Source organism: Epinephelus fuscoguttatus, linkage group LG13 (genome assembly GCF_011397635.1).
Source record: "Epinephelus fuscoguttatus linkage group LG13, E.fuscoguttatus.final_Chr_v1".
NCBI classification, from domain to species: domain Eukaryota; kingdom Metazoa; phylum Chordata; class Actinopteri; order Perciformes; family Serranidae; genus Epinephelus; species Epinephelus fuscoguttatus.
This window is the reverse complement of record NC_064764.1, coordinates 24,837,269-24,943,833: the sequence shown is the minus strand read 5'-3', so window position 1 is coordinate 24,943,833 and position 106,565 is coordinate 24,837,269. Positions and strand designations below refer to the sequence as shown.

The 106,565-nt window shown below is 42.3% G+C and overlaps 1 protein-coding gene across 2 annotated transcripts; it reads right to left on the bottom strand.

Moving 5' to 3' along the window:
• Positions 1–36,055: 36,055 nt before the first annotated feature.
• LOC125900061 (anosmin-1) lies at positions 36,056–88,854 on the bottom strand. 2 transcript variants are annotated; one of them, XM_049594824.1, is made up of 14 exons: positions 88,581–88,854; positions 82,254–82,301; positions 64,374–64,436; positions 63,827–64,049; positions 56,593–56,777; positions 56,121–56,250; positions 53,034–53,239; positions 50,818–50,962; positions 48,269–48,415; positions 43,646–43,734; positions 42,335–42,506; positions 40,518–40,741; positions 39,666–39,807; positions 36,056–37,265 (listed from the first exon to the last, which is right to left on the bottom strand). In XM_049594824.1, the coding sequence occupies exons 1-14, from the start codon at positions 88,770–88,772 to the stop codon at positions 37,207–37,209; spliced, it is 2,025 nt and encodes a 674-aa protein (XP_049450781.1). In that variant the 5' UTR covers positions 88,773–88,854; the 3' UTR covers positions 36,056–37,206. The 2 variants fall into 2 exon arrangements, with proteins under 2 accessions (XP_049450781.1, XP_049450782.1); XM_049594825.1 differs by having other exon boundaries at positions 40,518–40,738.
• Positions 88,855–106,565: the final 17,711 nt, after the last annotated feature.

Here is a 106,565-nt window from a genome sequence, read left to right as displayed (position 1 = left end):
GAGGCTTTGTTTTTCTTGGATTTTGAGAAATACAACAATGGCATGCCAGCCTGACTGGCCAGGGAATGCCTTTTAAAGTACTTGTTTCCCTTTCCACATCATATAGTTACATTACACTGGAGTGTAATGTTCCTTCAGATACAGGCACAATTACACTTTCCTCCCTCAGATTGTTTAGGTCTCTTTTTTGGCCTTGTTGCAATAGGAGAGAAGGGAGTAAAAAAGAATGGGCCACCCTCCAGAGCTGCCTTTTATACCAGGTTGATTAGCATGCTGGGTTGTTTAAATTGCCTCCTGGAGGGCTGACGTGAAATCGAACAATATCCTCTGGCTTTAGAGACTAGCCCCATAGCTTCTCATTTATTTTTATGCAGAGTTAGGACAGACCTTGGCAATGCTCCACTGAGGAAGCTGAGCCCAGGGAGGCCAGGTCTGGGTAGGTTAGGACAAATCAATTAATATCAGCTCAATAAAAGTTCTTGGCTCTCACTGGGCCGTTCTTTACTGTGGTTATGTGGATAAATTGTTAAGTGTGGTTGAGACATTATAATGAAATAATCCTTTCCTATCTCTATAAAAGGCCTCCATTAAGGCCTGATTTGTCTTTGGAACCTGCGTTTATGAGAAGTGATAGTAGAGCATTGTTTGTCATTGTTATTATTGTACTATATTAAACAAAGTTTCCCTCCTGGGTGATGATGTTTATGGCTGTATATTTAGGTCCAGCTAAATTTCTATGCTCTTATTTTTCTGCTGCATTTGGTCATCATATAAAGTGTGCCCAAGGCAAAAAGATTATTACACCCATGGCAGCAACCAACATGATGGAAACACGTATTAATATACTACTTATATACCTATAAATGCTACAAATGGGAGAGATAAAATAGGTGTAGGGTGGAAGGTTGAAAGCTGTTTCAATGTCCTCCCTGAACCAAAACATGATCTCAGTAGTCAGAAATAATTCAAGTCACTACAAATATACCTGAGCTCCTTTGTGGTCTCGATAACAGAAGCCTTGCTCTGCGAGGGAAAAACCTGATTAGGTCATTGTTGAGATTTATACGGCCATCATGTTGTTATTGCTCCACTAATAAGGAACTTAATTGGAGGATGTTATCTACTGTTTGGTTGAGTTTGAACAACACCAGGTCTATCAAACACACCAGCATTGCTACGTTCGTATCTGCCGACCACAGTATAAACACTGGTTATTAGACCCCCAGGCTGAGTGAAGGTGTGCCAGCCGTGCTTGTGTGAGTCTCATGGCGGATTCCTTAACATCAGGACAGCTTAGAGGTAATTACAGAGTCTCAGACATCTCCTCGTGGCCTGGCTGGAGTTCGGTCGCATCTCTGTGCCTGCATGCACACTTTCTCTGTCACACAACGTCTTGGCAATAATTTCCCCTCTGAAACATCAATTGTTAAGTCAATGAGTAAATATTTTCTTCTGCATGGCCAGGAAAAAATCTTGGAGCATTTACATGTTTTCATTATGGTTTCTCTTGGGCTTTTGCTTTGGAGACAGCTTTCATCTTTGTGGTAGAAACACAGAACCTGGCCTAATTTGTGCATTTTATCTAAACAGTATTGGCACACGACTGAGCAAGTAACAGAGGCAAGCAATTCTTGGTGTAAGAAAAAGCAATGGTTCTTTTGTCAAGCATCGCAAAAATTAGTTTGACTGTAGTAGTATAATGTTGTTTTAGGGATGCCAGTGTCAGTTGTTAGTGCACTACTTTGTTCCTGACTAAAATCTCTCAACAACTGTTCAGTAGAGTGCCATGACATTTTGGACATTTATAGTCCCAGAGAACAAACGTGATCTCATCCCTACTTGTCATATTTTGCCACTTAGGCAGAAGAATTGGGCGTAACTATAATGACACCAGGGACAGCTTTTTGCATTATATCGTAAAGCAGAAGGAGTCTGCAATTAGGTTTATTCAACGAAACTACTTGGTTACGGTTAGGAAAAGATCTTGTTTGTTATGCATGTGACGCAACCCACGTGAAGGGTCAGTTATTAGGTTAAGGCAACAAAACTACTTGATAATAGTTAGGATAAGATCTTGGTTGATGTCATTCACATGAGGCAACTCACGTAAGGGGTCAGCAGTTAGGTTTAGGCAACAAAACCAATTGGAAAAGATCACGGATGCTACCAGAAAACACCTGGCTTTGAGTGCCACAAACACAACAGTAAGAAGTGGTTGCCAGGTTAGGTTTAGGCAACAAAATTACTTGGTTATGGTGAGGAAAAGATTATGGTTTATGTTATTCATGTTAGGCGACCCATGTAACGGTCAGCAGTTAGGTTTAGGCCACAAAACTACTTGATTACTGTAAGGTTAAGATCATGGATAGCATTAGTTACATGAGCCGACTCACTTAAGGGCTCAACGGATAGGTCAAGGCAACAAAACTGCTTGATTACAATGAGGTAAAGATCATGGTTAATGTTGTTTATGTGAGGCAACTCTCGTAAGGGATCAGCAGTTAGGTTTAGGCAACAAAACAACTTTATTACGATAGAGTAAGGATCGTGGTTCATGTTATTCACGTGAGGCAACCCATGTAAAGGGTTGGCAGTCAAGTTTAGGTAACACAACTACTTGCCTAAAGATCATGGTTAATGTTGTTCGTGTGGCAACTCTCATAAGGGGTCAGCAGTTAGGTTTAGGCAACAAAACCAATAGGTTATGGATAGAAAAAGATCACAGATGTTGCCAAAAAAGTTAAGTGTTTGTGAGACCCAACCACCTCCTCTCCTGCCCACCCTGAGCGGACTTTCACACTTCTTTCGGTATGCCAGTTGCTCTGAGCGTCTTTTAATGACATTAATGGGTTTACAATGGAGTAAGTGGAAAGCCTGGTGCATTTGATAAAGACTCTTAATGGGGGGCATCATTTAGTCCAAGCAGTGTATTTTGACATACTGGGAGTGAGACTGGGCTGCCAAGAATCCTAATGACTTTAGTGATCCCCTGACTTTTCCTCTAGCACCACCATCACGTTGACACTTTGTTTTTTTGTTACATGATCTTAAAGTGGACTTGACTGGATAGATGGGAACTCTGACAGCCCATTGGTCCGACATCCCATTGTTCGGAAGTCCCGTTGTTCCGAAATCATCATGATGCCCTGTGGTTAATGTCTGGTTAGGTTTATAGGTTTATCATGGTGTGGGTTAAAATGAAAAAGAAAGTGACAAAGACATAGGCCGTGAGCCTGCTTCGCCTCAAGCCTTTCCCAGCTGACCCCGACCCGGTCGCGGCGCACCATCAAGGTAGAAATACGCCTGCCGGGAGCCATTCAGCACCGCGGACCGTCAGACTAATGGGATGTCGGACCAATGGGCTGTCGGACCAATGACATGGACCCGTATTGATAGCCATGAATTTCTGAAGCCCACTTACTTGCTATACCTGCAAAACTAATTGCATTCCCATCAGTCTCATCCGTATTTTGTTTAGTGCTAATTAGCATATGTTAGCATATTAACATGCTAAGATAGTGAACACAGGATACACTGGACCTGCAAAACAGCAGCATGTTCGTCATTGTAAGCATGTTAGCATGCTGACATTAGCATTTAGCTCAAAGCACCACTTTGCCTAACTACAGCCTAACAAAGCTGCTAGCATGGCTGAAGACTGTCCTGTTCTCTTGTCCTCATTCTTCACAGAATCAGCATTTTGTCATTGATAAAGATGCTGTTGAGCAGGGAGTCTTTCGATAGGGATTCAATAGATGGATGATGACACATCAGTATCTTTGATTTACATGCAGTATTCTGTAGCAACGGGCATCACTCATCATCTGGTTTCACATTCTTTTATCTAAAACAACCAGCCCCATATGATGCTATTTATCAAAGATAAGCTCCACACAAGTTGCTGAATGCTCTTGCATACGCAAAGCTGTCACAAAAGCTAATGTTTTCCATTTGCTCACATTTTTAAACAACTCCGTAACCATTTGTAATTAGCTTTGGATCGGAAAAACTATGCATAGCTCTTTTCAGCAATTTGCAATATCCTTTCAGCACCATGGACAGACAGTTTCTGAGAACTAGCATCACTTTGTTTTTGTTTTCTGTTGTCATGTGCATGTGTTTCTGTAAATACTTTGCGCAACAGTCGAGCCGCTCGGTTTCGGGGCTGAGTCAGTTCTTTATTTGAACAAGCTGCCTGTCAACGTGCCACGCTGACGTATCTGCGCTTGTGCACTTGCAGAACCTGACACAATTCTCTCGTGGCAAAATGGAAAACACTTGCAGCGTACCGCTCGCCTCATATTGTCTGATGGGAAGATTAAAGCCAATCCAAACAAAATTCACTCTCTTCAACTCTGACTTGGTCGATGGTGAGACCACCAGAGGGGAACAGCTCGCTCAACTATGTCATCAGATCACATTATCATTGATCTCGCTCTCCCTCCCTCCAACTCTGTCTGTCTTTGCCTTCCTGTGTCTTTCAGTGACATTTCTCAGGGCTCATTGTTGCCTCTCATCTCCTGAGTGCGATAAGAAATCACAATGACTTCACCGGAATAACATACTGAGTGCACAGAGATGCACTTTTAACTGTTTTTGTCCCAGCCTTTGAATCTAATCACCTTTACTTGACTCTAACACTCACTAACCTCTGTTAATAATGGGAGGAAATAATGTGTTGAGACTTCAACTCTGGGTAATTGTTGCCAGTCTGGTGGTGTATTTCGTCTTCACACCAAAAAGTAGGCTTTCTGCCACAACTGTAGAGCCTCCTGTGGTATTTTCATTGACTACAAGGAGCATTGTTCACAGCAATTATAAAATCAATTCCGAGAAATATTTAAACACATAATCACCGCTTTGAGTGTATAACTGCGGGAACAGGCAAGATTTTTACAGCACAGCAGGCAGAAACTGAAGGTTTGACATGGAGGTCACCCACATTTAAACTGTGTCTTGGTTAATTGGTTTAACCAGTCCCCACTAACTGAATAAATCCTTAATGAACAATTAAAATCTGACCCAAAAGACAGAAATTCCATTTTTAATATGCTAAGAGCTATAATCATGGTGATGTGTTTTCAGTTAGAACATGTCAAAATGACAAAAAGGCTTTAAAAATATTGAAAATAGCAAATGAATAATTGAGTGTTTCTTTTAGTAAAATAGATCCAGAATTTTGGGGGACAATTGTGGCTATTTAACATTTTTATGAAAATGAGATGTTACCAAAACAAGATGTACAACACTCCGTCTGGCTCTGTTGTGGTCGATGCGGAGTCTGAATATGTCCAAATGCTCTCCATATGTCTGGCAACTCCACTGACCCCTCGTACTTAAACATTGCCAGGGTGGATGTGTTCCACGCTCAGCCAATGTGCGGTAATGTTGTTGTTTTACTTTACACGAGTATCACAGCAATAAAAATTCCGCTGAAACCTAACAAGGAGATAGATTGACTACTGTGGCATGTCTAAATTTAGAGTAGATGAAGCTTGCCACTGATTCAAATGTTATTGCCAGCAAAGGACTTTTACGTACTCCATAATGATGCATAGGTATATGGTGAGGAAAAGAAACCCTCCTGCTGTTAAAGCTCACTCTGTGAGACAGAGGGTTACTGTATGTGAAAGGGAGCGTTACAGCCAAATGTTATAATTGTTTATTTGTGTCTGTTCAGCTCGATGGCAGCATGTCACTTCTGTTTCCCGGATCTGTCTGTGGGGGAATGATTCATGTGGACAGCGCCGCAGATTGTGCTGGTGATTACCCAAAATAGCCCTGGCATGCAGCTTTGTACGAGTTCATACGTGCATACATGCATAGAGCAGTGCGTGCATGTCATTGTGCGAGCATAAATGTTTGTTCATATGCACATGAAACATGTCTTGCCTGTGCGTGTGCATTCCTGCCGTCATGTGCATGTAGCCTGTGATCTGGCGAGGTTCTCTCCACCCATGGTGGGCCTCTCTCAGCCAGATGGATGGTCTCAGCCAGTGTCAGAGAGGTGACAGCTGGCTGGCCTGGCCTCTCCTGGCCAAGGGTCTGGATCCTGTCCTCTGACAGCTCCTGACAGCTCCTGATGGGTGACACGTCTACCGCTCCCCCCACCCATGAGCTTGCATCATGGAAACTGCGGCTTTACTGAGAAATCAATGATGTCTCACAGCGTGCTTTAATGAAATGTAAATGATATGAGCTACACCCCGGTGAGATGACGCCTGAACTCATAAGTGTTCAAGAGGAAGTAGCCACCCTCCTGACGATTGAATAATTAGGTCTTTTCAATGGCTGTAAAACATGTTTTACAGAGGAAGAGTAATAGCTCCCCCACTCCAAACTTAAATGAGACAACAGGTCATGCTTCATACTGAAAATCTAAACTCATGTACCATGTCAAAAACCTCATTAGGTAAGCTACACAAGCTGTCACAGAATCTCTCGTGAAAGTCATAAATCAGACTAAGGTAGTGCTGCTTTTCTTGCTTCACGTAACACATAACATAACCGCTCTCCCTCCTGGCTCTCGGTCTTAGTGGCCTCAACATTACAGTCAACTCGTTAGAGAGGCTGGAGGTCTAAGCTGCAGCGACCTGGGGAGTGGTGCTGGAGCTAGGGACCGCGCACAGGGACTCTGTAATGCGTGAGTCATTATTTTCAGCTTCCATGCAGCAGGCTGCAGGTTTCGGCAGGACAGAGATAGGGCTATGCTAAAACCGAGCCTGCTGGGTTCTGTGTTAATGAGACAGCTCTGCAGGGATGAGAAGAACACACACAGAGCAACTCAGGAGACGTCTGCTGGCCTCCCAAAGGTAATTCCCTTAAATGAAAAGCAGACTGCATGCTAGTCACTGTTGCATCAAGGGGGTGAGGATGAATAGTGACGGGGTTGTATTTCAACACACCTCCCCATGCTCTTATTACGGGGCTGAGATGAGTGGAGGCAGGGGTACCTTGTTCAGACACTCCCCGCCGATGCTCTTTCTTACCCAATTATCCTTGACTAGAATGACTTGTGCAATGCTGGCTGTGTCACGCAGCTTTGGAATGGATGTTTTATCCTATCAAGGCCTTTTCATTTTTCAGATTAAGAGTTCCTCTTGCTTCCAACCAAGGACGCCAACAGGACTGAAGTACTCTACATCTGGGAGACATTAGGGACACATGGAAGAGGCTCATTTAAGGCTCTTGTTAGCTCACCTGGCGCTTTAAGTAGGACCATTAATATTGATCTACTTAAAATATGAACAACTGCGGTTCGCACATGTCCGTTCGATGAGAGAGACACAGCGTCCCTCGGTGTGCACCACCATGTCAATTCCAGGCCTGCATCAGCCGTCACTATCAAACTGGCCCAAGCTGTGATTCGGAGCTAATAAGCTTTCCAGATGTTCTCCCCTGTATTTCATTGAATCCAACACCTCTGCAGGCCACTGTCCAGCCATAAATCACAGGCTGCGTGCTGCATGAGGAGAGCGAGGGGATGTGGCTTGATGCATAAGTCACATGCTTGATTCATGAGCTCACTGCGAATATCTTCAGGACACAAGCGAAACAATTAACTGTTACCTTAACCCCGAGGCCACGGAGTCTCTTAAAGGGGCTTAGTATCCCCTTTATAAGCTCTGAAGCCCCAGCTCAAAGCCGTGGGGACAGCAGAGCTTTATAAGAATGATTTGGTTTTATGTGGTATTCTTGGATGACAGTCCACGGCGAGTCACTGTGCAGTGTTAGCAACAGTTCACGGCTTTATTTGGTTCTGCAAACGAGCCTCACTTCCAACTGTCTGAGATTAGTCGGGCTGAACAGATGTCTGATAAAATGTTCTTCTCTCATCCATCTAACGTAAATGTACTGTGCGACCAAGGTTGTTATTAATCTCTGTAAAGCATCAGGCGATGTTTTCCTTCCGATAGCTGAGCCAGAATAAGTCCTGGTAAGAATTACTAGGATGTCAATATTCAACATGTGGGCTGAACATTTTATCCATAAACACACATGCATCCATTTGCACCTAATTGAATTCCCAGTGTGTAATTTGTTGATCCTCCTTAGCCATGCTCCCTAATGAGCATCTTAACCTTGAGCTGCTGCTTGGAGTTTTTATTGCATTCATTCATCTGAAATGTTATGAACTCATATACAAAACACATCACAACAACTCAAGATGGTTATATTTCACCCTAAGCCCTCTGTCCAACTGCCTTTTGGTTACTGAGGTCTTAGGAAAATCACACAATTTTAAATCTTTCTCTCTCGCGAAAGGATGTCACCGCTATCCCACGTTTTTAGCTCTTATAAATGGCCATTGGCATGTCTGCAGTCTGTTAATGTGCAATCCATCTGCTCTTTGGCTCATATAGAGGAAATGAGCAGATCCATAATCTGTACCTGCACTGGCAAGTTGATCCGACACGGTGACGGGAATGATCGATCTGGTGCTCAGGTTTATCTTTCCAGGAGATTTTTGTTTGGCTTAGACATCTCAGTGGAATCACCGGGTGAAAAAAAAAAACATGCATAAAGCTGTTTGCTTCCACTATCTGAGCTCTCCAATACCATGAATCATCAAACATCAAAAAAAGACAGAGAGAGAAAAAAACGCAGCTACAGAGACGCGAAAGTTTATGACCCATTACTCGCATGCTGTTAGACATTTCCCAAATAGTTCCCCACCCTTCACATATGATGGTGTGTGAATATGAAGTCGTGTTCGGCTGCGTGACTGTTTTCACGCCCAGATTTTACCCTCAGTATAATGATGGACCTTTGGATCATATTGTACCCATGGTTCAAGTCCACAAACATGTTCTCCTGCTGTCTTGATGTTCTTACAATTGTGGCCACCAATTTAGGCTAATTATTACTAATTACACAGAATGTGAAAAATAGATGTGGAAAAACAGTAAATCAGGTGTCCTTCTAAAAAGCTCCAAGTCTTTTAGGTTTTCTTTTTCGGTTGAGCCCTGGATGTCTACAACGTCTGGCTCCGCCCACGTTACCTTAGCCCATCTGCATCCCCAAGTTGTCAAATACTAATACTTTGTACGCCCCTTGGCATGTGATATAGATGCTAAAGGCACCCTCTAACATCTTTATGAGACGCACTGTGATTTGAATGGTTCAAAGAAAACAGGACTTTCATTTAGGAGACCGCAGTTCACGTCCTATGTGAAAATACAAGTCTAGGGCTGCCCTCTAATAGTTGACCAAACGTTGGTCAGCAAGATGTCATTGGTCACTTAGTCGCATAAAAAAACAACACACAAACAAACAAACAAACAAACAAACGTGAAACTCTATTAGGAGCTGCACCTTGAAGTTACTGACATGTCGGGCAGGAAATCCAAGGTGTGGGATCATTTTGAGAAGGTGAAGGACGAACCCAAGGTGATATGTAAACTCATCTTCATTGGTCGACTACAAACATGACGTATCATCTGAAACATGGAAGTAGCTACATGCCCATTAGCCCACAGCGTCATTAACAGGCGGCTCGCTCAGTGTGTGACGTGCACTTGTAGATAAAATATAGGCCTATATTAATGAAGGTTCATTAGTACGGTTTTGTATTTCTCTGTAATGTAGCACCGTGTTAACAATGTTACTGATACTATTCTTTCTCACACCTTAATCTCAAACCATTGTGTTGCCCCGCCCAAAATATATAATCTAATAATCAAATTAATATTGTAAACATGCGGGCGACTAGTCGACTAATGGCGCTAAATGACGACTACTGGTTGACTACTTCACAGCAGCCGATTCACAACATTGCTACAGTGTGTTTCAGCTGTAAGTCACGCAAAGATGCCAAAGGGTGCCCTGTGCGTTGCTATAAGATGCCATGGGTGTGACAAAGCTTCACCGTCTTCTGGAGCCATAAGTGATGCAAGGGGAGGGTAACCCCAGATCTGAGAAACTCTCACAAGCCTTTTGTAAGTACTCTTGTCTTGCTGTTTAATAATATGGCAACGCTGTGGTTGAGGTCTGGTACGGTTTAGGCACATAAAGCACTTGGTTAAGGTTTTGGAAAGAGCAGGGTTTGGGTTAAAATGACCACTTGAAACATGGAACATGAAATCTCGTGGGAGTTTTCACGACTCTGGGGCTACCAAATGACCGAAGGTAGCCATATTTGGATGAGAGGGTGGAGCTGTGGAGAAGCAGAGGGTGGATCTGACTCATAGACTGTGGTGACGCCTCGCACACAGCCTGTCACTGTGAGCAGCCATGCCCTTAATCATGTATGACTTTGAGCCTTAGTAAAATTTAAACGGCTGGGTTGTTTAAAAATTCACCCACCGTACTGTTGTCATGAATGTTGAAATTAGCTATAGAGGTCAAAACTGTTTTCTGTACCAGGCTGTAAACATGTTTATAGATGCTGTAAAGTAAGCTGTTTTAACATGGGCATCTATGGGGATTGACTCACTATTGGAGCCAGCCTCACATGGCCATACAAGGAACAGCAGTTTCTGATTCTTATATCTTGGCTTTTTTCTTTTTCATTAGCCCCAAAGGTTTCCGCTTCGTTTGAACTTACAAAGAGCTCCAGGTCTCCACAGTGACAGCTAGAAGCCTGGCACCATTGCCTCCAGAGAGCTGCCTCTTCCAAGCCAACAACAAAGCCCAGAGCAGCTGCACCAACTGTCATAAGATCATCCTGTTATTTATTCTATACAAATTACTTGCATATGTTCAGCACTGGCGTGCCCTCAAGGTTAAAGCTCTCATCCAAGGAGGGATGTAGAGAGGACAGTTGGCAGGGTGATAGATCTACTCTCAGCTGTAGCCACTACAACGTTGTCTCTCGTTTCCCATCCACACCTCTCAGCGAGGTCCAGGCGCTGCGAGAAATGAGTTCCAGAGATACGAATGTGAAACGCTCCACTGATTCTCGGCCTGTTTGTGATCACACCTTTAGATTCATATTAAAATCAAATCAGAAGTAACTCAAGGGAGCACCATCACATGGCAAACCATTACAATCAATGTCGTTTGTCTGAGTTAAGCTGCCCGGTGTGATGGGAAGCGGAGAAGGTGACGAATTGTGTTGTTTCCATATCAAAGGAGAGCTCTTAGTTTCAGGATCACTGTACATCAACTGCATGTGGTGAAGGGTCTGACTGATGAATGAAGAAACTAATTAGAGGAAGTGGTCCTGTGGTGCTACAAGGCAGCTGGAGCTCAAGGTCCGGACGTCATGTCACCAGGCTCGCAACATGGACCTGTCAGGATGCTCGGTGGTTGGTGCAGACGCTGGACAGGCTGACATTGTACCCCACCCATCACCCTTCATGTGAGACAATGAAGCCTGCAGCAGCTACTCACATTCATCACAGGCCTTGTAAATGTCAGCACAGAAACTGCTGCAGACATGACACGCAAACGAAGGTGAATCTAAACAAAAATAGGTCGTAACCTGGATTCCATTACAGTACATACTATGGCCTCCAGCCTCAGTAACTCCTCAGGATCGGGCTGTTCTGTTGCTCCACTTGCGTAACTTTGGCTTAGATGGAAGATCTATTTGTGAGAGCCTTTAATACACTAAGGTCATCTGTAGGAAATAAATCATGATCTTAACTATCAATTCAAAGGTAGCAGCGTCAGTGACTCCATGAACAATAGCACAGACTCAGAACCAGCAATAACAAAAACACTTTTATTTAACTTCCGAGTTGCGTTCCAGGAAAATTTTATGACATTTCGGGTCAATGGCATGGTTTGTTAGTGAACTTTTCATATTTAATAAAATATATTGATAGCAAAAGCTGTTGAGGAAAAAAAACGACCGGAGCAGATTTCGCTCTTAAAGTCTGGGGTGTTCCACTGGGAATGGTATATCCACGTGTTCCTTTCCTTGACATTCTCCTTTGCTTTTTAACAAGCTCGCAGAGACACATAAAGCCCTCTGCGTCTATCCAGAGAACAAGGTTGATGCAACTCTTCTGAGCAGATTCTCAGAGGAATTGTCCTCCTCCAAATGCAAATCAGACTGGAAGAAAAATAAATCATGACTTAACCATCATAGCATGCACAGTGGCTTATAAAAAGAATTTAACATTTCTACAAACGGCCTGGGTTCAGACAAACTTGTTTTTATGTGAACCAACTATCCACTAAATGGATGCTAATTCATATTCCACTGTATCGAGTATCACTAAATCCTTAAGTTTCTTTTGTTCTTTCCTGTTTTGAAGCTTGTTTCCTCACTGTAACATAATTCATAAACGCTGTACTGACTAGGATGTAATGATTAAGATAAACACTTTGATGGTTTGCTTTTGTTTTGAAATATAGATCTATTATAAATGGGCTCCTGACAAACAAACACATGCCTGGCTTCCCCCAGATGTCCTCAGAGGCTCACAAAGCTTAGACAGAAACAATGCCACAGCAATCATAAAAGGGAATAGCAAATCCTCTGCATGTCATGTGCTCTCACCATATCCATCAGCTTGAAAGGGCTGCTTTTAAATGGGTGGACAAAATACACATATCCCTGCATTTGACATGGAATTATTTGAACCTCTGCTGGGACACAAATCCACCCTATCCTAATCCTGTGGTAACTTGTAAACAGTCTACTGCTCACATGACATACCTCATTCCCACTAAAGTATTTTTCAGCGTCTTTCTTGTTTTACAATATGTCATGCTTTTACAATCTGTTTCCACATAATTCCAATGTAAAGTCTATAGACTTTTTTTTCTGAACACATAATGTTGTTCTGTCATCTCACACAGTGTCCAAGGTCACCCCTCTGTCTTGTTAGCGAGTCAATCAAACAACTGCAAAGAAATGCAAAAGCACCACAAAGTAACACAAAATTAGATGCAAAACAACTCAGAGGATGTGAAACACCTAAAGAGAAGTAAAATGATTAAAAAGAGACATAAAACATCTAAAGATATGTAAATTGGCTAAAGACATTATCTTAAATAGAAGCAGCTAAATAGATACACAAAAAACAAGAAAACTACAAAGAGATACAAATGACTACAAACAGAATCATGGAAAGAGATGTAAAACGACAAAAAACCAACCACAAAGAGATGAATAACAACAAAAAGGAGACACAAAACATCAAAAGAGATGTAAAATGACAAGAGAAACAACTACAGAGCCACAAAACAACCAAAAAGTGACACAAAACATCAAAAGAGATGTAAAATGACAAGACAAACAACCACAAGGACAGGCAAAACAACCAAAAGGAGACACAAAACATTGAAAGAGATGTAAAATGACAAAAGAACCAACCACAAAGAGCCACAAAACAACCAAAAAGTGACACAAAACATCAAAAGAGATGTAAAATGACAAGACAAACAACCACAAGGACAGGCAAAACAACCAAAAGGAGACACAAAACATTGAAAGAGATGTAAAATGACAAAAGAACCAACCACAAAGAGCCACAAAACAACCAAAAAGTGACACAAAACATCAAAAGAGATGTAAAATGACAAGACAAACAACCACAAGGACAGGCAAAACAACCAAAAGGAGACACAAAACATTGAAAGAGATGTAAAATGACAAAAGAACCAAACACAAAGAGACACAAAACAACCAAAATGAGACACAAAACATGGAAAGAGCTGTAAAATGACTAAAGAGAAACAAACACAAAGCGACGCAAAACAACAAAAGAGGTGTAAAATGACAAAAGAACCAACCACAAAGAGACACAAAACAACCAAAAGGAGACACAAAATATCAAAAGAGATGTAAAATGACTAAAGAAACAATCACAAACAGATGAATAACAACTAAAAACAGACACACAAAAACTACAGAGACACAATCGACTACAGACACAAACAACCAAAAAGAGATGCAAAACAACCAAAAGAAGACACAAAAAATGACCACAAATAGACCCAAACAAATAGACCTAATATTTAACTATTAATAATGTACAGTTTATTATTAGACTTTAGATTCGAGTTTCATTTGAACATACTTTTACTAATTTTATAAATATACCCCCCTTCTTCTAAACTGTGCCCCAGTGCGGCCCCTCCATTCAAAAGTTTCTAAACCCGCCCCTGGTCTCTCACAAAAACATGTGTTCAGTGCTGCTTTGAGAGGTGATTGCATGCTGCGTGGTGTCCAGACTCCTTGGCCCCGACCTTGGCTCCATTCATTTGAATCAGAAAGAGCCTTTCAGTGGATGGTGTTGTAGTCACAGAGGAACTGGACTCAACTCTCTTCTCTCTTTCCTTGGACTTCACAATAACTCAGTGCCAAGGGACAAATATTCTTTTTTTATGGCAAACCTTATATAAGCTTGCGCTAGGATAAATGATTTTTCTTACAAAAGTTAACGTACTCCTGACTTTTATGATTTGATCTGAAGCACATGTGGAGAACACCTACGATTATAAAGCCGTAGCTGTAAAGTGAAACAATGCGTGATGTTTTTATTGCGTGGTCACTGATAGATATGTCATCTTTGTCACTGACATTTTACATTCGGCTCTGTTGAATCTCCACGATAGATTCACAACAAATAAACGAAATGACGAAAGCACAATGTCACTTCAGGCATGCCCTTCTGCGAGAGTCCAAGGCTCAGATCAGCTGCATTGTATGCTTCTTCCTCCGTATATTGTACAGGCGTCATAGCACAGACCCCTCTGCCCTCATAAACACATCCAGAAGGGAGTGATTATTTCTCAAGATGTGGAGATGGAGGACTTGCCAGTTCATGCCTCTTTATGAGTGTTTTGGCATGACGGCCTGTTCCGCTTCACGATGCTTTTGTTCCTCTTGTTAGAAAGAGATGCTTAATCCAGCCACCCTGCGGGCCATGTGTCTCTGTCACCTTGCGCTCAGCGACTGGGCCGAGTGAGACAGCACTGTGGGTTTCTATGTTTGTGTCTCCCTCTAATGAAATGCACCATATCAAGTGTCCCCAAATTAGTAACAGTATTGCAGGTCATAAAACATGGCATTTCCTTTAATCCACAGTGACATAACCATGTCCGCATTCTCTCATGTTGCAACATCAGGAATGCATTTCCATCTAATATGGGGCTTCTTAGCCATGTTCATGCATTTTTGAGGAGACCAATTTGTCCCCAGATTGTGAAATTTGAAGATGTAATAAATCAAGACATTTAGCAGGAATATTATGAGTGGTTGGAGTGTGGGCTTTGGAGTAGGATGAAAAAAATATGTTCGCAGTCATAAGAAAGATTTTTATTTTTCTCTTCTTGGAAAGGACCCTCTGAATAAATGCCAAGAAGTGAGTTTGTCATTAAAAAGGCACAGATAAGCTTTGATGAGTCAAAGCTCGGCTTTGTCTGACTTCATCTTCTTGCCTTCAGATCTGCTTTCACTGATCAGATCTAATTGTTGTAATGCTTCCTAACCCAACACGAGGAAAATGTCTTTTTTATTATGCTTTATTTCAGATTATTTCTTCACACAAAAATGGAAATTTGAACCAGTGCGATTGCGTGACAACTGGGAAAACTCCTTCTGCTGATCAAAGTCATATAATTTAACTGAAAGCTCCTAATCAGCATTTAAATGTCCATTTTGGTGACTGTTGTCTCAAACATTCTTAACTGAGAATAACATAAGGGAATATAACAATGTGTGCTTTGAATACGAGTGTTTTTATTTTTTTATTTTCCATTCACAAAATTAAAGAAATTGAACTGCACTGAACATCCACCACAAACTAACACAACACTGAACGGCTTGACCCAATAATAACTGTTACATAACATTTGCCCTATAATGCTAACAGTTAGCCCTGTCTCTGTGCATGCATCCGCTCTCACAACTGTCCCCAGCAAAGAGCTGGCTCCCGCAGCAGCAGCTTCACCCCATAAAGTCTGTGGTGTGGTGAAGTTAAGCGCTGTGTATTTGATGGAGTTGGCAGTCCAGTGCGCCAATTTGCCATCAAATTGTTAGAAAGTTTTGCTTTACTACACACCACTCCATTCACATTATGGGTATCAAATGATGTTCTTGATGGTATTGGTATCTCTTTAAGGGGCCGTACACATGATGCATCTTTAACCACAAGGAAAACATGAGGTTAGGCACTGGGTGCTACTATTGTGTCTTTTCTGTGCCAGCTTTCAAGAGCGCGGCGGCAGGTTGTGTCTGAGTTTGCTAAGCAGCCTTAACAAGCACTGAATCATAGCTTTTTTACCTGAAATCCTGTGCAGTGCAGATCTTCTCCCATGTTTTCTACAGCCCTATTCAGACGGGATTAGTTTAACATGGAGACATGGGGTAAAGTAATTATTATCAGGGATTTTAGTCCCGTCTGAGCGCACCATGTCTGTAATCATTACGGATAATGTCAGTAAGAATTACGTCGACTTTTACCTTCTGTAAAACGGTCCGGAGAAAATACCTCGGGTAATATTAATCCCGTGCGAACGCGATCTTCTGTAAAAATGTATGTGAATATTTTGTCACGTCCTGTTTACAACTATTTTTACACGTTAACGACTAGTTTTCTGCGTTTTTTCGCTGTTGGAGGCGCTTGAAGAAGCATTCAGTGTTGTCAGCAGTCGTGATAGTGGACATTCTTCTAACGATCGCATAGCCCTACGTGGGAGACCAATCAAAAAGGTAGAGAAGAAAGCACTTTTCAGAGCCACAAGACTTCTGGTTGTGTTAGGTAGGCCTAATATAAATCCATATTGCTAATCTGCAATTAGCAATAAGCTGATGCTTACAGGAAGCAACGTAGCACGCACATGCCAACAAGGAGGTAACGCCAGGGCGCAAACCAAGTTACCACTCCCATCTCTGGTAGAATAATAGAGATTTCTTGTCCTGTGTGAATCATACATTTATATTACATCCTGTGGTAAACTGACTGATTAGTCCACATCCCTATGTAAAACTAATCCCATTTGAATACTTAAGTGTGTATTAGGCCAATAATATTGTTCATGGGACAGATGTAAAGCTCTCCATATTTACACAGGCTAATTTACGGAAGAAGGGAAAGATAACTGTCGACCGTGATTGGTTGATCCTTGTCACATGGCATGCTGTGGGCACTGCTGAGTTCCAAAAGTTGAACACAGCAGTCGCGCCTTAACAAAAAAGCTGCTCAGGAACATGTACATGTCATGACGGTATTGGTACTGGTGTCATCACTTTTTAAACAATACCCAGCCCTATTTTTTATACACTCTCCCACCTTGTTTACAGTCAAGCTAAAAAAAAAATCTCAGCATGACTCAATTTATTTAATATTGAATTAAGCAATGGTCAGCGGGCCACCCAGGGCGTGGGCCAGATTTGGCCCACAGGCCATAAGTTGAGTATCACCACTCGACAGCATCTCTCTGGAGTCAACAAGACTGAATAATGAAATCATCACTACCCCTCAAAGAGCAACTCATCTCCCAAATACCTCTCCTTTTAATTACATTGTAGAAATACTACTGGCTCTTTTCCCAGACCTATACGTACAGAGTCAGTCACACAAGATCGGGCTTGGCAAATGTTTATTTTCCCCAAATACAAAATGGGACCCTGGGGATATTATGCTTCATTCCACTTTGTCTCTCACTTCAAAGACACTGCTGGGAATCGACTGACATATTTCACCGGGCTTACTTGTTCTATGAACAGCTACTAGAGGAGAACATATTATATAACATATTTGTAAGAGTATTACTTGATAATTTTTAATTTTCAAACTCTATTAAAATGAATAGAACAAATCCACACAACCCAACAAGCAATAAAAACATAACTTCTGGTCGAGTATGATCCCACAGCATCAACATCAGGGAGGAATGTCTTGGCTTCAGACCGACAAGCCCCATAAATTAAAAGCATGTAGACAAATAGCGCACGATGGCAAAGAAGAAAAAAAAATCAGACAGAAATGTGAGCTGTGTGTTTAGCAGCATGCTGTTTGACTCCCTGGCTCTATAACAGAGCTTTTATTATTCCGCTTCTTCCTGGTTCTCCTCAAACAAACTCTCACACTCGCTTAATTAAATCCTCGATTGAAAATGTGTTTGTGGAAAGAAATGAGATATTCCGTGCTGAAAACACTTTTGCAGACAATTCATGGCCCTTTGTTTTCCCAAAGAGGGCTGCGCTCACTCCAACCCAGATTGTGTCTGTGTTTGTTGGCGTATAAGTGGGTGAATTTATTTCCAACAGGCTTCATTTTTTTTTCTTCTTGTCAGTGTCTTGCAAGGCAGTGGTGGAATTTTACACTGCTGTAAGCTGACAGTCAAACAGAGGCCCGGCAATTAAAATACTCAAGGCATCCAGGATTTCATACCTGACATTATGGTGGGTTTCATAACACTAATGAGGCATCCTTCTAACTCAGGTCAGAAGGCGTTTCCTTGGAAAAGGTTGCGTTCTCGGTTTGCTGGCAGCTCTCGCCACTTCTAATGATTCATGTCTTTCAAATGGTTGTTTTTGAGAGCTAAGAAGAAGCATGTAATGTTACCTCTGTTCCCAAGGAAGAAAAAGACAGTGTTTGCTCATGAACATTGAACTAGCACTTTATATTACGCTGGACATTACGGATCGCTTTTGATTTATCTCTTCTCTCTCGCAGGTTACTTCATCTGTCTTAGTTTACAATAAGCGTTCAAGCGGCTGTTATTGGTTTGCATGTCATCACATGCTAATGTCGATGAAAATAATTGTTTAAAGCCACTTGATATGAAGTTTAAAGACATTCTTACAGTATTATCATGCTGGGGGCCTTGATCCAAGAGCGAAAAGCCACAGACTAAATCGCGCATAATGCCGTTTTCTGGCACATGTTTCATGCGTTTGGGATCATTTTGCAGACTGGGGAGTCCACGACATGTCTGTGATGTCGTTGCAACAGGACGGTTGTGATTGACACATTTCAAGTGGGATTCAGTGGGAGTGAAAGACCGTGAGTGCATTAGGAGTAGAGACATGGCGCCAAAGGCAACACCTGTAATATGAGTTGCGTGTTTCAAAGAAAGTAGCATTACAGTCACTTTCAATCTGCGAGAAAATGAAGCATAACAGGGCCGTTAAATCCAGAGAAATAGAGACCTACTAATGGTTTCCCATGCCGTCTGTCATTTATGTTGCTGGTGATTTTTATTTACCAAAACAGCGATGATGATGGGAGATTTGTCTTTTCATTCCATGCATTTAGGCTTGTCTTCAGAGAGCCAAATACCCTTCGTTAGGTGGAGCCCAGCGGAGCGGGGAGCAGGAATGTAGCAGGGATGGTAGCTCTGAGAGTGTATTTACTGTAATGAGAAACAGACAGGAGGAACTCTGAGCTGCTATTGTTGTGCACAGGTTTGCTTTGGATTCCTGTCTCACCCCTGCAGGCTACAGACCCATGAATATTTAAATAGGAAAGGGACTTCCTCTAAACATCAATCAAAAGCCTATCTATTCAATTACTGGCCTCAGATCTGAGATGTTCAACCAACAGCAGCTTCTGATGAGAGGAAATTCTGCCTGTGGCAATGCCCGTGAATACACCAACCATGTGGACAATGACTCAATTAAAAGCAGCCCCTCAATAGCTGGCAGACATTCAGCAGAAGAAAGTCACTGGATATATACTCAGTGACACAGCACTTGGAAGAAATTCATAAGAAGTTTTAGTCAATTTAAAGAGGATCAGAATACAGGAGAAAAATCGCAGTAAAGAAATATAATCCCCCTTTCTGGTTAAAAAAAATGTACCCAGTATGAAAGTATAACTCAATTCAATATTTTCTCATAAAGTATGTTGAATAGGCTCAAATTCAAAGGCACTTTCTCTCTCTGAACACATTTCATCCTTGATAAATGCCAGAGGCCAACACTATTTCTTTTGTATGAAAAGAGCAAAAGAAAGCAAGTGTGTGGGTGTGTGTATGAGAGTGGGAGGGGTGGAGTGAGATGGGATCAGATACACAAACAGTAACGTTAAAAAAATATATCTATGAGAAAAGAGCGGTGAGAAAGAAAAACAACAGCTTTGGACACCTGTTCAAAGACTGTTCTCCCGAGCCTTTGCCATGAGAAAAAGATGACTCACACTGGCAGAGGATCAGTTGATTGGAAGTGTGTCATTTAGCAGCCCCGACATCTCTGTCAGTGAGCGATTGCACACAACAGTGCCATGATCTTTTTTTCGACCACAACAACAACACGGCTCAGCCTGCAGAGAAGCTGTGCTTGACACAAACCTATCCTTCGCTAACAAGAGCCAGACACATCAGCCAGAGTGCTATTCTTGGCAGCCAGCACTGGTCCAATATGAAAGACAGATCGTGCAGCAAGGCCAGAGGACTACTAGAGGGATTTTACAGCAAACCACTACAGTGGTTTGTTAGTGTAATGTTTGCTTTTTGTGTTATCTTTACATTTTGTGGCTTCCTGATCTTGATTTGGTCGTACTAATTGAGTTAATCAGAGATCAGAGTGTTGTGCCCTGCAGCAAATGGTTGATATACTCTGATGAGCATGAGAAAATTATAAATGAATATGTAGAAAGGGGATGAATGACAGGTGAGAGTGCTGCAACACTGTGCTTTGATTAAAGGAATAGTTTGATGCTTTGGCAAATATGCCTATTGATTTTTTTTTTGCCAAGAGTTGGATGGAGGATCAATACCACTCATATCTGAAAGCTAAACATGAAGCTACAGCCAGGAGATGGTTAGTTAAGCTTGGCGAAAAGATGGAAAACAGGGAAACAGCTAGCCTGGTTCCGTCCAAAGGAAGCAGAGCTCTAAAGGCTTTTACACACTGGGGGTGTGAGAAATATACAACACGAATATCCAAATCAAACGATTCATATCTGCAGTAATGCAAATTTGCGACAGTAGCAACAGGTCCACCACTGTTGTGACAGTGTGGCATGACGCCTTCTCCACAAAGTGTGATATGTGAAATGTGATGTGTAAAATCTGTACTCGTGATAAAAACAACAGTTCACAAATATATACTGATGTGTAAATTAATCACACACACACACACACACACACACACACACACACACACACAAAAATGGCCACCGTGTGTAAAGGCCTTAAAGCTTACAAATTAAAAAGCTACATTTTGCTTGTTGAATCCAAGCGGCAACCCCCAGGGCTAAGAAATTAAGCCAAAAATTGCAGTTCCTCTAATGACCACTTGAGGCTGGCTCCAAAAGCAAGTCAAACCTCACAGACAGTCACATCCACCCCTCACTTCTCCACAGCTCCAGCCTCTCACCAAAATATCATCACTTGTAGCTCCCAAAAACTAAGATGGTGACAGCCAAAATGCTAAACTCGAAGCTTCAAAACATGAGTCCACAGTAGTTACAATAGCTACATGCATTATTTATACAATGTACAGTTTCATCTCTACCAAAACAAAAGTGTATAAAGTTCAGGTTGTGTATAAATTTACTTTTTCTTTCATGACACAGTCCTATTTCTGGTCTTTATGCTAAGCTAATCAGTTGTTGGCACCGTAGCCTAAAATGAAGTATACAGACACAGGAGCGGAATTTCTTCTCATCTAACTCTTGGCCAGAAAGCAAATAACCAAAATATAGAACTATTCCTTGACATTGTTAGCAGTATTAGTCTGTCTCTGGTCATGTGATCAGTGTATTTCTTTGCACAACATATTAACAGTTCACTGGTGACTGTGGTATCTCAACCTGGTCTCATTCAGAAGTCATCAACAACCAGCACTTGGGCAGTGACTTATGGTTTCAGACACCAACGAAAAAGCCGTCCTTTCACATCAGCATGATATGCGACCAATTGCTGTTATTGTTTAACAGTGGTGAGTGGCATCAGGGGGAAACGCGGCAGAACGACAATGAAAGTGAAGGGGGCGAAATGTCAATGACAATGCATGTAACAGGCAGAAGTTGACACTGCATCCCAGAACGTCAACATCCAACTCACACGCACCCAGGCTACCTTGCACGTCACATGTCGACATGAAAAGTCCATGACCAAACGTTGATACGTGACAGTGTCAGAGTGAGGATGTGTTGGGTGTCAACACAATACGCAAAAAAGAATAAAAATAAAATTTGGTCGTAAAAAGCATTCATGGTGTTTCATCACCTGGTCAATGGTATTATTACGTGCTTATAATGCTCCTCTATACAATAATAACTGTGTTAATTATGCTATAATTAACACTTATATAGTCTTATTAATGGTAATAAACATCTTATTCTGTCTTATAAGTGCTCATTAACTGTTAATTGGTGCTTATTAAGCATTAATTAACGCTTATTACCTTAATATAAAGTGTTACCTAAATATATAATGTAGCCTATTAGTGTGATCCAGTAGTGGAAAGTAACTATATTACTCATGTAATGTACTAACTACAAATTAGAGGTACTTACTTGAGTATTTCCATTTTATCCAACTTTATATTTGTAATCCACTCCACCACATTTATTATCATTTATTTATACATTTATTTTACTTTAGTTACAAATGAGCAGATTCAGATTATCAACACAAAATTATGATGTGTTATGATATCAGTAAGGCTTTATTGATCCCCAAGGAAATTCAGAAGCTACCCTGCTGTATGTAAAGTAATGCAGAAAGTCACCTTTATCAGCTGCAACAAGTATATTTTGATACCAATACTTCTTTTACTTCTTTTACTAAAGTAATATTTTCAGTATTCTACTAGAGTATTTCTTCTGTGGTGTACTTTTACTTAGGTAAAAGATCTGAGTACTTTTTCCACCACTGATGCAATCAGAGCTTAATTTATAGATACTATAATCTGAAATACTGCATCAATCCCTCATGGCAGTATTTATCCACATGCATGGGAGTGAGCGATTCATTAAGTTGAATTTGAAACAAAGTTTGCTTTTACGTAAGATTAATTGAAACACAATCCAGAAAGCCACTAAAAAGATGATGGTAAAATGTTGTCAGAGCTGAAAAGAATCTGCAACGCATTAGTAGCCTTGCTCGGAGGAACAGATGAAAGACGCTGCCCTTATATTAAAAGAACTGCTGGGGAGGTGAAGGATTCTCCTCAGGAGAAATCAGAAACACTCTTTTCCCACTGGCGCACTGACAGTAACTCACCGGGTTGTCAATCCGTTTTAATCAAATTACTGTGATGTTTCAAACAGTCTATTTTAAAACTGGAATGACATAAGTCCGAGAGATTGCTAGCTCCACATTATGACGGCTGTTTTCAATCAGATCTGCACAATATTTCATTGTCTTTGGAGCTTTGCTTGAAAGGACTGTGAATATGAGAAGAGATGAGCACAGAGATGAGCTGAGTTGAGGGGGATATTTGGCAACGTCGCGCATTCACAGGCGTGAGAAGAGAAAAGGCTGACAGACGCGGCACAAATCACACAAAGCAGTAAACTGTTTCTGAATCGAAGAGAGAGGAAAATGTTTGTTTGTTTAGCACATATGAATATAACAGCAACTCAGTGGTTGTTCAGGAATCATCCCTCTTGAGGTGCTGTGCTTCTGCCAAATGACAGCTAATGTGTCACAAGAAAGAGCCTCTCATGTAGAGTAATTAAACATCAAGCAATTTAAACCCCCAAATATGTTGCTGCAGTCATCAGATATCAGTATAAAGGATTGGCGGGCGAACTGAGCCTGGAAAAAATGCGCTTTAGGTTTCTGTCACACGTGATGAAAAGCAGATTGTCCTCAGATAAGTAGCTGATAATGTCATTTATCCCAAAGGTGGGATGTGGTTAACAGCCACTTACCATCAAAGCGTGGAAAAACAGAGATCATCCCTCGTCTCGCCGTGCTGTGCAAACCTCCCTAACATGTATACCATATGTTTTTTTTCTCCTCTTGAGTGTCATAAATGTGTTACAGGCTGCGCGGGCACAGTGGCCTGTCCTGACACTGAATCACAGGGTTCCCTCAGCTCGCCTAAATCTGGGGTCCACTCAACACCTTCACACAAACGGAACTGTTTATGTTGCAAACAGGCGCACTTGTAACGGTGCATTTAGACAAGGGATTTATGAACAGGATGTTACTGTTGCTGATGCACCTTTAACACTGTTTCAAGATATTAGCAGCTCATATCCACCGCATACAGCTCTACTGTCACTTCAATAATGTATTTTCTTTATTGAAATAGAACAATTTGCTCCAGGGATGTGACTGAGATATATACCATCATGCTCTGCTCACTGTCATACGCACCCTCTGAGACAAACAAGACCAGGCAGGCTGTGCCTCCGAGCATGCTGAGGCACAGGAAATGGTCAGCCATCACTGAGGTCATAAATTGAAATCATGAAAGTATTAGATGTTGTGCTGCGCATTGTTTGGTGATAAGGTACACTTTTTAATGGGTTCCAATGACTCCGTTCCTGATTCGCAATTCATTTCATCATTTTCAGCAATAAAGCATTCATAAGAACAACATTTGGCCAGAGCTGAAGGCGTATTAGAAAGTTCTTACAAAGCTGTTAACCTTTAATAATGCTGTTGTAGCATAACTGTAGCCTTAATGGCTTATTGGTAAGTAAGTACTAAAGGGTTATTCCATCACAATGATTTTTATTCCTTTTTTTCCTACATTACATTTCCATGCCTTTTAATGCCATTATTGGATAGACAATAGTAGGAACATGACAGGAAATGAAGGGAGTATGAGATGAGGAATGACTGCAGTGTACACTGCTCAGAAAAATTGAGGGAGAGCCCGGTCTCACTCCGAGGCCATTGAAATCTGGCGCTTGGGCAGTGACTTGCAGGGTCAGAAACAAACGATAAAAGGCGTCGGCATGATACGCAGCCGATTGCCGTTGTAGTTGAATGACCCCCAGCGGCATCGGGGAAAACAGGGCGGGACAGGGACGAAACTTAAGGTGACGAAAAGTCCAATTGGGGTGGGCTGGAGGGGTGGTGGATGGGTCCAACAAACACCGCCCTTCACCTTAGAGAACGGTGTTTGAACCCAGTAGGATTCTAAGGTCTCGTTTATACGACAACAATTTCAACTGAAAATGGTAAACTTAAGTTGCGTTTTGGCCGATCGTTTACACGACAGCGGGGTTTTGGGTGCCTGAAAACGCAACGTTTTGAAAATGGGTTCCCTAGTGCAATTTTTTTGGAAACGGCACCGTCTCCATTGTCATGTAAACTTGCAATACGCAGATCCTCTGAAAACAGAGACTTTCGCACATGTGCATTACACTTCCAGTCACTAGGCATGCGTGAGAAAGTTGACCATCACAACAACAATGGCGGACTCCCGAGCTCTGCTTGTGTTGCTCACCCTATTGAATTTATCAACGCTTCCCCATCATAGTGCAGATTTGCTGTAGCAACTCCACCTCGTCGTCCGTCCAAACAAATGTCGTGTATGTTTATACATCGGTGCTCTGTAGGAGGAAGCGTAAGCGTCACACCGCCAACTACTGGCCTGGCATGTATACTGCAGCATTTTTGGTTGGCATGGCGATTGTTATCAAAACGTTGTTGTCTCGACGCGGAACTTTTTACAAAACAAAAATGAGAAATGATTCTGTTTTCAGTGGATCGTTCTCATGTAAACATGGCCTAAAGCCAAACTCTGTTCTTCTCTCCTAAACCTAACCATGTGTTTTTGTTGTTCAAGGAAAAGAGATGTCAATTTGCACTGTTGTACTGACGTAGTGCTTTTATTTTGAAAGAGACTGTATGTAAACTGTACATTTCCTGTGATAACAGAAGTGTATTTTGAAAGAAGACAATGCATGTAACAGGCAGAACTTGACACGGTGTCCCAGAACATCAACAACCAACGCACCCAGGGTACCTTGCACGTTGTATGTGGATGTGGAAAATCCATGAGAAGTCCATGACTAAACATCGATATGTGACGAGGTCGGAGTGAGAATGTGTTGTAAGAGAACACTCAAATCACACATCAGATTTAGATGGACAAAATTATTCAAGTTGAAAATCTTTACTCATGTACCTTGTTTACTTTGTTGAGAACAAAATGTCCTAGCAAAAGTCAGTGGGAACCAAAATCATCAACCCACTGAGGGCTGAATCCAAAATCACACCGAAAATCAAAGTAAAAAATTGAAATCACAGGCTGATCCAACGTGTGAATTTTATCACGGCGAGTCATAATGTGACTCAGTAGTGAGTATGGCCCCCGTGTGACTGTACGCACTCCCAACAACGTCTGTGCATGCTCCTGATGAGTCGGCGGATAGTATCCTGGGGATCTGTGGGGGTTGTCTTGCTTCTGCTTCTCCATAACAGATGTTGTCACTTTCATTTGCACCAAAGCAGGTGACATTGATTCACAATCACTTGTGCTTCCTAAATAGACAGATTTCTTTGATGTTTAAAAGGCTTGATGTTATACTGTGATGATTAAGTGCTCCCTTAAATTTTTTTTCTGAGCACTGTATATGACCCCAGCTGGAAGCGAACCGCAAGTGTTGCAGTTCATGGTTGGCGCTGTAGTCTCTAGGCGACCAGGGCACCCTCACAGTCTTCTTGATGCATTAAAGGGAAACTTTCCCACCATTCATGTGAATGTCTAATCAATGTTGATGGTAAAAGCAGTCAATTAAGGAATTCCTCAGTGCGTGCTAGACTGACCAAGAAAGTTGGATTTGCAGTTGCAAAATCTGTTGTTGTTCCTGAGAGAGCCTGTGTGTGCATTACTACACACAAAAGTTGTACTTCTCACTTGGACAGCGCATGCTGGAGATAAATTGGAAAAGTCAACCAAGAGGATTCCCACTGAGTGAGTATTTTTGTCTCCTAATATGTTTTGAGGCTCATATACAATGCATCCTGGTACATGTAGGCACTGCCCACATGGTTGTGTGACCATGAGAAGTCAGACGTCTATGTCAATATAACGCACAGTTTGTTGCCTCAATTAACTACATTTACCTCAAACACTGATGAGACATTCACATAAAATGAGGCGAGTTAGTTAAAGACAAAATAAGTTGCTGTAGGACGATATACTCCAGCCAACAGTGTGTTTCCACAATTTGTTCTTACAAATGGTTATCCATAGCATTCACATGATTTGATAACGAACAATAACATCATTAAATTTTATGAGTGATGTCTTATTAGAAAATGGAACCAATTTTTCTAACATGCAGATATATGAAATCAAGTAGTATGAAAAGCAAATGTATCAGCTTTGAATTTACATCTATATTGGCCTAAACATGTGCATGATTTTTCCCCCAAACTTAGAGCCATCATTTACGGCTGTTCTTAGATTCTTTGCAGGACAATACTGACCAAAACCAAACCATCAAGTCCACCAGGTCGAACAGCACCCAGTGTATCTGGTATACGGCAAGAGACGCCGAGGAGGAGAGCGGTTGATTTTCACCAGCCAGGCCCTCTGTTTGACATCATGTTTTGTTAATGAGAGCCAGCTGCCCGCAACATCAGCATTCAACTTCATACCAGCATGAAAAAACATGAAAGTTAGTGCTTTAAACATGTCCAGATTCTTTTGTACGCCACAGGCAGAACTAGCCTGCTCGTCAGCATTACAATCAATGGTGCCTGTGATCATCAAGGGTGGAAATGAGCTCTTAGCCTTGGAGCACACACACATACACATGCACACACACACACACACACACACACACACACACACACACACACAGAGGCAGGATGAAATACTGCATATTCATTATATAAACACTGCGGTTTGCTGAGCCATGTGCCGGCTTTGTTTTTAATATATTTAGATCAACGTCTTCATACAAAATAAAAACAAAAAAAATCGTATTATCCTGGTGCTAATTTATTTGTGGAGTCAATTGCCGCTCCATGTTTTCGGGGGGCTGTAAAGGCTTTTGTGATTGCAAATATAAGCCGTTCTTTTACAGTGTAATCGATTTCATGCTCCCTTTTCAGCTCATGCCTCATTTTGATTTTCTCAGGACGACAAATGGATTTAACTGAAATGTAAAAAAAAAAAAAAAAAACCATCCCAGTGCCTTTATTGTGAGCAATAATTACCTCTGATGCCATTTTCCGCATGTAAACAAACAGGTACATTTATTATTTTGGGCATAAACCAGATGTTGATCCTTAGCAGTCCCTCTGCATGAAGAGAGACAGTGCAGCAGACAGACGAACGGATCGACTGTTTAGTCTTTGCCAATCTGGAACAATCAAGACAGAGACAGAGCAGATTTTCCTCAGAGAAAACTCTGAATTAAAATGTGCAACTGTGTTTGAGCTGAAGCAAGATTCCGATTCTTTTGTTTATTGCGAAAAAAGTTCAGGGATTTTAATCTCTAAACATCCCTCAGAACACATTTTTCACAGCTCTTTTTCCTCTCACGCAAGTTTATTTCGACATACTGAGGAAGCAGAGGTGCTGAAGCCGAGTGTTTACACATCAAATTATGCCTGTCATAATTTCCTCCTCTACTGTAACAGCCACTTTGGATGGCAGATGCATCATCTTATTAACACCTTTGAATTAGTGCTCAGAGCTGGGGATGTGTTTACGGTCTCTGATGCTGCTGCTCCTGCCTTGTGGGGTCTTTAGTGGCGGGCCGGCAGGAAAAGTGGAGGAAGCTCTGTTCTCCCCCGACGATATCTGTTTTAACATCCTCTGTGTGGATTCCATCTGAACTCAACCCCTGACCTTTCCCCTTGTCCCCGAGCCTGGGCCCTGCCCTCATGCTGCCGTCCATCCTCCTGGGTACACGCTGACCTGTGAACTTTGCCTCGCCTCTGAGGCCCGGCTACCGACCCCGCGCACTGACTTCACAGGAGAGAAGAACTCAAGACGGAAAGTTGCCCCTCATCACTAGTCACGCCCGAGGGTGTGTTGCATCATGAAAAAGCTGACACCAGCCGGTGATCCCAATGTAAAAGTGTCATTGTGAGTCATTACCTGTAAATTGTATCATTACAAGCTTCAATACAAGCTCGTGTAACACTGGACTGACCACAGCGAAGAAATGATAGCATACCAAACTTCATTAATTAGGAGTGGGTCACTTGGGTCAACATGTGTTTATTCCCAGGAAGGAGCATTAAGGGGATTAACACTAATCAGAGGGGATTATAAGCAGCCATTACCCAGCTGGATGGTGCTTTCCTGCCTGATCTCTCTACTTTGTACGCCTGTGAAGAAGGATGTTTGGTTTGGAAAGAGGGCTCTGGATAATGACTCCTCTGGTGACGTTTTCTTTGTAAACACAAACAAACTGGACCTCTTGCTTACCTTTGACCCAAACTCCAAAGGATGGCAAGTCCTTTGAACATAAGTGTGTTTCAGTTCAGGATAAAAGGGGAAATGTTTGTCTCTTTGTATTTAGATTTGTTGGCCCTGTTACAGAGAGGTGTTGTGGTCATTTTAATGATGTAGTTTGCCTTGTTGTTGTTGTATTATATTGCATTATACTGTGTTCAGGGGAAAGCAGCTAAGTACATTTAAGAGCTGTACTTAAAGGGACAGTTCACCCCAAAGTCTAAAACACATTTTTTTCCTCTTACCTGTAGTGTTAATTATCAGTCTAGATTAATTTGGTGTTGCCGAGTGTTGGAGATGTCAGCCATGTTCTCTCAAATATAATGGAACTATGTGGTATTCAGCTTGTGGATAAAATACAATGAAATAAATTGAAATGAAATGAAATAAAATAAAATAAATACATCTGAAAATCTCAGCCAGCCAACTGTATCCCAATTTTATGGTACTTTACCTGAATATTTCCATTTTATACCACTTTGCACTTCTACTCTGCTACATTTCAGTGGGAAATATTGTATTTTTTGAACTCCTCTGACAACTTGCAATTTCTTGTTACTTTGCAGATTTAAAGTATACATGCAAAACATATGATCAGTTTACAAAAAAAGCAGAATAAGAAGTTAGAGTTAGCTACCGCTCAACCAGCTGCTTACATGTAAATACAATAATGATAATAATGCATAATAAATACCACTATAAAATGACTTGTTCTTCTGTGTTAGTAATTTTGCTTTTCATACTTAAAGTCTATTTTGCTGATTATGTTCTGTATTTGTAAGAGCCATTTCTAGCAAGTCATAGTTTCCTATTATTTTTTAGTCACTCTAATGCACCACCTGACCTGGCATCTCAGGAGCATTTAATTAAAGGCAGGTGTGCTGAAGTGAGTGTGGAGCATGGAAGATGCCACAGGGTCTTTAACCATGTGCTTGGTTAATCTTAGTTTTTTATTGTTTGATGAAGTCGTTTAATACTCCATTGATAGGAACTTTGTTTTTGTAAAGGCATGTTTATTTGAGGAATGTTTGCTTGGGGATTTTGGTTTCATTTTTTTTAAACACAGCAGTCAAGACAATCAGTTCAAAGTGTCATCTTGCATGTCTCCATACATCCTGCAATTCAATCAACTCTTAAACCAAGCGAAGCACAATGGATCATCAATCAGTGAGTAAAACTAAACCAAGGACAGTGAGTTCATCATATCGTCTGTTGTGGCGTCTGTGGACAACTATTTGGAAGCTTTACTTTTAAGCACAATTTTGAATGCGTGACTTTTACTTTTACTCCTCTACACATCATTCAGAGCATATCTACAATTCAGAGTCTGAGCTGGGATTGCCTGCACATGGCTGCCATTGTGGAGATGGCTAGCAGTGAACAGTGCTAACAGTGTGAACAATGCTAACAATGGCAACAGTGCTGACAGAGCTAACGGTGTTAACTGTGGAGGGGAACTGGAGAGTGGTACCATCCTGCCAAAGCAGGTTGGGACAGTGTTATCAGCAGTAACCACCATATGACCACAGTGCAGAGTGACAGCAATTAACTAACCAGTGGGATACACACATGCACTAACATGCATGTGCCGCTGGGCCATCTACCGCAACAAAGATCACAGAAGCTCGGATTAAACTTCACACAAAAGTAGCGTGACTTCAGAGACACCTGCTTTTTCTATCAAACTTTTCTTTTTAAATACTGAACCAAAAGCAGATTATATCTATGTTCTCCTCAAAGCTAGACTCCAGTACCAAGGTATTAGTGTAAATGCATGTGTTTTGCTGCTGTTGAACCTGGTCCCAAATCAATCAACAAATCAATATGTTCACCATTTTCTTTGGTTTTGTGCAAGAAAAGCAGAGGTTTCTGCACACATCTAAGGTAACACAGCATGACTGATATACCAATGATCATTTTGTGGGTGAAGTATTCCTTTAATATTCTGAATGTCATACAAAGCTCCTTCAAGGGAGTATTTATTGTGGTATTGATATTTTTGCTTTAATTGAAGTACATAAACCACAAATGATTTTGCTGTGAGGTGATTCAATTTTTTGCCTCCCACAAGAGTTCTCTCTACAGTAGTCCAATATATCTCCTCTACAACTGCCACAAAAGAGCTGAATCACCACATCTCTGACACAGTGTCAACAAAAATGAGCATTATGAGAGTGGAGTTATTGGAGATCTATTGTAATGGATTGTGTTTGATTGCACAGGTGTAATTTATAAACTGCTAACTTTGTTTGTGTGAAAGAATTTTGTTATGGTATTATTATAGCAGCCTAACCGCTGACTCGTTCAGCCCGAGAGAGCTTTTCCAGGCGCGGAGAGAAGGAAATAACGTTCCCTGTGGAGACACAGAGGCGAAGGAAATTGTTGCTAAAATGAAAGGCGGTGAAAACAAACACATTATCTGTCCGTCTTTAGAGGTGGCGATGTTTTTACCTCGGCGTCCTGCTTTTTAATCACAACACACACGTGCTTATCGAGCTTCTCACTTTATCAGCCTTTAAAGAACAGCAGATGAATGCTAAGCTTGTCAACAGTGTTGTAGCTCTCATGCTTGTGTAATGTGTGGCATGTTCTCAGGTCTGTCCATGTGTTCTGGTCTTCATTAGACTTAGACTGAACATCTTTTGCGGCCTGACAGAGAGATCCTTTCATGTGTCCCCTGCCTGGTCCCACTCACCAGAGCCTAAGCAGAAACATGCCACTGCCCAGGGCAAGGTCAGATTTCTCACCATACCACAGCATTAAAGCAACATTGCCTTTCCTAATGGAGGAGGGAGGAGGGGGGTGAACACTGGTTATTTTTCATCAATCTCACAGACAATATATTCCATCTCATCATATTGAAGGAGTACCAGCACAAATGGATGTAGTCCATGTGGTAGTAATCTGGAGCAAATGCCTGGCTCCGCTCGATGATCTCACTGACCTGAAACTCACATGAGAGTAACATTTGCTTTCAAATCGTTCAGGTTACGATCGGTGTCATCTGAAAAGGGGAAAGTAAAGTCCATCCATTTTATTTTTTGCCTCATACTTCAAAGTCACGCTCGGATCGTACCTATCATCAAAACTTAAATTCCACCCATCCTTTGAGGAGTAATGTTACAGTCGCTCCGTCCACTCCATCAACTATTGTAGGATGACCCATAAAAGTGGCTTAGATTTGATAAATAGTAATGCATGGCTCATTGCGATGTTAATCTGCAGAACGGGTGCAAAGGGGTCAGAGGAAATGTGTGGGAGAAACAGCCTATCTTTGTTGCGCTCCTCTGAATAGACTCTCTGTGTTGTTCTCAATTCTAATAAAAAGAGGGCTAATGTCAACCAGGAGACGGGTAAATATTTAACTGACCGGGATTATTCGAAGAGCCAAATGAATAATATTGTTTTCAGAAATATGTGTTCAAATTTGAAAGCGATATCCCCTGCCTGACTTTCACAATAGGGATGTAATGTCATGCAAAGTGAATAAGCCCTCACTGGCCTTGTACCATCAGAGACAAAGCTTTTGTACTGACGACTGGCCTATTATTTAGTTGTTGCATTTTTTCCCTTTCTTTTATGTCCTCGGAGACTTGGACGTCTTGCAACATGCCTCAAAAGAGGCTAGAGGCCCTTTTGTTTTGAGGTTTTCACACTTGAGGGCCATGGTATTTGGTGTGTGTAGAGAGGGACTGTGACAGCCTGAAAGGGAGAGGGGCTGGGCTGGCTCGCACAGAAAGGAGCCTTGGCTAAACACTGGCGAGGCTCCTAGAAAAGAGAGAGGGATTAGCGTGCACAGACCAAGAGGAACTAATCTCCTGTGACATAATAGAACTGTACATAAACAACATCCCTGAGAAGTGAGCGGTGAAGCATTGACTGACTGAAGAGGCTGAGTGTGTGAAAACAAGGGCTCAGAATAATTTGTTGCTCGCTGTGGAAAGTGGCGACAGGGACAGACTTCAAATGTAAACATCTGGATGGCGACTTCTCGTTGCAGACATACACTTAGCGCGCACAAATATGCCGACACTATGACCATTTCACACAGACAGAGCCAATACAGTGCATGATTTCTCATTGTTCATTTAACACTGACACACACTGATTAACCTTCAACATCAGAATAGGAAACCATGATTCTGCCAGCATTACTTGGAGTGGAATCCACCAGGGGCCCCATGTTATGATATTATTATGATACTTAAGTCATAATATTGTGATATAACATGTTTTGTGACAACATTTGTGATTTATTACCTCTGTCCACCTGCAAATTATGTCCCCAAAGAAAAACTTTGTCAACATCTGTTTTAAATAGGACTGTCAAATGATTTAAAAAAAATTAATCTCATTAAATACATGCTCTGTGATTAATTAATCTAAATTAGTCGCATACAATAACTTTTGCCATGAACACATTTTTAAAAATTTCAATTCAAATTAATTTTGGCAGATGTGTCGTAGTAAAGCTAATTATTTTTTCTGTGATTAATTGATTGAAATTAACGCGTTATTTTACAGCCTTAGTTTTAAGACAAAGTTTTCAGTCTGGTCATCTCATTTCAGTCATTTTTATTTCAGATAAATGTATCCAGTGAGCTCTTCGAGCAATTCATTTTAATAATCTAATAGGCAACCAAACATTTAATTTGTATTTTAGTATTTGGAGTCTATGTATCAATACAATATTGCCACTCAAATGATCATAATATTATGCTGTATGAATATCCCCGTCCCTAGCCAGTACCACACTGGAATAATATTTCTCTACTCGGGGACAAAAACAAACAGAACACCAGCAATCACGGATATTTTTTCTTAATTAATATGGGCAAAATAAAAACAGTGGGGAGAGTAAATTTCCTTAAGCATATCTAAGGTAAATCAAAATAACACATGGCTCGGGGGGTGAAAAACAAAACTCATTAAAATGCATCTCAAAATAGAAAGCCGACTGCACTAATTGGAAAATTTAATAACAGCTAAAATGTTTTATCTGGTTTTTATCTCACAGTTTGTCTACATCCTCCATCACAACAACTTCTGTTGCATCTATTTTTGGAAATGTCACAAGATATGTAACTGATCTAATTTTGATTTAATCTTGGACAAGCTGCGTGACTTCTTCTGGTCTTTTTTCTTTATTTCAATCTATGAAAGAAAAGAATGAGATCCAGTTGCTGGTGGATTCTTTGCATGTTGTCATCATAAAAACTTTGCAGGCAGTATAATCTGAAGTCCAACCTGCCCGGTTTGGCACATGCAGTGGTTTGAATACTGTGAATTACTCAATCAGTGAGGATGCTGATGTTCATTAGCACAGTGAAAAACAAAAGCTTTATTTGCTATGAATGGATAAAAGGATGAATGCACTTCTTTCAAGTCAGTTTCCTCAAAGGCGTCCGCAAAATAAACTTAAATGTAATGATGACCACGTGACACAGTAGTTATATCTCTGTTGTAAATAAACCTCTGTCTCATTGAAGCTACCATTAAGAGGAATGAAATGTTGACTTGCCTGGATTCATAAAACATATAAACAATGTGGACTATTAAAGCTTGGTCACTTTGATGAAGTTAACCTTTGTCATATTTGCTTGATTGGTCAGGATTTCCATGTGGGAAAAATCCAGGAAGTGAACAAAACATTGAAGAAGAGTACACTTGCAAGATAAATGTGACACTTTCTAACAATGGAGGGACAACTATGCCGGTTGATTTTAGCGCTGGTCATCGTGGACTATATTGCTGTCATTGTTCATTTTAGTCAAACCATACAGTTTGAAAACGACGCGCGGCTCCAACTAGAAAACAATGTTTTGATGCATTGGATGTGCTGAATGTGCATATTAAGGCAGTACAGGAGGAGGTGCACATTAATAATCCTCCAGGACTGTAACATGCTCACGTTTAACCCAAACAATGTGTCATGTGACTGCAGTTGGTTCAGATCCAGGTCGGAACACGTTCTCACCACAAACAAATTGCACCAGAGTTCGTTTGTAAGTGGACTGAAACCACGTCTTCAAGAAGGTCTCAGTCCGGTTGTTTTGGTGCACACCTGAGTGCGATTGCTGTGTTCACACCTGCGCAAACGAACCACTGACAGTTTCGTTAGAGACTCCTCAGCTCTGATTGGTTGTTTTCGTTTAAACAGTGGATTCTTTCAAATGCCTTTAGAGCACTAAGAGAAGGCAGATTAACTGTCTCATGTGCTACTGTCTGGATGTGGTGGCAGTTTGAGCAAATATGAAAAAAAACTTTTTTATATAAGTCACCAACTACAGCTGTAAACATTATTTTTCATGCGTCCTTTCAGGATTATTAAATACGTCCTTAGACATAAAGTTTCCATCCGACATACACAAACAACTCTGCTTGCAGAAAATCATACACTCCACACATATAGGATTAACTCTCACAATGTCACTCTAAGCTTTACTTTCTTATAAACATTTCCACTTTTCATTTTACGAGGGCGAGAGGCTGCTGAGCAGAGGAGGGATTTAATGCTTTTCAAACACACAAGTGCTCTGAGAAGCAGAGCATTATGTCGAGGGGTGCCGACCTCAGCGATGGTAAATTCGCCGGGGCTGCTGAGCTAGATGACCTGTTTATTTGGACTTGCAGAGCGCATGTCTCAGGCTCCTGGACCGATCAGTGAATATGCTGTACAGAGAGTCGGCCATGATGGCTTTTACAGCCAAAATAAGCAACATTAACTGCCAAATAGCCGAGCACTGGGAGGAGAAGCATGTCTATTTACCGCTCGCAGCAGCTTCAATTAAACAAACAGCAAAAAGGGAACTGGTTAAGGATTATTTTTATTACTTAGCATTTTGTACAGTTTCTACCATGGAAAAATAACATGTAACATAAGACTGTATTTACAATTCCATTTTTACAAAATGTCTTTACAAGATTTTTTTTTTTTTGCCGGTTCAAAAACTTGAGACTAGAACACACGGAACATACACATTCACACACATCCAAACCAAACTTTGTAATACACACATAAATAAATATAGACATTCACTGACTGCTCCACAACAAATATTTCTACAGCCAAGAACATGTACAATTCATCATTTCCACACAAGTTATAATTTCATTAATAAACATTACGTATTACTCCCGATATAATTCTTTGTTAATCTGTTAATGAAATATTGCTAACATAGTGAAAAGAGGTAACACAGACATTATTTCATGCCAACAGAATGCTAACGGTTGTCATGCAAAACCATTACGAGTTTTCAATTTGAAGCAAGTAATTCATTTACAGTTCAAAAATCAAATGTACTACATGCAACATACTATGTGAAATATTCTGGGTTAGACAACAATGACTTTAGTTACATTATCCATCAGTACTGACTGTATGCCTAAGCGCCTCTTTAATGGGTAAAACAAAATAAATAGATGAATTTCTACTTTTCTGTCTCATGGATAAAGAATTGTTTTACAGTTCTGGCATTTCCCACCATCCATGTTCAACCGTCTTCGTCAAGTAATTGTTTTTTCTTTAAACCACGACCTAATTGCCTGTCAACTGATCGAACTGAATTTTTGTTATTATCTTGGGGCTGCGTCTGATGACAGCTGGATCACAACTATGTTATCCTGGGGTCTTAACATTTACCGGGAACTTCCTTGATGAGCTGGGGTTGTGTTTAAGGGAGCTGTGTACTAACCAACGCAGAATATGAGACCTTGCAGTATAAATGTCATTGTACAGACCAACCCGTCCGCTGACATGTATCCGTCAAAGGAGAGGGGTTGAGAAGGAATAGCTGATGTGTTGTGGAGCCTGGAGAGGATGGACCCATATTTCACGAGCAGAGGGGGTCAGTTCATGGTCTGGTGCGCTGTGTTTCTGTTTGGTTCCACACATTCCTTCCCTGACAGACAGGAGCAGAGAGCCACCGGTGCTTCTCCCTATTGGGTTTGCCTCGACTTGCAGCTCAGTGCCTCTCTACTGATGGCTTCTGGTGGTGAGAGTGGTGCTGCCGGAGTCTGGGTCCTAGAGAGACACACATTATCAGAGATCTGTCCGATATCACTGCAGAGATTCAGGCCTTAGTAATAATTGACTTTTCTTCCATACTGTATAAATGTGCTTGTTTGGCGACTTGCTGTCGCAGTATTTAACCTGTTATCTGGGTCATTTTACATCCTCTGCTTTTGCTGAGCTAAACACTCACTGTTAAGTGCTGCGTTTTTTATGCTGCCTAACACAAAGTAATGTGGCGGGAGCACAGCATCTTTTCTTAAAAACTGCTGATTTTGGGGGGCAGCAGAAACAAGCTGTAAACACCACACTGACATATTATCCCCTTATAAAGGTGATACGGTAATTTGAAAGGACAGACAAAGGAAGAGGCCACGCTCAGCAGTCAGACAGGAGTCACTTTACAAACTAATCACAGCCGACAGATGTCTTTCCCTTCTTCTGTAAATATTCAGTCGTAATAGTTGATCATGTTAGTGCAGGGCTACCCAGAGCTTAAAATCTGTCCCATAGACAATAGGCCTACACACTTAAAAACAGTGTCTGGAAGAAGATCAGCTCTGCATAGGCTAGTTAATAACATGTCGGGCAGGAAATCCAAAGTGTGGGATCATTTTGAGAAGGTGAAGGACGAACCCAAGGTGATATGTAAACTCATCTTCATTGGTCGACTACAAACATGACGTATCATCTGAAACATGGAAGTAGCTACATGCCCATTAGCCGGCTCGCTCAGTGTGTGACGTGCACTTGTAGATAATGAAGGTTCATTAGTATGGTTTTGTATTTCTCTGTAATGTAGCACAGTGTTAACAATGTTACTGATACTATTCTTTCTCACACCTTCAACTCAAACCATTGTGTTGCCCTGTATCGAAAGCATGCAGGCGACTAGTCGACTAATGACCATGACCATTATTTAAACTGTGCCACAGTGTAATGTTGTAGTAAACAAATATGTAACAGTAACCCTATTGATAATTATTATACATGATTGGCCTGATGAGTAACGAGATGTAACCCTTACCCTAACCTTAACCGCCTCTCTTTTAATACCTCATAACTAGCTAAATGCTAACTTGGCATTTTCTTCAGGGCTTTTGCTTCTAAACCATAGAGTGGAGAGGTGTGTGCAATGGGGTATGGTGGGTGAGTCATGCAGCTCATGGGTGAGTCACATAGCTGCTCTAGTCGCAGCTATACCTACTCCAGAAAACTGGGTATTTTACCATAGCTAAAAGGCTATCTGAACATTTGCTTCAATTTCTGAACAGCATATTATTGGGTGCCTTAAAATGTGTGAATTTAATTAATTCCTCTGGTATTACGTGACAACGCCATGTCAGGTGAGGTCAGAGTGCAAGGGTCGGGTTCAGGTAAACTTGACCAGACCAGACCAGACAATTGTGAGGACAGTTTGGGGGCTGCTTTTTAGATCCATAAAATTAGCCCACTTGGACACAAGGGACTTCCACTGTGGGGGCATAACCATTAGGATGGAGTTTAAAATTTAAGTCTCTAATGATGGGGCAGACAACGAGCGGACAATGATGTGCCCAGGGGACGTGAATGGCTTCAGCAAAGAGACAACTGGATGTCCGACCAATTTTGTCATATGCAGTCCAGAGAGAAATCATGTCTGAGGCAAGGCAACATTCTTTTGACAGTTGATGGAACCACCTATGTAAGTACATATAAGCAGTTTTCCTCAGAGCACATTTACACTGTGCAACAGCTCTGAGCACGCATAGACGGAAAACAAAAATATGAAGGTGAAAGATGCCAAAACGCTCTGTAGAACTGAGGAGAGCTGCTACAATTCTCTGTGAGTTCATCACTTCACGCAAGCCCTTTCACACATAGGTAGGCATGTGAGCCATTGTTGATATTAAGATGTGTATTAATCATACTTGAAACATTAGTTTTGACATTTTGTGAACTATTTGCTTTCTGGTGAATGATTATTTGTGCTGGACTATTTCTCAGCTCTGAGCAGCCAGGAAACGTGTTATTGAGTGGGCTTCAGAGGTGGGGGTAGGTGGATTTTGTTTCTGTCGGACAGAGCCAGGCTAGCTGTTTCTTCCTGATTTCCAGTCTTCGTGCTTAACTAACCGGCTGCTGGCTGTAGCCTTTTATTTATTGCACAGACTTGAGTGGTATCGATTTGTTATGGAGCTCTTGCCAGAAAGCAAAGAGACAAACTGAGACTAAAACTAAGATGTCAAACAATTGCCTTAAGTATAAATGAAGGATCTAATGTGTGTTGCTAGGACTTAGCAATAACACCCTACCCAAACTTTAACAGAAATAACAATAGCGGACATTATGGAGTACAAAAGATATTAATAAATCCAACATATAATCACTTAAACTGAGCTAATAAAGTGTTTGCAACAGCTCACAGTGACTTACGGTGTTGAATGACTGGTAATATGTTCGGGGTCTGGAAGGTCTTGACAGTGGCGGGACCTTCCCCTCCAGTTGTTATGACCTGCACCTCCAGTCTGTAGTAAGTCGATGGCCGCAGGTTGGACACGACGAGCAAGTTATGATCCTGCCAAGTGAGGGAGGAGAACAGCAGAAGACATGCAATCAGCTGAAAGACAGCAGAACGTGCCTTATTTGACAGGACTTGAATTTGAATGGGCTGTAAACCAGGCGAGTATCAGCGGCAGAGCTGTCTTTGCACAAGCCACAGACAAAAACAAAGACTTTGTTTTCATAAGGCTCGCTGTCTCTCCCTTTTTTTTGCTGCCAGCTTGATAAAGTGTGCGGTGGGTGGTGTTATTTATAGACAAGCTCCAGAGGCTGGGAGGTGCAGATAGGCGGAACGTGTTGTTGATGGAGCAGATTATGTCAAAGAGCGGCTTTTTCGGAGCTCTCACGGAGGATGAAAGAGGAAGACATGAAGGCAGATGAAAAAGTAGAGGAGGAGAAACTTCCAGCAGGACACAACACTTCCTCTGATCTCTCCCTGTGTCTGTCTACACACCGTCGCTTATCACAAGATTCATGCAAAGAGGCCACAACAGTGTTATCCTCAAATCACCCTCACCTCTGACAGATGCTGTGAAATGAACAGCTGAAAATAGAACATACCATTCTACAACAAAGGGAATTTACATGACTATACATGACAGCACGGTCCCTGTGGGATACTGAAACATAACCAATCTGCAGCATTTGAAAACGGCCTTTACTCTTTGGCTATTAGAGTTAGAGCTAGAAAAACACTGATCCTGTTTTTAATGAAAACAGACTTACTGGAGGCAGGATCTGGGACTGGGAGATGATGCTGTTGGGCAGGCTGTTTTGCCGGCTTTCGGTGGTGATCTCAGCCCAGGTGACCTGGAAGCCTGTGATTCGCTGATGGGGAGCCACCCTGGACACGCGCCACAGGAAGTTGCCGGTGATGTTTCCATCGATGATGGAGAAAGAGGCCGTCAGGTTCTCTGGCTTGGCCAAAACCTTTGGAAGCCCTGGAGCTGCTGGGAGAAGGGTGGTGTCAGTCAGGGTCGTGATATTAAAGCCATAGTTTGACATTTTGGGAATGAAACATGCTTTATAGTCTGGGCTTTAAATTCGCCTCAATCACTGAACTCAACAGGCCTCATTTCATTTTGCACAAAACTGTTGCTCAGCACAAATTAAAAGTAACTATCTTGTTTAAATCAGTATGGATATTACTTGCATAAAAATCAGGCTACCAAATTACATTGTAATTACAAGTCATTTATTCAATCTAGCTCCGAGAGACAGTGCATGAGAAAAAGAGGAGAACAGAGAGAGACTCAGTTAAACTGCGGCCTTCATTTGAAGAATGAGATTAGCAGACAGTTAGCAACAAACTTCACATGACAATATTCACAATTTGAGAATAGAAAATAAATACATTTTAAAAAACGCTTTGATTCTATTGATCAGTAGAATATATTTAATTGGGGAAATGGAAACATATTCAGACTTTACAACCACGTTAGAGGTAGAAAGTCACCACCTTTTTTCCGTTAATTTTGTTTACCATGCTCGTACACTGGAATAAATTACACTTTGGTGCTCATTGTTTCCATAAAATGAACTGCATAATTGAAGTGCGGAGAATCTAACTAGGCTCATGATGTGTAACATATCTATACTGACAAAAGTTGAAACATTTAGATTTGTATGTACGATCTATAACAGCTTAAAATTAGCACAAGCTGGGCGATATGGGGAAAATCAAACATCATGATAATTTTGACCAAATACCTTGGTATTGACATTGCATGATATTGTAGGGTTGGCTTTTGGTGCTTTTACAAAATGTTTACACCATGAAATTTTTGATAAATTACCATCTGTCATGCGGATAGTATGTCGAGGGAGGTAAAGGCAAATAATAGAACAACTACAACAGTCTGATATGTTTAGAAATGTTCAACACGTTACTGTAGGCCTAATGCAGCCTTTAAAACCAGGAAAAGACAACACTTAAAATATTATAATATCCAAAATCTAAGATGCTATCTAGTCTCATAACACAATGTCAATCTTATATCAATATACTGCCCCAGCCCTGGCTCAACCCAGTGGGCTTTAAGAGGACTTACCAATAGGACCTTCCAATGTCATCCTGACTCAGCATCTAATTGAGACCTGCTTTAATTTGTCCAAATGTGTAGCCACACAGGGCTAGCAAGGGACTCTGTTTCTAGCTTTGGCTTTTAGTCTAAGTTTTACAGTATTTGCTTATTTATCAAGAGTTAAATTACAAAATTGATACCACTCTCATGTAACTCGTGAGCTTTAGAGCTGCTGATAGGTGGAGCCAGGCTAGCTGTGACCCCCCTGTTTCTGGTCTTGTGCTAAGTTAAGCTAACTTGCTTCATATATATATATATATATATATATATATATGTACTGCAAAAGCATGAGAGTGGCATCAATCTTGTTATGTAACTCTTAGCAAGAATGCAAATAAGTGTATTTCCCAAAATATCAAACTATTCCTCATCATGATTATAGTTGTTTGATTACTGTATCCGCGTTTACAGAGATCGATTTCAGTGTGTCCTTTACGCATCAAACAGCTGACTACTCACCTCCCTCCCCTGGGCAGGGGATGTGTTTGTGAGTCTTGCTACGGATGGTTGCACAGGATGGAGTGAGAAAGGTGGTGCTCTCGTCCTTGGAGCGTCTCTTGGACTTCAGCATGTGAACAGTGACTTTGTACTTGCAGGAGAACAGCAGGCCTGGGAGGTTGATGTAGTTCTCCTGAGCCAAGAAACACATTATTCAGCCCTGATGACTTTGACATGTCACCCAGGTCAGGTCCCATGGAGCTTCAGAGATAATTAAATACACAGCACCGAGGCAGATCACATTCCCGCGCAGGCCTCAGGAACATGCCCCACATTACAGGACCACTTTGAACACTCACATGGTAGGGGTTAGACCACTATCCTTCCATTCAGCTTACAATATAAATGATTTTTTATAGCTTCCACATGTGGCACAAACACGACTTAATTAAGAAGCAGCGACCAAAGTGGATTTATATGTAATTTTAAAAAGAAAATGCCCTGTAAATCCCTGTTAATGAATTCTCTGCTGCAGTCTTACACTTTACACTCAAACTTTAATCATCTATTGATCTTAACAAAAAAAGAAAAAACACCTTTCTCAAGTCATTCGAGGAAACCAAACGAAATCCTGCTGACTCGTGGGTTCAGATCTTGCATTTGTAATAAAGAGGTTCTACATTAATAGGCAGTCCCCCGAGAGAGGGTGTGTGTATATTCTCTCTGATATGAAACAGCTTTGATTAAAAGTGAATGAGGCGCTGTGCTCACATAAAAGCACAAGCCTGGAATCCTTCCCAGCGATCTATAGAAAATGGATGTATATTTCCTAGCAACCAGAGCGCTGGTCCCCAAAGAATGTGTTGATTGCCAGGCCTCTGCCATCCTGTATCAGCCTGAACCCAAGCAGTTAACCCCCCCACCTCCCAGACGCTCCCAACCCCTACAGATCCTAGTGCACTCTACAAGAAAGCCCCACGCAGAAGCATGGCTGGGGCAGTTGGAGGTGAATGATCCCCCATTCCGGGAAACATTGTTTAAGTAAATGCGTTTTATTGGCCAACACTCCACATGCCTGACCACACGACTGACTCATAATATTCAAAACAACAGCCAGTGATTTGCCCAGTGCAAATCAAACGCAACAGGGCTTCGGGCTCGCTCAGCAGAGTTGTTTTCTTTCGCGGAGCTGTCCTTTCTAAGCATCAGACAAAAGGTTAGGCACGTGCTTTGCATAGCACAGAGCTGCTGATCAAGCCATAGCTCTGTGCTCTGCACTCTGTGATCAGACTCTCGGTTTGAAGGTGGGCGAAACGGCTTCTGGGTACTAACCTGCGTGACAGATTTCTCCGGTCCTCGGGTCTCGTTGTGGCTGCAGTATTCTGGCATCCACTGGACATGATAGCGACTCACTGAGGGATCTGCAACGATGGAAGGATGAGAAGAAAGAATGTCACATTATACAACTGATAGTCACATCTTTTACTCAAGGACAAGTCCTGTTTACCACAGTATTATTTTTGACATGCACTCATTAATCAGCAGAATGACCCTTGTCAGTGCCAGTACTGTATGATGAGATTAATTACTCGTGTCTCATAGATAAGTGTTTCAACAGAAAATTAATTGACAACAGTTTTTATATCTAATGATGATTCATTCAGTTCATTAATGAAACAAAAATGTTTAATATTTTCTGGATCCAGGTTTTTAAATGTAAAGATTTGCTGCTTTTCTCTTTACTTTAGCACAAACTGCATTTTGGAGTGTTGGCCAGCAAAACAAGCTGGCACTTTTCACTATTTTCTTACTTCTTAAAGAGTAAACAACCAATCAAATAACTGATAATCAAAATAATCAATCAGACCAAATCATCAAATACATATGCTGGTCATAATTGTCTTAAGTAAAACAAAACACTGCTCTACCTCTAAAAGGTAGTGGGGTTTAAAGCCTCCCTCCAGTGTATGTTGGCATTTTTATAACCATCTGAGTCATTTCCTGACAATGTTAATTAGCCGCACTGTTCACCATTTATTTTTGGGAAAGTTACTTCACATTGTGCTTAGTTTAAAAAAGAAGGCTGTTGCTAAAATGGGAAGATGACATATGACTGTGGTAGAAGCTGCAGATCATACATCATCCTCCGAGCTTCCAAGCTTGTACAGGTGCACCGTCAAGCCAGCTAGCTTGTCAACTTATCTTGGATCTTGGCTACACTGAAGACATAGCGGATGCAGACAGAGGAGGTGTCATGGAATGTATCTTTTCACCGGCTACACCTGCAGCGCACAACTGGTTGTGTGAGTCACAGGCAAAACAAGACAGTGAGCTTTATGTCTGTGATCGTGTGGGATTGCTTCTTCAGTTTTGGACGCAGCTGTGTCATCAGTTACGCGTAACACATTCTCGGTGGGTGTTGGCTTCTGTCAAGGTTGTCCCTTGTCACCAATCCTGTATAGGCCCGTTTCCACCGCAGGAACTTCGGGGTAATTTTACGGGGCCGGGGCCGGAACCACCCCTGAAGGACAGAGTTCCGGAACTTTTACAGGGGCTAAACAAGTCCCTGCCTCGGGGTAGGTACTCAGAACGGCCCCGAAAGACTCCTGGCTGGGGCTTGGGGATTACTTGGTGCTGATTGGATATACTCAAGGAGGAATGTGACGACAACAGAAAGCAAAATAGCCAGCATTTTTAAAACTCAGCAGACAAGGGTTAACTCGGTCATATAGCTTCCGCCGCCATGTAAAAAAAAAACCTCAATAAATGGCTCGTGAAAAAAATATTTTTTCCAGCGGACCTGTTACAACATGATTGAGCTAGCAAAGCAGTTTTGTGTTGATATGTGTGGTATTTATTCAGTTTAGGGAAATCACAATGTCTAGAAAGCATCAGCTAACAGCAGCATCAAAGCTAACATAAGGACGTCATCTATTAAAAGCCTCCCGTTGTCGGATACGACATGAAACTACTCCATTTAGCTCAATCATGTTGTAACTAAGACATCCGCTGGAAAGAAATATTTTCTTCACGGGCCATTTAGTGAGTTATTACAGACACCGCTATCGGCTAACAGCGTCCCTACGTCCCCTGGCCAAAATGGTTGCGCAACGATTACGTCACATCCAGAGCCCATAACTTTACAGGAACCTTCCTCGTACTCCGCTCTCTCAATGGAGACACGGCGGTTGAGAGGGCCGAGCGAGAGGACGTTCCTGTAGTAGTTCCTGCCCCCCAAATAGTACCAGGAACTTCTTCAGTGGAAACGGGCCTTATGTGATTTTCATGGACAGGATCTCAAGGCACAGCCGGACGAAGGACGGGGTCCAGTTTGGGGATCTAGGAACTGCATTTCTACTTTTCGCAGATGATGTGGTTCTGTTGGCTTCATCACACCGTGACCTCCAGCATGCACTGGGGCAGTTTGCAGCCGAGAGAGACAACTCTGAGACCATGGTTCTCTGCCGGAAACCGGTGGATTGCCCCCTCCAGGTTGGGAGAGAGTTACTGCCTCAAGCAAGGGAGTTCAAGTAATTCGAGGTCTTGCTCACGAGTGAGGGTAGAATGGAGTATGAGATGAATCAGCAGTCTGGTGCAGCCTCTGCAGTGATGCAGGTGCTGCGCCGGTCTGTTGTGGCGAAGAGGCAACTGAGCCAGAAGGCGAAGCTTTCGATTTACTGGTCCATCTACATCCCAACCCTCACCTATGGTCATGAGCTCTGGGTAGTGACTGAAAGAATGAGATGATGGATACAAGTGGCCGAAATGAGTTTCCTCCAATCTGGTTGCCATGGTGATGGATTGTGTCAGACTATTAACCACACCCCCATTTTGTGTTTGAGAAATAACATCAACCAGAAACAGGATGTATCACTGCCTGGAGTGGAGTTTAAGTATAAAGTAGCCTTAGATATTCGAGAACTGTACCTCAGTACAGTACTCAAGTGAATGCACATAGTTATGTAACACCACTGCACCCTCTGAACATTTATCGGATACCAAAGACAATCCAACAGCCAGAAATGATTAACTGATGGGTATCTCAGAAATTACAACAGTCCCTATCTCATATCTGATATCGCTGTTTCCATTATCGATGACTGCGATAACTTGTGTCTCTGAGAATAAAAAAGAAACATGAAAGCACTTCCTCCTTTATCCCTGCAGTAGTTTATTAACATGATTTTCCTGTTTCCTAAACTTTTCCTTTTGTTTGCTGAAGGCTCGATTCCCAAACCCAAACTTCTCTGCTTCCACTTCAAGGATCTGCGTTCAAATCAGCGGAGCAGCAGCCTTGGTCATGCTGGGACACAGCAGCTCTCATTCCCTTCATTACTGTACAGTAGCTCCTCCTGCGCTCATCAGCAGTGTTTATCTGCCCATCACCCTCATCTTATGTTACTAGATTTATTATTCATTCAACTGTGTCGCTTGGATATGTGAAATACTTCTCCGATTAATAATTGAGTTATGCTATGTTCGCCCCTCGGCGGGGGCCTGGGTTGTAGTGGGGAGATAAAAGGGGTCCTTTGAAGGCTTAGACACAGATCTGGCACTTGGAGCCCCTGAGCTCTTTGGAAGCAGAAGAGAGGAATTACAGGGAACCGGGAAATCGGGAAAAAATAAACAAGATATGCTTAGCCCGGTCTGACAGAGAGGGGAAGTGGTATGTAAAACAAGAAATGGGACATGGAAATCAGGTAGAGAACAGAACCTCGGCGGTGTTCGATAAATCATGGCTGGAAGCGAGCCTCAGAAGTGCCGCCACCGCTGGACTGCTGTCTATTGTCTGGGTGTCAGGCAGACAGGCGATATATTATCTGAGCTGGTGTACAGTAAGGTTCCCTTTCGTCTGCTGGAGACAACCCAGAGGCCGGGCTGCTTTGGATCACAGAGACAATGAGTGAGAGTTTAATCATGGTTCAGTTAACCTGTCCCTTCTCTCTGTCACACAAACCAGATGTCCAGAGACTACAACTCTCCAGGCCATCTGTATGTCTGTATGTTTACAGTAGTGGAACCCAGGTTGTCAGAGTCAAAGCCAGGGTCATCCCTCAGACTAATGAGTGGCAGTGGCAAACACACACAAACACACACCGCGGACCAGCGCTGCAAACAAGAGACAGAAAAAGCAGCTGGACCAGGATTAACTCTGCACTGCAACACTGTGATTCCCAAGCCGTGCTTGATCCCCGTCAGCATCACTCAACTCCCTGAGTCCAGGCCAACCTTGCTAACAGCTCTGGGCCAACTCTATCTTCCCCTTCTCTCTCTCGCACTCTGATTCAGCAGTTGGTGTCTCACCAGGGCTCTCCTTCAGCCAGGGTTTGCATTCTTGACTCTAAGATGTGGAGTTTGGCTTAGGCGATGACATATATTAGTAACATAACATAGACCAGTGAATGGGACTTGACAGGTTACCCTGAGAGCATGGCTTTCAAGGTTTCCATATTTCCACTCCGGTATTAACAGAAGGGTTGGGGGAATGGACGCCGCTGGGACAGGCATTCCTATAGGCGTTAACCCCTTGTGGTGCCGCAACCCACGACCGTCTCTGTTACCTATGACATCAGGTCTTGTAAAACAAAATGGGCCGCTTCAACACTAACGCACGGGTGAGGATCTATTAAATACAGCTGTCAATAAATCCCATCGCACAGCTCCGGCTCTGTGTGTTTATTGTTCTCCACTAAACAGTGGCTCCGCTCTACCAGACGAGGTTTACACCAGTTTGCCCAGCACTCACATTACTCAGCCCTCACAATGACACACTGTTCCGTTTATTTAATTTACACCATCTGATACCACATTTATATAAAGGAATCTTCCATTGTTTCACTGATTATCAGTCATAACACTTTATTATGGTGTACATGAGTCATAGTGATTGATGGGCATAATGGGGTGCAAATTAGATTCTAACACAGCTGTAAATCAATAGAGTAGAGCGCATACCTCCCCGGTTCTTCCAGTAGACACGGACCTGCAGCTGGCCATCCTGGTAGAAGGGCGTGCCGACCTCTAGAGGGCCAGAGGGGCGTTTGGCCAAGGTCGAACCAAGAGGGGATATCTCCTCCTTCTTTGACTTGAGTACTGATTTTACTGGGAAGAGAAAGGAGAAATGTTTGCTGCTGTAGCTAAGACAGTGACTGTGTTGTGGCAAACTCTCCAGCATGGTAACAGAAACACACAATTATTTCTTTGTAATATCATAGCAGTTACAACACTTAACGCATAAATGTGGTTTAACTCGACGGGTACACGCAGTACAGCCTAACGCTGCCAAGGTTAGAGGTTCAATTCCCTCGAGAGCCACGCCATGCTTAAAAATGTACACCCTCATAGTGCCGTGGCTTCCTCTGTGATTTCTAAACATGCAGGAGCTTCGAATGAATGCAGATGTGCTGTCAGCGCACCTTGGCCATTCCTTTTTGCAATTCACACGATGATTGCTTGCCTGAAGACACTTAGTAATTTAGGAAAATTTAACTCAAGGAAAACAAACAAATATAAAAGAAAATTGGATTCTGCTTCACTGGGTCAGCCAGTTCTGTATAGATACAATTACGAAAGTTCATTACCATCCAGGATTTTTATTTTATTTCAGCTAGTGCATGATCCTCCATGAAACTCTAAAAGGATAGTTTGAATTTTTTGAACTGGGGTTATATGAGGTGCTTATCAATAATTAGTGTATTACATGCTGTAGATGTTGGTTGGCACATCCCCAGTTTGAAGAAATGTACCACTGCGGACTATGGAAGCAACAAAAACATATTTTTTATATAACACAGGTGCAGCTAGTTTATTGCTACCTCAGTTGGTTGGTTAGTTTGTATTATTGTGTGACTTTAGCATTTAAAGAGTATGTTTGGATTCACCAAAGTCACACAATAACACAACATAACTGATGGAGGCAGCGGTAGACCATGTGTTCTGCGAGCTTAAGGGTGCTTTCACACTTGGCCTGTTTGGTTCAGTTCAATCAAACTCAAGTTAATTTTCCGCCTAAGTGAGGTTCATTTTGGCAGGTATGAACACAACAATTGCACTCAGGTTCACACCAAAACAACCGGACCGAGACCTTCTTGAAGAGGTGGTCTGAGTCCGGTTACAAATTCGTTTGTGGTGAGAACGTGTTCCGACCTCTATTCGAACCAACTGCAGTCACATGACACATTGTTTGGGTTAAACATGAGCATGTTACAGTCCTGGAGGATTATTAATGTGCACCTCCTCCTGTACTGCCTTAATATGCACATTCAGCACATCCAATGCATCAAAACATTGTTTTCTAGTTGGAGCTGCGCCTCGTTTTCAAACTGTATGGTTTGACTAAAATGAACAATGACAGCAATATAGTCCACGATGACCAGCGCTAAAATCAACCTGCGTAGTTGTCCCTCCATTGTGACATTAGAAAGTGTCACATTTATCTTGGATCCTGGATCCTGGATTTTTCCTGCATGGAAATTCTGACCAATCGAGAACAGTTTGGTCCGCTTGTAAATGCTGCCGTGAGAACATGAACCAACTCTAGGTAATTATACGACTTTGTAACAAAATTAGTCCCTGATTCGGACCAAAGCAAGACAACTCCAGGTCTGAAAGCACCCTAAGAATTATTGTTTTTCTCAATAGAGTCTGGCGGCTTTCACGAGAGCATAGATGGGGAACTGAAACCCTTTACAGCTTTCCCGTCGGAAATTGCTGTCTGACAGCGAGGTAAAGCAATGAAAACATTCTAAATATAGCATACACTTAAACTGATATTGATTTATTTCAGATGGGACTTGTTTATTAGGTGGCTAAAATAAGTTGTCCTGCTGCCCCCGCCCACAGCTGTGCTTTGCTAAGCTTCAGTGACGGTACTCCTGCCGGTTTCTCCAAACTGGGAGCCTGCTGAACGACCACCATGTACTGTATGTAATACACTGATAATGTATAAGTACCACATAGAACCCCATTTCAAATAATCTGAACTGTCCCTTTAATTATACTTTCGCATGATTTGGTTACACCGGCTGTGTCAGTTTCTTAGTGGAGATAGCATGCTAGTATTTGCAAATTAGCACTAAAAAGGACGTACAGCTAAGGATGATGGGAATGTCATTAGTTTGACAGGGATTTAGTCACAAAGTGGACAAAATGAAATTTTAACCAGATGGTGGTGCAAGAAGAAAAGTGTGGACAAAGTGATTGCCTGACAATTCATCCTGTCACGGACATGAAAGTTTGTACCAAATTTGATCAATATGGACAATCCATCCAATGGCTGTTGAGGAATTTTCCTCAAAAGCCACATATGTCAACCTCATGGTAGCGAGAGTGGAAAATTCAGAGAGTCCTCAAAGTCACTCAGATACATCTCTTGGGGACTATGAATGTCTAAACAGCATTTTATGACAATCAATAACCGACCAACATTGCAATCCCTCGTGGCTAAAAGCATGTAACAAGCCAGAGAGCTGAATTTCTGATAGAAAATTAGCATCAATGTTTACCTGACTCATTATTCTGCGAAGTGCTGAAGTGGAGAGAAGCCTTGGAGCTCTTCAGGCGCACCTGTCCCCAGTATGTGACAGCCTGCAGCTCCACAGTGTAGCTGCTGTTCTGCTGCAGTCCCTCCAGATCCACCCAGCTCTGCGCCTGCAACAACACAAAACACTTGCATGTTGGCTTTTGTATGTTACCGCATAGTCACTTGAGGCTCCTTTCAAAGCCCTGTCATTGTCCCAGTCACAGTTCCAGCTCAGCTCAGCCCGGGCCAATGCGGGCCTGTGGGAAAGCCCTGCTTATTAAGAACACATGTGGAGCTGGGGAAGGTATCGCGGCGAGGAGATAGCCTTCAGGGCCTTGCAAGGGAGCTGTGTTATCAGAGCCTCCCAGGGCTTCCTCACTGTGTTTGACTTGCAGCATTCCACCATCAGCGTGAGCTCGATGAATTCTTGTTATTGACTGTGCGTGTTTTGACATTCCTCTACCAGCAGGCTGCTTTTCAAAGCCCCGAGGTGCCAAAGTGGAAACCAGTAGTACATGTGTCAATGGGTGTCTGGTGTCTCCCACCTCTATCTCCTCTGTGCCACATCTGCTATGCATTTAATACACTAATTCAGGAGAAGACTCCATAGAGGTGTGTGTGGACTGTCTAGACAATCTGTCTATCTGTTCGAGACTCAAATGAAATGCTCTTTACAGATACTGAGCCACAGGTATGTGCTATCAGGTCACACATTGGTTAATGGATATATTGTGCAGATGGCTCACAAAGCACTTAATAATGTATTCAGTTATGCACAGACAGTCTTGATTTATATGTATATGATTTATCTATAGAGTCAATTTATGTGCGTATGAACCCGTGGCTTTAATCTGCAACAGCCTGAATAAATGTTTGCATACACAATTTTTATGTAGAAGCAAGAAAAACAAATTTGTAATACAATCAAAACATTATTCTGCGGTTTTCTGAGTCGTCCATGCCAGGAAGTCCAACTCTGTAAGCTCTTAGCTTGCCCGTTTGTTCAAGCTTTTATAACCAAATTGTATTTATCCTTTCATTGTGATCGCAAGTGGGGGGCCTTTGTCTGTGTGACATCCCACACAAAGGCCCATGAAAACTCTTCTTCCTGGCCAAACCAAATAGTTGAGAATGTTCCAGTATGCAAACTAAACTATTGTTGGGCTTTAACAGTGGGAATCAGTGGTATGTTTCTTAAAATATCTTATCTATGTCATTATATGAGAGTGTTTCTTGGATGTTTTTAAATGTCCTGTCCTGTTTTACTTTAAATATGCTGTAGGCATTAATGTAAATTATAATAATACAATAACAACTGTGAGTATAGTTATATAACTAATGAAGATCTAGACCTGATTAATCGAAATTTTATCGAAATTCCAATATGACCTACCACAATTTTCAAATTTCAGGAGGGGCAATATTTGTTAAAGCTAAAATCTTTTTCAAATTGCCACTTTAAATCAAATATTGTCAAGCTGCAACATATTCTACAGACTTAAGATAACATCTTTGTTTGGCACAGATCCCAGCAAGAATCACACCATAATCATTTAATGTGTTTTTCAATGAAAATGAGAATAATGATGTAACATAATGCAAATCATATCATAGCTGCAAAATCAGTCAGAATAATCGCAATTAGATTTTTGTTTAACTTGTTCAGCCCTGCTGAGATCCTTATCGAAAATAAGACAAATACATGAATAAAGCCATGTACTACTTTAGAAGTAGTTGAAATACACTATCAAAGACGGAGTGGGAAAAAACAAAAGCTTCAACGTATCAAATGCAAAAAAAAAAAGAGAAAAAGTTAACAATACAAATTGAGATGTTTAAGAAACACAGACCTTGAAAAGATGATTTATAACTACAAATATAGCCATTTATCACACTTAATGTGTTTTCGTTCAAAGCTTAACAGTGCGTTTAAGGGTTCTTTCATCAGTATATAAAGAACTAAAACAATGTAGAACACACTGTATCAATCTGTGCATGATTGATGGCCCTGCCGGTATATACAAATAAATGCAACCCCTTTCCCATGTTTATCCGTTCTCCTTGGATATTTACAATGACGTGTTGAAGCCAGAGGAGAAGATGCTGAGATAATCCTGGACAAAGACCCTGTCGTCTTAGAGAGAGGAAAAGGGAAAGAAAGAGGAAGAACACATCACTGAGACAGGGTGAGAAGATTACCCCGTTGGTGGTCTTTCTCCTTTTCTTCTTGGATGGCACCATTGACTTGGTGGGCACAGTCCAGCTCCAGAACACTTTGTAGTGATGTACAGGGATATCGGGCTCCTCTGGCAGGGTCCAGTTGAGACGGGCAGTCACCAGGCCTTCGTCCCCCAGCGTCACGTTGCTGACACGCAGATTGGTTGGCCTGGGAGGGGCGGATGGATCTAAAGACATAGCAACAACAAGAAACAACACAATCAGCGGTAACAGATTTGAGTACATCTGTAGACGTTTACAGCGGAAGACAAAGAGGGCCGCTGGTTCTTCTATGTGACACATCTTGAGCCAAGGCATTTTTCTTGCAAGTATAATTTCAAGTCAAATGCATCACAGGCCAAGACACCTTTCACCACTTGCGGGTGAGCATTGCAGAGGAGGGGGACCACTGGTATGACACTGTGCAAAGTAATTAGTCCTCCACTGACAATCTGCCATGAGATGTTATGACAGGTGTCATGTCACGTCCATGACAGCCATCGCCAGGACGGAGAGCGCAGGTCAGAGGTTAACAAACACATGCTGCTCACTTTGGCTCCACATTTAACATTCCTGTACTCGAACTAATGTGTGTGTGTATCCAGAGTAAAGCTGGTTCTGGACTATCGGTGTGTGTTGTGACCCAGCTGATGTCAGCCTGGTGCAGGAGGAAAGGCAGGGCCACATGCCAGACGCTATACCACAGGGAATAGCCTCTGTAATGAGAAAATGATTCACGCCACAGCCCTGTTGGCTCTCCTCTCCTCCTGCCCTCTCCCACCTGAAACACATTTAATCCCGTCCAACAACACAAGTGGACACATCGGCTCTCCATACCAGCTGATGTCGGCGGCGCAAGACAAATAAGCAGTCAGCTCTTACAAATTGCCCTAACATAGTATGGTAGTGCAAAATTGCAATCAGATGATATGGCTGCACTATATAAATAACAATGGCATGACAGAATGGCCAGGAGCTCATCAAATCCATGACAGCTCCCATCAATCTATCAACGTTCTGGCACCGATTGGCCTGATTGGAGATCGGTTTCCATCCCTGCAGCAGAATCCTTTTCCCACCTGGTGTCTGGCTCTGTCTGACAGCCATCCAGAATGCTCTGGGGAGTAAATGTATGACGAAGGATTGACAGGGCAGGTCAACACACAGACACACACACCACCAAACACATTAATACGTTTTGCATTTGGCACGGGTTTTTAGTATTTGGCAGAACATGGAAGTACTTAGGACGTCTGCCAAAGTTCCACTAGTAAACAACTTTACATTAATGAATAAATAACACAAGTTTCGTAAAGTATGCTGATGTGCACTGTGCGTTACCAAGTTGTTAAATTAAAGTGGTTCACACGATGCAGACGCTATTTTACATGATATACATTTGCAGATGCTGAACTCAAGGCTGAACTGGCGGGCACATGTCTCTGCCTCTACATGTCAAACCCGCTGTATCTGATCTGGATCAGATTCAATCTAGACACAATATTATATTCACAAATCTGTAATCCCTGGGAACCACACAACAATTGGCCGTCGCTTTAACGAATGCCATCTGCAGCACAACGCCGCGATTTAGTGTCGTTTAACGCTCAGAGTGCAGGGTGCGGGAGCAGAGCAGCGACGCAGGATGCCATCAGAGCTCGTTCGCTAATCTGTGGCAAAGATCTGAAGCGCGCCTCGGTTGCGTCACTCCCTCTGGAAGCAAGACAACACTTGCATTCATTTGAAACCTGCAATATCCTGACTAATTCAGACGTATTACATTTTATATGACTGTAAAGAGGGGGAAACCCCTGCTTTGAAGACAGAAATGAAGATCTGGTTGCAGCTCAGAAAAAAATATGCTCTGCACACCCAGTCCCTCCTCATTACTCGCCTTCTACTTGGCATCGGCATGAATTACCCTTTCTACTTAGCTCACTGGTTAAATGTGGAGAGGCTGTGGAGGGGGGGCTCTTATTTACAACTCAGGTTAACAAGATTAACAAAGAGGGTTTAATACCTGAAAACAATTTTAAATAAACACATTTGAGCAGTGCAAACACCACCAGACAATAGTGATAAATGTATGTTTAGTTTTATTGATCATGTTTTAAGCATTTGTTTGAAGCTTTTGAAGTGGGTTTGTATGAGGTAGTTATCCAGGTTCAGTCAAGAACACCTTGGGGCTTCTCTGCCTTTCCTCTGGCCTACGCAGAAAGCCTCTTAGCCTGCCCTTCCATGCGCCTACATGGAAAGCCTAAGGCAGGGAGAGCAGCAGCAGAGTTTTGTCACAGCTTTACCTTGCCACAGACAGCTCTTTCCAATGGGGAAGCAATAAACGGCTTCAGTTCCCTCTCTACGCTCTTGTCAAATCCACCAAACTCCATTGACAAAAACAATAATTTGGGTTTGCTGAACACAAGAGCTGCTGGTCTACCACTGCCTTGATCCGTGAGTTAGTTTGTGTTATTGCATGACTTTAGTGAATCTGAACTTAAATTTTTAAACACCAAAGTCACACAGCAACACAAACAAAATAACTTGACAAGGCAGCAGTAGACCAGCAGCTCCTGTGTTTAGCTTTGTTAAATCGCTGTTTTTCTCAATGGCGTCTGGCTTTGGCAGAAACTGTTTACCGTCTGTGTCAGACTCCAGCCTATATGTCAAAACACAGAGGGCATGCCAACCGCCTTCTACTGTACGTAATACACTGACTGTGGATAACCTCATACAACCCCACTTCAAAAGATCCAAACGATCCCTTTAGGTCATAATCAGTTTTCTGCTGCTGTATGGAGCCATGGGGCTGAACAGCTGAGGACACACATGAGCTCTTATTAAAAATTTCTTCTTTAGTCTTCTAAAAAAAAACCCACACAATTTCCTTAAGACATTGATGAAGACAGCTTCACCACATGTACTGGTCAGATCAGAAGTCAAATCAGGTCTTAACTCTTTCCCCAAAGCTCCACCTGTTCCAAGGTCTTCACCATAACAAATGGAGGGCATTGGGTGTCAAACAGGAACTTAAGGCCACACACACATGCACGTGTACATACACACACAGACCTCTGGAGGAGCGGAAGTGTTTGCTGGGCGCAGTGAAGCCGCGGGTCCCGTGGACATTGACTGCAGCAACCCTGAACTGGTACCATCTGCTGGCTCTGATGTCGGCCAGTTGGACGCGCTCCTCTGCAGTCTGAGGGACAGATGGGGGGAGAGAAAACCACAGGGGTCAGGGTTCACGCAGGGTCACAGCCCCATGTGAGTTTGCTGCCACATCAGTCATCTGCGTGTTTCTCTTTGCCAAACTTTCAAAGACACTGTGACTGTGAGGAATGTGCAACCGTGTGCAACAGTCTGTCAGCGCACTGCAGCACTTTCACAGCTGTAGCATGTGGCACGCTGGGACATGTGAGGCTGACATTTCTGTGATGCAAATCCCAAATGTCGGATGAAACGAATCACTCACATCACATCATTTGATGAGGAAAACTTGACATGCTTCAGTATTCCGTACGTATGGTGCGTAGATTCCTACCTGTGCCACAGTCTGCCACTCGGTGGCATCGTCCTCGCTGGGGTGGATGCCATAATTCCAGCGGCGCTGCACCACATAGAGGACGGGCTCCACGGATATGTTGAACTTGGATGACCAGCGGATCTCCAGCTGACCTGACTGCTGCTCCAAAAACACCAGCTCCTTCCTCGGCTTCAGCGGGACTCCTAAAAGTACAAGCAAGACAGATGATGTCGTGACAGGAGTTAATATCACCGCTGTGTGGAACGTTGTAGGTGAACTTCAACAAGAAATTTGCTGTTTTCCTTTCTTTGGGCGGAAAGATAAATGACACCATCAGAGTTGGACAGATACAGATTTGAAAATGAGACATGACCTCACCGCAATAGATTTAATACACGCTGCGGGTCAACAGCATCATCTTTCTACTGTGACAGATTGTGATATTTCCTGGCACGAGTGATGTGTTTTAGTAGCTGCGCTTCTTAGTAATGAAACACATAGTTTGCATCTAGGTATGCGAGATGGCCCGCGGAACATCTCCCTCTCCTGCGGACACAAGATCCACCAGTGCAAACATACACACATATATGTAAAGTTCACTTGCATCGTTGCACTTCACATTCAGCCTTTCAGACGAAGTCAATGCGGCCATGTGCAATAAATTAGAGATTTATTAAGTGCAGGACTGGGCCAAGTGCTCAGCCAAGTCAGACTGACTCTCTCGAGTAAATTTATTGCAGCGGAGACGTAGTGAGTTGTTGATTGAGCGCTGGGCACAGTGATAATGAGATGGAGATTGGAAAAGCAAGTTTGAAAGTACAGGAGAAGGCAGAATACATCCCACAGTTCTCAATAAATCACCTAGCACTTCAGACCATTATGTTGGACCTCTGTCGCTGCTGAGCGGCCCACCACTGCTCCGCATTTATAAACAGCATCAACACACGCTCAAGGCTACTGCGCGCCGTGTCGGTAAACAACATAATCAAGACAGTGTTTTGTATGCACAGCGCTTGATCTACTTATATCTCTATTCAGTCTTCATACAGTGCATGTAAAAGTGATTGATCGGGGCATATAAAATCCTGGGAGATGGAGGAGGGTCCTTGAGCCACATGCATATGGAGTCAGTACTTTGTTTTGTGCCGCTGATAACAGCTTTCTGCACACTAACAGCTGGGGGTCATTGTGCTGTGGTTTCACAGCTCCACGGTCGACTGTATGCGTGCACGCATGTGTGTGTGTGTGTGTGTGTGTGTGTGTGTGTGTGTGTGTGTGTGCAAACGAAACAAACGTGTCACATTTCCTGTGCAATACTGAACACCAAGGTAACCACAGCATTCCTCCTCTCCCTCTGTCTTAGCTCATCTTCCCACAAAGTCACACAAGCACTCCTGCAAAGCACAAACCACACAAAAATACACACATGCGCGCACACACACACACACACACACACACACACACATAACCTCTCTCTTCCGCAATATGTGGGAGGACAACGAATACACTTTCTCTCAGCTTGCTCTTTCCAAAGATAACTTTTGGGTCAGGTTCGGTCCAAGAATCATACAGTGTTCATTTTTCAATGGCTGCATGCTTCCTCCAAAACTGTGATGTAACTGCTGCTGGAGCAAGAGGAAGGCGTCCATTCATGTCTTAATCATGCCAACAATTACACTCCAGGAATATAATTCTCAATACTCACGCACATACTGTCATAATGACTGCTGTAATTACAGGGGATGGGGAGAACACTACAAATACTGCTTGTAGCACAAGAGACATACCGTGAACTGAGGGTGGCTGATGGACTGATTAACTGACTGACTTGTTGTGACAGTGTGGAGATAACACTCGCAGAATTCAATTTCATTGCGACATCTGCATTTTTCACATTTTCCCTTTTTTTTTCTTCCAACCAGCCCTCCAGCTTCTTTGCATGTTTCTCTCACGATACAGGGTAAAACTGCTGATCAGAAAGCACGCTAACAATTTGGGTTGCATCACATGTGGTGATGCTAATTCTTCTGAGGAACAGACAAAATGAGAACTAGCGAGAAAGATATGCAAATGACAGAAACAGAAGAGTCTAATAACCCAGGGTGTCTGCAGGTATAAACAAACGGAATTTCAGACTTTTTAAAACCTTATTAATTCCCCTTCAAATGAAATTCAAGACAAAACTTGCGGTGAAAATACACTCTTACCGACTAAACACATGGGTGTCAGTTCAAAATGAACAGTTAGTCAAAATGACACTGATAATCCAGTGATGATGTACTGACACTTAAGTACAATTCGGAGGTACTTCTATTTTCCTTGAATATTTCCATTTTCTGATACTTATAACTTTCACTCTGACAATTTAGAGTCACCAGTTAACCTGCATGTCTTTGGACTGTGGGAGGAAGCCGGAGTACCCAGAAAAATGCTGACACGAGGGAAACATGCAAACTCTGCAACGAAGGACTCCCTCCACCCTGGGTTCAAACAAGGAACCCTCTAGCTGTGAGGAGACAATGCTAACCACTGTACCACCGTGCCGCTAGATATTAACACAAAATATACATCTAACTACCCAGCAGTATAGTAGTCAAAATGAGCTCCATCTTTACCATCTAAAACATTAAAGTGACGATCACATTGATGCGTCAATAATTCTAATTCAATAATATGACTTCTGACATTATTCATTATTCTGACATGGGCCATTCTACATAATGAGTCATTTTCCTCTTGGTACTTAAAGTACGTTTTGATGCTTAAACTTTTGTACTTTCACATAAGTAAAATTCTGAATGCAGGACTTTTATTTGTAATACAGTAGTTTTATACTTTTTATCAAAGTAAAAGGTCTGACCACTTCTTCCACCACTGATACTCTCTTACTGCTCTGCATGTGTGATTTCCACCATAGAGTGCTGCAGGAATTAGTCTGGAAACTCTGAAATTAGTTAGCATTTTAGCACTTCCAGTCCGCTTGCCTCAAAGTCGATGGCTTTTTTGAATGGGTTCTTAGGAAGATGTTTGATACAAGGTCTGTGGAGACTTTCACAGTTTGTTCTATGACGTAAAATACTTTAAAAATACGGTAAATACCCCACTCATAAATCGTGAAGCTTTTACATGACGGCTGCTGACTACTGGTTAAATGAGACTACGGAATGTCATCACACCGACCACGGTTTTACGGCCTCGTTGTGGAGTCATCCTCAAAGTGCTGTGATCATAGTGTAGTCCATTCATTAGCTTTTTACTCTTTGTGCTTGCATTAACGCCTCATAAGTAATAAAAGCGATATTTTAAGTATTGTGTGTAATGTGTAAATATCATGAGATTTTGTTTGCAGCAGAGCTTATTTTCTGCAGTAATCCAAAATCCAATGGAAAAATCCCTTAGGCGTTTTGTCGAGGAAATCAGGACGATGTTGAAATACAAATAAATGTCACCCCTGCAGCACTCTACTATGTGATCTAAATGTATAGAGGGGGCAAAAATGGGAGCATAAAGGTGTTGTGTCAAGGTCTATTCCCTATCAAATTGTGTTTCCCTCCTGGTTACTGGAGATTCTTATGGTGGCGTTACTTAAGACCCATCCAATCTTAATTAAAGACAATTTAGTACTTCTTAAGGCCATCTATTTGTAAATGTGCATTTAAGACAAATTAAGACTTTTTAAGGATCCATAGTCGCCCTGTAAACCACCTGTTTCCATACGTGCAGGGCATTATATTATCAGAGCCACACTCCCACAAATACAATTTTGAGACAACACTACAGAGCAGTGGATGATGTGTAACAGCATGAGGCTCTATTGATGTAAAAAAAGAAGAAGCTTTGTTACTCATCAAAAGCCCTGTGGGGGTCCAGTCCTGAACACTGAAGTTTTTCTCTATCAGGGACACACACGTGGGCTGGCGACCCTAACCTGAAGACACACACACACACATACACACACACACAAGCACACACACACAAACATCTGAGAGTGATCTCAGTGGGGGAAACGCTCCATTTCTCCCCGCTTGTGTTTGCTAATGGCTTCCAGCATCATGGCTCATCATGGCAAAGACTACACACTTGTGCACACATAGAAACAATTACGCTCTTCAAACCATGAGCAACTAATTAGACCTTTAACACTGGAGGACCAGGACAGAAATTCCATCCGGACTTTCACCATAACGCTCAGTGTAATTCAGTGTAAATGCAGTGCTGACGGTGACCTGTCATGAGCTCAGTGTTTGGACTAAAAATCAGCATGCAGGCTGCTTGATTTGAAGGTCTCACAGTGTGGTGAATGGTTTTCATTGACTGGGTCACTATATTGCAATTTTCAAGGTTCCGCTTGCTTTCATCTCTCCCCCCGATTAACGTGCTATTCACCTTTTGAGCACAACATCCACCATGAAGTCCCTCAGGATTTTTTCCAAATCAAACATAAATACTAGCATGCTCCTCTGTGTGCATAAGCTCACACTCTAAATCACATGCCTCTCTCCACTACACACAGTAAAACATGCTTACACTAACTGCAGTGTGATACAAAGCATACACAGCCCCAGCCGATCGCTGCTGCGGTTCAAGGCTTGATTTAGACTCATCTTCCACTGCTCTCACTTCAACATCTCCTCAACTTTGTTATGGCCTCAGGCTGCCAGCAATTGTGTGCTGATAGTGTATATAATGTAGTTCCAGCTCCCATCTCCAAGTTCAGAGGCTCTTGGTTCTCTCACATAACAACTCAGCACCCTCAGAACATCAGGCCGCCTTGGGCAGCGCTATTAAACTGTTTTACTGGAGCAAAGATTCCTGGGTACATCTGTGTCTGTGAAACCCTGAAGCTTATCCAGCAAATTCAAGGCTGAAGATGTATTCCAATTTGCAACAGTGTGAGGGATGTGTGGGTGAAGTGCAATACCAAGAGATGAATTTAAGATTTATGATTCTGAGCAAGTTGTCAAAAATGTTCAAGATAATCTGCAATTTACGTCACTGAGATTTAAACCCTGATGTTTGACAGAGGGGGATTAATTGCTTCAACACTGTTTATGAAAACGATGCAGACTGCAACAGTTAATCACATTAAGAACATGACGTTTGCACTCGAGCATTACCAGAAATGAAACGTCATGTATTGAGTAGGATAAATAGAGAGGGTGGGAGGCTGTATCCATAATTCAGCTGATGAACCGCGTTAATCTTGTCCCTCTTGGAAACATTAATGAGCAATGATTAAATGAAGAGACGAGTTTCTGCGAGCATGGACAATTAAACAACTTTATTAGTGCACACAGACTAACGTTTAAACATTTTAGTGTGTCACCCTGGCTTGTGTTGAACTTCCTTCTCCCTCTAATTAATAATTACGTGGTTTCTAATGTGTGTTTTGTATCATAAGCTATCATTACATTTTCATCCAAACCTGCAACTAGAGTGCCTTAGTCAGTGAGTGGTGACAGTGCACATCACCTAACCACAATGCCCTGGGTTTGATTCCGGCCTCGGGACCTTTGATGCATGTCATACCCCTCGCCCTCCCTCCCACATCTCTACACCTTCCACCAAACATATCTGCAAACCATACACTGTATGAAAGAAGTGAATGTAGCCACTGAGACCTCACCCAAAGGTTTGTGGACTACAGTTTTGGAACTTTGAGTTTGGTATTCTGGTCGTTGCCAAAGGAAGAACCCAAGGACACTGCCATCGTAGTAACTTGTCATTCACAAGGTAGCCATGCCCTGCTTTATCATCTATTTTACTCTTAATGGGATCATAGTTGACAAAATGAACATCATGCTGTTTTGAAGAAAACTTGACACTACCAGTTGAGACCAAAATCTCAATAAAAAATTGTTTACAAAGGTAATAAATCAAGTGAGAAGTAGGGTCAGTTTCTGATAAACTTCTATACAAACAGACTTTTGCATCCAGTGGAGTTCCATACTACTAGCTATTACAAAGATGCAGGTTTAAGGCACTTCTACATTGGCTTGACCTTTTAGACCCGGAGATAGGCCTCTCAAATAATATGTGTTTTCGGCTTAACAGCACTGACATATCACCTTTTCAGTTAAGATAGCAAACTTGTTGCCGAACACTTGTTTATTTACACATCCAGCACTTATGGAGAAACATTATTAATCATTTTGAGTCATGTTTGTGTCCACTTGATGAATCTACATCCAATATTTTTACTCTCTTTTAGCTCTGTGTTTGGTCTCCACCACTTCCTGAGGAAAATAGCTGACTTTTTAGCTGCTAATTGTTCCACTATGTTTAGAAGCTAAACTTTGTCTGTCGGCTGTTTGGTGCCAAACAGACAGTGTACTGCTGGTCTAGACTGAAATCTTTTTTTGTTGTTGTTGTTGTTGTTGTTGTTGTGGTGGTGGTTTATTGATAGATTTGCGACATTAATTTCCATATTTTCCACACTGGACAAAAAAGCTGAAACACATGATTAAACAACTTTTCTTCCTGACTTGGTGTAAGAATTATTTTTGTAATAAAATGTGTTCCGTCCAGTGCTGCTTGTTGTGTGTCAGAAGTGTGTGTGTGTGTAGGTGTATGCATGTAGGTACGGCAACACGACTGTCCACAGTGCTGGAAGGGAGTGGAAGAAATCAATAGACCGACAGCAAGAACAAATCACCTAGTTTGGTTCCTTTTGGGTTACATATTGTCATTCATAAGTCATAAAACATTCTTCATGAGTGCTCTTATTAAGACATTTTTTTACCAAAATAGTTTATATATCATAATTTCTTGTGAAAAAGCAAATAACCCTATGTCAAATCAGACATTCAGCCACACCGTATAACCCAAATGGAATGATCCTTGGTGTCATAACCACATTTTCCTACAACTGCGGCGATTTGACTGAAAGATTGGCAGCTGAATCAGGCTCCTTAGATCAAATATTCAGCTATTCTGGGTCTCTCCTATGATGTACAGTGGGTTTTTAGAGCTTTTTGCTCATAACATCTGCCTGGTGCGGCTGAAAATAACACTAACAGAGCTGTGAGAGTGATCCAAAATTGTAAAGTTGTGGGCTGGCTAGCTAAACAATGAGCTGGAACTCACCATAAAGCTCTGTATTTAAAGGGGAGCTGCAGATTCAGGTGTTCATTTTCTGTATGTTCATATTGTTAAGTTGTTTTTACACTGTGATTTGTAACATGATTACTAGAAAACTGACCACAGCCCAGGGCTGAAATCTTAAAGATGGAGGTTTAACTTTTAGTATTACCTTTGTAGAGGTTTTTAGGCAGCTGGCAGGTGTGGCCACAGCCGTTGGAGCAGCACTTTTTCACAGCTGAACACTCTCCATCCTCCTCACAGCTCTCCACGCAGGCCGCTGCAAAGCCGCTGGCCTTCTCCGGGGCAGGACAGTCGCCTTGCTTCACTCCCTCTACAGACTTTAGGAACTCACAGCTCGTGAGACATTCATAGTGCTTCTTGGGAAAGAGCGGCTAAGGAGAAGGGGGAGGGAGAAAAAAGCAGGAGAGGGAAAATATATGTCAGATTACTTTTTTAAGACCAACCTGCCTGCCGGCAAACAGGCCGCTCTGTGAGCTAACAGGGATTGTCCTGTTTACATTTCAGCTTATGACTCACCGGAGCGGTGGGTACATTTAAACAGCTTTGATTCAGCCTCACAGAGAGTGTCATTACAGTGCAGAAAGAGTTACTTCACACTCCTCTCAAACTTTCCTCTTATTGAATTTTCCCACTAAGTATGAAAAGCTCAAACACTCGAGTCTGAGGCGACCACGGTATTTGTGGCAGTGACATACCTCGCATAAATCCTGGCACTGGTTTTCCTTCAGGTCCCAGGATTCCTTGCAGGGCTCCAGGCACTGTGAAAAGGAGAGAAGGGTGTCAGTTCTTCAAAGAGTCAGCCACATCAAAGAGCCAAGGCTGCGGAGATGGTGCTGTCTGTGCCTGAGTGAGCACTGGCTGCCTGACAGGCACCTCGCTCAGCCACTTCCCCTGCACGTTCACAACAACCAGTCACACCTCTTTTTGCTTCGGATGCCTGGCATACCTTCAAAGCACATAAACTATCTTCTACAACACGGGGCAGAGGGGTTGTCCATTATGAGTAGACGGACACACCCTTGCTGTGTCTAGAAATCTGCTCGGATTTGGTGTGCCCTGGCAGAAATCCGACATCATGCCTTAACACTACTAACCTCCCATACTGTCTACGCCTCATTGTCATCCCACCACTTCTCCGGCTCATGTCTGGGCCTGATACACTCTGGCACCGGCACCAAACTCCCTTCTCTTTACCACGCTGAACGGAGAGCGCTTAATAAATGATACACTTGGTTTAATGTTCTTGGGATTCCCTTTTCAAACACGTGGAACAAATTTACTGAATGTTTGGCATCGGCGCTGGATAAAAGCAAAACCTCAGCAGCTCAAAGTCATTTTGCCAAACATAATGGGATGATAAAATTTCAAATGAAAGTTTACCAATCTAGTCATACTCCTCTTGCTTTAAATACTACAACTCACCCCGGATGAATCAAATTCAATAAAAGTGAACGTAATTTAACACAAAAGTCCATGCGTGTCCAATGGAATCAGGCAGATGCTGCCGCAAGAAAGGGAATATGTTCAGATGGGACGAGGGTTTTATATGCTCCCGTTGTTGGCCCCGGAGAGCTGGTGTGAAAGAGAAGAGCAGGCTCAGTCAAACAGTCAAACCACTGCCAGGCTGCTTCTATGCTGCTCTGGGAGCAGCCCAAACCACACCAACCAGAGACCTGCCAAAGTCACTCATTCAACTCCATTTAATTTAGACTCCTGCACCACTTACAGTACTGAGACAAGGCACAGCAGTAAATTTTCAACACATTCGCCTACATTCTTCATCTGGGACAGCCCAATATGTTGGTCAGTAGGAGAGGGAGATATGATAAAGTAGATATGGCGATCTGCCATCAGCGGAGGTCGGCATTTGGCTCAAACTCCTGTAAAAAAGATAATCAGAACAATATGTCGTGTTATGTAAGGTACAGTACAGACGGGTGGTTAAATGAGGGCACCTACTGTAGAGTTGATGTAAGATATTTCACGTCCCTGTCAGGGGGCAGAGCTGTATTTATGACTCTTTAATTCACTCATTAGCCAACTGTGTCATTATTATGCCATTGCCAGTGAAAAGTTTATTTGCTTTTTATGGAGTGCGGTGGACGGGCGCATGATGAAACATAAACCTTGCTTCTGGAGGAACATGCTGCAATCAGGACCATGCGCACTACTGCCAGCGCTCAATTACGCTCAGCTCTCGGCTTTGCCCGGCCTCGTCTCAGGCAAACGCCAGTGTGAGGACAGTGTGTTGAGTGTTGAACAGCTGGCTCCAGAGGATGGAGGAGGCTGGGAGGGAAGGTATTTTCTTAATTACTTCATAGCAATATAGACATCCCTCCAGTGATGATATAAAATATAAAGTGCCAGAGGAAAAATTGGGCTCCTCGGAGAGAGAGCACGTAGTTATGACAGCTGAGAGCTCCAAGAGAAACTAATGTGGTTTCTGCAGAGCTGATCAGGTGAAACCACTGCAACACCTCAGAGATTTAAGATGACATACGAGCTCAATTGCGCTGTCCAAGTTATGCCTCACAGTCCAGAGAGTCTGTGCAGTTTTATCATCATCTGCTATTAATAATATGGTGACCTTATATCATTAATTCTGTTCTCAATTGTGTCCTCCGAGAGCGCAGCCCGCGGCGAAGACGGGCAGTAGCAGCAACCTCAGCAACCCAGCCTCGCACAAGCGCCGCGCTGGAACAATGAGGTGTCGAGGCAATAACTGTGTGCTGCACCAGTGTCTGAAGGACATTCTGCCAGTAGACGCACATGTTAAAGCCCCCAAATCCCTTCTACAAATCACTGAACATACACACATAAGCCAGGGGATCAAGCTCATTTTACTCATTGAAAGATCTTGTGTGCACGGACTGAATGCATTCCATTGGCTTTTCATGAGGATGGATCTTTTTTTCTGGTTCACCACAATCACAACTATACAAGTGAAAATAGAATCATCGTTACCTCGAGATGCTCGGGCTTGCGTGCCAAGCAGCATGAATTAACACAGCACATTGCGTACCGAGGATATTGCAACACAGATCAGAATGCTGGCTGTGTGTTTAGTGTTGTCTCACCCCCAGAGTCCCAGTTATTCTTTTTTTTTTTAACTCTTCAGGGCAAAAGTTCCCAACTCACAAAAACTGCTGAACTCTAACAGGAAGTTGTATTTTGAAAAAATTATCATCAGGACATTCATTTTTGCTGAATGAGCAGATACATCATAAACGGCGCTCTTTAAAAAGATGAGAACTTTGTATAGACGGCAGTGAGAGCTCCCTGCAGGTGTGCTGAAAACTGACAATCTGTCAGCATTTCTCCGCAGCCACACCCACAACCTGACATTTAAGGAGGGCCGACGACAGATATCTTGCCAAAGCAAATAGGATGGCTGTATATAATTACAAAGGTGCTCTCATCAATCAAGTGTCTGATTCCTATTTACACAGTTTGGTGCTCTGCTCGATCTAAGACCATAGCACCGAAGCCGCCGAAAGCATGCCTGGGAGAGTGCCGTAACAGATTTCCTAGAAGCTCTTGTGCAATTCTTTGGGGGGGGCACCACCTAAACCCGATCACATGCAGATACACATCATGCTTAAATATGCACTTCTGCTTTTATTTGTTGACATGTTGCAATACCGCTAAAATGCTAATTACAACAAACCAATAAAACACTAAATCACTTCCAAACCATAAGTAAAACTGACTGTGTGTATGAATGGCACATGAAACCATCCTATTAAAGTACCACTCCTCCCCCACAATGATCATTTGGATATCAATTACTCACCCGATGCAGAATTTGGGATTAAAAATATGTTCTACACGGTGAACAAAGAATCCAAAAATGTAGAAAAATTCTTGATGAATGAAAGTCATAGGGGTCCACATTTAACAGCAGCAAAACTATGTCAAAGCATCAGTTTACAAACTCTCACACAACTCATGCAGTATAATCCAAGTCTCATTTATTCAGTTGTATGTTCAGCACTCCCTAAACAGAGACCTTTCCGACAGGGAAATGAATGGAAAGTGAAACTAATCAATGCTCTCTTCAAAGCCAGATTCCATTGACAAAAACATTAATTTTACCTTGCTGAATACGGGAGTTGCTCGCCTTTCACTGCCTCAATCGGTTAGTTTGTTTGTAATAATAAGTGACTTTGGTGATTTCGAACAAACCCCGCAATACACTAAAGTCACACAAAAACACAAAGCAGCTAACTGATCGAGGCAGTGGTAGACCAGCAGCGGTCCTATTCACTGACATAAAATTACTGTTTTTGTCAATGGAGTCTGGCTTTGAAGAGAGCATAGATACGTTTCAGTTCCCTGTTGGAAAGGGCTGTCTGTTTGGGAAGTACTAAGCATACAACTAGATAAATCATACTTCGATTATACGGCACAAGTTGTGAGAGAGTTTGTCAATGGATGTTTTGATAAAGTTTTGCTGGTGTTATACGCGGACCCCTATGACTCCAACTTATTAAAAATGTACTCTGCTGTTGGATTCTTTGTTTTTCCTGCATGCCTCCTTTGAACTAAGTTTTACTCATGAATTCAGCGTTAACACAGGGTGAGTAACTGATATACAAATGGTCATTTGGGGGGTGAAGTATTCCTTTAATGGGAGATATCTGTGGTCTATGAGTTTGTATTAGTGGGTCCCATAGAGGGTAGGAGACCTCAAACATGTGCAAAGCCATCGATAGCTATGCTAGTGTTTGACTTCTGAGATCTAATCTGGGAAAACACACCATGGAGCTGGAGTGGAGAACATAATTGAGCTGGACATAGTGTATCTACTGGGCTTGGGTGCCAACGTCTGGGTCTCCCTCAAGCAAATCTTTCCAGCTGGCAACACGGCTACCATCTGTTTGAATAGCGTAAGGAATGCATGCAACCATCCAATGTGATGTTAACATATTTCTGGACAAATTTCACCTAAAAAGACACAAATGGTTCTACTGTGAGATGTAAACAAGAGCGCGGGGTTGTTTCTATGGACTTGAGCTGTTTGTCTTAACAAAAGCATTTGAGCGGCTGATTTTCCCCTTTGTCCTCTTATCTAGCTCCCCAATAGTGACACATTCTGCATGGTTAAGTAGGAACATCCATAGCGGTCTTTCACTCCCCATTTCACGCTGTAATAAAACGCAGCAGTTGTTACTCTGGGGGATCCTGAAAGGCATTCTGTGGGGCCGATGAGAGAGTCAGGCTGAATGGCGGCCAATGCCACAGCCCATCTTCACTTTGTCATGGCTGGGACGAGGCAGAGGGGAGGTGGAGGGAGTGAAGAGGGGAAGATGTGGGAGGAGAGGGAAGGGGGAGAGGTACGGTGGGGTGTTGGTTGGAAGTGAGAAGTGCCTTTCTCCATCACTGGAGCGTAGTTATCTCCGCCCGACGCAAAAATGCTAAACTATGAAAAAAGTGCATAAATAAAATGTCACGCGAGGGTTTTGTTTTAGTTAATGAAGCATGAACTGCTACCAGTGGAGATTGCCCCCGGCTTAAAAATACACAGTGTATACAAAATAAAGATGGGTAATAATTCATACTGATGCAGATGACATTTTCCATTTTGCCAGAGCATATTTGTACAGTCACAGAGAGATGAGCGAGACAGCTATGACTGATCCTGTTATTTTGTAAATGAAGTCAAGCAGACGTAAAACCGTGCACTAACACATGTGGGTACCTGTGCTTCTCCTACACCTAAAATGTGGACTTCCCCAATATGTTTTCTCTCTGTTATCCAAGCCGATCGTATCGATCCAAGCTCTGACGGTCAGCGTGAAGCTCGAGTGGTGCCAACATATATTTACAAGGTGCCTTTGTGGCCCCTCGGGACGGAGCAGCTGCTGTCTGCTTCTCTGGGAGACTCAGATATGGAGGAATCTCTGTTGTTGATCACACACATTGTAAATCTCACCTCCAATCTCATTGAGTTATGGCTATTTTCTGCTGCCCCGGCGCTTTTCACACTCCCGTTGACCGGACTCAATTATTCCAGCAGCTCTCAGCCCTCTGCTCATATCTATCGACCCATCCAGTCGCCGGGCTCTGCTCTCCCCTCTATTGAAACAGGCACTTACTCCACGCATTCACTCACTTCTCACTCTATTTCACTTTTATTTGGCTGTCTGTCATCTCCCCTCGACTTCCCCAGTTTCTTCTTGGTTCTTATCTGCCTTTCATTCTCCTGCACTCTCAGACCATGTCCGCTCTAATCCAGATAAATTTTAAAACTCATCTTTTTCTCTCTGTTCTGGCCCTCCATCTGCACTAAGCCAGCGAGATCAAGCTCTGAAAATGGATGTTTTCCAAAACTCTCTCCAAAGTAGATAAATTCGAAAACACTAGGCTCACGTTGCAGCGCAGACAAAGACTGAGCTTTTTATCATGTGATATATCTTTCACAAACATGGCCAATGCACTTTCACTTGCCAGCAATGTTGTAAGGCCATGTTTCTGTAGCCTCCAACTTTTGTCTGTTATCATTTTTTGTGTTCGTGTTTTCCGAGCCCATGGCCAAGCGCACAACACAGGTGATGTCACTGACACATGTTTTGTATCTGTTGTAAGGCAACTGCACAAATGCAAAAGAGAGTAATTTAATGAAATATGCCAATGCCAGACTGCATTTCATGTGGAGATATTTTGGAGCCTGGATTTGAGTTTATCATTGTATGCCATCTTGGCAAAATCCAAACATGGTCAAAGTGGAGGAAGGGTTGGGATGTGTTGAGGTGAGATGCAAGCAACATTACCGTCCCACATACCTCTGACATTTATCAAAGAACACTTTACAGATGATGGTTGGGAGAGTTTCATAACTCTCTGAAGTGCCACTTACCTAATACTGTCTATGCAGAAAGCACTGCATACCCAAAATAAGCGCTACTATTACAGTTAGCCCTGAACAGCACAAAGACATGGACATTAATTACCATAGCAACAATCAAAGCTTAGAAGCCTCGAGGCATTCAGGTCAGCACTAATTTCAACCAAAAATAGACTGGTTCAGAGCCCAGAAAGTTTATTCCCAGCTAGAACCAAAAGCAGCAGGTTTTTCTTGACCTCAAGTGCAAAGTCTACAAGTTAGAAAGAGAGCATGGAGAAGGCAACAATAGAGACGTTATGTAAGAAATCATTGGAAAAAAGTGTGTGCAATTGTCTCTTTAATAGTTGACCCATGCTTGTTTCATGGATAAAAACTAATACCTGTTATAACAGAAAGTTATCAATGCGATCCGCCATCTTGCCACCACTGTGTCCTTTCGTTGTGCATTGTGCAACACTCTTTATGATTACAATGGTTCTGTAGCCTGGAAATCCAGACTCAAATCTAGAAAGATTTTGAGTCTGGCCCTCACCGATACACCCTTCCTAACCAAGGGGCGGCACTAACTGAGGCATTTCAAATGCCGCCGCACGCAATTGGATAGCATGATGGCCAATTAGAGCAAAAAACAAGGTGACGTATTCATTGCACTAAGCCCCATTTGTTTGCCGAACAGTGGGGCTAACTGATATATTACGCTTTTGCTGCATCCTGTCGGCAAAACAGCAAAAACATCCTTCCTAGAAACAAAGGCTTCTAGAGCAATCTTCTGTTCCTCTCTCAAGGAAAAAGATAAGTGTTGTTGGTTAAGCGTTTCTTCCAAAGCTAAACTGAATGGACTCGGTCCTTCGGTAGCTGCCATCTTGGCTGTTTACTTTTCAACTCCTACGGCGCAGCGATGTCGTCATCATGTTACGCCCGCCCAGAGCCCGCCTCTGTCAGATAGACTGATTGGTCCGATAGGCGATTCAGCGGGCTCTGCTCAGCGGGGCCAGATCCCTGTGCAGTGCAAATTAGAATTTGCTAGGGGCGGGGCATCTGGTTTTCCAGGATAATGGTTCTGTTCAAAACTGGTAGAAATGTGGGCTAGTTCACTAGATAGCACCGAGGTTCTCAGAGTCCTGAGCAGAACCGGTTCAAGAACAAGACCTGATTTGGTGGAAAAGGCTGTTTGAAACACAAAGTAAGCAACCACAGAAGAAGTGAGCAAACTAAACTTCGAGGAGGGCTGCATCTACCAGTACTTAGCACTCACTGATCAATTAATCATTTTATCAGTAAAATGTCAGAAAAGTATTGAAAAAGTGTCCATTATAATTTCACAGAGCCCAGGGGGAAAAATTTTAATTGCTTGTTTTATCTGGCCAACCACTTAAAAACCAGGATCCTCGATTCTTGACCCTTGAATAATTCCAGATTCATCAGCATTATGGTGGACATGACTCTGCGCTCCCTCTCTGTCTGTCACTTGCTCCCTCTCTCCGCCTCTGTTCTCTGTGGAGAGCCAGAATGAGGGCCATTACTCTTGGTAATTTTCCTGTTTTCTCCCCATTCTCATTCATGGCACAGGCCCTACTTCAAGCTGCCTCTCAGAATTCAAAGTCAGCTTGATTCGCATCCAAAATTTACTTTTGGGGGCAAACAAGGAGTAGCATGCCTAGAATCTTTGTAGCTGCCTTTCACATAAAACCCACGGAGACTATGATTCCAGTCTAACCAGGCTGAAACATATTTCATCAAGCTCTGGAGCTGTGATCTTAACAAGTGTAAAATCATACGCTGGCGAGGCTTTCCAATATGTCTCTGACGTCCCATTAAGTTCCAAAGGACTGTAAAAATATGGCAAGTAAATCAGGAAGAAGATATCCCCGTCCTGAGCTGTTATAAAAACTAGTCACGCCATTTCCTCAACCTTACGCGACCTTATAGCGTGTTAAGTCCGTGAGATATCGCGTATTTAATTTCTGCGCTGCCGTAAATCAGCACGTGTGTGTTGAGCAGACAGTGGGTTGGATCAGGTAGATCAAAAAGATTAACGGCGTGCTGATTTGAGATGTGACTCTGCAACTCTATACGCAGCGAGCTCACACGGGTGCTGATAAATATGGAATGAGGTTTTCCAAAGAGCAGAAGGTCACTCATCTAAATGCCACAGTTTAATGTTGAAATCACATTAGCGCGGTTTGAATCATTTTCCAGTCAATGCCGTTGTTTCATTTGCAACTTAAACTAACAGAAAGAGCTGTGTGTGTCAATGAAAGTGCATCTTAAATATTCATACAAAGTTTTGGTCTGATATTTGAGGGGGTGCACAGATAAAATTAAACCGCAGTGGCTGCTGTGGGGTTTTCAGTTCTGCAATTACATAAGCCTCTGCAAACTAACAGGCTCACAGTGTCAGCGCTGTATTCGGAATGAGACAAGACAACAATTACAGCATGTTGGTGATCCTGCGCTTCATTTGTTCCCACTGCCTAAGTATTGGAGATATGTGGCGCCTGTGTGCGATGCCAGGTAAGCTATGTGTGTGGAGCAAATTGGTGTCTGCTCTTGTTTGTCTCCCTAAAGATACAGGTGTCTAAACTGTATGGAAATTCAGCATTAGGTGCAGTGGGTGCCTATCGTTTCTGTATCTATTTATCACGTCTGTCATAGCTGGTCTGAGGGAGGACAAGCTGCCTGTTAGCAACACCCTGCAGCACCAGTGGCACCCCTAAGGGGGGCCAAGAGGAACCATGCCTCCCCTAACACAATAGCTGCTTACCCAGGTGAACTAAGGCCGACATTACTGTCTTTAAAAGGCTGTGGCGTTCTCGTTTCTTAAGCATGTGCAAAGGTAGTGACATCATGTGAAACTAGACAACCTAAGGCATCCAGTGGTACCAACCATGTCGGCATAGCTTGTCTAAAAGGGGGCTCAATAACACTCCATATTCTGGCTAAATACTGGCTCGGAAACAAATGGCATGGCATCTCCGTGAACTTTAACCTCAAGGTATCTGAATGAAAATGGGCTCCATGGGTATCCACAAGTAAATATTTTGCTCCCTACAATTCATGCACTCCTTCTAATTAAAGCTGTATATTTGTCTTTTTTGAGGAACAGAGTATTTGAAAAGCGAAAAATCACCTAATAGATACACTGAACATTAAAACAGGATCGTTGTGGAGCTCACAATGTAATCCATGCATGTCAGATAATTAGCAATATTAGCTATAAAGTAAGACACCAAAATATATCTGCATGGGATTTCTTAGCTCTTCATAATGACATAGTTTTCAACTAGTCTATATACTACTTATGGCTTTTGATTTTTGTGTGTCACGCCAAGATTTTCAGTGGCCCCATTTGTCATCACTGTGCAGCACCTCAGCGTAATTTTGTCCATGTCTGCTTAACATCATAATCTAAAAATAGAATAACACAGGGCCTGCCAGCAACAGCAACTTGTCGACAACATTTCTTAATGTAAGTAATACAGGATGATAACCACGCCAATTAGCTCACACCAAGATTGATAGAGACTTTTACACTCTTACACGACACATTTTCCAAATCTCCAAGTGTTTTACAGCCCTGAGAGGGACGTATGCTGCAGACGTTGCCAGCGTCATAATTCCTTCATATTTACAACCAACTAAAACACTGTAGTGTTCCAGCTCTAGAGGGGGTGAACTGAAACGGATATGGTTCAAGACTCTGTTTTGTTTCTCGAAACCTGGCTCGGAGACGGTGAGTAACCTAGCAGGTGGTGTCACAGACATTCTTTGAGCATCACTTTAATTATTAATTTAAATGCAGTTGAGGGCGCAGACAACAAAGAGCTGAAAAGGAATAGCTTGGCAGAAAGTGAGAAGAAAAAGAGGAGGAGCAGGAGGGGCAGTGCATGAATTATACATTTACCCCACAATCAGAGATGCCTGCCTTATTTATGAGCAAAAAAAGCCCACACAGCGTAGCCAGAATTGTGCTTTGTCTGCTGTGGAATGCAATAGCAGTTCACTTAATACTTAATGACTCTGAAGTTTCACCCAGACACCCCTCCCATGCACACACACACACACCCCTCCTCTGAGAGGCCTCCTTCTCTTACAGGTCCTCTGCCATCTCATGTTGTTATGTTCCGCAGTGACAAGAGTCAAACTTACAGTGGCTGTAACCAGAGCCTCAGTTATCACCTACCTCTGGGCTCAGTTTACATTTCATGACAATTAGACTCAACAGGATGTATCCATCATGTGGGGTCAGATCGGTGATAAAGGAGGTCTGTCTCTGTGTGACGTGGCATGGGAAAGCCAAACCCTCTCCGCTGTTCTCCGAAGAAAAAAAACACCAATGTCAGATCTGCCCTACACATGATTTACTGTATTTACTCCCACACCATCACACTGAATAATGTCACGCTGACAGATGCATACGAGCGCAGTTGAAAATGCGATCAAATGATAAAACACTTCCTCAGCGCCAAAGCCATTTATCCAAACTGTCTATACGGTTGATTTACAGCATCGATAACGAACTCACAGAAGATGAAAAATGAATTTCCGTCAGTGCGGATTGAGGAGATAGTAAACAAGATGAAAGGATGTCAGCCCCCGCTGGTTTGTTCAACCAGTGACCGCTTGAGCCGTCTCAATCCCCTCGCCATCTCAAATGACATGAGACCTGGAGATTCTGTCTCAATGTAGGCCAACAACATGTAAAACACGACGCGCCGTTGAGGGGGACTAAAGCCGCCCTAATCCCATGCTGCAGTCACATTCCACCACTATCTCCACTTGTTTATTTGAGCCTCAGAAACACTTGAAATTCACTAATCCTACTTGCCCTCGCCAGCCTCCAGTAACAGCTCCTCACACCAGTGCAACACGTAGATTGAGAGGTAACGTGCGACTCATTCTACGCACCTGGTGCAATGATTGATTTCTCTTTTATACGTATTTCAAAAGTGGAGAACAAAAGACTTTTCAAAGAGCGGGCAAACCCGGGCAAGCTGAGTGGGAAGAGTCACAAGAAGGCGGTTTTATTCATCACGGATACATGTACAGTCTGGAAATCTCGACTACTCTGCTGAAGTAATCACATCCAGGGTAAAGGTCAAGAGAGCTGTCGATCACAGAGTCTCTGACACACATTTTGGTTCTTCGCCATCCCGAAACTGTCACACACAATCTGCAGGATTTATCTGCGGGATGCAACAGCTTTGAGTGGAGCTGGAATAAATTGATAAGCCCACATCTACTAAGTACATCAGCTTTAAGATTCTTACGTTTTAATCTCCTCTTCTTCAATGTGACCGTTGGCACGATTAGGTCTGTAAGGATATATTAACATGGACTATGAATAAAGCTGTAGAATAATTTCTTGCTTCAGCACCTCTCGCTACGCGAGCTCAGGGAGGGAAGAGACAGCAAAGTCAACATGAAAGGTACGCGGTAATCTATGATACTCAGCCAATTCATCCTCAGAAAGAGAATAAACACTTGGATGACAGCAGATTGTCTCAGTGTGACTGGTCATTATTGCTAAAAGAGGATTTCACAGCAGCTTTCATTACATTAATCCTTCAAGGGAATGAAAACCCATCTGACAGGGAAAACATGTGAAATCAGGCTATCTGTGAAAGGTTGATTATCTCAGAAAAATAAATGGCAACTATTTAAAAAAAGGCCCCCATGCTCTGTGGGATCAATAAAAACACAGGTTGGTATCAGACGGCGAGCTTATTTCTTCGTGGAGGATTTCCTGGAGCGCCCATCGCTCAGATATTGAACAGACAGCATTGCAGAGAGCAGCTTTAGATGTGAGCTTTCACTGTGGAGGAAGTCTAAACTGCAGTTCCACTGCCTCTTCGCCTCCTCTCCTGTGGCCACGTCTTTAGTTTTCTGCTGTGGGGGGTTTTCATTCTCTGCCACCCACCATGTGAATAATGAGCTCCACAGATAGCAGCCAATGAAGTGACCCCCCCTTTAGCCAATGAAACTTAACAACCATGTCCAGATCAGGTCCTTCCTGCTGGGACTGACCAGCCCTGCTTCACACTCCTCCGCCACCCACCCACACACACACACACACACACACACACACACACACAGCCTCAAACTAGATAAAACACATGAAGAAAGGCTTCCGAGAAAGTACAGCGACAGCTCTTTGCCTGAACTCCAGCACCTCGGAACTCTTTGACACATATATATGAAATTAGAAAATCAATTAAGCCAAACTGGCAAAGACTGTTTCTCGAATTTTTACACTCTGCTTAGCAGCCCCACTGACAGCCAATCCAGACACACTGCCCTCTTGACAGACTGATTTCTAGTCCAGCTTGCTTTGAGGTGTTGGTGCTGGTAATGTGGCTAACACAGGGAGGTGAGATGAACGTCTGGCCTCAGCATGACCAAAAGGTGCTTTGAAGTCCTTCTAAGCACCTAACAATCCCAGCCCTGCCCGGCTGTAAACCCACCAACCAGCACCCACTTTATCACATCTTTTCAAAATATACTACCTACCGCCAAAGAAAAGATGACCACACAAAAGACTTGTAAACTGCATCAGCACACTCGGAAAGCCTCGAGTGAAAGTGACCATTCCCAAAAGTATGCGCTGTTATTTTTGTTTTTAATTAAGATTCATATAAACTGCAGAACGAGGCGGCGCTTTTGAGGTAAATTTATAGCTTCAACTGACCCGGAAAAAAAGAACAACCGATGGGAAGTTTGACCACTTTATTTTGGCGTGAGAAAATGTGGGCTTTGGACGAGGGGGGGTTGACAAGAAAGACACTTTTGAATGAGACATAGTAGCATTCCAGTGATTGTTATTCAGGCTCCAAAGCTTCCGACATGTGAAGACGAGGGCGCATGTAATCCAAAAGAGTAAACACTTCTTATTCTTGTGTTGGTATGCGCAGCTCAGGACGTGATTGGTAGAAAAGACATTCAAAAGAGCCACCTGGGATATGTGAGACATCTATGAAAGACATGCACGACTCATTGGCGTCAAATGCCGACTAGACAATGTTGCATTATAAAGCTTTTCTCTCTGGAAACTCCTGATAAATAAAAGGGCAAGGATGTGGCAGGTTAAGGGAAATGTAAGGCTAAGTCAACATCTCCCTGCTTAAAAGATGCTTTATTACAGGCTGGCGTTTTAGCTCTCTTCAGCTCAATTATCACCACTCAATCTAATTCATTGAGAGATCAGCCTCCACGGAGGAAAAAGTACACTGATTTTAAAAAATGTTCAGGATATTCGGCGTGTTTACAAGAAAAATATGACACTTTTCTTCCTCAGGAGTTATAAGCGGTGGCCACGTTCCAATGACTCACCACAGGCCAACTTATCCAGGCGTAATGCACATGTCCTTTCTTCTCTTCCTTCCCTGAGAGAAGTTTGAGTAATGAAGCGCACCGCTTTGTTGTAGAGCGGCATTTAGCTGCCTTAAGTCAATCCTAGCATTTGATTTGGAGCCTGGATCACACCCATGGGGGAAAAGCAAGCCCCGCTAATATCAGCCATGCTCTGAATGTGGAAAGCTTCTTGGCTGCTTCTGCACGCTCTCCCATGCGCACGCACAAAATCTATTTTCTTTGCACCAGCAGGAAAAGAGAACACCCTGGAGATTTGCAAACTTTCAGGGAACACATCCAAACTTCTCAAGTTGGGGAGCTCTAACAGTAGGGAGACAAAATGACAATAGCTCATAGAAAACGCCTGCTGTGTGTTCTCCTGGCGTCTCCCCACTGAATGGAGTTTGTCTGCTGGTTCAGTGTTATGGCATGATAATGACTCCCCGGCTCTCCAAATGCTACCTCGCTCCGCTCTGGAGAGAGGGGCAAGCAGGTTAATTACCATGACAATGGGGACACTGAGAGCGGGCCGGCTCTGGACACTGCATAAGAGATGACCGGGATGACTTTGTCTTCACAAATGGAAGGCGGGAGGCTTTGATTTCCTAAAACGCAGACAGATGGACGGGGTCACAGCAGCTTTGTCTAAATTATTAGGCAGCCCTTCCTCGCATTTTCCTCACAGGCAGGGAGCTCCCTGACGCCCTTTAACAGAGCGCTGGGTGGACAGGCCTTCTGCCCTAACGCACTCCCCGGGAGCCACTGCCTTTGTCTCTCTGTTTGACCGTGCGCTGTTCATGAAGTGAAGAGGCTAATCAGCGGCTGTAGAGCTATTCACAGGGAACCACTGTACAGCATGGGCCCATTTGGTACAATTGTTAAAGTGGTCACAATAGCTCTGTGTTTTGACACACTACACACAGGCCCTGAGTGTGCACTCAAGGCATTGATGTGGAAGTGAAGTGTGGTGGTGTTTGCTACCAAAATATTGACTTCTGGCCGCAAATTAAACTCCAGCACCGTGCCCTGGCCTGCATCCTGAATGGCTGAACCTAAAACCTAGCATACAATTAAATTAATTAAATTCAGAGAGCCCTTGAAACGATTTTGGAATGGCAGAGCGGTCGAGCACCACATTTGTGCAGCAGTAACACAAGCATATCATTATTTTTAAGGGCTTACATCAAATCCACCCTCATTTATCTACAGCCCACCAGTAGGATAAAGAAGTGCTAACTGACATGCTTGTTAGAACGCAGAGAACAAGAAGTTCATTAAAGAGTGTTTTTGGACATTTGCAGCAGGGTTTCAGCAATGTTAGCTGGTTGATTATGAAAACAGTATGCTGTGCTTGGACTCACAGCCAGCGAAAGCCTTTTTCAAACACAAAACTCTGCCGAATGACTGGGGACTGACGAGTGCCAAGAGCCAATGTTGGCCATCACAGTGGAAAGGAGAGAAACAAGTTTCACAGGATCATGGTGAAAACAAAGGAGGTTTGCCTTCTTAAGTGTCTGTGCATAAACGTGTCACAGATGATTTAAGATAATATATATGACATACTCTTGATCGCAGATTTAGCTTTAGAGACAAACTTAAGTTGACTGCGATCTGCCTCGAGAAGCTTAAATTACAACATGCTGTGTAATAGCAGACCTTAATCATAAGGTGTAACGTGATTTAACAACAAGCTTACACTTTACACACAGATCAGGACACATTCAGAGACATGACAGGTTAGATAATGTTGTAAACATATGCAAAGAGGTTTTAGAGAAGCAACCTGGGCAGCACAAAGAACAATAGCCTGGCTGTATCCCAGGCAAATGCAAATTGCCAAGGAAACAATTTGAAATTCAAAAGAGGAATTAAAAAATCAAACACAAGGGGATATTTTGCGAGGCAACTGATACCAGACACTGATTGTGATTAATACGAACACTGAACGTGAGGCCGTGTTAAGTAAGCACGCGAAAAAAATCTGCATTTTCCTCAATTTCCAATTAATCACAATCAATGCAATGATGTGATTTGCCCAAATCACAGCATGCATTCCTCCATAAGTACACCAAGGTCTGTGGACGTTTGAGTAAGAACAATAAATGCATACAAGGGCTGTGTTTGAAATCACACACTAACATACGCACGATAAGTATGACGGAGAATTGTAGTCCGTTCACACTGCATGGTATGTGGACTTTGCGCAGCCAGAAATGTCCGGATACATTACCAAGAATTTCTGAGTAAGAGATGTCAACTTTCTGTATATACCCAACTGTCCCACAATGCACTGCATCCCCTTTAAACTGCACAACAGTGGGCATTTAGAGTGAGGCTAAAAGCTGTTTAAACCAGTGGTTCCCAACAGGTCCAGCCACAGGGTCCAGATTTCTCCTTAGTCAGTGGTTGAAGCTCTACACAGTTTTAAACATTCGGGTTCATACTTGCATTTGACATGCCATAAAGCTAGTGTGCTGTCTCTCTCAAGTAGCTGTCTGTTAGTCACTCCCTGTACAGCAGGAGATGGCACTTCAAAATAAAAGCTTTGTCCCGCAAAGTCCGTGTACTTTTTTTATGTGTGTTTTTTACAGACATGACACTGGGGGTCCATTCAGAATGAACCCAAGACCCACTTTTGGACCACGGCCCACCAGTTGGGAACCACTGGTTTATGGAATACTTCACTCACAAACTTTGCTTTTCTCGCCAACATTCTGCATTTAACAAGAGCAAAACTATGTCAAAACATCCATTCACAAACTCACACAACTCGTGCAGTATAATCCAAGTGTCATTTATCCGGTCATTTGTTCAGCACTTACCAAACACATGCACTGTCATTAAAAATGTTACAATATAAAACCCTTTTACCCATGAGTAGCTCACCCTGAGCGTGCTTGAGCATGAGTACATGCGACTGTACAAATGAGACTTGGATTATACTGCAGGAGTTGTGTGAGAGTTTGTAATCAAATGTTTTGATACAGTTTTACTGTTGTTCCCTGTTCACTTCAATTCTATGAACAGTGTTCATTTTTTTTTGGATTCTGCGTTCACTGTGGAGGCATACGAGAAAGACAAAGTTTGCTTTACAAATTTAAGGTAACACAGAGTGAGTAATGAATATGCAAATGGTTATTTTGCAGGTGAAGTATCCCTTTAATATGCCACTTTATTACATTTTAAATATCTTTTCAGGGGAGAATTTATGTATTTAGATTCCCAATATGTGGTCAGTTTTTTCAAGTAATGCCTGTTTGGATATTTGCTGCAATATTTCGGAGATGTGAGAGCCACTGGCCAGGTCACACCTAATGAAACGTAGCAAAACATTTATTCAAACGAAAACGATGGCGCGTTCACAGACGCACTGCCTTTTAGTGTGGTGGGTTTACTCTAGTTCAATTTCGAAGGGGCTTTTATGGCATGGGAAACACATTTTGCTTTCCCATAGCAAGTGTGAAATATAAACAAAAATGTGCACAGTGTGCCCCAGCTGTCAGTCATATGATGCAGTCACATGACTGTCTTGCTGGTAATACTTAATCTTTTGCTTAGTAGGCAGCATACAGTACATACAGATCGAGTGTGTGGTGGTATGTGAATCCGAACACAGCCAACAACGACATCTCATTTGTCATCACCACCACAACAACACACATCCTGCATTTTATTCAGACAATGTATACGTGTTGTCTATGTCCTACTTTGAGTCCTCATGGGCAAACAGCATTGAATCACGCTTTCACGGTCTGTGTGTGAGGAGATGAGAGCCTCTGACAGCTACAGAGAGCATTGCTCAGATTTCTACTTGGACCGCGCTCTCCTAGCGTATCATGCTCCTTATTTCAGCTCCATAGTGTTCTCTGTCTTCAGTCTATACGGCACATCTCTGAGGGCCTTGTCAACAGCTCCGGGAGAGTCTGATAGAATATGTCAGCGCCATCTTTTCAGAGGAGCTGTCAACACCAGCTTTGTATCAACCTTCTTTGGGACAGGGCACGAAACACAAACAAGCCCTGCGGGAGGCGAAGCGTAATGCAACCTTACTGAAAATTCCAAAAGACACGAGCGGGAAAAACAATCAGGGTTTGGTCTCATAAATCGACACACATTTAACCTTTTAAATTCTATTTAATTGTGTTTAATTGTATCCCATTTACAAGAGCAAATCGGTATCAAATGTAAGGACTGGCTGAAAAGAAAAAGAGGTTTTCTCATGATAGTCTATGTCAACAGTTCTCCAAGTGATTCCTGCAGGCATGATAAAACTAGTCCTGTCGTGACTCGCGCACTTTATGTTGTATTATCCTCTGATAATGAGGCATGTATGTATGTGGCATGTGCCTCATTCATGAAAGACGGGAAACCACACTACCTTGGAGCACTGCTTGTGATTCTGGCACCACACCAAGGATCCATTATTCTGTAAAGGAGAGGGAAAAATATCATCAGTCATCGGAGAAATACAGTTACAATTAGCAATTCATCACATGAACATGTGGCTTTGACCCTCTCCTATCAAAATATAGCCCAATACTTTCCTTAAGTCAAGGCCCTTTTTGAGGAACAATAATGCTAACAATAGTAAGAGTCAGCTTCGCGTGCTGATTGCATGTAACCCAAGCAGGAAAGCGGGGTCAGTGGCACCAGGGCTGGGGCAAACCTCTGGTCAGTTTCAGCAGAGCATGGTGACCTCAGCTTTTCTGTGGGGCCCGTTTGATCTCTCAACAGACGTCCCCAAGGTCACCGAGGCGAGAACTGATGTCAGCACTCCTGTGCAGACTGCAGATACTGCCAATTTCCTCTAATTGCCATGGAAGTGCCACCTTCTGCGCTTCAGCGAGGCAAACATTTGGTCCTAATAGTGCTGCGTATTTATAAATCGTCTACGTGTAAATATGGGGAGTTGTTGAGCAAAGGACCGGTGGGGGTAAATGGCCTGTGCAAGTGGTCATTTCCTGAATTCCATTAGGGCGAGGAATTATGCTGTCATCCTCTGCAAACATAATTGTGCTTGGATGGCGAGTGCAAGGCTAGCGCTACGGAATAAATGACCAGTTGGTCAACATGAGAGAGATGAAATGTTTAGTGATGTGTATCAGAAGATGTGACATTTATATCAATGTTATAAAAACCCTGAAACAACAGATTTGGCCACCTTTTCTACATCTCTGGATAAGTGATAAAATCAAATGCAAATATTCTCAACAGAGGCTCTGGGTTTAAAAGTCAATGGCCTGAAGCTGAGCCTCACTTTTGGATGTTCCCTTTACTTCTGTATGAAAGCAACCGTAGCGGTCGGATACAGCCAAACTTTAGGGTCTGCAGGCAAGAAGTCTGCTTCAGTTCAATGTCAAGTTCAAAGCCTTTTCCCACAATGTAATCCAGAAGAAATTTCCCATGAGACCTTAGGAGAGAACTTATCATTAAAGGGTTTAATTTGACATCCAGTACCAGTAAGTGCTGTGCTTTTAGTGTCAAGGATAATGGTCAAATGGCTTCAAAGGAATCCATGATTGTATGGTCATGTCTTGGGAGAATCTCTTCAACAAAAAAACTGCAGATAAGGATGAAAAATATATGAGTCTGAGCACCAAGGAGACTCGGACTAGTTGTTTCACTTTGTTACAAAGAAGAAGTGGGCATGAGTGCTAACTTGTCTGAGGAGTTTTGAGTGCATCAGCAAGTTTTCTGTGCAGAGAACATCTTCATTCTGTTTGGCCAAATGTTGATTAAAATGTGACTTATTCCTCACTACATCCTTTTGTGCAGTATCACAGGATTAAAATCCTTGTGGGCTTCCCTAACTTATGAAAAATGATCGATCCAACCTCGCCAAACGCCCCCGTCGGTGACATGCTGTAAATAAAACCTTGACATTTACACTGGCAGCCAGTGCCTCGGGATAATTTATACAGATTGTCACTACTCTCGACCATGTTCTAAATCATCAATCCTGTTTTTGACACCTTTCTTCGCCCATCCATCAGCGGCGACAGGGCCTGATCCACAGAGGAGCTAATTTTGCTGTGTGACAGCATCCCTGTAGAAGAGACGCTCAGCAGGATGTTGCCCCAGCTGTCCAGGCCTGACCCCACCATGTCAGGGACCAACCGGGGAATAATTATAGGTCAGGACTTCATCCCTCTGACTCACCATGACATTCCTCTGCAGCCTGAACATTATGCAGTGCTGAGGACTGTCAAGGACTCCGGTGAATGAATGCTTTCCAGATATCCTCCTGTGTGACTGGGGTCGAGGAGAGGAGACCAGACAGTAGTATATGAATGTGCGGCTAAGGTGAACTCTCGGCTCTGTTAGTGACACCGGTGGAGTCGTGTAAACAGGGGATTTATCACAGAGATACATTATGGCTGTTGTCAGCTGAGAAGACGGAGCAGGTGGCCAGGGGCGTGTTGTATTGTCTAGACAACTGAGAGGAACATGGACAAAAACTCCTTTTATCTTTGAGGGGTGCATTCCACCTTTTGAAAATGGGAATCTTTTGTTTCCTATGAGCCGCTGATTTGGATTAAACGGCTCTCAGATTACACTGATGCACTATGTTTGAATTCTATTTAATCTTGCCTATATGTTTTCCAGCATTAAAGGGACAGGCACAAAATCAAAAATGCATATTTTTCCTCTTACCTGTAGTGCTATTTATCAGTGTAGACTGTTTTGTTGTGAGTTGCCGAGTGTTAGAGATATCAGTCGTCGAGATAATGGAACTAGCTGCCACTCCGCTTGTGGTGCTCAAAGCACCAAAACTATACATTTTAAAAACTCTTTCTAGAAATCAGGACCGGGTTACTCAAGATAATCCACAGACTTTGTTGTAAGCAGTTTCATGTAGGGACTATTTTCTTTCCACCAATCTTCACCCACTAACCAAATCACCGCACACGAAAGTGTTTGGACAAGAAATCATGGTTGTGAAAACTTGTGATAGCTGTTAGCTAGCTCAATGGTGCTAGCAGTAGATGCACGCTTCCTTCAGCGCAGTGATACGGCTGGAAGGTTAGTTTGGTAGAAAGAAAATAGTTGCTGCTGCTGGAAACTGCTCACAGCAACGTCTGTGGATTACCTTTGGTAACCAGGTCATGAGAATTTGCTGCTGAGTTTTTCAAATGTGTCTTTTTGGCACTTAAAGCACCACAAGCCGAATGCCATCTAGTTCCACTACATTCCAGAGAAGGCAGACATCTCTACAGCCAATATCTCCAACATTCGGCAACTCACACCAAAACAATCTAGACTGATTGACAGCATCGGAGGTAAGAGGAACAATATATGTTTTTGACTTTGGGGTGAAGTGTCCCTTTAACCTATTGGAACTACTACTGAGACCTTGTGCATTTGTGGCCAAGTTAACAGGAGACGGGACTTCAAAGGACAGCCTGTTGTCTCTGTGTGTCCTTTGACGGCCAAGAGGTCCTCAGGCAACACCAAAATAACTGATCCTTCAGGGCACATATGTAGCACTAAAATAAAGGGCCTCAAGATTTAGGCTTTGACTTGAGTGGGTGTGAGGGCTGTGGTCACTCGGCTCATCAATTATTCACTTTATATGAATTATTTGACAGGGGCTCTGAAAGTGAGCTAATGTGTCCAGCGCTCATCCAATGTTAACATAAAAGGGTGTTTCAGAAATCTCAAACAACACTGGTGTAGAGTTGTCCCCACTTAGGAATGAGGGCTATTTGTCAAATGAGGTAGCTCAGGGTGTAGCAGCTCTCGGGGCTGAGATTTACAGACAGGACTGTCATGGTTTAAAAGCATTTACAGAGAGGTGAGGCCAAGCTACATAGACCTCTATTCATCCGCTGTCTTCACTAATGAAAAACTCCACACATGAGACGAGCACTGGCTGAGGTTTGATTCCACCGCAGGTTATTTAATATCAAAGGCGAAAACAAGGGGACACGGAAAAACTACTTTCCAATGTTTTTTCTTCCCTTCGCTTCAAACACAAATCTCTCAAGCAAGATGCTTAGACTTTACTGCGCAGCACATTAGAAGTGAATGACTGAATTTAAAATGTTTTTATTGCTCTGAATGTAATAACAAGACCGCATGGACACACCTTGTTTTTGGCTTCGCAGGTCCCCACATAAATAATCCACTACAAGGCTGATGCTTTCAGAATACATTATTGCACAGCGCTCCCAGCTCGATCTTAATATTTTAAAGTGTCCGAGGCTAATATTTATGGTTGGGTGTTCCCCTCTGTCTATTGTACAGGGGTGACAAGTTCCCCAAATGTGGAGTAAAATGTCAATAAATCTGTATTTGGAAACAATATTACATCAATAAATCTACAGTTGCCATAAATCTGACAAGCAATGGCCGACCCATGGGTTTCCTAACTCTGCGACTCCATGCTTGTTTCCATTTGACACTAATTCATAATTGGGACAATTAAAACAAAAGTGTCTGATTTGTCCTCCCGATTCAGCCACATAAAAAGGAAAAGACGCGTGGGTGTTCGTAACATCTGCAAGTGCTAAATTCTTCAAGTATCGTTCCAGTATTCACAGAATGATCACATTAAAGCTGATATGAAAAACAGAGTTTTAAATTCCAGCTGCAGAACGTGTTAAGAGGACAAATTGTCTCTTGTACCATGACCAAAATAAGTAGTGGTCCATATAGATTACAAGATATTGAGTAGACACACTAAATATTAAGAAACAGTAGGCAAAAGTCACCGCTTTGACATACAGCCCAGGCATTTCATTTCCATTAAAATGGAAAGTGTTGTGTGTCTTGGTTTTCCTATCGGGTATTAAATGACCCCTGAAGGATGTCCGAGTTGAATTAAGAGGTCTGTCGTCTCAATCACTGGAGTGGAGCTCCGAGCTGCTGCGTGTTGGCCCGTCGCCGTAATAAGATCTGGCAGAGGAAGCAGATCCACCTGTAGGTTGTGCTGACTGAGCATGCTCAAGTGTTGTGGCAACAGTACATTAGAGCTTATCACATTTAGCACAATTGGGCGCCAGCATTTAGCAGGAAGGTGACCTCGGCGGAGCGGCATCAGTAGCTCAGCGTGTATCCTCGACATGCCTATGAGGTGTGATGCTGGCATTTATTGGCAGGGCCAGGGGGTAGAGGGCGTGGAAGGGGGGGAAGCCATATGTTTTTGCAGCTGACCAGACCCCCCATTTTCACATGAAAGGCCTGTTGAGAACACAGTGCATAAGACAGTCCTTGCAGATTATCAACAATTGCTTTCTATTCTTAGCCCCACAAGCTTGCTCAAGCAACCTTGCTTATCACTAACCACAAAAATGCTCCTCTCTTTAGACAAATACCTCCCTCTCATTTTCCCCTCACTGAAAAAAAAGGGCTGTCTCAGACTCTGAGGCTCTGCAGTCAATTATATAGACTATTAGCTGTTCATTAGAGGTGAGACTTCCATCAGTTATTTGACTTCTCTGTCAGCTGGTGACTAATTTAATTCCCCCAACTTTGCAACCCAGGGCAGCAGTACACCCTTGGATTCCTCTCAAAACAAATCCCGAACCCTGCTCGCCAAGTTGTGAATTAAGAAACGCTGTTTTCAATGTGTGTCCTTTGGATGCACAGCACTGCTGTTTTCTTTCCTACCATGATTTTAATTGCACTTAACTGCATTCATCCCTCACCCCAGGTGTAGTCCCCCCCCTCTTTTAATAAAACTGCAAGAATTAACTGCAGTTGGTCTCTTTGTCCCACGGACATGCTTTGAGAACACACCAGATCAATAAGTGCTTTCAAAGTAAAGTTAATTGATGACAAACAAATACGCAGTGCACTCTGTTAATACATTAGACCCAATTACAAATTTACCTCCCTCCACAATGTGTCCTGACAACTAAAGGGGGAGTCATTAATGCACCTTGAGAAAGACAAGCTTTGCAAATGCAAATGTGGTGAGCATAAAGGCGGTCACCAGATAGATAGCTGGTGAAAAGGATCAGTGACCAGTCCCCCTTTTCTCCAGAGTCCTGGGAGAGAACAGTGTGTCCAGTGGAGGGTGAAAAACAACTTCTGACACCACACACCAAACCATGCAGAGAATACAGCTAATTCATAGCAGCTTCAAACAAGGGTCCGCATCCCCAACATGCTGTGTGGGGACACTACTGTAAAATTCTCACTGTGAATACATAGTGGCTGCTCTCACATGAGATGCATTATGAATAAGTGGGCAACACAGAGGCGACGCTAGATAGAGTCATAACAGGAGTTAAGTCCATCCCATTTGCACTGGCAGAAACGGGTCTCATTTTCCACTAATTAGCAAGTAATGAATGGAAACTGGCTCCACTGAAAGGCGTCCATCATCCCGTACTCTCAGAAATACTGCAGTGTGTTAATTAGATTTATTCTAAGGAGTCCTACTCTGCACGATCAGTGTGTGTGTGGCAACTTTACATGCAACTCAAACCCTTATATAGCAGCTTATATCTGCAACTGGTGCTTAATTTTGATGACTCTGTCCATTTAAAGAGGTTTAATAATCATGTCAATGACAGAAAAACACAAGTGTGAAAGTATTTCATTAGTGACCTGCTCCTGTCTACTCACAATGGGCTCAAGAGAAACAGGTTAGACTTATGAGGGTGAGGAATCGCCCAGCACACACTCATTCATTATTAAATAACGCACCACCGCGGTTATTGCTGAACTTTGCGCGTCTGCGCCCACATGCTCGTACCTGGGAGTGCTTGAAGAAAGCGGAGATGCGAGTGATGTGCAGGCTGAGGCATCTCGAGGCGCATCTTGCTCGGTAAATACTGCCAGTGAAGAAAGAGTCGTCCTGCTTCCTCGCGGACACACTCCCCGGGCTCATTAGCGCCGTAATCCACAAACACAGGGTCACACACACGCTCAGGCTCCTGGAAAACATGCTCCCGCCGTTTGTGTATTTAATCCCTCCACGGATCGGACAATACTGCGTGCAGGCTCCGCCGGAGAAACTAAAGAAACTTCAATTATACACTGGGGAGGAGTCACGGGCTCACGTGCCCTGCGATTGGAGGATGCCGCGGTGACTGACACGCACGCGGAGCGTTAAAGCAGGTAGACTGCTGCTGCACAGTCCTGCACACTGTGCACAGCATGGGCAGGTTGTTCAGTGAGAGGGGGCCTACAAGGATGAAGAAAATGGAAATCATAGTCCATAATTATAACTTATAATATAATCAGTAACATAATAAACTGCAGTATGAATAGAAAAAAAGTGATTTATATGTTTATTATATTGTAATCCAAGGGTGTAGGTTTGGTTTCAACATTTTGTGGGGGCTCGTATGAAACAGGGGTGGTGGCTGCTAGAACATTTTGACCATTAAACACTTAATTTCCAACATTCAGGTGATTGTAAGGCAGCAATTTGTGCATTTTCTGCATTAATATGAAGTGTACAAGTTTTATTTTGTCCAGATAAATGTTCTCTGCTACTTTCATGCCTTTATAAGGTCGGACAAATGCACATGTTCCATATACTGGTGGGGCGTCCCTCCCAAAATCATAATCCATGTTTTAATTTACACAAGATCAACCTAGAACACTGCTATACAGTGCACAATTTGCACCACTAATGTGTTTTAATACTGGGCATATTGTCTTGTGTTACTCAGGTTAGTCTCTACTGTCAGATCTATGCTCTTCTAGTTTATTATTCAATTGTGTTAATTTTTTCTTGTCTATACATCTATTTATCTATCTATACAGCTATTCATTTATCTATCTATCTATCTATCTATACTTCTATTTATTTATTTATTTATCTATCTATCCACCTATACATATATCTATACATCCAATCATCTATCTATACATCTATTTATTTATCGATCTATCTACCTATCTATCCATATATACATCTATACAGCTATACACCTATACATATGTCTATATACCTATTCATCTATCTATACATCTAGTCTCCTATACATCTATTTATCTATCTATACATTTATCCATCTATCTATCTACCTATCTATACATCTATACATGTATCTATACATCTATTCATCTATCCAAACATCTATCCAGCTATCTATCTATCTATCTATCTATCTATCTATCTATCTATCTATCTATCTATCTATCTATCTATCTATCCACCTATACACATGGCTATATACCTATACTTCTATCTATACATCTATCCATCTATACACATGGCTATATACCTATACTTCTATCTATACATCTATCCACCTATACATATGTCTATATACCTATTCATCTATCTATACATCTGTCCATCTATACATCTATCTATACATCTATATGTGTATCTATACATCTAAACATCTATCCACCTTATGTACATCTATTTATCTATCTATACATGTATCCATCTATCTATGTACCCATCTATACATCTATCCAAGTATACACATGGCTATATACCTATTCATCTATCCATACATCTATCTATACATCTATCCACCTATACATCTATTTATCCATCTATACATTGTTCCATCTATCTATCTACCTATCTATACATCTATCCACCTATACATATGTCTATATACCTATTCATCTATCTATACATCTGTCCATCTATACATCTATATGTGTATCTATACATCTAAACATCTATCCACCTATACATCTATTTATCTATCTATACATGTATCCATCTATCTATGTACCCATCTATACATCTATCCACCTATACATATATCTATACATCTATTCATTCATCTATCCATCTATACACCTATACATCTATCTATACATCTATTCCTTACATATAACACAACCAATAAGTGGAAGATCTGAATCTTAATAAAGACACACTGCATCCACACACTTGGTAGATTCACACGAGGCAGATTAAAGGGAAGAATGGTAAACATCGAAGCAGCAGAGGCCAGTATATCCTCAGTCCCCTAGTATGGGAATCCTGCATTTCCCTCAATGCAAATAATTAGATACTGTCTTTTGTTAGGGAACCCAGTGAACCCTTAACGCCCACTCCTCGTCTTCGGTTTGTTGCACAGTCTTTCTGATATGATATTAAAATCCAGATTACAATCAGTGAGTCCCTTTTTTCATACTTTGGGAAGCTGTGGAACAAAACTTCATGTGTTCATGTAGGGTGCCATTTGAATACAATGCTGATATCACAGATTTAAGGTAAAGGTAAGAAACAGACACATGGCATTTGCATAAATCCACATTTGAGCCAAGGAACATGGAAAAATTGTAGATTGCTGCTTATGTTTTTATTCATTTATGTTACTCACATTCTTCCTTCCTTCCTCTCATTTATTCATTCATTATTTGGCAGCGTACCAGCTCGTGTCTCCTTAAAATTGCCTCAGCAATACACCCACACGTCATGCACAGTGGAAAACCCGGTACACACCTGTCTACCAAGCAGGAGGTAGGGTTAGCCCTACTGCCATCTACTGATGACACAACTCATCAGAAATGTGGAAAAGCCAGGTTTCCTGTATCAAACCCTCACATATGGCCTTGGTGAAGCTTGCCAACATCCCAGGGAAGCCCTTTCCCTTCAGCTCTCACCTCCCAGTTTAACAGTAGCTTGGAAAAACAAATCAACTCGGAAAACTATTAAAACCATCCTGACTAAATTCCTCAAGCTGGACTCCCAACTTCTTCTCCCAGCGCCTGAGGTATGGAGAAAATATGACATGTAGGAAAAGCTTGAAATCCTCACTATTTATTGGAGTTAAAGAGTGAGTATTTAATTAGAAAGTTCCCTCGAGGGTTTACAAGACACTCCTGCTTTTGTCAGCTCACGGAGTACTTCCCTGAACCCCATTACAGCAGCAGCATAATGAAGTTTTATAGGTGTTGCTCTTAAACTGTGTGCAGAGTGGGAGTGAGCACACACTTACACACCACTATTAGATTTGGCTTGAGTCGCCATCTTGCCGTGGGCCAATTACGCACTGTGCCAAAACAGTTCGACCTATGCCTCTGCACTGAAACTGTACCATGCCCATATTAGCACATCCTGAACAGCAGACAATGTCTCTATGATGGGGACTGTGGAATCAAACTAAAAACACCCATCAGTCACATATTCCCATGTCATTCATGAACACTCAACATCCCGCTCGGTGAGAGTAAGCAGACCACTGTAATGAGAGCGCTGGCCTGTCATAGTTTTGCAAAAGCACGGCTATTTATCATACAAATCATCTCACAGCTCTGTAATGATAAGATGGATGTGCGATCATTTCCCTGGTGGTCTCAGACACACAATGTAACTTGGGGTGAGAGATCCCTTGCCACTCTTAAAATATTTAAGCACGGATGTCTGTGTACCTTAAAAACAGTATAATGGCTTAATTTGTTGGCTTATTACAGCCATGTGTGGTGGTGGGGTTTTATAGTGTGCAGTGAAGGAAACACACTGTCTGTGTGCGGTCCTGATGTCTCCTGCAGCCTGTGGGACACGTACCCCTCCGACGCCATGCTTTCATTCACTGGGAAAAGCCTCTGCAATATTGTGATCTGTGAAGCTATCTCGAGAGGGAATGTTTGTCTGACTGGATTTCATCTCTCACTCACGTCACTGCATTAATTCACACCTATATTTACAGTGAGTCACCGTTAACAACATGTGTTTACCTATGTAAATAGACCTGCGAGTGCATAAACTGGCTCGAAATCCAGTAAAGCATGTACACAACAAAGCATACCGTTTTTATCCTGTGAGGTGCACCCAGTCTTTATGACTTTGCGTGATTGGTTTAGAATAATGATACTCAACGTACGCTCTAAGGGACAAATCTGGTCCAGGATAAGGTGCTGGGTTGCTCCTGAACCATTTTCTAATTTACAATGACAATTAATTAATTCACACTGGAATTATTTTTTGACTTTGTGAATAAGTAATCTCAATAAGGTGCTCATCATCATCAAAGACGAGGCTGTTCTCATGCACTGTTTGTACGCTCTCCTACGAAAAGCAATGCACCAAAATCTGAATATATCCCACGTAATGATGAACCAGTAATACGTGCATAACCCATGTATTTTGGAAGGCTGCGGCCACTTGATCAATCCGCTGATGGGAGAAAAGACAAAGCGGTCTAGTAAGGAGGCAGGTTAGGGTGGCATTGGGTCAAAAAACACAGGACTTACCCCCAGAACTCTCCCCAGGACACAGGTGTTCGGAACCACGTGAACGTTCAGTTAACTTTTAGTCATTTTAAGCTACTTCACCATGTTTCTTTTCCTAGAGCTAATGACGGTGATTTTACTTGCCTAAATCTAACCTATGTTAACTTTACCTTGAGGACAAAACACCAATCATGGGATGCTAATTCGTGAGATATGATACAAACTGTTGTGTGTATCATATGAATCATTGTATGAGAATACATTGCAAAAAACAGTGCCAGGGGAGGATCACCCGAACCTCCCTACAGAGGTCCTGGCTCAGCCCCAACTGTCCTCAAATTCTAGAAACACCCCTGCAAACACCTGACTTGACCAGAGCTGCTGCGACTGAAGAAGTGGCCCCTGAGCAAAGCAAGTTGAGCATCCCTTGTTTCGAACAAATTGCTCAGATTAAACTAATATCTGATAACAAACCAGCAGCTCAGCACTGCTTTCTAAAATCCCTATTACCAGCCATCTCCATCACTCTCCACTATCTCTATTGGAGCCTTTCTCTTATCTTCACACCCCTATTTTCAGGTTCAATTTGCCCCTTCTCACATAATCATGCCAACAACATCAGCATAAAACAGCCAGTCAACATCCCCAGGTTCAGTGCCAACCAGGAGCTGATTATTTTTAGCTTTGTTCAAGAGCACCCGTGGTTACGCCGCAGCCTCTTCGCTCCCTCTTTAGTTGGTATTCTGACTTGATTGTGTGGCGAGGGACCGGCTGCAGTCCTGGAGCTGCAAAAATGAGGGTTTCTATCTCATGATCTGACAAAAGGCATCTCAAAAAGACAACACGCCGGTATCCGTTTTCAGCCTGCATGCTCCTGAGAAAGAAGGTGCATGGTGATCAAACACTTGAGTATCTTTGATCCTTAAAGGTGCGGGTGGAGTAATAGTTCACACCTTTGATGAGAGGCCCGCCAGATCAGAGGAGACCACCGGCTTTTGTTGTGAACACTAGCAAACAAAAGGATAAGGAGATTAGCTCAGATGGAGGCAGTATTTCAACATGGATTATGAGTTGGACGTGCAGTAATAAAGCAGATGTCAGAATGCATTAATACTGGAACAAGCAGTATGTTAAGAAAGGGTCCACAGAATAAACAGGCACATAGATCTTTCTAATGGTGTTGCATACATTTGTTTAAAGTAATATTTCACCTGCTGCAGAACAGGTTGACACCCACTAATAGACAAAACATAAAGTTCAAAGATCCTCTATTTGATGACAGCCAAAACTGTGAGCCTATAATTCCACCACCCCCTGTTATTATCATTGCTTAATCTACACAGGCTATGATTTAATATCAAATCTCCAGGGTGATTAAAAAAAGAGAAAACGGCTTCGAGCTAATCAGCAGCCAACACAAAATAAAAAAACATGAGGTTTATTTCTAAGAGACAACAATGGCAGCATTGTAAGTGATATCATCCACCAGGTAGAGGCAGAGAACACAGAAATCTTTCACACGTCAATACTTAACACCTTTCATCACATGCCAAGGTAAGAGATGGCTGCTCTTGAAGTAGCACACACACACACACACACACAGATACACACATACACCTACACACAAATCCATTTTAAAAAATGTGTTCATTGATCCTCTTTTGCTCCTATTACCAAGTCAAATAACATGTTGCAGCAAGTCACAGTTTCACTAACAGGCTTCAAATGAAGGCAGTTATCATCCATTATATTTCTGAGATATACAGAGCAAGCTGATTTGCATTGCAAGCTTTTTAATTATTCCACCCCATCAGCAGATATTTTTTCCCCGAGTATCGATATGTAAGCCACAGGGAGAGTAATTCTCAAGAAATGTGAGCATCTCTTGCAGACGAGAGAGGGGCTAATATTGATTTGCATTAGCTTCGTTATTTAGATTCTGATGTGCAACATCATCTCTAATTTGGTCAATTACTTGATGTTGCTCTTTTATTTTGAGTTGTGCCTGTATGCTTGTGATGATGTGCAACCATGAGGGGATGGTTATGTCTTGAAATGAAATATATCATGTGGAAAATATCTTTAAATAGGCTTTCTCAAAGATAAACCCCCTCAGTTGTATAGTCAGCCTTTGTCTATTCATAATTCCAAGCCTATTCATAAGAATTTTCTAACATATCCCCTGTGAAAATATTTATCTTGTAGCTATATGAGGTTGGAAAAACCTACTTGGCGTGGAGGACTTCTAAATAGATGCCTGCATGAAATATTTTCCCTCTTTCACCACGTCCCAAAACAATGCAGCGTTGTGCAATGGTGGGGGTTGATAGTCCAGCACAAGCTGTTATTCACACATAAGCCACCCACTCTGCGCTGAAGTTACATTTTGGTTTCAGTTTAGACAGTGATGGTTGAGTGACAGCTGAGTATCCCTCGGTGGCTCTTAGCAGCAGGCCATATGATCATAAGCACACCTTTTTTACAAAGTGTGCTGGTGTTTATTTTCAGGTTGGAAATAATGAATAGACAGAGCGGAGACGAGGAAGAAGGAGTTATGAAACAGGACTGATTTGAACTCATCTATTTGCAGTGTGAGGACAAAAAACATGGTATCCAAATGAGGATGATCTCAATGCATTTTTAATAGGGGATGTACCATTTGGTGCCACTAGATGGCAATGTGTCCACAGACAAATTTTAGCTCCAGACAAGTGCTTTGACGCCTCTCTCTGTCTCTTTCTTTCTCTCCTTTTCTCACAATATTTTCCAGGAGATGATCCAGCATTAATACCCAACAATGGGGAATTTATCAGGGGGATTTTGTTCTCTCGTCTGAGGCAAACAATTATCAGAGATGATGGAAAATAGAACACATTTTGAAACTCAATGTAATCTCTCTTTCTCGGTGTCTCTCTCTCTCTCACACACACACACACACACACACACACACAAATGAATTCACATATACCAGCACATTGAAAAGGGTTTAACACACACACAGCTCGCAGAGTGAAGCAGGATTTATTCATGTTTTATAACCTAATTTGGTAGGGAAATGTTAACAGATGGTAATACTCTCTGGATCTTCTTTATTATACATATCAGATCACAAGGTGCTTGACATCTCCATATGAATGACTTTTATTGGAACGTGTGATAACACAGTTTGTTCCCACTTCCTGTCTGTTACACAACCCCCCCCCCAATCATTCTCAGCCACATGTAAATCTCCATGCGACTCGTTTTCATCATCACTCATTTCCAGAGGGAACAAGGAGAACCATGACGGCCTTGTCCAAATGTCATCTCCTGAACCTGGAGGTCAGGAGAGTCATTATGTATAGTGACATGTCACAGTGTAGTAGTGGGTGTCTAGCTGAGTGGAGGCCCATTACGCAGCATTATGTTGCTATGACAAAGCAGGAGGCTGAAATCAGTGATCCTCTGCATGGCAGACATGCCCATCCCCCAGCCTCTAAGCTAACAATACAGTGTCACTGGGAGATCACAGCTCCTGTGAGATTCTCCTGGCTAGAATTCATACAGCAAGAATGTTTTATAACGCCCTCGGGCTGTAAACTGAAAGCTAACCCCGCCCTACATTTTCAGCAAATCTCACCACCCTGGTTTCTATACTATAGATCTATATAAGGGACCTTGACACTAACCTTCATGAACTTAGAAAAAGAAACCACAGAGCTGAGCTGGGCTGTCATATTAGGTAAACAAATAGTATTTAAATTTTTGAACTGACATTTGTATGGCCAATTGGCTTCATATAAGAATCTAGACACATTAGTGTGACACGTCGCAAAAGTTAAAACAGGGTAATGAGATGATTTTAGATGTAAATTAAAATATTTTCGAGTCCACCATCACACCATGTAATCAAATCACTACATTAATACATTGTGATACCTAGCAGGATTATTTTCCATTATGCATAACATCTACAGAATGCAGGAAACCCATCCATGACATTTGACAGTTTAGGAAATGGGTTTATTCGCTTTTTTTGCAGACAGCTAGATGAGAGGATTGACAACACTGAGAATTGTGGAGTAAATATGTAGCTGGGGCCAGAAGCTGTATAGCTTGGTTCAGCCATGGGGTCCAGATTTCTCCTTAGTCATTAATTCAAGGTCCACGCAGTTTAATACATTCAGCGTTAATCATGTCATCAAACTAGTTTGCTGTCTCTGTCAAGTATTTGTCGGTTATTCACTCACTCTAGCAGGAAACGGCACTTCAAAACAAAAACTCTGTGCTGAAAATTCACTGTGCTTAAAAATAAAGTATGCTTTTTACAAACATGACGTGTTTGTGAGTCACTTGGGGTCCATTCAGAATTGACCCGCTACCCACTTTTCGACCGCGGCCTGCTAGTTGGGACCCACTGGCTTATATGCTTTTGCAGAAGGGTCAGAGACATGGAGAAACAGCTAGCCCTGCACTTTCCAAAGGTAACAATATCAGCCTGCCAGAACCAGAACTGCTGTTACATGGACTTGTTTTATTGGTTTAGTCCATACAGAAAGTGAAATGTGTAAACGGCAATTTGCTGTTTTACACAGGGTTCTAAAGAGTCTGTTTTTTGGCTGAGAGCAGTTGATAGGCAACTAGTAGACATTGTCCATTTACACTTAGTTTCAGAGTTGCCAGAGTGCACAGGAAGACATTCCACCTCTATTTTTCCTGAAAGTGATGAAATAAAATACTCTCAACTTGTGTAACTGAAATTCATATACATTATTTCAAGCACTTGGAGATCCAATCATCACTGTTTTAAGTAACATGCAAGAAAACATGCCACCTTGCATTTCCACCACTGCACGGTGAATAAAATTATCTGTTTACTGTCTATAGCTGCTAACTGTTAACTATTAAAAAATGAAAAGACAGCAAAACATCCCCCATTTTGTAATTATACTTTACTCATGTATGTAAACCTGCCACTGTAGGAACAGTGATTACATAACCTTCACAACAAGCCACGACTTAACTGTGCACACATGTACGCTCATCATGTATGTGCTGCCATAACTTAACAAACAGCACTCCACCCCTGCTTACGTTGTGGTATGGATTAGTCTAGACAAACCACATACTATAAGGGGTTGTTATTAGTCAATACAGAGCTGCTGAGATGCTGGTTAGCTGACTTTGTTATTGGTAGACATAGTGAGGCTAGCTGTTTGCCCCTGTTTCCAGTCTTTATGCTAAATTAAGCTAAGCTAACAGGTAGCTGGCTCCATCTAGATTTACTGTACAAATATGAGAACAGTTTTCTCATCTAACTCCCTTCAAGGAAAAGAAGAAGCATATTTCCAAAAATGAATAAACTGTGATGCACTCTTCTTTTGATGTTTTATAGAAGTGTTTGTTGTATGTGAAAATTTAACAGCTACGAGTAAAAACAACTGATAAACTGTTGAACACGTAGCTTCTAAGCAATCTCCAGCCTCAGAGTGAGTTTCACAACTGTGCAAGTTAAGGATTTAAATGTCACTGTAAGAAAAAAAGCATTGTAAAGTCAATGACTGCCATTGTGCCAGAGGGGGAGGAAAGGGAAGGCGAGTCTGTTGGATGCCCAGGTCACCAACCCTTGACCTCTGTCCTCGACCCTTGAATCTATGACATCTGTCTGCCTTTCCCGCCTTCTCCACCTCCCCCCGTCCTGTCAAAGGAATTTGATTATGACGGGGGGTGGATGTGGCTTCCAAAAGTGACACATTTTTTAAACACAGCCTCGACTTGGTGAACAAGTGTGATATATAAACCGCATGTTTGTAGCAGCTCGTGTATTTCACAGTTCATCGAGCTGCACTTTGTCAACAGCTTCTTTTCTTTGCTTATGTGAAACATTAGCACCTGAAAATAAAGATGTTTTTTTCCCTTTATTCTGCTTTGCTTTGTCTGGAAAATAGGTCTGTAGGCTATGACATAACAGTGTACCACAGAAAGCCTCCTGCATCTCTAGCCTGTGTGGATGGTTGCAGAGGGGGAGGGGAGGAAGATAGTGGGGGTGGTGTTGTACAGTGAGTACACAAGGCTCGCTTTTTCTCTCTAATGCCACAAGCTCATATGCGCGCGCGCACACACACACACACACACACACACACACACACACACACACACAAATAGAGAAGCCTTTTCCTCCAGACTGGCTCTGACAGCCCGGCCCCCATGCTCCTATTCTCTTTACAGTGTAAATAAAGCAGCAGGGCTTAGGGAACTAAATCCAATATGTCAATGGACACCAGAGCACAATGAGGAATAGATACCGACTGGATATTCCCCTGCTACAAACTCAGCTATCCACGCGCTTCCCCAGCCTGATAACGACACAACAAGAGTCGTGTGACTCGCAGCACCCTTCCCCCACCCGTACATATTACCATTGCTCCTCAGTGCTGTCTAGAAAGGTCATGTGACCCTCATCAGCTTCCCGGGTTGGGGGAGGGGAGGCAGATTGAACCTGTTCTTTGTTAGGAGGTCAGCCCCAGCTCTATGGCAGGAAGCGCGCCTACCATACAGCATGTAATAGAAGTGCAGAAGGGGCAGAAGGCAGAGCGGGGGGATTAGAGACTCGAGTTTTTGAGCATTCATGCAAATAGAGAGCACGCAAACAGGACTCGCATGGCGCAGCTGTGCTAAGGCTTGCTTCACAAATGCAGCTCCAGTGGTTTAAAACGGCACAAGGCTGATGTAACAGACAGAAAAATAAGTGAACCAATTTTAGGCCTGGTCTCTGTTTTTATTAGCGCTGGCTCAAATGTCTGGATACAGTTAATATAAGCATGACATTAGCACTGTTTGTGTGGGTAGAGGTAGTGGCAGTGCTGAGGGTATACAGCTGGAGATGGGGAAAGAAATTCAAGCAGGAATATTTGGTTATTTAAATAAATTAAAATAAATATGGAGGAGCAGTATTCGTTCAGAGGGAGCCAGCTAGAAAGCAGCACAGAAAACTTGAATATTTGCAGATGATGTTGTCCTTCAGACTGTAACCTCATGCAGTTTGCAGCCAAGTGTGACAGGGTTAGGATGAGCAATTCTAAAATCCCAAAGGGGTGGTTGTTTCCTAGAAAAAGAAAGTGTAGTACTCCATGAGGGGGGAGGGGAAGCAACCATATTTAGTGAAGGAATTTAGGCGTCAGTGATGGTTAATTCCAGTAGTGGGAAGAGCTGAGGTATAATACAGTTTGTTTATCAGACCGTGTTTGTAGGAATAAAGCTGAATACTGAAATAAACCTTTCACTTTACCACTCAATCTTCATTTCTTAAACCCTTCATTATGCCAGCATTGCATTTTTAATGCAGGCCCAAACAATAATGGCATATTGCCGCCCCAGTGTGTAAATTTACATAGTATGCCAGTGTGCCAGCAGCAACAGAGGGGCGTGAGGTGGTGTGTGATGACAATCATTTACCATCAGTGTTACATGGCTGGTTGATCTTGTGTTCTGCTTGGAGGGTAAGGAGCTCCTGGACTTCATTGTCTCTGCAGTTTGGGGACATTTTCAGTTGATGTTCTTCCTCTTTGAGTAAGCACTTGAGTAACTGCTAGCTGCTTTTGAAATCTCCTGGCACCATAGATTGTATAAATCACCCATTAGTTTGTGGACTGGTGTTTTAAAGTCTTGAGTTCAGTATTTCGGCCGTCGCCATGTTGGCTTTTTGGAGTCAGAAGTGACCATATTTGGATGAGAGGTTGGAGCTGTCGAGGAGCGTGAGGTGGAACTGACTCATGGACTGTGTGGATCTCTGCAGAAAGCCTGTCACTTAAGCACCCCGTTCTTAATTATGTTTAACTTTGGGCCTTGATAAAATGTAAACAGATGAGTTATAAGAAAATCCCTCCCCTAACAGTTGTCATAAATGTTGAAATTAGGCACAGAGACCAAAGTCGGTTTTTATACCAGGCTGTGAACATATTTATTTGTATTGTTAAGTTGGGCATTTTAACATGGGAGTCTGTGGTGATTTGCTGTTTTGGAACCAGCCTCAAGTGGCCATTCGATGAACTGCAGTTTTTGGCACTTCGAATCGGCTTTATTTTTCAGCCTTGGAGGTTGCCATTTGGGGTGCACACATAACACATCCTCAAAATGTCACACCTGTCCCATTCAAGGTCCGACTGGCTGTCCCTTTTACACAGTCATCAATTTGGCAATGTTACTTCCTCTGTCGGCTGAAAGGCAAGACAAGTCTGTCCTCCCATTCCGCAATCGTACCTTTAATACCGAACAGCGAGGTGGAATAATGACCCAACATTCCTGCCCCGACCAGGCAGTGTAAAAGAGGATACTGAAACAATGAGAAATTGAGAAAAGTGTGTATTTTACTGATAACTAGAAGGCTTTGTTTCATTTCTGATCAAATTTGAATTAAACAGTAAAGGCCACTTACAGATAATAAATGATTAACAGATATGCCATTCAATCAGTGCTATTTTATTTTTTTTATTTTTTTTATTTTCTATTTTTTTGGAAGTAGTCAGAGGTGGTTCAAGCCTAGTGGTAATTTTGTAGGCTGTAGTTTTTATTGTTAAGCATTTCAGGTACGCCTCACTACCACATTAAAATAGGAATGTTGACTGACATCTGAACTTAATTGTTATTCAACATTCTATTCAGTATAAGCTTAATGTGCATCAGTGTCTTGCAGTTCAACCAGTTCAGTGTCACCTCCCACACTGTAGCCTACCACATCACAGCCAATCTGTAACACAATCTTGAGAACACCTCGCACTACTTTTCAAAGTGGCATAATGGCATTGTATTAAAAAGTGTGTGATACATCATCTCACCGAACTCTAGTATGCAGTACAAAAATTTGAAATGATCACCATCAAACCCAGAAAATCAGGGGGAAGTATTACAGTAAGATAACAGGAAGAGGTTATTTGAGGAACATACAGTATGTCTGAGATGCAAATGGGTCATATTTGAATATGTCCAGATGTGTGAATGAAGAAATTTTTTGATTTGTCATTTTCTGGAAATAAGATGTCTCACTTCCTCACTGAAATCTATATAACAATTGACTGTTGAGAAAGGGCTCCGGAACGGTTATTTGGCAGGCTGCAGTTCTGAGCTCATATATCCATTCATCTGCTCTCATCAAATATGGATTGCTCTGGAGAACAGCTCTCACTGGATTCTCTTTGTAGCATATGGCCCTACAACATCTGCACATCAGAGACTCAATGACATCTGCATGTCTTCTGTAAACGATGTGTGTTTATTTTCATTGTCTCTCAATCAGATTGTAAAAGACAGTAGCTGAGAATCCTGAATGTGAGAGCCTCGTGTGATGCTTGGAAAAATGTGGAAAGAAAAAAGAACAACAAAGCCCTGAGATGGGCAAAGCAAGTAGGTGCACGGATATTTAACATGTTAAAGAATAAGGTTAATATTACATGCAGTAAATCAAGAGGGTTGGTGATATTCAATAGTCGTTTCATTGTCATCAGATCCCATGAACAGACTAAATCGAGCTCTAGCCTACTAGTATTACCTGAGAACCCACAGCCCCCATTCCTCTGTGCCACAGCCCCCCATTGTTATCCCAAAACAAATAAAAATACATCAGTGAGTCACATAGTTGCACTGGATGACATGTTCCTTCATTACGATGAACGTAGGCTCTGTAGTTTATTTTGAGTCAATCCCCCATACACCATTCTGGTGCCACACACTCTCAACAGAGCACCAAACTTATCAATCTACAGCTGAAAACTGTTTCGATTAAATACACTAGATACTTCTGTTTGAGAAGGGTTTGCCAAAAACTGCAGTGCCCAGCTGTTTTTTGTGAAAATATACTTAGCCTTTAAAAAAATCATCTCAGTCTCTTTTCTTTCTTTTTTTTTCCAACCAGTTTGAAAGATTTATATCTGCAGTAGGAATGAAAGGGCCTGAGGGTGAGTCCCAATGACAGTGTAGGGAAGTAATAAAGAAATGCTTCTCCCCCCAAATGATCATTTGTATGTCAATTACTCACCTTGTGTTACACTGAATTCACAAAGAAAGGTTACTTTTTCTCACATACTGTAGAAGCAGTGTGAAGAAGAAAGAAGAAGAAACTGGTGGTAGCAATTGCTGGATGCCCAGAGCTATACGGCCCGACGAAAGACAGGAGGTTGTCAAACTGCCGTTGAGTCGTCCTAAAATATGCCTGGAAATGGACATCATGGAGGCAAAGCTCCTGGACCAACTGGTGGTTCTCCTGGTGATCCACCCTCTTTTTTAGGGTCTCATGTACCCACACAGATCTCCATCTTCCTGTGCCCAACAAACTGTTTGCTGACAGCCTCTCACCCTCAACCAGAGCTACAGCAAGTACCCTCTGCCTGAACATCTTAGGAACTAAGTGCAAATTAATGTGGAAAAAAGAAAACAAAAATAGGATAGATTGCTAACACAAGAAGGTTAGTTTAAGGACATGACAGGGTGGTTGCCTGGCAACAAAAAAAATACAGTTCTGGTCTCTATAGCTTTTGAACATTCATTCAACTGTACGGGATGGATTTTTTTTTATTTCTTTATGACTCACCTGTTTACAGTTCACTATAGCCCAAAGTTACACATATTTAAGGGCAGGGCAGCTTCAGTGACAGGCCATCCTTAAGGCATCACTACAGTCATTGAGTCAGATTCAACCCCCGCTCCTCCACAGCTCCTATCTCTCGTCCAAATATGGTGACTATGGCTCCAAAGAACAATGATGGCTAGGGCCAAAGTGCCACACTCAAGGCTTTCAGAAGGCAGTCCACAAACCAATAGGTGACGTCACAGTAGCTAAATACATTATTTTCCACAGTCTAGAGTTTGTAAACAGATGTTATATTCTAGTTATTCTAGTTTTGCTGTTGTTAAATGTGGCCCCCGATGATTTCAGGTCATCAAGAATGTTTGCCTTTTTTGGATTCTTCGTTCATAATGGAGGCAGGTAAAACAAAATTTTCATCATGATTTCAACATGACATGGGGTGAGTAAATGACTTGCAAAAGGTTATTCAGGAGGTTAAGTATGCCTTTAAGACAAACAAGACAGACAAATTCAATATAGCCTACTTAACAGTGTAAATTTTGGCCTTGATTATAGCAAATGTTGTCTCTCACAATCTGACCACAATACAATGTTTGTTAAGACTGCAACAATATTAAATTGGGGGAAAAAAAGTATTTTAGATAAACCCAAATTGTTTTAATGACCTGAAGACATTTTTGCTTAATATCACCACTAGCAACCACATACAGTTGGTCATATAACTGTGACCTGCAGAGAGATAACCAGAAGAGCCAGAGGAATAGTTAAATAACAATCATGGCACAAAGTATAACTTAAACGGAGCTCCTTTGTCCGCAGTGAGAATTTATCAGCTGTTAACTTTATACCCTCTCAAATGAAAAATCACAATAATAATTCTGTCATGTTCCAACAGGGACTTGCCTTCCTGTGCTGCTCATTATTGACCTCAAAGACCTCATCACATCTTCAAATATTTCTTATCTCCTTTGGTATTACGGTGAGATATCATTTTAGTCCCATATCTACTGCTTTGTACAGTCTTGCTGTGATGTACTGATAATAAGCTTTCTTTTTGGTTATTTTCCTGCAGTCCAATGTTGCTCTTTTTCCATTTTTTAAAAAATAAATACTGAAGTCATGAGCTCAAGCCCCACAGACACAATCCCACCCGTCTTGTAAATTTTATAGCCGACCCCAAAAGCAAGTCTATAAAATAGATTTTTCATATTTTATTAATTTGGTTAACTGTAAGATTTTTTACAAGTGTTATATCTCAACATTAGGGTCTATGTGCTGCTTCAAAGCCTGCTCCACACTGCCGGGGAAAGATATGGATGTCAGATCAGAATCTGTTTTTTTCTAGTAGCTTGAAAGTTGTCAAAATAAAGTCTTTTGAGTATAAAAAAACAGAATCAGCCTGTAATATACACATCACATGCACATTTTCGTGCCAAAGAATAGAAACTCAGTGTCCTAAATGGGTGGCTATGGCCTTATTTACAGACTGGTTACCAAACTCTGTTTTTAAAGAAATATTTCACCTACAAAATGACCAATTGTCTATATATTAGTCATGCCGTGCTACCTTGAATTAGTGAAAAATACTTTGTTTTTCTTGCATGCCTCCATGGGAAAATGGCTAACATATTGATTTACTGATTCATTGGGGACCACAATTCATGCAGCATAATCCAAGTCTAATTTATCCAGTTATGTGCTCAGTACTTCTCTAAAGCCTGGTATACACTGTGTGATTATGGGCTGTCCCAGCCCAAAGATGACCAACGTGGAAGATACACAGCATAATCTTTGGTCGTGGCTTTAAAACAGTGATCCTACCTCGCACAGTGAGAGAAGTTCAAGGATGGCCATTGTCAGCCTGGAACAAAATTCTGACAGTGTCAGAAATTTGGGATGAACATCTTACTGTGTGATTGCTGTTACGACCTACATCTACCAACCAACCAAGAGAACTGTAGCATGAAATGATGCACTGGCGCTAATCTCAGAGGAACAGATGGATAGCAGCTTGTCATGGAGGCAAAACATGCTAAAAGAAATGTGTGGGATTCCAGCAAAGAGGAAAACCTTGTGGAGTTGTGGCAGCAGAAGCCTTGCCTGTATGTTGCGTCTTCCAGCTCTTACCATGATCGCCTATAGAAGGAAAAAGCATGAAAAGAAATTGTAGTGGTGCTGCATCTGCCAAGTTAGCAGCTAACAAACACACACACAGACACACTTCAGTATATAGTGCCTACAAAACTTATGGTTATTCAATAATGTGACCTTCTATGTTGTGCTTCACAGGTAGAGAAGTAAAGACCCATGCAGAATCCATTCACACTCAGTGTGTAAGGCTACTGCATTATGCGTCGTAGCCTGTGATTCAGTAGGCACTGTTATCATTTATCATGCAACCTGAGCCTGGTCTCACTTAAAGGTGTCAAATTAGGTGCTTGGGCAGTCACTTACAGCATCAGAAACCAACGCAAAAAGGCCTCCTTTAATGTTGCCATTGTGGTCTCATGGTGCCCTGTGCCATCACAGAGAAATGTGGCAGGACAAGGATGAAAGTTAAGGCGGCAAATGTCCGAGTGTGACAGGCAGGAGGGGTGGTGGATGTGTCCAGCAAACCACGACTTTCACCCAAGAGACTGGTGTTCACGTCCCATAAGATTCTAAAGCCAAACCCTGTTCTTTCTTTTCTTAAACCTAACCACATGTTTTTGTTGAAGGAAAAAAAAAAAACATTAATTTGCAACACTGTACCAACGTAATGCGTTTATTTTGAAAGAGACTGTATGAAAATGTTAAATTTTCTGTGAAAACAGAAGTGTATCTTGAAAGAAGACTATGCATGTAACAAGCAGAACTTGGCACCGTGTCCCAGATTGTCAACAACCAACGCACCCAGGGTACCTTGCACGTCACATACAGACTTCAAAACTAAACGTCAATATGTGATGAGGTTGGAGTGGGGATGTGTTGCAGTAATCATGTTTAAAGCGGCAAATAAGTCACTTCCTGGCAACATTCAAAAAT

Bases quoted from the DNA above. Each gene is read 5' to 3' on its own strand.
- LOC125900061 (XM_049594824.1), bottom strand. From the start codon at position 88,772: ATGTTTTCCAGGAGCCTGAGCGTGTGTGTGACCCTGTGTTTGTGGATT. The intron at 53,240-56,120 runs GTCTGTGTGTGT...CTATGTCTTTAG, and splicing joins ACACTTCCGCTCCTCCAGAG to ATCCATCCGCCCCTCCCAGG. The intron at 50,963-53,033 runs GTAATCTTCTCA...GTGTTGTTGCAG, and splicing joins GGAGAAAGACCACCAACGGG to GCGCAGAGCTGGGTGGATCT.